Consider the following 120,000-nt stretch of genomic DNA (forward strand, 5'->3'; position numbering starts at 1 on the left):
TCTCGCCAGTCAGAAGCTGTTACTTCATTAAACAGCGCTTCGGTTAAACGCCTTCGTTTTTCCTTCTTCAGCCTGAGATGATCCACTGGATCACTGGATTACTGTACACAGGCCTGCACATCTACCATGCGTTTTTATCAATCATTCCATCGCTCAAATATTTACAGTTATGGGCCTGTTCTGAGAATGTAGAAAGGTGTTTATGGGGTTTACTTGCGCACACACACACACACACACAAATATTTAATCGCGATTAATCGCATGATGGTCGTGAGTTCACTCACAATTTATTACAACCTAATCGCACATTTTTCTTTGTTCTATATGACCTTACATTAATGCTTTTTACGTTTTTAAAACTCTAATCAACATAGGTATGGACACATATGCAAATGTATGCAAATGATATGCAAATGTAATGTAAAAATCAAATATATGTTTATTATTACAGACTAAATATTCTTGTAAACGTTTTAAAATCACGTGAATCATCAGGACACCAAAACGGAACCGTTGCCATGTTTCCACACGGACGGTTTTAAATGACGGATGTGCGCACCATGGCGGATTCTGGTGCCCGATTCGAGACAGTAAAACAAATGTTGAGCGAGCGAAAAACCTTTTTCATGTAAACATCTGAGTAAAGGAAGGTTTGAATTTCACCTCTTAGATATTTATTTATATTTTTAATAAAAAAGTCAAAAAAAGATGCGCGTTAAAATTAGTGCCGTTAAAATAAATTATCAACCTGTTAATTTTGGCAGCACTAATGGTTTATTTATATATATATATATATATATATATATATATATATATATATATATATATATATATATATATATATTTTATATATATAAAAAAAGCAATATTTCGTGAAAACCTTAATGTGTCACTCTAAAATAAATATTTTTTTACAAATAAAAACACATTCGAGCCGAATTTAGGATTTATTTGATCCTAATCATTTAATCGTTGCTAATAATACATTTCTGTAAAATCTTCTGGATGCAGTGAACAGTCTGAAATGCGGTCCCTACAGTCTAAACTCCATGCTGCATCATGCACGAGAAAAAAGTCAATACTTATCCCAGGAACATGAGATGTACATTTGGTTACATTACATTATTTTTGGTTTTGTATTTGTGCATTATAGACTGTTATGATGCACTAGAGGGACTTGTGTTATTCTGGTGTGCAGTGGGAGGATAGAGGGATGATGGAGGAAGGGATTTAGTCATGTGTTTTATAGACTGTTATGACACACTAGAGTGGATTGTGTTATGCTAGTGTGTGTGTGATGGATGTTATAGTGTTGTATAGACTTTTATAACACAGTGCAGTGAATTGCAGTGTATTTCCAGTTTGCGATAGCTGGAGCGATGGATGGAGGGGTGGACGGATGGATGGATGGATGTTCTTATATAATATAGAAACTTATATTGATATTCTAGTATGCAGTGGATGGAGGGATATATGGACAAATCGATGGATAGATAAATAGATGGATGGAGGGATGAGTATACTTATGTATTATAGACTCGTATGACACTATTGTGGATTGTGTTATTCTATTGTGCAGTGGATGGAGGGATGGAGGTGTAGATAGACAAATGGATGTATAGAGGGATGGATTAATGTATGAAAATATGAACGGATGTGCACTCACTCGTGTATTGTAAACTGCTACGACACTACAGTGGATTGTGTTATTCCACCGTGCAGTGGATGGAGGAACGGATAAATGAATGGATGGATGAATTAATAATGAAACGTCTGGAACAGCTGGATTGTGGTTCCCATTACTGAGCTATTGACTGATTTATTACACTCTTAATGCAGTTTCAATACAAAGCCGTCTCTCTCCAGCTTCATTTCAGCACTCAGGACAACAGAACAGAACCATGGACACATGCAATATATCATCTGCTGACACACACACACACACACACACACACACACACACACACACACACACACACACACATCCGTGCAACTGTGTTTTTTTTTAAAACCGCAATCATTAATAATTGTTCTGTCTGAACTCATCAGATTAATAGATTTGAAGCTGGAAACTGTGTGTGTGTGTGTGTGTGTGTGTGTGTGTGTGTGTGTGTGTGTGTGTGTGATTATATCTGAATTCTGACATTGGAATTGTGTTCCAATAAAAAGGCGGGGCTTCTATCAGGGTCCCTATGCATTTTGGAACCGTATGGAACTTGATTTGGGAGATTTCCAGGTCTGGATAGAAAAAAAAGAACACTGAGTATTGAAAAATGAGAATTGCCCTATTCGCTTTTCAAATTAATATTTATCATTATTCCAGATCTTAAAAATCTTGAGTTCTGTGTATTTGAGTCTGGAAAAGTCTGATGGAAAATGTCTGTGTGTGTGTGTGTGTGTGTGTGTGTGTGTGTTCTTTAATTATATTAAAAACAGGTGAATGATAAATCTCTCTCTCTCTCTCTCTCTCTCTCTCTCTCTCTCTCTCTCTCTCTCTCTCTCTCTCTCTCTCTCTCTCTCTCTCTCTCTCTCTCTCTCTCTCCTTGTAGGTTAGTCTTGTCCTCTGTGTCAGATTACTTTGCAGCCATGTTCACCAGTGATGTCCGGGAAGCCAAACAGGAGGAGGTGAAGATGGAGGAAGTGGACCCAGATGCATTATGGGTTTTGGTGCAGTATGCATACACAGGTACAGGAGTTTTCTAAAATCTGCAGACTGGAAACTGTACTGATTATTGCATCATTGAAAAGCACTGACTTTCTCTCTCTCTCTCTCTCTCTCTCCCTTCACCCTCTCTCTCTCTCTCTCTCTCTCTCTCTCTCTCTCTCTCTCTCTCTTCACTCTGTCTCTCACTCTGTCTCTCCCTCTCTTTCTCTCTCTCTCTCTCTCTCTCTCTCCCTCTCTCTCTCTTTACTCTGTCTCTCCCTCTCTCTCTCTTCGCTCTGTCTCTCCCTCTCTCTCTCTCTCTCTCTCTCTCTCTCTCTCCCTCTCTCTCTCTTTACTCTGTCTCTCCCTCTCTCTCTCTTCACTCTGTCTCTCCCTCTCTCTCTCTCCCTCTCTCTCTCTCTCTCTCTCCCTCTCTCTCTCTTCACTCTGTCTCTCCCTCTCTCTCTCTTCACTCTGTCTCTCCCTCTCTCTCTCTCCCTCTCTCTCTCTCTCTCTCCCTCCCTCTCTCTCTCTTCACTCTGTCTCTCCCTCTCTCTCTCTTCACTCTGTCTCTCCCTCTCCCTCTCTCTCTCTCTCTCTCTCTCTCTCTCTCTCTCTCTCTCCCTCTCTCTCTCTTCACTCTGTCTCTCTCCCTCTCCCTCTACTCCCTCTCTCTCTCTCCCTCTCTCTCTCTCAGGGCGGTTGGAGTTGAGAGAGGACACGATCGAGTCTCTGCTCTCGGCGGCGTGTTTGCTGCAGCTCTCGGCTGTGGTTCAGGCCTGCTGTAGCTACCTGATGAAGCAGCTCCATCCATCCAACTGTCTGGGAATCCGCTCGTTTGCAGACGCCCAGGGCTGCCAGGACCTGCACAAAGTGGCTCAGAACTACACCATGGTACACTTACGTTTACACACACACACACACACACACACACACGCGCGCGCGCGTACCATAGCAGCAGTGAGTTTAAGTGAAAAGAGTTTTATTTTTATTATCGATCCTTTTTCTTTTTTACGACACTGTACTCTGTGGGAAACTATTCCGCAGCAGTAGACTTTATTGACGCGAAGGGAGTGTGTGTGTGTGTGTTTGTCTGAGTGTCTGTGTGTGTGTTACTTTCATACTATTTTCCTCTGTGCCCCGTCCACTTCCTGAAGAATTTATCCTCCTCCGTGGTTAATTATACCCAAACACTTCCCCTATACACACACACACACACACACACACACTGTGCAAAGAAAAGTGTGTGTGTGTTTAATTGGTCACACTGCTGTTCCCCTGGAGAAACCCTGGGGTCTGTGTCCCCTCGTCTCATGTGTCTCCGTCCCTGAGGATCGCTTGCTCCCAAAATCCCATCCCATAATAGCTCGCCTATGGTTACAGCTGGAGAGTTGTCATGGAGACCATCCGGAAATCCTGCCTCAATTTCTATCCGATGTTCCATTTCTACTGCTTTAGAGTCTTTAAGTTCTCTCTCTCTCTCTCTCTCTCTCTCTCTCTCTCTCTCTCTCTCTCTCTCTCTCTCTCTCTCTCTCATTCCTGTCATTTGGCTAAATTTAAGAAACAATTCCGAGATTATAAAATAACTCTTTAGTACAAAAATAGAATCTAACACAGTATCTCCATCCATCCATCCATCCATCCATATATTCCTCACATAGACTAAATAATTTCATCCATCCATCCATCCATCCATCCATCCATCCATCCATCCATCACTTGCATGTATTATTAATTTCGAGCTCACAGGTGACGTGTATTCTAGAGAAAACACGCTGACCAGTTTACCGCGTATCTCTGTAACGTCTGACCTCAGGCATTTCTTTCTCTTCAGGAACACTTCCTGGGTGTGATGAAGAATCAGGAGTTTCTGTTGCTCCCAGCGTGTGAGGTGGAGAAGCTCCTGGTTTCAGATGATATGAACGTTCCGGACGAGGAGACGGTGGTGTCGGCGCTGCTCAGCTGGGTACGCTACGATCCTGCCAGCCGCCAAGCACAGCTGCCTTCACTGCTTCAACACGTCCGCCTGCCTCTGCTCAAACCCCAGGTCAGTCTGCAGTCCACAGCTCACGCTTTCTTATCTGCGTATAGGACATGGATGCATTCGTTTATCCATCTGTCCATCCATCTATTCATTATTTACAGACTCGTCTGTCTTTTAACCAGTTCGTCTATCTCTCTGTCCATAACAAATACCCACCTGCTAGAAAAGAAACTTCTTTCCCTTACATTGAGCCAGTGGTTCCTTCCATCCATCCATCCATCCATCCATTTATCTATCCCTTGATCTATCTATCTATCTATCTATCTATCTATCTATCTATCTATCTATCTATCTATCTATCTATCCATCCATCCATCCATCCATCCATCCATCCATCCATCCATCCATCCATCCATCCATCCATCCATCCATCCATCCATCCAATAGACTAAATATTTTGTCCTTCAACTTGTGATTCATCCATTCATCCATCCATCTATCCATCCATCCATCCAATAGACCAAATATGTTGTCCTTGAATTTGTGTTCCATCCATCCATCCATCCCTTGATCGATCGATCCATCCATCCATCCATCCATCCATCCATCCATCCATCCATCCATCCATCCATCCAATAGACCAAATATGTTGTCCTTCAATTTGTGTTCCATCCATCCATCCATTCATCCCTTGATCTTTCCATTCATCCCTTGATCTTTCCATCCATCCATCCATCCATCCATCCATCCATCCATCCATCCATCCATCCATCCATCCATCCATCCATCCATCCATCCATCCAATAGACCAAATATGGTGTCCTTCAATTTGTGTTCCATTCATCCATCCATCACTTACAAGGACAAATCTGATTATAGTCCCATCCATTCATTCATCATTCCGAAATGTCACACCATGAATTTCCATCAATCACCAATGTTCCAGTCACCACATGACCAAAGCACTCCATCAGTCACTCGCTCCATCATATCACTTCTGGTGTTGATCTGCTCACCAGTTCCCCCCTCCCCCACTTCAGTCAGACTCATGCATTATACACAGGTCTTGTTTTGGCGTGTAATTTGCAGCTTGTATCTCCGTGCAGGAGCTCACTGAAGTCTGTGTGATGCCAGAATCAGGAGAGGGTCTGGGTTTACTGAGAGAGGATGTTTCTCTTCACGCTCTTTTTATTTATACACACACTCCCACACACACACAAACCGCCTCGAGCATCAACTTCTGCTCTGTGGATTCATCTACCCGCCGCACCACACACACACATACACACAAACACACACACACTGCAGTGAGGCCTTATGGGAATGTGCCTATTAAAATAAATGACTTTCTCTTGCTAACTTATTTTTGTTTGTCTAGTTCAAGCTTTTTCAGGCTTCTACACTTTGTTCTACACCTCTGAGGCCCCGTTTCTCAGATTCTTGTCGTAATGATGCTCCTGGTGTTATTTTCTCTCTAATCATCTTCTCTTTCCTGCCAGTGCATTTCATCTCGCGCAATCTCTCACCTCCGTCTCTCATCTGCCTTTCTGTCCTGTAAAAATTGTATGACTGCATCCATCCATCCATCCATCTATCCATCCACCCATCCATCCATCCCTCAGATAGCTCAGCCTGCCTATCACTGATCCATCCATCCATCCTTTCATCCATCCATCCATCCATCCCTCACATAGCTCAGCCTGTCCATTACTGATCCATCCAATCTCTTCCTTGATCCAATAATCCATCTCTCTCTTGATCCATCAATCCATTCATCCATCCATCCCTCACATAGCTCAGCCTGTCCATCACTGATCCATCCATCCTTTCATCCATCCATCCATCCCTCACATAGCTCAGCCTGTCCATCACTGATCCATCCATCCTTTCATCCATCCATCCCTCACATAGCTCAGCCTGTCCATTACTGATCCATCCATCTCTTCCTTGATCCAATAATTCATCTCTCTCTTGATCCATCCATCCATCCACCCATCCATCCCTCACATAGCTCAGCCTGTCCATCACTGATCCATCCATCCATTCATCCCTCACATAGCTCAGCCTGTCCATCACTGATCCATCCATCCATCCATCCATCCATCCATCCATCCATCCATCCATCCATCCATTTATCTCTCCCTTGATCCATCCATCCTTCTCTTCCTTGATCCATCCATCCATTCATCTCTTTCTTGATCCATCCATCCATCCATTCCTCACATAGCTCAGCCTGCCCATCACTGATCCATCCATCCATCCATCCATCCGTCACATAGCTTAGCCTGCCCATCACTGATCCATCCATCCATCTATCCATCCATCTATCCATCCATTTATCTCTCCCTCCATCCATCCATCCATCCATCCATCCATCCATCCATCCATCCATCCATCCATCCATCCATCCATCCATCCATCCATCCATCCATCCATCCATCCATCCATCCATCCATCCATCCATCCCACACCGCAATCTCTAATCAACTTCTCTTTCCTGCCAGCACATATTTTATCTTACACATTTCCTTCACCTTCATCTTTTTTCTGTCTTTCTGTCCTGTAAAAGTTGTTCGGCTGCAGATTGTGATCGAGACGGGAAGAAGCAGAGACAATATTTAAATTTGTTTTCCAAAGAGGCATTGATTCGCTACAGCCGTTCTGTCTAATCTAAATGGAAATTGCAGTCTCTTTCATCCTGCTCCTGGAACGGATTTCTCTCAGTCCCCGGGCCGGATCTGCCTTCTTCCTGATGAAATATGATATTAGATAGATCCCTTCCACAGATCTCCACAGCGGTGCGGCTTAACACCAAAAACATGTTGGAATTTAAAAAGAAGAAGAAGAAGAAATAATAAAGGAAATAGGAGGAAAGTAAGAGTGGGTGGCTGTGATGGATGACAGGATGAATGGGAATGAAAGCGAAGATGGATGGAGGGATAGCTGAGGAACGACGGTGTGGCTTGAGCTAGGGTTATGTACCTGATGGATTTAATAACACTGCAGTTTAGAGATGGTGCATTTAAACAAGACGCAAAAAGATGGAAATCTGAAAAAGTTACCGCGGTGCTCTGTGCTTATAGTTTCTGAAATGTGCTGTCGAATATTTTACCGTAGTTCTCTTTTTAATAACTACTTTACCCACTGTAGTTATTTTAAAAAGTGTAAGAAAAAGAACCACCCACAGGGGAAGAGTGACTAAAACATATCTCTCTCTCTCCACTCTCCCACTCTTTTTGCTGCCAGCCTGTTGTCATCTTTAGAGATTGTGGTGCCTGGACTTACTCAGATCGATGTACTCCTTCTTGGTGGATTTCTTTCAGTTCAAGTGTCACGATGTCATCCATCCATCCATCCATCCATCCATCCATCCATCCATCCATCCATCCATCCATCAATTCATCCCATCATCCATTCATCCATCCAGCCATCACATAGCCCAGTCTATCACTTTCACATTCATCCATCCATCCAGCCGTCACATAGCCCAGTCTGACTATCACTTTTCCATCAATCCATCCATCCATCCAGCCATCCATCCAGCCATCACATAACCCAGTCTGACTATCACTTTTCCAACCATCCATCCATCCATCCAGCCGTCACATAGCCCAGTTTGACTATCACTTTCCCATCCATCCATCCATCCATCCAGCCATCACAGCCCAGTCTGACTATCACCTTCCCATCCATCCATCCATCCATCCATCCATCCATCCATCCATCCATCCATCCATCCATCCATCCATCCATCCATCCATCCATCCATCCATCCATCCATCCATCCATCAAACAAAAAAAAAGCTTGGCACTAGACCGTCCATCCATTCATTAATCTATCCATCCTTTCATCTATTTATTTGTTAATCACTCACACGTCTATCAATCTCGCAGTCACTCCTGTGACAATCTTATGAGTGTGAAGTGGTGCTGGGGGCGGAGCTTCAGGAGCGGAATCCTGCCAGGGTTTGATGAATTTTTTGGCCAAGAAGTTTGTGCGTGTGTGTGTGTGTGTCTGTATGTGTGTGTGTGTGTTAACGGACCGTCTCTGTGGGTGGGGATTAGACTTCATTACTGTGAGATTAGAACACGGAGCCGCGGCTTGTCTCATTAAAACGTCTCCCATCTGCTGGATCATGACGGTGTGTGAAACGAAGACTTATACGGCTGCTCAGGGTTTATGAGTAACTGCATGTTGTGTGTGTGTGTGTGTGTGTGTTTATAGTTCCTAGCAGACATGGAGGCCAACGTACTACTGAGAGACAGCGTCGAGTGCCAGCGTTTGGTCATGGAGGCCATGAAGTACCACCTGCTCCCCGAGCGCCGGCCGCTGCTGCAGAGCCCCAGGACGCGTCCGAGGAAGGCCACCGTGGGGACGCTGTTCGCGGTCGGGGGCATGGACGCCACCAAGGGTAAACCTTTTATTATTGTTTAGCAGAAACATCAGCACTGTGTCTGGACACTTCAGTCTAGACGCGCTTTCTCTCCAGGAGCGACGAGCATGGAGCAGTACTGCGTGCGAAGGGACACGTGGCGGCAGGTGGGCGCGTTGAGTGGGCGGAGACTGCAGTTCGGTGTCGCCGTCATCGAGCAGCGGCTGTACGTGGTGGGCGGCCGTGACGGCCTTAAGACCCTCAACACGGTTGAGTGTTACAACCCGCGCAGCAACACGTGGAGCGTCATGCCTCCAATGGCCACACACCGCCATGGACTGGGTAAAACCATGACCTGTGTGTGTGTGTGTGTGTGTGTGTGTGTGTGTGTGTGTGTGTGTGTGTGTGTGTGTGTGTGTGTGTGTGTGTGTGACAGGACGCTAGGGTTCATGTTAATGTGGGTCGTGTGTCTGGATGTATAGAAACTTTTTTGTGGTTGTAATTATACATTTATATAGTATATTTTCTGGTGTGTGTGTGTGTGTGTGTGTGTGTGTGTGTGTGTGTGTGTGTGTGTGTAGGTGTAGCAGTGTTAGAAGGACCCATGTATGCAGTAGGAGGTCATGATGGTTGGAGTTACCTGAGCACAGTGGAGCGCTGGGACCCTCAGGCCCGCCAGTGGAGCTTTGTTGCATCCATGGCCACTCCCCGGAGCACAGTGGGCGTGGCCGTGCTTAACAGCAAGTGTGTTCTCACACACATACACACACACACACACACACACACACACACACACACACACACACATACACAGAAGGAAAATTCCAGATAAGAACACATAATCACAAAATGTCTATTTTTTTCTCTTCATCTCACTCTGTCTTCTCCTACTTTTCTCTTTTAATCTGTCAATGTCCCCCTTCCCTCCCTCTCTCTCTCTCTCTCTCTCTCTCCCTCTCTTTCTCTCTCTCTCTCTCTCTCCCTCTCCCTCTCCCTCTCTCTCTCTCTCTGTAGGCTGTATGCAGTAGGAGGAAGGGATGGAAGCTCGTGTCTGAAGTCAGTCGAGTGTTTCGATCCTCACACTAATAAATGGAGCGCATGCTCTCCCATGGCCAAGCGCAGAGGCGGCGTTGGCGTGGCAACCTGGAACGGCTTCCTGTACGCCATCGGGGGCCACGACGCCCCGGCGTCCAGTCTCGCTTCCCGTCTGTCCGACTGCGTCGAGAGGTGAGGGGTCAAAGGTCACGCAGGTGGCAGAAATGCTGTTATTTAATATTTCATTCCACGTGTCCTGGGACCTGCATAACGTATTGTGTGCATGAGATATATTAGAAATGGTGTGTGTGTGTGTGTGTGTGTGTGTGTGTGTGTGTGTGTGTGTGTGTGTGTGTGTTGGAGAAGTGGATTCTCTGGTTTGTCTAAGATTCACATATGTAGAAAATGTTGCTTATTTCTGATGTGACTGAAGCGCCGCCTCTTTTGCAGGTTTGATCCGAAGACAGACACGTGGACGGCTGTGGCTCCGATGAGCGTCAGCAGGGACGCTGTGGGGGTCTGTTTACTCGGGGACCGACTGTACGCTGTGGGAGGATACGATGGACAGGTCTATCTCAACACTGTGGAGGCGTACGACCCGCAGACCAATGAGTGGACTCAGGTCTGTCTTTTTGTCTTTCTGTCCCTTTGTCTGTCTCTTTGCCCATCTGTCTGTCTCTCTCTCTCTCTCTCTCTCTCTCTCTCTCTCTCTCTCTCTCTCTCTCTCTCTCTCTCTTTCTGTCTGTCTTGCTTTCTCCCTGTCTGACTGTCTTTCTCTCTCGAGCGAGCTCTGTCTGTCTGTCTGTCTGTCTGTCTGTCTGTCTGTCTGTCTGTCTTTCTGACTGCCTGTCTGTCTGTCTGCTTATCCGTCTCTCTGTCTCACTGTGTCTCTCTGTCTGTGTCTCTGTTTCTCTATTGTTCAGTCTCACTGTCTGGTCTGTTTCACCAATTTTCAATTGTCTGTCTGTGTGTGTGTGTGTGTGTGTGTGTGTGTGTGTGTGTGTGTGTGTGTGTGTGTGTGTGTGTGTGTGTGTGTGTGTGTGTGTGTGTGTGTGTGTGTGTGTGTGTGTGTGTGTGTGTGATGAACTGACCTGCTGTTAATAGTGTCACCTTTCTATTATTGCATCGGCACAGTGATTACAGAGTAAGAATGCAAACTGTGTGCTGAAGAAAAGTCAAGAAGAAAAACACATTTTTGCACCTCACACACACACACACACACACACACACACACACACACAGACACACGCTTCTGCTTTAAGGCTTGATAAAGAGAGAAAATTGGTGAGACAGACCAGGTTTTATAATTGCATGAAGTAGTACCTGAGCAAGATACAGTCATGTCCTGGAAATGTCAAGACGCTTGTGCCTCTGCATGTCTTCTGGCTCGCAAATTAGAGATTTGAGGCGGGGCTAAAGGGGGAAAAAAACGATGAAAAGCAATATTTTTGTACGTAATACTTCACTCTGTTCTTTAATAAATAATACTATAAAATAAATTAAATATAAATATATATATATATATAAATAACAATTGCATGAAGTACTGAACAAATTTACAATAAGGTCTGTCTCTCTGATTTGTCTGGTCTGTCTCACATTCTGTCTGACCGTCTGGTCTGTCTCACAATCTGTCTGACTTTTTAGTCTGTTAGAACTGTCTTACAGTCTGTTTCACTGTTTTTGTGATTTGTCCCACTACCTGTTTGTTAGATCCGTCTTTCAATCTGTCAGGTCTGTCTGTATGTCTGTTTGTCTCACTGTCTATCTGGTCCATCTCTCTGTATGTCTGTCTCACTCACTGTCTGTCTGTCAGGTGTGTTCTTCTGTTTGTATTTAAGCCTGTTTGAAAACTGTGTGTGTGTGTGTGTGTGTGTGTGTGTGTGTGTGTGTGTGTGTGTGTGTGTGTGTGTGTGTGTGTGTGTGTGATGTAGGTGGCGCCGTTGTGCTTGGGTCGAGCCGGAGTCTGTGTGGTCGCCGTCAAGCTTTGACGTTGCCTGAGGACAGATGCTCTGGTGATCTTGTAAACTCAATCTTCTTATTGGACATGAAGGCAACAGAACGATTTGAACACACACACACACACACACACACACACACACACACACACACACACACACACACAAACTTTTTAATCAGGATCAGAAAGAATGCTCATGTCAGAGATACACACACACACACACACACACACACACACACACACACAGTTCTAATGATCAGAGGTCGATTTTTTGTTTAGTCACTGATGATCTCATGTGTTGAAAACAAGGAATGTGAAGATGGATGGATGGAGGGTTAAAAAAAAAAAAAAAAACCTGTTAGGAATGGTTAAAAAGAATCAATCGCTAGATGGTTGGGTTAAAAACAACATGGTGGAAGAGTGGATTAATGGACAGATGGATGGATTCGGGAAGGACGCCTAGATGGATGATAGAGGGATGGATTAATAGAACGGTTGGTCGAACCAAATGATACATGGCTTAATAGAATGATGGTGAATGAGTGAATGGATGAATGGACAGATGATTTGGGGGAGAAAACCATGGAAGGAAGGGTAGGGAGATTTATAGAGGGATGGACAGATGGAAGAGAATAACAAGTGTGAACAATAAAATGGATCCCTATAATCGGTTCCTTATGTGTTCCTCCACCTCCTCCAGGAATACATGAAATGCATAAGAGTGTGTGTGTGTGTGTGTGTGTGTGTGTGTGTGTGTGTGTGTGTGTGTGTGTGTGCAATGCAGAAGTTTAAAATCGATTTCAAGGAGGAAATTAAAACCAAGCCAGCAGAACCCGTCATGCAGACCCCTGTGTGTGTGTGTGTGTGTGTGTGTGTGTGTGTGTGTGTGTGTGATATTAAGATTTTCAGTATCACACACACTTGTTTCAGTCCAGCAGTGCTTCAGTGCACTATAAATATTAGGAAGTAAGGAATATGAACGCAGTCTGCTCTCGTGAGCAAGAAAAATATCGACATGTAAATCTCCTTAATGAAAAAAGGAAAAATCCTTCGTCTTCTTTTTTTTTTTTTTTTTTGTGAATTCACCCGATGAGAGAAACTCAAGACGAACAAATCATTGTGACAAAGGTGTGGCCTTTGTGGTTTGGCCCCGAGGCTCTTTGTGATGGATTTAAACGATGGACCCCAGGCGTTGTTTGTACACGTTTGCAGCTTTATCACGTTTGCTCGCGGTGCGATCAGTCACCACCGGCTCCTGTGCCATTTCCTCTTCTTCTGTGGTTTCTGTGTGTGTATGTATTTGCAGTCAGGTGGTGCCCCAGTCTGAAAAATGCCTTCGATTTTGTGGTTGTTCCAAGGTATATTCAGCTTGGAAGTGCTACAGGGAGCAGAATCAGTGGCTTGACTGACAGATTTATATAAAATGTGTGTGTGTGTGTGTGTGTGTGTGTGTGTGTGTGTGTGTGTGTGTTTTCATTATTATACTGGGACACGGCTAAATACACATTACGTTCTCATAACTGGATGACATGAAAATAAAATCATTCCATGATACGTCTAGTTTTATTCTCCAGTATCAGTAAAATCAGAATCCCTCCATTTTTTTGTTCGTTGCCACGGTTACTTCAAGGGTGGTTGCCTCCCTACTACCTGCAGCTATGCGTTTGTTTTTCATTAGCTTTTCATCCTGGTCTTTTGTCACGGTGAATCTGGAAGTTGTTTTAGGAACGCTGCTCAATTTCTCATCTTGAACAATGGAATAAACTATACATCCAGATGTTCTGTATATCATATCCTTCTATGTGTCTTATACTGGGAACACTGGTTATATATTGTGTTATGGAAGTACTGGTATAGTGAATACAATGGCATGTTCTCAGACGAATTTGTCTATTTTATAACGGGAAAATTTGGATTATACTATATTCCCTATTTTAAAAACGCCTTCGTCATGAAGAAATTGCTACTGTTTTCCAGATCATGGAATACTAGGATATTCCCTATGGGCTATATTCCCCTTTTCAGAAACACAGGGATATATATATATTCTTTATCTCAGGAATATTAGGATATCGTATACTCCTGATTGTGGGAACACTGGAGTATACAATATTCCTGATTTTAAGAATATTCATCTTCATATGATATGCTATATTCCTGATCCTGCGAATACTGGTATATGCAATATTCCCTATTCTGAAAAAAAAGGCATTGGCTGTATTTCCTTTTTATGAAACATGAGTATAGTAAATATAGTATCTTCCTTATTCTGGGAAGAATGGGATATATATTACTTTGCCAATTTGGGGAAAATTAGGATATATTATATATTGTCTATTTTGGAAACACGGGCAATATAATTATATACTCCATTCCTGATTTCAAGAATACTTAACAACATATGATATTGTATTGTATTCCTGATCCTGGAATACTAAGATTTTATCTATTTCAGGAAAAGTACTATATTATATTCTTGATCTTGGGAATACTGGAACATATCATATTCCATTTTCAGAAACACTGGGATATCCTTTATTTTCTATTTCAGGAAAAGTCAGATATACTATATTCCTGATCATAGAAACTCTGGAATATACATTATTCCCTAAAAAACGTGCCATATTCTCTGTTCCAGAAATAGTGTTTTATATTCTTTATATATCAGGAAAATTAGGATATAATATATTCCTGTTCCTGGGAACAATTGGATATACTGTATTCCCCATTTTGGAAACACTGGGATATACTTCATTGCTTATTCTGGGAATACTGGGATATGCCATATTCCCTGTTTCAGAAGGAAATATGATATATTCCTTATCCTGGAAAAAGGGTTTATGTTATATTACTTTTTTAATTACCAATGGGATATTCCGATATTCCTCTAAACCATGGCTCTTGGAGTCGTGATTCTGCAGCACTTCCCCCTGCACCGCTGTGGCATGGTGTAAATACAGCACTAATCCTAACTCTAACCTGTTTGTGGTTGCTGTAGATACACTCCAACACACACACACACACACACACACACACACACACACACACACACACACACACACACACACACACACACACACACACGTGTTGCTGTACAGCGTTGTATGATGAATATACACTTATTAAGCCATGCTGCTCAGTGTACTTGAATATATATCCAGACCTGAAACACACATCAGGAATAAAACAGCATGGCACAATCATGTCTCGCTGATTTCCTGTAATTCATCCACTCTAAAGGTTGCGTTCAGTTCATTTTTCATTTCTTCGCATGTGAGCTTTGGGGGGTTAATCATTTATACTGTTAAATGTGGGAATATCAAAACTTTCATTTCCTTTTGGCGAAACCTCACGTGCCGCTTTATCGATGTAAAATTGGACAGACGTCACGGTTGATCTCGTTAGCGTTTCATTTTGCTCTTTGAAAGTGATCGCGCCGAGGCCCTGAGCTCCGCTACGCGTCTCGCATTTGATCTCAGTCGAGCTGCGTTTAAACGACGCATCGTAAATCGCTAATCGCAACATTAACTAAACGATTTCATTTCGGGTCAGAGTACCGCTGGAAGCTAAACACAGCGATTACGTTTTAATGCTGTGAGAGCAACGGTCCTTGTTGCTAGGCAACGGGAAACCCAATAAATGGCAATTTAGCTATCGTAAAGACGTTTATACGGCCGACGCAAAGGCACGACGTCAACGAAATTCATATAATCCTAACCGGAATATCAACATTTACCTCAGGAATGTGGGTAAATCATCAAAAACCATCTCCGTTTAATTGTTAGGACACAATATTTACACGTAGCATCAATCGTTAGCCGATTGCGTGAGCACGCTTCATATGTTACCTCACAACTTCTTCTCAATCCGTTAAAACATCAGAGTTGTTCTTTTTTCTTTTATTTAATTCGACCTCCAAAGTTAAACGAAAGTCTTACATGGAGGAAACCGCGGTCATCTACCTGGACTGCCTTTACTGATGATAATATATTCAATGTTGGAGTTTATATTGTAGAATTGGTTAATAAATCGTGCCTGATGAGATTTTGTACAGTAAAATATCCTGGCCAACATTTTTTTTTACTTCAGCACATTGTATAGAAAATGTACGTGTTGTTTTGTGTCTTAAATGCTTTTTTTTTCTGCACATTCCATATGTATGATTTTAAATACGGTTTAATAATAAAATGCTCAATAAGCAGAAACGTTTGGAGTCTTTTATGGTTAGTTTTAGAGACACACACACACACACACACACATTTCTTGTGTTTTTAATGTAACTCAGTAAAGTATTTTCTGTGTAAAATCATCTCTTAGCATGAAGAACAGCTTTACACACTCCTGGACAGTTTCTCCAAACATTCAGCTGAAATGTGCCTCTTGTAACTATCCATAGATGTTCCTCACTAGTTGGAGATCGTCTCGTTCCTCCCAGAGCATTTCCCAGAGCATTTCAGTAGGATGTAGGTGTGGTGACTGGGCAGGTCGTTCCATGATAGATATCACTCCAGACTTCTGTTTGCCCTCTAAATAACGGTTACAGAAGTCCAACGTATTCATCGATTCGGCTCATCGTCTTGTGCAGTGAAGACTGATCTAATGAGCTGCAGTCCAGACGGAATTGTATGGTGTTGAAGTGTGAAATTAGAGCCGTGTTGGTTCAGGATTCCGTTCACTTTCCGGTCTCCAAAACAACCCCCAAAGAGGTGAGGGATCTTCTCTTCTGCTTTCTGTCTTACAAGTTCTTCTGTTAGGGACAAACATTTGTCCCTATCTGTCTCCACAGAACTTTCTTCCAATCATTCACTGTCCAATTCTTGTAGATTTTTGTTTCGTAGAAACTCGTAGATTTTAAATAGAATTTAGCAACAAGAGACCAACTGTAAAGAATAAAAAAACCTTGACAAGTCAGCGTTCTGTCACTAGGTTGTATATTTGCATTATCAGAATTTATGGGGAATTTTCTAGAAAGCAGGAGGAGCTTCTTCAAAGCAGGAACATCAAACAGTCAAGGAAGAAACAGAAAAAAAGCTCAAGAGGAAAAACTTCGTCCTTGGTTTTTTGGGTGGGGAGGGTGGAGGATCCAAAACCAAGATGGGACACAGTTTGAATTTGGTTTGTGTAATATTTAACAGAAGTCTCGTCCAACTGAAGATGATTTAATATGAAGAATAATGGTTCTCAAAAAGGCTATAAAACCAACACAGAAAACGATTTCATACAAAAATCGGTATCAATATAGACGATATCCGTCTTCAAAGTGCTTGGAATCGACGTCGTGTCGCCCATCTCTAACTGCAGGAAAAGACCAGAACATGGAACTGATGCAATCCCAAATACACACTAATGCCTGTTTAGTGCAAAGAAAATTTAGACATGATGTCAAATTCGCTTTGAGATGTTTCACGTTCTCCAGTCTCAGATTTGAATTTTTCAGAATGTTGTTTATATTATTTCCATAGATCTTTGGTAGGATTCACATCAGGGCTTGTAGATGATGATCTAACCCAAAGTCTTTACACAGTAAACTTTACATTCCTCCTCAGGATGACACCGGGACTTATACCGTTCCCATGCCTGTCTTTGAGAAGTGATATGTATATACTCTTCAGATTCAGCAACGACGACTTTGTTCAATTTGTGAAGGTGTGGACACGGTTTCTGCAGAACGTTGCTCCAGTCCTACAATCCATCTTATGAAAGCTGCAGGTGTAGGAAAAGATTTACAGCTTTTCCTGAACTGATCCTGGAACCGAATGAATTCCTGAAACAGCCCATTCCTCCTCAAAGCTATGCCAGAAATGAGGACATGGAATGTGATATCTTCTCCAGGAACAGGATCAGAGCGGTAAAGTCATGCTTGACCTGCAGTGTTATTGATGTGACTGGGGATCTGGAGAGGAGAGCCAGCCAGCTGCACCACAGAGCTCCTGAGGCTTTCTGAAAAATGCCCTGGCCTTCATGGGTCTCGATTGTGTGGTGGAGGGACAGAAAGATCATAACACACTCACAAACTGAACATGGAAAAAAAGCATACTACACCCCCTAGTGGACATCAAGAGGACAGGCTTTTTTTTTTTTTTAAATGGTGGATCTGTGGAAAAAGTGCTTGTTAGTGGTTCATTGAGAACCAAATAGTTACAAACGAATTAAACCGAGCAGCTCAGCTGTAACGATCACTAACATAAATGAGTAAATCTGCTCAATTCAACATCACATTATATATTTAATATCAATTATATATTTTTATGGTAAATAAACTACAGTGCACCGATTGGATTTGTTTCACACACACTTAAGGTATCTTATAAGATCATCTAATGATCTATCACCCTGGAAAAAAACAATTTGGTTGCAGAGCACAATGTTCCTTGTGACTTGAACTTCCTGTTATTCATTGCTAATTAAAACCGCTGTAACACTTCGGAACGCTTGCATGGTTTCACCAAAGAAAAGCAAAAGAAGTGGTTTTGAGGTCGTGTGTGAAGGTTGGGATTTAGTCATAGCTACAAGTGAGAAAAGAAAGTGGTTTTGTGTGGTTAACATGTCAATCATCTGAGCTAGCTGATTTTATCCTGAGCAGTGGTGGACAAAGTACACAATCCATGTAGTTAAAGTAGAGAGACAGTGAAATATTACCAGCGGTGGACAGTAAGGAAGTAAATGTAATTCGTTACTGTAGTTTAGTCGCTTTTTCACGTATCTTTACTTTATTTAAGTGTTTCCATTTGGGGAGACTTTTACTGTAACTTCACTGCTTCGATCCTTTTTTATTTATGAGGATAAAAACTTTACTGCTGAGTCTTTACTTTACTTTACTGAGTCGAGCGCTTGCTCTGTTTTACACTTGTTTGAATTGCTGGTTGGCAGAGGCGGATTTAAACACGGGATTCAGGTGGACAGGGGGTCCGGCAGCACAAAGCAAAAAAACAAACCAAAAATAATGATCGCGATCACAGTGGATAAACCTGGTCAGGACTCTGAGTCTCCACCCACCTTACGGAAAAGCAGAGGCCGGGTTGAGTGACGTCACGTCAGTAATCCATATTAAAATTACAGATGAAAAAAAAAAACCTTCATGAGCTTAATAAAGAAAAAAGAGGAAAGATGTAGGGATGAAACGCTGTTGCCTGCTAATTATAGCATGTAGTTTATTATAATGTGTGTAGCAACAAAATAATTACAACCTGACGAGTAGTTGGATTGTAGTTAAGATAACACATTGATTTGATTCCCTGTAATTGAGGTGATGTTCTAAAGGTTTTCTGTTTTTGTCTCAATCAGTAAAGATATCAAACAATATAAATATCAGTCTATTAATAGATCAGTGTGCTCAGAGGAATATTACAGTCTTTGCACATGAACTGAGTTGATTATACAACTTGTGATAAAAATAATAATAGGAACATTGAAGCCATAATAAACCAGAGTAAAGTGGATTCTTAAATACATTTGGTTTTGCATCAAATAAACTTTAGATACTGTTACACTAAAAAAGTAAAAAAAAAAAAAAAAAAACGATTTAAAACTACTTACAACCAAGAGATCATGTGGCTCAACTGGATGAGTTTTGCCTCTGGATTGAGAGGTTGCTGGTTCAAACCCCAGGCAGGTCTCCAATATATGACTGAAGGTTCTGGAACTCCCCAGCACACCCCCCCCCCCTCCCCAGCTGTTTGCGGTCATATCGAAAGTGAAAGTTGTTCAATCGTTGAGGGTTGCCAGTCCGGTGTTTTTCACGAATCTTTAAAATACGCAGAAGTACGTAGACACTGGGAACAAAAACATTATATTTTTTTTAATTGGGATGAAAAATAAACAAAACACTTTTACATTCACCAAACAACAAAACAAAAAAGTATTCTCTTTGTAGGTCAATGAAAGGCAACCTAATCAGAGGAGTAATCACATGTCTTTCGGTGTTTTTCACTTTTCGCTTTCAATTTATTATTCATTTAGACAATTTACTTCCTCCATACCAGTCATTTATTGTAGACTTAAAGCTTAAAGTTCCAAAACAAACAAAATAAATCATTATGTAAGAAAAATTGTGTAAGATGGTAACGTGGCTATAGTTCGAATTCTATAACACATTCCTAAAATTACAGCATTTTGGAGATTCCCACATCCAGATTGACTAACAGTTACCTCATTTTATACAACTGAGGGTTGAGGGCCATGCTCAAGGGCCCAGCACACACACACACACACACACACACACACACACACACACACACACACACACACCCTAAAATGTAAACATCATGAATATAACATCAGAGTCCTCTGCAGGTGCACACACCCCCTTTTCCATGTTTACACTACAGATATATATATATACACTATATACAACTACAATATATATATATATATATAACTATAATGAAGAACATATGCAGTGATCATTTTGCTCCTTATTCAAGGATTATTAGGACTAGATGGGATTTTCCAGGACGATATCAGTCTAGACAGATACATTTCAGGGTGATGAGTAATTTAGTAAGAAGTCTATCAGGGAATTCTGAGTTAATGCTCTACTGCAAACTCTACAGACTCAGTAACAGTCCAGGTCTGTTGTATGGACATCATTCTAGTATGTATTATTATTATTATTATTATTATTATTATTATTATTATTATTATTATTATTATTATTATTATTATTTCACTTTTCTCAATACTGTGTGTATGGATGTGTTTTCTTTTTTTTTTTTTTATCATTAGGAGTATTTAATTTCTAAACTCCCTGTAGATCAGCTCATTGTCATTTCCAATCAGTCATAATGCACTGCTGTTTATACAGTATATGGCTGTTTTTTTTTTACTTTGAATATTATACTAGTGTATTAGATGTATGCAAATGTTCTTTCCATTTAGCTGACCTGGCAACCCAACAACCGAATAGGAAGCAGAGAACAAGATAAAGAGTACAGTTCCTGGTTCAGGGTAAGTCAATAACATGGTGTTTATAATGGTTCTTTTAGTTATTATGTACTGTTAGATTTGAAGAAAATCTTCCCTATGTGATCTACGATGGCGGTGGTGTCTTTTCTGATCAGGGAAGAATCACACAGCATGGAGGAAATGTTCTTCTTCTGTTTAATGCAGATAACAGACACGTATGTACACACACACTGGGATAAACCTGAGATCTAACTGTTCCTGATTGGGTTAGAAGACACAATAACCAGACATGTGTGAATCCAGACAAAGTCTTTCCGTAAACCTTCTATACTCACATCTTAATGATCACAGCTGCAGTGTGAAGTCGAGTGAGTGCACAATGCTCTCCATTATATAGAAACAAAAGCTCACTTGGAATTAGATTTTTCTGAGCTTTGATATATGAAGGATCATTAAATCATTTCATTAAACTGTTTACCATTGGTCAAGTGTCCCATTATTTTTGAACCTGGACAATGACTCATTCCTGGATGGTTAATGTGATGAAGTCTGAAATTGAAGTGCGTCATGATTGCTTGAGTTTGATGGTACAGAGAGGCAGAATTATAAAAATATTCTCACTGTCCAAATACTTATTAGATTCACTGAACCACATATCTCATGAATACAGGGGTCTTTTGTATTTCATAGTTTCACATCTCCATTATAGACAAAGTGGCAATTTTTTTATTAAAAGTGATAGGAAGTGTTTACCTCTTTGTCATCCTCCTCTTCTCTTAGTATGTATAATGTGTGTGCTGTAAATTCAGGTCCAACCATAGGATGGTGTGGAGGATTAACCTCAAAGCAGGTAAGATAAGTGGAAAAGCTTGTATACATGTTTTAGTGGTGCTATTAAAAGGTTAATTATAAGAAAAACCTAAAATATACAGTACAGACCAAAAGTTTGGACACACCTTCTCATTCAAAGAGTTTTCTTTATTTTCATGACTATGAAAATTGTAGATTCACACTGAAGGCATCAAAACTATGAATGAACACATGTGGAATTATATATGGAATTATATACATAACAAAAAAGTGTGAAACAACTGAAAAATGTCATATTCTAGGTTCTTCAAAGTAGCCACCTTTTGCTTTGATTACTGCTTTGCACACTCTTGGCATTCTCTTGATGAGCTTCAAGAGGTAGTCACCTGAAATGGTCTTCCAACAGTCTTGAAGGAGTTCCCCGAGAGATGCTTGGCACTTGTTGGCCCTTTTGCCTTCACTCTGCGGTCCAGCTCACCCCTAAACCATCTCGATTGGGTTCAGGTCCGGTGACTGTGGAGGCCAGGTCATCTGGCGCAGCACCCCATCACTCTCCTTCTTGGTCAAATAGCCCTTGATGCCTTCAGTGTGACTCTACAATTTTCATAGTCATGAAAATAAAGAAAACTCTTTGAATGAGAAGGTGTGTCCAAACTTTTGGTCTGTACTGTATGTAAAGCGTATTGTGACAATAATAATGCTAATAATTGATCTCATTTTATTGTCAATGTCTATACTGTTTTATTAAGTGGTTGCTGGGAAAATGTATTTATTACCAGTTATTTTTCCCTTCGCTTCTAATATGATTATCACATTTCAGAATCAGAAATTACAAAATGCCTGAACCACAGGGGACATTCGGACATTCAGTCATCAACAGCGACTGGTTAATGGACTCATTACCCACATTTCCAAGAGATAACAGAGACATCGCCATGTCCACGTAAGGCAGATTTCTCACTTATTCTTTTCAACCAGTGAATAAACCTCTAGCTATAAACCAAAACACACAACTGACATGTTTTTTATAATTACTTTCTGAGTAAAATATATAAATATCAAACAGCAAACTGCCCTTATTTGATATTTTCTCCTGCAGTACAATAAATGCAGTTTGTTATTATTACAGCCTCGGATTTAGATTTTGCTGGCGCATTTTTTTAAAAACACACACCACAAAACAAAGGATTGTGTGCACATCAATGTGGCATTGTGTTTACAACAAAAAACAATTGTGTTCGTAAAATCCCTGAAAGCTAACTGAAAAGCTTTGTTGATACTTCGTGACTGGTGGCCAGGGGCTGTTGTAAAAACTGAAAACAAGTAAAAAGATATTTTTAAGCTTAAATGTGGTTGTTTTACTTATATGTCTTCCTGGTACCGAAAGAGATTACAGGACCAGCTGAGCAGTGGTAAAGGATGAAGGAATCAGAGGTGCTATGGTAGAGGATGGAGAGATCACTTAGTACAATGGTAGAGGATGGTAGAGGATAGAGAGGTGAATGTGAAGGGGATGAGGATGGAGAAATCAGTAGTGCAATGGTAGAGGATGGGGGGATCTGTTTTGCAGGGATAGAGGATGGGGGAGTGTGGTACAGTGGTAAAGGATGGAGAGAGTGTGGTACAGTGGTAAAGGATGGAGGGCGTGTGGTACAGTGGTAAAGGATGGAGGGCGTGTGGTACAGTGGTAAAGGATGGAGAGAGTGTGGTACAGTGGTAAAGGATGGAGGGCGTGTGGTACAGTGGTAAAGGATGAAGGGCGTGTGGTACAGTGGTAAAGGATGGAGAGAGTGTGGTACAGTGGTAAAGGATGGAGGGCGTGTGGTACAGTGGTAAAGGATGAAGGGAGTGTGGTACAGTGGTAAAGGATGGAGAGAGTGTGGTACAGTGGTAAAGGATGGAGGGCGTGTGGTACAGTGGTAAAGGATGGAGGGCGTGTGGTACAGTGGAAAAGGATGGAGGGAGTGTGGTACAGTGGTAAAGGATGGAGGGCGTGTGGTACAGTGGTAAAGGATGGAGAGAGTGTGGTACAGTGGTAAAGGATGGAGGGCGTGTGGTACAGTGGTAAAGGATGGAGAGAGTGTGGTACAGTGGTAAAGGATGGAGGGCGTGTGGTACAGTGGTAAAGGATGAAGGGAGTGTGGTACAGTGGTAAAGGATGGAGAGAGTGTGGCACAGTGGTAAAGGATGGAGAGAGTGTGGTACAGTGGTAAAGGGTGGAGGGCGTGTGGTACAGTGGTAAAGGATGAAGGGCGTGTGGTACAGTGGTAAAGGATGGAGGGCGTGTGGTACAGTGGTAAAGGATGAAGGGCGTGTGGTACAGTGGTAAAGGATGAAGGGAGTGTGGTACAGTGGTAAAGGATAGAGGGCATGTGGTACAGTGGTAAAGGATGAAGGGCGTGTGGTACAGTGGTAAAGGATGAAGGGAGTGTGGTACAGTGGTAAAGGATGGAGAGAGTGTGGTACAGTGGAAGAGGATGGAGGGACTGTGGTACAGTGGTAGAGGATAGAGTTATCAGTGGTAGACAATGGAGGGCTCAGTGGGAACAGTGGTAGAGGAGTGATAGCGGATGTATAGATGAGTGGTACAGTGTTAAAGGATGGAGGGATCAGTGGTAGAGTGGTAGAGGTTGGACGGATTAGCGGTACAGTGGTAGAGAAGGGAAAAATAATGGATAGATGAGTGGTACAGTGATAATGGGATGGCGGGAGTGTGGTCTAGTGGTAAAGGATAATTGGATCAGTGGTACAGTGGTGGAGGATGGAGGGAGTGAGGTCCAGTGGTAGAGGCTAGAGTATGGTACAGTGGTAGAGGATGAAGATAGTGTGGTACAGTGGTAGAGGATGGAGGAAGGGTGGTCCAGTGGTAGAGGATCATTAGATCTGTAAGATGTGAGGTAGAGTGGTGGAAGATGGAGGGACTGTGGTACAGTGGTAAAGGATCATTAAATCAGAAAGATGTGAGGTAGAGTGGTGCTGGTCTATTTTTGACTTTGAAGGCAAGCATTGGTGTAGCCAGCAGTGGGGTGGGGTGGGGGAGAGTCTAGAAAAGTAAAAAAAAAAATGCAGCTGCACTAATCTGATCTCGAGATAACGAGGGAGTAAAAAAGGAACTGAGTGGCCTGTGTAGACAGAAATATAAGAGTTCAACATGAGGATATTAGATTAGCAATGTGTAAAGGAAGGACAGTTGATTGTTCATGATTACCTCAAGGTGACATGCAGTGAATGAAAATCAAAGTATTATCCATAGAGATCACAAGATTATGATGTGGAGGTATTTTCTGAGGAGATTAAAAAAACAATCTCTACGAACTTCAGTTTCTTTCAGGAGAGACTTCCTTCACCAGGTCCATCATACGGCTCTGGTAGAAACAGCCCTTGTGTTGTCTTTTTCCTTTCAGATTTGATCTTTTTTATGTCTAATTGTAGTGAAATTATACAATGTGTATAAAGTGGTAAGACGTTTTATACTGTTTTATTCATTACAGATCAGATATGCAACGAGGGGCTTCTCCGTGTACGTCTGCAAATAGCGATGGGTCAATAGGCAGAAAATGCAGTAGGACGATTTTGTAAGTGTCTGAATTTAACACGTTCTAATAAAAATGTGTATTATTAAACCTGTGATATTTTGTGTTCTTTTTGTATTTTAAAGTCAATCATGGGTATATTGTGATGTGTTTTTCTCAGCTCTCGATGTTTTGCTTCTCCCACATTGGGCCTGTCAGTGGGTGAAACCAGTACATTTAAAAGCAGGTGTGTTTACTTATGCATTTAATTGAGATGTTTACCACGGCAAGGTCTGGTTTTATGCTGCTAATGCTTTTTTCAACTGTTTTCCCAATCAGATACGGTTTCCTCTCTTTATAATATATATCATGTACAGATCATAACATGAAGAGACATAGATTTTTTTCTCTTTTTTTTTTTTACAACAGGATCAAACAGGAAACATCGTCTTCTGCTAGTTTTTCTTCTACATCTGAAAGGTCAGTGAATGGAAACATTCAAAGCAGATGTGTTTGCGTTTTCCTTTGCAGTTTCATCTTGCAAATTACAGACAAAACAGATTCCAATATATCGTGTAACTACAATGTTTTGCTCTGTTTTAGATTTACAGTCTAGCATTTCTGGATTTTAATAAATGATCTTAACATTTCTCTTCAGGATGACGCCGGGACCGATACCGTCCCCCTGCCTGTCATGTAGAAGTGATCACTCCATGGGTCTACCCCCCATATTCAGCTTGAGGTAGGAACATAAAGTTCTTCTCATATTTATCATTATCATATTTTTTTAACTGTTGGGTCTTATTGCATGTTCTTTTTTTGACACAATGCGTTTAAAATATGAATTGTCTCAGATGAGGACTGTGTATTATCATTAGAGCTCATAATAAAATCTATAATTATCATTTGTATATCCATTAAAGCCCTCAGTGTAGGAAGAGATTTACCGCTTACCCTGAACTGAACTTAAACCAGGCACTGGATGGACTACTGAAGCAGCCTGGGTTCAGTCATGCTCCTCCTCCTCAAAACTACGCTGGACCTGAAGAAATGGCCTGTGATATCTGCTCTGGGAAGAAGTTGAGAGCGGTGAAGTTATGCCTGACCTGCAGTGTAGCTTACTGTGAAACCCATGTGAGGCAGCACTACACTGTGGAAGCTCTACAGAGACACATTCTCACTGATGTGACTGAGGATCTGGTGAAGAGAACCTGCCAGCTGCACCACAGAGCTCTGGAGTATTTCTGCAAAACCGACCAGCAACTTATATGTCTCGACTGTGTGATGCAGCGACATAATGGTCATGACATTCTCCTGATCAATGTTGGAAGTCATGAAGCATACCTGCACAAAATACTATTCTGTTTAAAAGAGTGTAGGACGGAGATATCAGATCTTTACAAACACATTGAAGAGCTAAAAGCAAAAAATAAGGTGAACACACAACTCTCTAAATCAAACACAACTTTTAAACTGTAGGTTAAAACTTCCTGCACTTTAAAATGCTCACATTCATTTCTTTTCTGTATAAGAACCTTGAGAGAGCTGAGTCGGAGTTGTGTCACCTGTCAAAGCGATTCTGCAGAGGACTAAAGGATCCTACAGGTGTGTTATAATACAGTGTATTTAATATGTACTCAGTTTGTTTGTAATTTCTGTGTACTGCACACACTACCACAAACAATCACTTTGTCTTCATAACAACAATTTCAGATTTCACTTCAGAGTTTGTCGAAGTCACTGCTCTCGGTCGCCACGTGAATCTTGGGATGTTGTATGACTGCCGCAGCGATTCCTTTCGCTCTGGTAGGAACACATTTCTCACTGTTGTGTTATCGATGAAGTGCAACTACAGTGGTGTGCGGTGGTTAGTACCACTATGTGGATGCCTGCGTGGTAAAACACAGCACCTGGTTGTTGAGAAACCAAATGTAAACTCGTTCAGCACCTCTGGAAGGAAGCCATCATTGTTACAGGCAGAGGCTGGCGATGGCCTGGATGAACTGCTATATGTGATGTGTGTCATCACTGTACAGATGTGGCTGTGGATTATCTGGGCATGTGTGTGATTTGTGTCTCTGATGGTAAGGGTCAATTTGTCCTTTGCTATTCTTAGGCCCTCACCTGTAGGCTTTTCTGTGCTCTCCTATGGGGTCATCCACAGTTTTCGGTATGAAGTGATGGTCCTGGAGAAAGTGGTATCATGTGGTCATTAGTAGCTGTTCTATTCCATGTTAATATAAAAACACACAAGTCACCAGTCAATCAACAAACCACCTGTGTAATATGTGTCATTAATGCATTGGATTCCATAGCATACAAACCCGATTCCAAAAATGTTGGGACACCGTACAAATTGTGAATAAAAAAGGAATGCAATAATTTACAAATCTCATAAACTTATATTTTATTCACAATAGAATATAAATAACATATCAAATGTTGAAAGTGAGACATTTTGAAATGTAAGGCCAAATATTGTCTCATTTTGGATTTCATGAGAGCTACACATTCCAAAATTTGGGACAGGTACCAATAAGAGGCTGGAAAAGTTAAATGTACATATAAGGAACAGCTGGAGGACCAATTTGAAACTTATTAGCCATACATGATGCCCATGAACTTCGGGCCCTTAGACGCCACTGCATCACATACAGGAATGCTACTGTAATCGAATCACAACATGGGCTCAGGAATACTTCCAGAAAACATTGTCGGTGAACACAATCCACCGTGCCATCCACCATTGCTGGCTAAAACTCTATAGGTCAAAAAAGAAGCCATATCTAAACATGATCCAGAAGCACAGGCATTTTCTCTGGGCCAAGACTCATTTAAAATGGACTGTGGCAAAGTGGAAAACTATTCTGTGGTCAGACAAATCAAAAGTTCTTTTTTGGAAAACTGGGACGCCATGTCATCCGGACTAAAGAGGACAAGACAACCCAAGTTGTCGATTTTATTTGTGATGTGATGTTCGACATGCCACGTCTCTCTGAAGCCAGATTAATGCACTGATGCTGTGTGATATTTAATATTTTCAGATGTCATTTTGTGGGAAAAGAACCTAATATCCTCCATGAAGCTGTTGATCCCTCGACCCCAGACTGATTTGAGAGTTTTAGAGAAAGACACTCTACAGGAGAGACTTGCCGCTCTGGACCTGAGTGTATCTCTCAGGGCTAGTGTTGTATCAGGGCTGGTTGAGATGACTGGAGCTTCTGCATTTATTAATCATCCCTTCCAGTCCGAGCTGCAGGACAGAATTACTGTGCATTACAGAACCTCCACCAGACTGGACATGATCAGTCATGACCTGCTGAACCATGGATTTCCGCTCTCAGTGACTGACATGACTACAGCGACACACGTAGTTGTAGCTGTGCTGTACGGATCTCAGGCATTCTTTGTCTTAGATAAAAAGAAAGACAGAACTGTGGAAACTGTAGAAAATGCACAACTGAAAGACATAGTCAAGAAGATGATCTCTTCTTCCAGGCAGACAGAACTGATCTCCAGGCTCACTGAATATCACTGTGCTGCCTATATTGATGGAGATGTTCTGCAAAGTCCTTTGGACAGTACAGTTCAAAATGCTGGCGTAGTCCCTCTTAAGGTCTGGCTGTACCCTCTAAAGAATCTGCACCAAACATCAGCTTGCACTGTTAAGGACATCAGTGAAGACCAATTATGCAAAGCAGAGGAAGTTCTGGAAAAAGTAAAGATGGACCTCAACTTTTGTCAACATCTAATGGTTGTTGATGGTGGTCATGAGATATTTACAAGGTTTCCAGCTCTAAAGGAAGCTCTGTCTGAGTTCTGTTCACTTTTGCAGCAATACCAGTACAACTTCCAAAGAAGGCTGGCCTCCTGCATCAAGACCATACGAGAGACAGGAGCAGAAGAAGAAGAGGAGAAATTGCAAGATCTTCTCGACAGAAACAACCAATCGCCATTCAGTCCCCAGTGCACACATCAGTGGCTCCAAAACAAATACTATCAGATTAGAGCTTTGATCCAATGCAAAGCTGATAACGTCGACATCCTAAACAGTCAAGATGACCTACAGAGGTTTGTTCAAGACCACCAAGCAGACAGAGTGTTGTGTTTTAGTTTTACATCATTGGAGGGTGAAGATCCGTTTCTTTCAACTCTGAAGCAGAACAGCGTATCAGTTAACATGATGCTCACCAAAGAGACACAGCAAGTATTTATGATTTCAGATACGAGTCAGAAAATCCTCTCCGGTCTTCAGTTATTTATGTCAAATAAAAAGATTAATGAGGGAACGCAAGAAACCGTGTTCATTGCTGCATCTGTCCCTGATTTACATTTTTCTGACTTTGCTATACGTCTTTACCAGTCTGGACATTTGGTAAGTCAAAATGTACAACTCGACATAAAACCAGACCCTCTGGAAATGATAGCAGTGCAGCAGACACGGGTAACGATGAAGCTCCAAAGTTGGAAAAGTAGCCAAACTACTGAACCTTACAGAGTGGAGTACAGAACAGTGAGTGAAGATAGAAGTTCTGTTGAAACAAAATGGAGAGTCATTCATTGTTCTGAAGAGAATTGTGTGGTAACGGGTCTTGTGCCAGGGACACGCTATGAAGTCAGATATGCTTTAATGAACAGTAATGGGATAAGTGACTGCAGTAGTATTACACAGTTCCAGACAGCCTCCAGACATCGACCTGGACCACCTACAGTGCTTAAACCCAATAAGGAATCTCTCTACATTGCCTGGCAGAGGGCAGAATCTGATGAAGACTCCCCTGTGCTCTGCTACAAAGTGGAGTATTTGGATGCAGGTCTGGAGGGTTGGCAGTCGTTTCAAACTGATGGACCTGTATGTGAATGCACCATAAATCTTCCTCACAGAAACTGTTACAGATTCAGAGTCTCTGCTGTATATGGAAATGGAGACATCAGCACTCCAAGTGAGGAAACCAAGTTTCATGTCCGTGGTAAGCATGAGTTCTATTGTTATTAACGGCTGTTCATTGTCAATCATGCATATGAGTGTATTCCTAATCTTGTTCCCTGGTCTCCAGTTTGGACCATAGATCTCTCAAAGAGAAAGGCGTCCGTCTTCCTGGAAGACTTGCGACTCCGAAAAACCAAGAAGTCTGTGAAGCTTCAAGGCTGTACAGATGAAGAGAGTGAAGTGCAAAGTTTCCTACAGTGTCTGTCCTATATATCTCAGCTGAGGTGAAGAGCAAACGCATCATTTTGGTCATGTTTAAAAGTATTTTGAGAAGAAAAGCATTTCTTAATGATGCACATTGTTTATTCTTCTGCTCCATGTCCTTCTTTTTATTTTGTAGTATTGATCCACCTCAGGCTTCTAAAGAATCCCTTCATGATTGGAGAAATAAAATGACCTTGTTCCTGATGAAGTTGTGTCTGCAAGCCGCCATCTGTCAGAAAGAAACAATTCAGGAAACATTTCACAAACTGCCTTCATGTTACTTTAAGACTTACAGAGAACAATCTTCTTTTCTACTGGACCTGTACTCATGTGCAAAAGACTACGAGATTCAAACAGGTCAGAACGTCCGACCAGCATTACAGGCTGTTTACCAGACACTTCCCAAGGTCTGGTCGATAAATCTGTCAGAGAGGAAGACTTCACTCTTCCTGGAAGTGCTGGAACTCCAGAAGGTGAAGAAACCAGTTGAGCTGAGAGGATGGTCAAAGGAGAGTGAAATGAGAATCCTTCTTCGGTGTCTGCCCTACATTTCCCAGCTCAGGTGACCTCATCAATTTACAGATAACAATGTTATATAATAGTCAAGTCTCTGTTGAGTCCTGGATTCTGATTGGTCGGATGAAAAATGTTATGGTTTTGATAGTAATAGCTAATTTGCAGGGGATTGTTTGATTGATGAACTGATTAAAAAAGTATGCAAGTGTCTCCAGTATCGGGAATTCTTGTTTTTTTTTTGCATCTTTATGACAGCTTCTGGTTTCTCAGTAAAAAGAGAGGCTGGTAAGGATTTAGAGCTGCTCTGATGTAGGACAGAACAGGATCCAACCGGTTTTGTGGACTTTTCCTGATGTTTATCCTAACATCATCTTAATACTTTGTTTCCGTAGTTTTATTTCGCTCCAACGTCAAAGAGAATGGAGGACAAGACTGAGAAGATATCTGCTGGACCTATGTCTGCAAGCGGCTCTTCACCAGAAAGAAATGATTAAGTCGATCGTAGAGAAATGTTTCAAGACAGATAAAGAAATATCCGTCTTCCTGATGCTTCTTTACTCAAACATTAGAGACTATGAGACTCAAACAGGCAGGAGCGTCCTTCCGGCTTTACAGGAGGTCTTTGAATCGTTTCCTAAAATCTGGTCTTTAAACTTGTCAGATAAAAAGAATGGCCTCTTCCTGGAAGTGCTAAAACTCCAGACGGTAAAGAAAGCAGTGGAGATAAAAGGATTTTCAGAGGATGAAAATGAAATGAAGATCTTTCTTCAATGTCTGCCCTACATCTCCCAGCTCAGGTGACTTCATCTATTAAAGATAACAAAAAAAAGTGTGATTAAAAAAAGTCATGTCTCTGTTGAGTCCTCAAGTCTGATTGGTCAGACATGATGCGTTATGTTTTCTGTTACATCCTGTCTTATTTCCTGTTTGCTCTCTGCAGTTGTCTGTTATAATCCAATAATCTGCTTTGTTTTAAAATCCTTTTAGATTTGGCTTCGTTCTTCATGGACAAAAAAGGAAGTTAAGCACCTTGCGGTTTGTGGTGAAGCTGTTCGCTGGAGCGGCAGAGCTCAGCGCAGAAAAAGGAGAGAGCTTCACTGAAGTCTTGGCGTCCCTGTGCAGCTTCAGAACCTTCTCGTGTAATGGAGACGATCAGGAATATGACAATGTGGCCCACTGTAGTTTACTGCTCGAGCTGTACTCGCATGCGAAGGACTATGAGACTGAAACAGGCATGAGCGTCCTTCCGGTGTTACGGGAGGTTTACGAGTCGCTTCCGGACGTCTGGACCATAAACCTGTCTGACAGAAATGCTTCACTTTTCTTTGAAGTTCTGAATCTTCAAACAGTGAAGAAAGCAGTAGAGCTGACAGGCTGGTCGAGAGAGAAGAGGAAAACCCGAAGCTTCTTTCAGTGTCTGCCTCGGATCTCCCAGCTCAGGTTTGACACCTGGTTCATTTTATTTTCCAGTTGTTTATACCATTGTGCTGTCGAATTCTCAAATCTGATCGATCAGCAAACGCAGTAACGCAAAGATTCATATCCTGCTAATATATTTGTGTTCCTATAGAGGGTAAAATTGCTAAGTGTGTCCATTGCATTGTTGATTGTTGTAGGCTGTGTAGTGATGTACTGGTGAGAATGGCTCAAGCTAAACCAGTGAGGTCTCATGCTCCTGTGATCCTTCACAAGCTTTTGCTTACGGAGCCCAGGGTTCATAAACCAGACGAGACGCCATGTAAGATCCTAAAAAGCTTGGCTTTCATTCTGAGGCACTGGGAAATCCAGTGTTTGGACTTGACTGAATACAAGATGGCGGCCCAGTCACTAATAGGCTTACTGAATCATCCAGAACTTCCAACAATCAGGTGGATGAGCATGATCTTGCCTCTCAAATAATAAATATAAAAGCTCAAAAACATTTAAATCAAAGTGCCAGGCGGTCTTTTTGTGTGTGTGTGTTTCTGTGTAGATTCTCAGATGATACTCTTCAGAAGTTGGTCGAAGTTGTTTATGAAACTCAGGATGAAAATCTTACTCAATGTTTCCTGCGAACTGTGGCTGGAGACCTGACTTCATGCAGTCTGAGCTGGGATGTGATTCAACATTTCTTGCAGCATCATACAGTCACTGTAGACTTCAGAAGAAGCACCATTAAGCAGGAAAACATACAAGACCTTCTGCCTGTGCTGAGCAAAGTTCATCTCAGAGGGTGAGACACAAGACCTTTATAATCACTAAACATTGTTGGGTGTAAATGGTATAAGTTCTTAAGACTCCCATTATGCATAGCGCAAAAGAGACAAAGGAAATAAATCAGTGGTGTGTTTGCTGTCCATAGGTTGAAGTCCAGCTTTGTGCTGTCCATCATGAGAGAGCTTTATGAGACTTGTTCTGCACACTCGGTGTCCAGCCTTTTGAGCTCAACGGAGAACTGCATTAACCTGGAGAACAGGAACTTGAGTTCGGTCGACAGCGCTGCATTGCGCTTCACCCTGGAGCACTGCATGGGCGTCTCCCTCAACTTGCTGTGGACCTCTATACCTGAGGGGGAGCTAGAGAGCATTGTGCCACTACTCAGCCATGTCTCCGATCTCAGGTTTGCTTGGAAACCTCTGCTTTAGGTGGTTGTTATTTGTTTTTCTTTGTTTTAACAGTTCCATGGGCATGTTCTCAGGGTTGACAGGCTGCTGATGCTGAGACTGCTCCATGTTCCTGAGCTCCATCAGGAGGCAGCAGTTGTGCTCTCAGCTCTACATCATAAACTTGACTTCTCCTCCCATGACGCTTTGGACCTCACAGCAGACATGACAGCAAACGGTCTGCTTCTGAGCATTGAGGACTGCAGAGTCATCTCCAGAACTATCCAGAGTGCTCAGACTCAACAGTCCATCAGGCTCAACGTTCAGGACTTTGAGATTGAAGAAGCAGGAGTGGAGCTCCTCTTTCCTATTCTACACACAGTCACGCTACAGTAAGACACATGGACGAATGAGAACGAATGAGTCACATGTCACAAGTCACCCTCTACTCATGAACCGCCACTTGTCCAGTCGCTCCCTTGTAAAGTTTACACATTACACTTCTGTAAATTACGCTATTCTCGTAAATTATGTACTGTACATTTTTTCAGTCATTAACAAATTACAGTATACTGCCCCCTACAGATCACATTCTCTAAGACTCTTGGGCAGTCTAGGCCATGACTTACAACATTTTTAAGTTACGATGGTGTCATTAGAACGCAACTCCATTGTAAGTCAAGAACCTACCAGTATTTATCTAAATACCAACTTTGTCACAGGTGCAGTAAATCCGTGCTGCTTCGATTCCTAATCCTTACCGAAGCGGACCACGTGAAGCGAGTGACGTCTCTCGCACATGCTTTGAGCGACCGAATGGACCTGAGCGAGAGCCAGCTGAACCTACAAGCATGCAAAGCACTGGCGCTGTTTCTGGAATATTCCGAGGGACTTTCAGAACTGGACCTCAGCCACTGCCAGCTCACTGATCACGCCCTGGAGCTGCTGATGCCACACCTACACAAAGTCTCCGTCCTCGAGTGAGTGGGTGGGGTGCAGGGTCGATCTGACGTACTGTAGTGTGTCAGGTTTAGTGCCCACAATGACAAACAGAATAAATAAATGGTGTTTTAATCGCAGTCTGCTTGATTTCAGCCTCAGCCACAATCTCATTACTGACGTCTCAGCAGCAAACATCTACAATGCCGTCTCAAACAGCAACACTCAGACTGTGTGGTAAGTGTGTGTGTGTGTGTGTGTGTGTGTTCTAATTCATATGTGTTTCATATATTTACTATATTAATATTCAGATACAAAACTAATAGTTTGTGTATTTCCAACAGTTTATTCAACAACAGAATCACAGACTCATCACTGTTCCTCACAGACCAGCGCTTTGAGATCTGGTGATGATGATCACTGGAGTGTAGCTTCATCTGCAGATCTGTAAAGTGTAGAGCGGCAGAAAATACAGCAAATGAGATTTTAGGCTTTTAGAATAACTTCTGTTTGGAATTCTGTCAGTACATTTAGCAGATTGGAGAGAAATGCGAAATCCGGTTCATCGCCGGATGTTAGGGATCAATGATACCAATTATTTTACCTTGATATATATATAGGTTTTAATTTCACCTATTTTATATATATTGTTATTAATGTGTTAATTTCGACAGCCTTAATATACATATGTATTTTTAGTAACACTTCCTTTATGATTTGCACTTTTTAAAAACTGGTTTGTCAGTTACTTTTTACTGAGGTTGTTGCGTGAAAGAAAAATATATATTTGCTTACAGCTTCTGTATACCAGAATGAATGGAACATGACATCTTTATTAAAAATACGAGAAACGTAGCAGTTTAAAAACAATTAGCAAATGTATAAGGAATGAATACAATTATTAACATACTGTAAAAGTTATATTTACCAATGTTTCATTATACAAACTTGTATATATTATAGTATTGCAGGTGCAAATGTGTATTGAATGTGCAAAACTAATTTGTGCATCCATACAAATGATGATTATTAATATACAAAAGTGACAAGTAGCTTAGTTTTTAAAACTAATCTTAAATTGCATTCTCATTCACGATCTGTCCTGGGGGCTGCTATTTAGATTTCATCATTTTAACAGCAGTCAGTTTATTTACAGAGAAATGACACCACTTCGTCTGATGCTACTTTCAAACCGCTAGCTTTGGCAATGTGCCAGGGTCAAAGGTGATCACGCTTCAGGGTCAAAGGTGATCACGCTTCACAACGGTAGACGTGTGCACTACAACATTAGTAATGCTTTCAGTTTGTTTTCCGGCTTAAACAAAAAAAATCTGTGAGAAAGTCCACGAAGCTTAACGAGTTTTTGGGCTCAATTTACAAGCACAAAAAAAAAAAAAGTTTTTTTTTTTTTTTTTTTTAGCTAAAAATGATATATTACCTATATAACCTACTGGCTTTTTTTTTTATTGAACATCACATTCATGTTATTATGGACTTACCGCACAACATCTGTCATAGAGTTGAAACCAGGTGAACACACAACACATCAAGCCGTCTCTGGAGACCATGCACACACACACACTTACATTCAGGAGCAATAAACCATTGCCCATCTACATACTGGCACACTGGATTCTTTATTATTGGTCAGTGGGAGGAAACCGGAGAACCCTGAGTAAACTCAGGTGGACACGGCGTCAGACGTCGTCTCGGACCGAGCTTTCTTGGTGCAATTTATTCCAATTGTATTTTGGCACATTTTTGTTTTGCCTCCGGAGTTTGTCGGCCATCAGGTAGGTGTTAATGCAGTCAGTGGTTATCTCAGTCTTTTACAGCTTTGTGGTTGGAATAGTTGCAATAAAAAAAAAAAAAATTGTATCCAAAAGAAAAAGAAGAAAAAGAACATTTATGAGGTCCATAAGCTGAATCAGGTGACCTTTGGAGTATAGAGAACATCAAATCTGTGAAAATTGTTGGGAACAGTCAGGCCCCAAAAGAAAAATCCTTCAATAAGAAAAAAAGAAAAATAGATTTCATGAATAAATATTAAACAAAGATTTAATTTAATTAATGAAAGAATCTGAATTTAGAAAAATCATTGTTTTTGATTGGAAAAATCCTGGATTATCGCTTGGTAATAAACGTACGGATTATTCACGCGTGCAGGTCGTAATATCACGTACATTGATAATTTAATCCAAAATAAATTGTATATACACACATATATCAACAAATGTTGTGAAAACCTGAGCATAAGATTTGTATTTGCTTCTTTCTGAACATCTCATTCCACATTTAGTTTGTGTTTGCTCTTATAATAAGCTCCACTCTTCAGGGAAGAGGTTTCACCAGATCTTTAGAGTGTGTGCGTGTGGAGATTTGTGATCGAGGGTGTTGGATGGAGGAAATGCGTTCTTCTTACCGAATCCCTGGAGATCTGCTGGTTTGGCACGGCACAATCGCGCACCTCAGAGGCCGAGTCTGAACACAAAAACAAAGTGATTCGTTGTGACCGTGTGAACAGACTCGAGCAGGAAAGTATTTACATCCAGGTGTTGCGACTCACCGTCTTCGAGTTCAGTGCGTTTGCGCTTCTCTGGACGCTGGACGCTGGAGATGCTGCTCGCTAGGACCTTGAGAAGGAAACGACAGCTGTGTGTTTATGTTTGTGAGCTCAATTACTAGGAGTTTGAAGATTTCAGCCTGGTGATCTTACCTCCAATTTCACTTCCATTTCTTTCACTTTATTTTCGAGTTGCTGCATCTGAGTGATTAAATCCTGAGGGACATACTGCTTGAGAAAATATATACAAGTTTTTTTTTTAACAAAACTCACACTTTATGCTTTAAACACATTTAAAATGTATTTATTATAATAATGATAAAAGCTGTATGTTCGGGGGCCAATGCACTGAAAAACAATCCAAAATTTATGTACAGAATTATTTAAAAAAAAAGAATATACACTATATTTCCAAAAGTATTGGGACACCTGCTCTTTCCTGCTCTATGTGGTTCTTTTCCAATCTGTTACCACAAATCCGAAAGCACTCAATTGTACAGGACGTCTTTAGATGGCGCTACAATAAAATATTGCATTCACTTGAACTTGGAAACCCAAAACCTGTTCCAGCATGGTGATGCCCCTGTGCACAAAGTGAGCTCCTTGAAGATCTGGTTTACAGATGGTAGTCGAATCGGGCTAATGTTGAGAAATGTAGCAAGTTCCATTTATAATACAATGATAATGAATATAAAATTATTGATGAGTGCAGGTGCATCATGCACTGTGAAAAATTCACTCGGACGTCATGTATGGAACATATAAAAAAAAATGTCTCACATCTGCTGCCTATGTGGTTAAACACCTTGACTATGAGGAAAAAACAGAGAGACCGCATGACGTCTGGACTCATTCTGCATAACAGGGTGCATAAAGTTCACCCATGTAATTTACTATCAGTAGTAGAATCTAGTAATAAACAATATCATTTAGCAACATGCTTCAGATAACATTGCTTCAATCCAAGCTTAATACATATTACCATGACTCAGCATTAATATAGTTTAATACTCAGCTTTGCAGAAAAACTTATAATTATGCTTTAGAGTAAAGTTTAGCAAATAATATATATATATATTCAAAGCAAAAGTAGAAACTTAAGTGAAAAATCTTGAGACGAGTAATAGTGGTCAGATAAAGAACGTAGTAGATTAGTGCTAAGATCTAACGAACAAAACACACAGGAAGTAAGATGTTTCTATGAGCGGAAGATGCAGGCAGGATGAGAGTAAGACAGGAAATGTTATATAAAGAAGTATTACGGCATAAGAAATATTTTTCGAGAGTAAGTAAAGTAAAAGACGAGAGCAACGGAAAAAAAAAAAATCGGAAAAGCGTTCGGAGAAATTGCTGGTGTGTGAAATTTTAAGCCCTGGTTTCTACACGTTTCTATACAAAGTGCACACAAAACAAAACAAAGGATGATTTGCAGACAGAGGGGGTTAGGGAGGGGGGGAGGTGCGAATATTGCGGTGGATAATCTGTTGCATTATGTGCAAAAGTGCACGATCAGGGGATTTTAAATGTTTTTAATTCGAATCGTATGGAGGTGAACGAGGTGGTGGATTTTTACTAAGAAGTACTAATAGACTTACCAGAAAACACGTAAGCAAAAGGTTGGATATGCAAAGCCTCGTAAAATGATTGGTTTATGTAAACGGTTAGGGAGGAGAAATTAGAGAAGATTTGTAAATATTACTATTAAGGGTTGTTTGTATTAATTTCGCACTCGCATCTGAAAGCTGACGGGTTCCATTGCTGTCAGGATGGTTTTCTCTGTAAATAAACTGACTGCTGTTAAAATGATGAAATCTAAATAGCAGCCCCCAGGACAGATCGTGAATGAGAATGCAATTTAAGATTAGTTTTAAAAACTAAGCTACTTGTCACTTTTGTATATTAATAATCATCATTTGTATGGACGGCAATAAATCTGACTTGCTCCTTCTTATGCGTGACTAAAATACATTTCATTTGGTTTCTTCATGTATTATTTGAAGTTGTGAATCTTATTGGTAATTTATTAGTGAACAGCTAAAACTAATTTGAGTATTGAGCCACTCAATAGTTACGTCTGCTCAGACATAGGGCCTGTTCGGGGTCACGTGCAAAATGGTCAGAGTATTCAAAATGATTTTTAAAACTTGTATCTGGGATGGTCTGGGGTAGACATGTGCCAAATTTAGTGATGATTGGACAAAATCTGAACAAAAAAAAAAAAAAAACAACGACTGCCACTTAACATTTGACCAAATGGTGGCGCTAGAGCATTGGAAGCAGTTGGTCTATGTTTGGTCCGAACATTTCCTAAGACTGTCCCCAATCAGAGTTCCAAATTTCATACATTTTGGTCACACCGTTCTAGATACTTTAGTCAGAAGAAGAAGAAAAAGTATACCGTACCTTTGGTGCTTGGCCCCCTTATTAATAATAATAATAATAATAATAATAACCCACCTCAGCTGAAGCATTAGATGCGACTCCCTGCTCCAGACCATTAGTTGGCTCTTTAAGGGTATGTTTACGCAGATCTTCTACAGTATAGTGCTCCCTCACATGGGTTTCACAGTATGACTTCAAGCAGGTCTGACACGACTTCACCGCTCGTCTCTTTCTCCCAATGCAGACATCACAGGCCATGTCTCCCGGTCCGGCGTAGCTTCGAGAATGAGGATGAGAACTGGAGCAGGTCTGTTGCTGCGTCTGCACCACGTTATCCAAAGTGATGTTGAGTTTCAGTGAAGGACGGGTTGGGAATCTTTTCCTACACCGAGGGCATAGGTAGCCTCCTGCATGACTCTTCTTCCAGTAGTATTTGATGCAGTTTTTGCAGAAACTGTGTCCACAGGGGATGGACACGGGCCCTGTTAGCGTATCTTTGCAGCAGGAACAACACAAGTGTTCCCTCATCAGTGTACTGGTGCAGCAGGCTCTGTGCCGAATATAAATCCAACAATTAGTTCATGGCTACTTTAACTTTTACGTGGAATTAACGGGGATTATAGGGGGAAACTTTAAAAGGGTGGTCTACTAATATCTCATATCTAAGATAAGAACACAGTATTGTAATATCTACAGTATTTTGAAATCAACTCGTACTAATGGGTACCGTTTGAGAAGAGTCGATTCACTGTGTTTTATTGTCTACACACCTTGTTCCGTCCCACTCTCTTTGAACCACTGACTGGTCAGAATTAACAGACATTGGACGTGGAGACAACGAGTCCACCATGCTGGGAGACGATATTCCCTTCACCCTAAGATGTATAAAATAGTTAAAAAAAATACATAGGAAGTGATAGAAATGAGGAAAGTCTGAAAGATTCGAGTCGTGAATATTTCATATTAATATATAAACCAATAAACAGCACACGATTGTACTTTCTTATTGTTTCATTTGTTTCTCAGTTGGGACATTAAACATGCACTAAACCAGAGGTGCCCAAACTTCTTCCTATAAAAACTCTGAAGTAAATATTGCATTACACCTAACTGTATAATATTCAAATTAAAGCCATGGTTTCCCTTATTTGTGAGTTCATAATCAAAATAAACAAATAGGAAAAATCAAGACATGGGATTGCGTTCGTTTGCTTTAAGTTTCACCAAACTCAAAGTCTGCTTTCAGACGGAGGTACCGCCAACATGTTAAAAGATTTGTGAACAGGCCAAATAGTTTGGGAATCTCTGCTCTAAAGCATAGAACAAAGAACATCCCAAGTCAGTGGACACAAAATGTTATAAAAAAAAATGTAATAAAATGCTGATTCAGAGTAAATGTAATAGACAATTTCAGTCTCGTGATGAATGTTAGTAAAATCAAAACGAGCTGAAAAAGTCTGGAGTCCCAATTGCTACACACCTGCGGTTAAAACTAGCAGGTGGATCCATCGACTGATCAGACTGAAGAGATGCCAGAGTTGGAGCTGGAGATAGTGCTTCATTGAATCTGTGTAAAATCAACATTTAAAATAAAAGATCATATAACAATAAAATTTCACTAAATAGTTAAATCTAAGTTGAAGCAGGTGCACGTACCCCATCACATCAGACTTCTGACGGAATTTTAGTGGAGGGTCCATTGACTGGTTACTTTTCATTGAGATGTACGATGCTGCGGGTGAATTCGGTTTGGTCCACTGTACACTAATTTAAACACAATCACAAATGAGGATCATCATCTGATAATGAAATGTCATTTTAATATATGAATCATTTTTAAAAAGAGAAATTGTCTTCTGATCTGTGTTTACAGCTAGTGTTGAAACAGGGCTTTAATACAGCAGACAGAATTTATTTTCACATTCTTTTATCCAGACTTACGCAGAAATCTCTTGATCCTTGTTGAGAAGAACTGGACATATCTGGTCGTTTCCCTGATTACTGCACAGTGAAGCTGGGAAAATCCCATCCTGCACCAGGCTATATGAAGAACATGAATTCGACTCTTAAACAGCTAGTTCCTGTCCGATTCATCACCGTTATATTAGTATTAATGGCCAGCCTTATAAACAACCGTAACCATAGTAACATCCAGTTCAAGTTCCTTCTAGAGTGAGACGGCAATTGTACCTTCACTAAGGAACACGTTCAGATGAGAAACGGACTGAAAAAGAGCACCAGGAATCAACTCCAACAGCTTCATTATTAATAGATTAATATAGATCAAATTAATATATTTCTAAAAAATAAAAAAAAACTCATGTAAATAAATATAATCCGACTTTATCTCTGTGTCTGAATTTGGGAGCATCGGAATTCTATCTTAAATGAACTGCATGCAAAATAAAAGAAAACATCTGCAAACATCACTGACAGCTTTAACTCCTCAACACTGGGAAGTGACCATGGGATAAAATCCAGGTCCATTTTAATGCTCACTGCTTCACACCTGCTGTAGCTCTGGATTATCACTATACCATAACCAACTCACCTCAGGTCCTCCATTTCATCACTGCTATCGCTGGGTGCTGTGTTCGAATCCGACATCCTGAAAACCCCCAGAGAAATCATCTGTTATTTAGAAATGCACTGAAACGAGCACTGATTTTAGTGGAACACCACTGTGCTGCTGCATATGTGAAGAAATTGTACATGGCCAAAAACAGAATGGCAAACCCAATCCTCCCCCCTTCTTCAGTGAATAAACCCACCTCAAACTTCTTCCTCGGGGGGTTTCAGGAAGTTTTTTTTCCTTTCCTCAATGTCTCCTGCGGTCGCTCGTTAAGGATGTCTGGATTTCTTCAAACCTGCATTGTTACAGAGTCGATTGTTTCAGAAGTGGAAAGTGCAGAAACCTGTAGAAATCCTGACCTGAGGCTACAAACCCCCAGCAGGAACAGCGATGGAAAAGAAACGATTACATGAAAACACTCTACAGTAATAAAAAAGCATAAACACATGAACATCAACATCCATGCTGGGGTTTTTATTTTGGCTGTGAATTTTTTGCATATCCAAAATTATCTTATATATATACACAAATATTTCTCTCTCTTCACTTATAATTATAATTATTAGTAAATGCGCTTTACTTTTATTATTTAGAAAGTGACCAATGGTTTGTGAGCAATTTTTAATATGTACAGGTAGTGGTCGACTTACGCCAACGATTGGTTCCGACAGATCGGTCGTAACACGATTTGGTCGTAAGTAGAGTAGGCATCGCCATGCTGGAACAGGTTTTGGTTTCCAACTTCAAGCAAAATTTCATTATAGCGCCATGTAAAGTTTGAGTGCCTCCACATTTGTGGTAACAGTTTGGAAAAGAACCACATAGAGCAGGAAAGAGCAGGTGACCCAATACTTTTTATTTATAACTATCCATCCATAGCTTTATATTTTGGGTTGCCAAGTCACCGACAAATGATTCAATTAACGATTTTTTTCCCGAGGAAAAAAGTAGTAGCTGCTAATTAGTTAATACATTATCCAGCTACAAATCTAATGAAATAGTTAAACTTTTATAAAATATTTGTTCGAGTGAAGATAAAAAAAAAAAAAGTTGTTATGTTGTTATGTTAATGGGATTTCTGACTACCAGGCAACCTGTTCTCTAGGAAAAAAACGGTTTTAATTCTGAATCAATGTAACAGCAATGCACATAGAAGAAAACAAAACAATTATGATGATGTTTTTCCATAATGTCATTAAAAAAACAAAACAAATAACGACCAGAAAAAGACATGCCGCTGTTTATAAGGATATAAAACGGAGTCCATCTTTGTTGTTATTGAGGTATGATATTAATACTAATTAATATCCACTTACATCTAATTAAAGTCATTATATAAAATATATACAGCTGAAATAAAGTTAGATAATTACCGATAAACGAGTTGGAAGCTTTTTATTTCCCTCCACTTGAATACTGAAGAAAATGGAGAAGAGACTCTCTGTACTGAAGAAACTTTCTCTTCCGCTTCATGGTTTAATCCCAAATAAACACCTGCTTCCTGCACATGCGCACTCTTTAGGGTGTAAAATCATGACTTCTACACTCTAACTAGTGCACTAGAAATGATCATGAACGCTTTACACTTTCATTGGCTGTTGTTTTTTTTATGAGACACTGATGAGATTTCAACTATTTATGAATAAGATTTTATGAGCTCTCTGTGAAATTGTTCCATAATTTACATGATGTTTTGATCTGTATTAGCAGATGTAGAGAGAGAGAGAGAGAGAGAGAGAGAGAGAGAGAGAGAGAGACACACAAACAAACAGAAAGAGAAAAGAGAGAGAGAGAGAGAGAGAGAGAGAGAGAGAGACACAAACAAAAAGAGAAAAGAGAGAGAGAGAGAGAGAGAGAGAGAGAGAGAGAGACACACAAACAAACAGAAAGAGAAAAGAGAGAGAGAGAGAGAGAGAGAGAGAGAGAGAGAGAGAGAGAGAGAGAGAGAGAGACACAAACAAACAGAAAGAGAAAAGAGAGAGAGAGAGAGAGAGAGAGAGAGAGAGACACAAACAAACAGAAAGAGAAAAGAGAGAGAGAGAGAGAGAGAGAGAGAGAGAGAGAGAGAGACACACACAAACAAACAGAAAGAGAAAAGAGAGAGAGAGAGAGAGAGAGAGAGAGAGAGAGAGAGAGACACAAACAAACAGAAAGAGAAAAGAGAGAGAGAGAGAGAGAGAGAGAGAGAGAGAGAGAGAGAGAGAGAGAGACACACAAACAAACAGAAAGAGAAGAGAGAGAGAGAGATTGAGAGACAAACAAACAGAAACAGAAAGAGAAAAGAGAGAGAAAGAGAGAGAGAGAGAGAGAGAGAGAAAGAGAGAGAGAGAGAGAGAGAGAGAGAGAGAGAGAGAGAGAGAGAGAGAGAGAGAGAGAGACAAACAAACAGAAACAGAAAGAGAAAAAAGACAAAGAGAAAAGAGAGAGACACACAAACAGAAAGAGAAAGGAGAGAGAGAGAGAGAGAGAGAGAGAGAGAGAGAGAGAGAGAGAGAAACAAGAAGAGAGAGAGAGAGGGAGGGAGAGAGAGAGAGAGAGAGAGAGAGTTACCTTTATTCTCCCTCTTGCATGTGAGTATCACACTGTGGTACTAAGTGCTTTATTTATGCTCCTTTTCCTCTCACAAACTTTTGCAATATCTCTATCAGGTACAGTATAAACATTCTGTCTGCAAATATTAGATTTATTCCTGATTATCTGATAAAAAACAGCAAGATTTCTAGTTAAATTGGGGTAAAAGAAAATGCTCCTCAGAACCTGCTCCTGGTCCAGTAAAGAAGTTGGTATGGTGAACATGGGGCAGCAGGATTCTCCCCCCAGTGGGCCTCAAGTTACACCAATTCTATCTACTGGATAGTGATATACTGTATATTTGGCCACTTAGAAGAGGTTATTAATATTTTGGCTTTAAAATCTACAAATTGAACTAAATGATGAAAGCAATAAAACATTAAACAACATGCGTGTAGACGAACACCTTCACAATTCCACACAAACACAACACTTAACGTAACAATATGTTAACAATTACCTAATGAAAATATGCTTTGTATAAATCCGATCATATCAGATATCATTCATGGGGGAGTAGTGGCTCCAGCGGCTAGGGCGCTGGGTTGCCGATCAGAAGGTCTGGGGTTCGAGCCCTGGTATCGCCAAGCTGCCACTCTTGGGCCCTTGAGCAAGGCCCTTAACCCTGTATGCTCCGGGGGTCCCTTACGAGGGAAATATCAAGGTCCGTGACGTCGGAGTGACGTGGGGCCACCTTCCCGTGGGCTCACCACCTGCAGGAGGGACCGTAAGGGACGGTGCTGTGAGGATTGGGCAGCAGTCGAAGGCGGGGGTCTGCTTAGACGACCCGAATTACGGATAAGTGGGAGAAAATGAATGAATGAATGAATGAATCATTTATGCGAGTGTAAATATGAAGGCAGGAATAACTGTGTTAAGTAGGAATGAACACAAAATACATACACGATGTTTTTATGAGTAATTTATTTAATAGATGAATACAGGCTCATGCGATACATCATTTCTTTAATGTTTAATTTTTAACTGAAATCAAATGTACTTAAGACATTAATGTTAGTACAGTTTAATGATTATTAAGTTTAAATGCTTGTCAACAAACGAACCTTTTGTTCAGGCTGATATTAAACATGTGGAACGTTACAATCTAAATACCAAAACATAGTTTCAACAGTAAACAGAGAAAATGATTACAATATACGAGACTCCAAACTGTGTATAACACGTCAGCATAATCGACTCTTATACAAGTTCATTACATCTATTAAAATTGGCGAAGCACCGGCAGCACGAAGCTATGACACACTGCATACAGATGTGCACAGGTCTTTCATGTGAATGCAACATCAGGAATGATTTGCTATGATGAGCTGAGGCTAGTCACTTCACTTCAATATCACTGTTAGTCAGCCTTTTTCTAGCAGAGTCTCACATCTTAGAAATATTGAATAACTGGGAACAATTGAAAGAAAATACCTGAGCGTGATTGCATTAATCTGAACACCTCTCCTGAACTTGTACCTTGTGGAAGCACCTTATGCCTTTATTATGGCATCAATTCTTTGTGAATAAGCCTCTTTTAACTACACACATTTAGACTTTAGAATTTTATCCTACTCTTCTTTGCAAAAAATGTAAAGCTCCTTCAAAGTGAAATGGGATCTCCTGTATATGGCTCTTTTTGATGTTATTCCATAAGTGTTTGCTGGGATTGAGTTCTGAGCACTGGCTGGGCCAAAAAACAACTTTTTCTAAAGCTATGTTGATTTTGATGTGTTCTTCGGGTCATTCTAATGTGGAAATGTGAAATGCTTCTGGATCAGCTGAAAAGCTGCAGCCCCAAAATCACATTACTACCCCACCATACTTCATGTTGGTATGGTGTTCCTTGGATGATGCTCTGTATTGGCATTGCGGCAAACATACCTTTTAGAATTATAGCTAAAAAGTTCAACCTTTGTCTTGTCAGAACTTAACATGTGTTGCGTTGACTAAATGAATCTTTTTGCATAAATTAGACAAGCTTGTATATTGTTCTTCACAAGAATACCCCACAGCCCAGACAACAGATGGTAGTCACCTTCAACGAGTGACCAGTATCTGCTAGAAATTGCTGTAAATCCTTTGTGGTCCATGGCTCTTAGTAGAATGCAAAGGGTGTGCAGACTTATGCAATCAGGGTGTTATTTTTTAAAAATGTGTCCAATTATTAAATATTTCTTGTTTTCTCTGGATAATTGTTTAGTAGAAGTGATCTCTATATTTCACCTTGAACTGCTCAATAGTTGCTTTTAAATAACCTTAGCTGTAACTTTGTTTATTGGCAGAATGAACTCATCCAGACCTCCGTCATCCTGCTGGCAGATGTTCTGTTTCAGATCTTTTCTTGCATCCACTAGTACATGGTGACTGAAGGCTTCTACAGTGTAGTGATACCTCACATGGGTTTCACAGTAAGATGCACCGCAGGTCAGGCATGACTTTGCAGCTCTGATCTTTTTCCCAGTGCAGATATCACAGACTACATCTCCAGGCCCTGCATAGCTATGAGCAGGAAGTGCATGACTGAAGTCCATCTGCTTCAGCAATCGATCCAGCGTTTTGTTTAGGGGTAAATCAGGGAATATTTCAAACCTCTTCCAGCAGTTAGGGCAGGAGCAATCTTTACTTAAGTGTTTCTGGGTACAGGTTTTGCATAAAGTGTCTTGACGGGGGATGGACACAGGATCCTTCATGACATTAGTGTGAACACTTTAAACATTCCTCAACCATGAGAGCGTTGAGCGAATTTCTGTGTTTAAATGAAACAATCAGAAGCCACAGCTTAGATCTCAGTGAAATTCACAGCTAAATACAACAACATTTAGAAAATACCGTTACTTGCAGTGGGACAATGCTTTATATCAAAAACACATACTCAATCTACTTCCATAAGACAGGGTTTAAAAATGGCATCATTTAAAAAGGTGGCAAATTCAAGGGCAAATGAGGGGAAAAAAGATTGAAAATAAATAAAATTTAAAAGGTGTACTTTGCCTGACACGGCCAATAATACAATATACCACAGTTTAAATGGCACAATGTGAGTATTCATGCTCGCTATCGTACTGATTGCACACACCTAAAAACGAACTACACCCCGCACGTTTTGTGTGATTTTGTGAGCGATCTTTGCGTTTGTAATGTTGGAGAATGTAATAAAGGTTTGTATTGAGAATCGACACAAAAAAAAAAAAAAAAAAACTCCAAAAACACGTGCATGCGCATTTTCATTTATTAACGCACATCGTGCACATAAAGAAATTTCAAGCACGTTAATATATTGCCGCCATCATCGATCGCCATCCTCGATCATCGGTTATCTCGATGCTTTTTTGGCGTCCCCTAGGCCCTCGACATAACCGGGTTCCACTGTATATGATTACGCATATTTAATAGTCTGGAAAAAACTGAATTTTGCTTCTACCTACATTCTGGCAAAATTATCAAACGGCAAAAACGGTGAGAAAGTTTCAGCCTATTTAACTTTTTTCCCCTAAATGAATCTTTTAACAAGCTGGGATTTGTCAGAGCATTTCAGCCTCTTATCTACTCCAGAGGCACTGCATCATGTTTGATTTGTACTCTGAACTTTTAAACAAGTTGGGATTTGTGAGAACTTTAAAAGCATTTCTGTGCATATTGTACTGTGTGTAGTTGCACATGTAACTTAATATATACACAAAAATCTCTTTCCACTCATCTCTCATGACAAATGTGATATTCAATTTTTTTACTTTTTATTTTATAATAAACGTGTGTAAACTAGCACAGTTATATTATAGATATATTTGTAGAAATATATTTAAAAAATACACACCTTTTAAATTTAATGGGTGGATCCATTGACTGGACAGATGCGCAAGATACATTTGATGGAGGATCAAATTCAGTGCTGCATAAATAAATAAAAATCTTTAAAATAACATTTACACAAAACACACACACAATACAGATCACAGATTTGATGGATTTTGGTTGGAGCTGATTGTTGCTTTTTAAATCTCAACATTCCCACAAAACAAAATGCAATTTGTTGTGTTTAAGAGTTGTGTTGTGTTACTGCTATTTCCAGGCAGGAAGTTGCTGCTGTAGTAACGCTGGACTCAAGAAACTGACATGCAGGTGAACCATAATGTGAAAAATAAAAAGATTAATCCCTTTCTGATTAATATCTCCAGATGAATATCTCCAGATGAATATCTCCAGATAGATACTAAACAATTCTAGAGTTATAATTCTATTTATAAACTGGGTGACCATGCTCATCTGATCCCCAAGCTGGGATACGAGAAAAAAAGAATTTCACTTGTACTGCAATGAAATGTGAAAAATAAAAAAAGTTTCTGGTGAAACAAATAAAATACAAACAAATGCATTAAATAAACGTGTCTGTGCAAAACAAATGACGGATTATAAGGAACGCTGGCTGTACACATCCCTGTGAATGAACTGATTCATGCGTGTATTAATATGAATTTTTAATTTGCTAAATACATTTAACAATCAGAACTGAATTACAATGTGGTCAAAAAACCAAAAAAACCAACGCAACAACAATGAACTCACCTCGATATCACACTTTTATCACTCAAAAATGTAAACTTTAAAAGCATTTCTGTGCATATTGTACTGTGTGTAGTTGCACATGTAACTTAATATATACACAAAAATCTCTTTCCACTCATCTCTCATGACAAATGTGATATTCAATATATATTTTTACCTTTTATTTTATAATAAACGTGTGTAAACTAGCACAGTTATATTATAGATATATTTATAGTAATATAAAAAAAATACACACCGTTTAAATGTAATGGGTCGATCCATTGACTCGTTGGATATTTGACGTAGGCTTGATAGAAGATCATATTCAGTGGTGCATAAATAAAAAAAAATCTTCTAAATAACAACATTTACACAAAATACACACACAATACCGATCACAGACTTGATGGATTTTGGGTGGAGCTGATTGGTGCTTTTCAAATCTTAATGGCCAGCCTTATAAACAACCGTAACCATAGTAACATCCAGTTCAAGTTCCTTCTAGAGTGAGACAGCAATTGTACCTTCACTAAGGAACACGTTCAGATGAGAAACGGACTGAAAAACACCAGGATTCAACTCCAGCAACTTCATTATTAATAGATTAATATATATCTAATTCATATATTTAAAAAAAAAAAACTCATGTAAAAAAAATATAACTAAATTTAAATAAATGTAAATAAATATAAATATAAGAAAAAAAAAAAATATTCTATTTTGATCCATTCAGTCAGTTTTTGATCTGCAAACATCACTGACAGCTTTAACTCCTCAACACTGGGAAGTGACCATGGGATAAAATCCAGGTCCATTTTAATGCTCACTGCTTCACACCTGCTGTAGCTCTGGATTATCACTATACCATAACCAACTCACCTCAGGTCCTCCGTTTCATCACTGCTATCGCTGGGTGCTGTGTTCGAATCCGACATCCTGAAAACCCCCAGAGAAATCATCTGTTATTTAGAAATGCACTGAAACGAGCACTGATTTTAGTGGAACACCACTGTGCTGCTGCATATGTGAAGAAATTGTACATGGCCAAAAAATGGCAGCATGATTCTCCCCCCAGTGGGCCTCAAATTTCCAGACTTCCAACTGCAAGATCTCACTGCCTTAATATATCCCTGCATCCATGTAGTGGACGGACCGGACGGGACGGGACGGACGGACGGACGGACGGACAGACAGACAGACAGATAGATACCTGCAGATGATTGTTGCTGGTGGATCCACAGGCTGCTCAGACTTTACAGATGTCAGTCTTGTTCCTGTACAGTACCTGTGGCTTTATTTTTTCTGTTTAAAATCTAAATTATTAAATGGCACAACCTTAATTAAATACTCCACACAAATCAATAAAGCATTTCAAGATCTTACTGCTCTATAACTCCATGTTGAACGTTTTTAAAATAAATAATAGAAAATAATAGAAATCCTCGACTAAAACCGAACATTAATGTAAATATAAACAATGTGCATTTAAAAACATAAACCAAAAACAACGGTACAAACAATATATCGACACTAATATATTATATAATACCATATTGAAATTTTTTTCCCAAATAAATATGACGCAGTTTATGAAGCCTAGTTAATGGCCTCCTATTTGGTTTGTTTTCTTTTTTTTTACTGTATAATATTAATATAATGAGTCATTTTAATAAATATAAACCACTAATATAAGTTATATAACGATATATAAGCGTTTTTAAAACTTTTCTTACCTCCGCAGAAAGGTCTATAAAACGACTTCTAGAAAGAGAAAGTAAGATAAAGAGACATGGTGGTGGAGTGAGGAAGTGCAGGAGAGCAGAGAAAGGAAGAGGTTGGAGGAACAGAAGTGGGATCGGCATGGTGATGAGAAGAGTAGGCAGGAGTACAAGGAGATCCAGCAGCAGGTGAAGAGGGATGTGGCGAAAGCGGAGGAAAAGGCATATGAGGAGCTGTAGGAGAAGTTGGACACTGAGGAAGGAGAACAGAATTTGTAGCGATTGTCCAGGCAGAGGAACCGAGCTGGGAAGGATGTGCTGCAAGTTAGAGCAATAAAGGGTGTAGATGGAAATGTGTTGACTAGTGGGGAAAGTGTGTTGAGAAGATGGAGGAAGTACTTTGAGCAGCTGATGAATGGGGAAAATGAGACAGAGAGAGGGAGAGAAGGTCGGATGATGTGGAGTTGATAGGATTAGTAAGGAGGAAGGTAGAGCAATTAAGAAGATGAAGAGTGGAAAGTCGGTAGGACCAGATGACATATATTGGTACAAATATTACATCCATGACCCTCATCCCTGTATATATATGAACCTCATACCATATTTATCTACTGTTATTTATTGTAAATAGGAACTTATGCACTTCTGGTTAGAAAAATGTACATTGGTGTAGCATTGCTTTAGTTATTTTGTGGAAAAAGTGTTCTGGTAGCATGGTATAGACAGGAGAAAAACTCCTTCAACTGTTGAGCAGTGAGGATCACATTATTTCAGAATTGTTCAATTGTTTATAAATTGTTCTCTAATTTTGATCTCCAGTGTACAATTCTGTCGAATTTCCCATTGCGTTTATCAGTGGACTTTCATGTGGACCAACATTACAATTTCCATTCCAGAAGATATGGAACGAATGGGGTTTGTCTCCGGTGCGACTTTTGTACACGAGTGCACCATATGATGAGCAGAGAGATCTGGTAATTAGGATGGGAGACAGGCTTGGTATGGATATGTGCCATATTGAATTATTTTGGAATTAGTATGATGATAGCGATGATGTCACAGTTTCTGATGCTTACATGCATGTTTGTTGTGTTATTTTGCAGCAAATAAAAGTTTGACCTTTGCGGCACATATCTGCTTTGTCGTGGCAAAAGTGGAGCTCGGGATCTTCTACCAGTTTAATCTAATGGGATGTGACAGGTATATGTTCAGTGGAAAAATATTAGGGGTGTAACATGGAAAATTTAGGAATGTAATCCTTTTTACGTGCGGAATACAGTTACAGTCTGAGTTCCCTGAGAACTGTATTAAGTTTGTTTAGTCTCCACCTGGCACTTTAAGCATTTATTTCTTAGGATTTTTAAACTCGAAAACATACACAAGGGGTATAAAACGAAACTAGAGTTAGCGCAGTGTCACTGTGGATACTCACTCCCTACCGGAAACAAAATTTGTTTTGCTAAATTGCTAAAATGCTAGAGAATCAATAGCACTAGCCGCTAACCAGGAAGTTGCTAGTGGCTAACACTAGCACTATGGATTCAAGATTTATTTATTTTTATATTTGTCACAAACACGGTCATATCCAGGTTACATCTTGCAGTGAAATGAAAAGAAATGAAAAAAAATTTAAATAAAAAATATCCCGAATCCATAGCGCTAGCGGTGTAAATCTTCTTCTTTCGGCTGCTCCCATTAGGGGGCGCCACAGCGGATCATCCGTCTCCATACCCTCCTGTCCTCTACATCTGCCTCTTTCACACCAACTACCTGCATGTCTTCCCTCACCACATCCATAAACCTCCTCCTTGGTCTTTCTCTTTTCCTTCTTCCTGGTGGCTCCATCCTCAGCATTCTCCTACTGATATACCCCATGTCCCTCCTCTGCACATGTCCAAACCATCTCAATCTCACCTCCCTCACCTTGTCTCCAAAACGTCCTACATGCGCTGTCCCTCTAACAAACCCATTTCTAATCCTGTCCATTGTCGTCACTCCCAACGAACATCTCAACATCTTCAGCTCTGCCACCTCCAGCTCCACCTCCTGTCTTTTATTTAATGCCACTGTCTCTAAACCATACAACATCTCAGGTCTCACCAAAGTCCTATAAACTTTCCCTTTCACTCTCACAGATACTCTTCTATCACAAATCACTCCTGCTATCACTCTTCTCCACCCACTCCACCCTGCCTGCACTCTTTTCTTCACTTCTCTAACACACTCTCCATTACTTTGCACTGTTGACCCCAGGTACCTGAACTCCTCCACCTTCTCCACCTCTTCTCCCTTTAACCGCTCCCCTCCACTGCCCTCCCTCTCATTCACACACATGTACTCTGTCTTACTCCTACTGACTCACCTTCTCTCCAGAGTGTACCTCCACCTCTCCAGGCTCTTCTCCACCTGCTCACTACTCTCACCACAAATCACAATATCATCCGCAAACACTAATCCCCACAGCCATGACCCAAAATCTATTGGAAAGCCACCCGGAAGAGTGAAATTTAATAGCAGTAAAAAGGAAATAAATCTGGGATGAGATGTTCACCAAACACACACGAGTGTAATAGACAGGGGTGCGCATTATTTACAGAGGGAATCATTTGCTAATATTGTGCATACGTTGGCATTACTCTGACTCAAGAGTCTTTCTGCCTGTATTATTATTATTATTATTATTATTATTATTATTATTATTATTATTATTATTATTATTATATGAAATACTGTTAGAATTTGTAGTGTTTATTTAAATAATTTCCTCATATATAAATAAATAAAAATGCTGAATCAAATAAAACAGTAAATCTATAGAAATATTAAAAAGGTAGAACTCGCATGGCTCTTTTGATTAGTAGAATAATTAAATAAATTCTCAATTCATTTTGTAAATATATTTAATACATGTTCATGCATATAAATAAAACATTTTAACATATTTAAAAAGAGTTTATTTGAAAAAATTTATTATACAGAAAAATGTTCCATTAATGCAATAGTGAGTGGAATTTTTTAAAAGGTCAAAAATAATAATACAACATTAAAATAAACTTATTTTTTTATTTTTCCAGGTTTAGTGAAAACAATTACTCAAACAATAATACAGAATGCGAAAAACTTTTTTCAAGCCTTGCATTTCTGATTTAGTTGCTAAAACTCTCCCAAAATATCCATTTTATTTGAAATTTAATTCAATTAAAATATTCCAAAACATTCACTTGTTGAAATGCTTGAATGTAGGTGTAGTGTCCCTTCGAGCCCAACAGATGTCGCCACTTACACATTAAAAGAAAAGCCGAACAGCCTATAAAAGTTGGCCGAAAATGAAACTGACAGAAATTATTATTATTATTAGTGTTATTATTCATTCATTCATTCATCTTCTCCCGCTTATCTGTAATTCGGGTCACGGGGGCAGCAGTCTAAGCAGATTCCCCAGACACTTCTCCGTGTCCAGGGATCAGGCTGTCAAGGCCCCCGCCTTCGACTGCTGCCCAATCCTCTCAGCACCGGTCCCTTACGGTCCCTCCTGCAGGTGGTGAGCCCACGGGAAGGCGGCCCCACGTCGCTTCGACGTCACGGTCCTTGGTTTTTTTTTCTCGTAAGGGTCCCCTGGAGTATAGAGGGTTAAGGGCCTTGCTCAAGGGCCCAAGAGTGGCAGCTTGGCGATCCTGGGGCTTGAACCCCCGACCTTCCGATCGGTAACCCAGCACCTTAACCGCTGGAGCCACCACTCCCCAATAATAACAATACCAACAATAATAAAAAGATGGACTGTTTTAGACGGTCAGTTAGAAGCCTTTGAGGATGTGGTAGCTTTTACAAAGCCCGTCAAGCCGTCCATTTCACCCCAGGACCTTCAGTGGTGTCCTGCCTGAACCAACCCTCATCTTATTACCATCATTATGATGCCACGGCTTTAGACATCAGTATAATAGAGAAGTGCAGTAGAACAGAGCGCTGCATCACACACAGGATCTCATACAGTGAGAATGAAGTCATTACTAAAGCAAGAAACCCAATAAACACAATTAAACACGTCTCCTTTCACTGGAGCCACAACTGCACCTCCACATACATCATCTCCAGCAGAAGCATCAATATTCACCTCAGAACATCACCCTCGGTTTTTTCTTTTACATTTTTTCATAGAAATTCTGTTTTCTTGGGAATTTGAAATGAAGGCAAATTGTGTGTTTTTCTGCAAATTCTATAGGAAAGAAAACGCAAAAATAGAAAATAAAATAAAGAAAAAATAGTTTTTGTCGAGTTTTTTCCTCATGATGTTCAGCTTTGTCCATCCTGTAAAAGTCCCTGTAAGCGCTTCTGCGACCAAATCAGTTTCTTCTCACGTGTCAGTTGTTGTGAAATGAAAAAAACAGCTTATAATGATTATTCGGATATAGAAATAATAATTAGTATAAATTCTGATAGGGCTTGGGCTAGCAGAGAAGGTCTTACTGGCCGAGAAGGTGTTGCAATGCAGTGAATTTAAGAAAAATGACATATAAAGTACAGTAGAACTGAAAAATAATAAGGTGCACAATTATACCCCACCCCTTCCCCATGTCAGAGTGGGTTTCCTCTGGGTCCACTGGTTTTCTCCAACTAATTAAACACATACCAGTGAGTGGATGTGATACTAAATTGTAGGTGTGTGTGTGTGTGTGTGTGTGTGTCTTTGGACTTCCACAATGCTCTTAGGTCGATACACACTTCCAATGTGATTGGCGCACACAGGCCGTTTGTAAAAATAAGCCCCGCCCCTCAAAGCGGTGTTCCCGCTTTGAGAGTCACATTTAGATGTTTTTTTTTCTCCTGAAGAAGGAGAAGTCAAACAGGGAGGGAAGGAAGAGAGGATCTGGCAACCTCGCGCACCGGCCGGAGTCACTGAAAGTTTTTTGCGCGGGCACGGTGGAGTACATAATATTCACACACACACACACACACACACACACACGCGCGCGCGCGATGGAAAGACGCGCACCGGAGGACACTCACTCCTCACCCCGCGGCTGAGAGCAGGCACTGAGAGGGGATGGACGCACAGCGGATCCAGATGTTGGAGTGAGGGATTGCAGCTTCCCAGCGGCTCGCGATGCTTCTGAACGCCAGTCGGGTGAACATCTCCACCGCTGGAGAGAGCGCGCTCCAACGCGCGCCCTGGGTCGCCACAACCCTCGGCTGCTTCCTCATCTTCACCGTGGTGGTGGATGTCCTGGGCAACTTGTTGGTGATCTTCTCCGTCTACCGAAACAAAAAACTTCGGAACGCCGGTGAGTGACGCGCGCGCGCGCAATCCAGACATGGCATGCTGACTGTTACCACCATTCATGCCACTGTACTGCATGCACACCTCACATCTGGAGCAGAGGCATCTGAAATAAAAAAAAGACATAAGATTTAAGGGGTTCATCTAGACTTCTAATAGATCGTCATATGAGGAACCCTTCACAACTTTCAGGTTTGTTACTTCATTAAAAACAGTGTAGAAGTTAACTCAATCACTCCATCACTCCACCTCTTCATTGGTCCTTCATTCCATCAGTCCATCACTCTTTTCATCACTTCATTTCTCCATCATTCCACCTCTCCATTGTTCCATCAGTCCATCTCTCCATTGCTCTATCAGCATCACCAAAACACAATTTCTTTTTCTCCTTCTTGTGAATCTGCTATTATGACATTATGTACTCCATTATGGAATGGTCATGTCCATGTGGATCATGATGCAGGGTTTGCTGGTCAGATACCATCATATCCACATTTTCTTCACTTTTAATATTCACCAGGAAATGAGCTCGGAGTGGACATTAAAGCCTGACCCAATCTAAAACACTGTACACACTCGCGCTCTCTCTCTCTCTCTCTCTCTCTCTCTCTCTCTCTCTCTCTCTCTCTCTGCCCCCCTCTCTGTTCGCGCGCGCGCAATCCTGCATATAATTGATGCGCGCACCCGCGTCAATTAAGACGTTGTCCTGGCAAACGCGTTTCTTACTTTTCTTTCTTTTTTTACTCCTTTTTCTTTTCTTATGCATACCATCTTCATGTTTTACTTCCTGTCTGTTTTTCCTGAGAAACTCATGACCATGTTCAGAATGAAGGGTCACAAGTGGAAGAAACATCAGATTTACATGTATAATGATGGTATTTGGCAGATATACAACTAAGCAATTTTACTGCTCAGATGCTCAAGGGTCCAGGATTTGCTGCTTGGTGGTCCTGGGATTTAAACTCACGACCTTCCAATCAGAAGTCCAAAGTCTTAACCACTGAGCTTCCACTTCCTCTGGATCACATCTCTTTGAGGGACAACCAGTAACATCTGACAAGGATAAAAGTCGAGTCTTGAATCTTTATGGTGCTAAAACAATCAAATTCAATATTTTCCTTCAAATTATAGTGAGTAATAAATCGAGTGAGTACGTGTGAGCATGAGACACGAATGATGTTTGCAAGAACTTTAGTCTGATTTCATAATGGTGAAACACGACATATCTAATAATTTCAACCCAGTTTTGCGGCTCGCTCAGATTTCCTGGACCTCAGAAGCCCCAGACGGCTTTCTTTGTTTTGTTTTTCTAATAGAAACACATCATCCCACTTTTTCCAGCTTGGATCCTTCAGCTGCCATTTATTAACCTCATCACAATCATCCAAACCATGGCTCACGAAGAGATATCTGAAACCTGAGAGGGTTTCAAGTTCCACTAACATCTACTTTTTAGGCTGATTTAGCTGCAAGATCTAGGGCAGACCTGGGCAAACTACGGCCCGCGGGCCACATCCGGCCCTTTGTACGTCCCTGTCCGGCCCGCGTGAGGCCAATCATAAATTACAGGGATGCACCGAAAATTTGGCCACCGGAAAATTTTCGGCCGAAATACCTAAATCACCGAAACAACACGGCAGAAACACAATTGTAATGACGCAATAAAAGCGCAGCAGCACACGGTTATCTGGATAAGAGCAACATGTTTGCGGTGTGAGGAGAGCGATTTGCAAAACATGCAATGCTGAAATTTCAAGAGGGGGTGTGTCTGCAAAGAGTTTCTCCAAGTCAGGTTTAATTTATCACCTGAAATCCAAACATCCCGATTGCCTTCTAAATATAAGAAGAATGCGGCGCAGAAAAGTAAAGTCAATCCGAGCATGCGCACTCCGTCTGTAGAGGACAGTTTTGAAAAGGCAGAAACTTGTGTAAATATTGTGAATGCATGTATGTGCATGAGAGAGTGTGTGCATGTGTGTGTACAGTATGTAAGTTTGTGTGCATATTATGTGAGCATGTGTCTATGTGGCTGTGTGTGTGTGTGTGTGTGTGTGTGTAAATGTGTGTACAAAACTCTTTCTTCAATTTCTTTCATTCAGTTTATGTGCATTCTGATAATAATAAGCCTGTGTTGTGTGTGTGTGTGTGTGTGTGTGTGTGTGTGTGTGTGTGTGTGTGTGTGTGTGTGTGTGTGTGTGTGCGTGTGTGTGTGGTGTGTTTTTTTGGGTATTGGACTGTCGGGCTCCGTGTGTGCTGGAGGAGAACTGTCTTGAGGGCACTGTTATGAGCGATGTGATCACAGGACCAGGCGTGTGACTGAAGAAGTGTTGGGAATGAGAACATCAGCATTTGGAAGTTCCTGCTGTAGTTCTACCAGAAATCCATAACTGTCTAGAATATATAGAATGTTGCACACTAACGTCTGCACACGTGACTCAGGAACTCTTCACTCCTCATATTCCTTTCATATTTTATTTTCGGAGACGGGGAGAAAAATCTCGTGCCGAAATTCATGCTAACAGCGGATATTAGCTGTTTATTTGCAATCACATTGATTACTTTCAGTCAGAAATCCCAAGACAATCTGACTATATGAATATCATTTATACGTTCCACTCTTTATTCCATTTTCTTCTCTTCTACCAGTCGCTAAAAATAATAACTGCAAGCTTCCTCAAGAAAAAGAAACAGTGATAATGATGTGGTGTGCTCAGAATAGGCTACGTAAGTAATTGCTAATGCGTTTTTTCATGCTAACTGCTTGTTTAATCGGTGTCACTCTGGATTAGCGCTTTATGGACACACGCACTCTGACCATCTGTGAAAGAAAAAACTTTTCATTTCTACACAGCAGCATGTGTGTCATAGTAAACAGGTGTGTGTTTACAGAGCGAAACGCAGGAACACCGTGCTCCTAATTTACGTATGGGCCATGGGCATGTTTCACAAAAATCGGATCATCTCTTAGCGTCAGTTACAATGCTAATAACTATTATGTCATACAGTATTTTTAAGAGTGCATCCTGTATATGTTTCAAAGTGAGAATCCAGATGTTTTCACACAGAAAATCTTGTCAGTATGGCTTAGCCATCACCATTAGCCGTGGATATTGTAAACATTTGAAACAAAAATCCTGTCAGAAAATACAAATTAGTCCAAAAAAACATCTGTAGAAATGCAGGATTTTGATTCTTTCCATCCGCTCGGCATCTTGTGAGGTATTTTTCCATGCATACAAGATCAAATTCCTATTTAATTAACTTTAATTGTTTAGCGCTGCTTTTAACATTTTCCTAAAGCAATTTTACAGAGAAAAATCAACGATGACTATACATTTTTCATTTATAAATCAGTCTCTACAAGTTTATCCCTAATGAGTGACCTTGGCAAGAAGGTTTATGGATGTGGTGAGAGAAGACATGCAGGTGGTTGGGGTGAAAGAGGCAGATGTACAGGACAGGGGGGTATGGAGAAGGATGATCTGCTGTGGCGACCACTTATGAGAGAAACCGAAAGAAGAAGAAGAAGTGACTTTAGCAAGAAAAAGCTCCCTGAGACTTCAAGAGGAAGAAACATTGAGAAGAACCAGAATCAAAAAGGCAAACCATCCTCATAAGTGACAACGAATGTCCATACATTACAGTTCCATCATTGTTGAAATTATTAACTGTTTACTGATGGAGACTTAAATGCAAATCTGTTCATAGCAACAGCAGCCCAAAGCCATTGGTACAAACAGATTATATGAATTAAAGTCCAAATTCCTCCTTATGGTTCTTGAGTTTAAGTCTCCACAGGAACCTCATGGATCTTTAGGCTGTTTGGCAGAAAGTGGTTTCAGATTGAAAAGAGCTCCATCCAGAAGTGAATCATATAGGCATGACCATACACTATAAGGCCAACGTTTTCACAAATAGGTGGTCCCATAAATTTGCAGGCAGACAATTGTATTGGACGTCTTTGGATGTGGTAGCATGGGATTTTCCCTTACTTTGATAAGAACCTTGATATACCTTAGGAGATCCAAACCTGTTCCAGCATTACAATATCTCAGTGCACAAACCTAGCTCCATGAAGATATGCTCTACATGGGTTGGAGTGGAAGATCCCCTGCTATAGAGCTCTGACCCTATTGAACACATTTGGAATAAATTATTTCCTATGACTGCACCCCAGAAGCCTCCTCACCTCACCTACATCAGCACTTTCAGACTACATCAGACTTTACTAACAAATTCCCTAAATGAGCACAAATCTCCACAAAATCTAGTGGAACATCTTCCCAGACGAGTGGAGCTTATTATAAGAGAAAATTAGGACTGAATATGGAATGGAATGTTAAAAAAGAAGCACATACCAATCTTATGCTCAGGTGTGGACAAACTTTTGTCCATGTAGTGTGTGGAAGAAGTGGATCAACAAGTGGGCATTTTTGAGATTTTCTGTTCTTCTCTGATACAGAAAAACATGCTTGTACCTTCTAGTTTTTGTGCCTTGACTTGTTAGCAATGCTGCTAGCAAGAGAGCTTGAGCAGCGAGTTGTTAGCAATGCTGGTGTTGTGTACCGTTACCCCGGCTAGACAGTCTGACAGGAACATGACACGTTTTTTAAATCCCTCACCACAACAGCACTGTGGATGTCACAGTCTAACAGCACATGACAATTGTACTCTAGGTTCAACTAGGCGGTGGACCACGTCGTGCTGAGCCATAGCGCTAGCTGCTTGACCTTTTCCACACATGAATGATGTCTGCTCTTTGGGACAGATCAGGCGTCAGCGTTCCTCCTCTAAATGCACTTTCAAACACAGAAATTATCCATGGTGATAATCCAGGGCTCGGTGTGAGGTGTTACAGGATGTTAGTGGACGATGTGGAGGTGAAGAACGGCCCGAGGTGAAGCAGTGAGCATTATAATGGTGTAAGGCCTCACACTTAGCCGTGGATTAACACCTTATTCCATGGTCACTTTCCAGCATTAAAGGGTTAAAGCTGTCACTGATGTTTGCAGAGCAAAACTGACCGAATGGATCAAAATAGAGCTTAATCTTTCTTATAATTGTAATAAAGTAACAAAAATAAGGTTAACGACATATTGGAAAAAATGAGAAAAATACGACTACCTTTCATTTTGCATTTAGTTCTAGTATGGATTCATTTTTTAATATCCAACACACAGCCTTGATATTTGTAAGTGTGCATTTAATGAGGTAGAATCCATGAGCTGAAACAAGGTGATCTAACATGTCAATCAAGCTGCAAACTTCACTGTTAAATAAAGGTGCATTTGACATTAATTCCAGCACACAAATCCTATTAAACATGCAGGACTGAACATGTACAGCTTAATACATCAGAATACTCATTTATTATATAATACTCCGTATTATACACTATATTGTGCCAGAACCATACCAATTGTATTTCAAATAAAGATTTATTCTTTGGAATTCTTTGATTCTTATGATTGTTTATATTATAGAAACCTCAGCTCCTGAAATGTTCAGTCATTTCATTTCCTCTGTTTTTTTTGGCGTTCGTATTACAATCTACTGTGTCCTAATGATTTATCTGCTGACCTGTGACTAATTCCAGACATCTTTGATGCACTCCCAGTGGGATTCACATGTATTGAGCTTTAACTCCTAGGCGTATTTAAAAGGCTTTCCGGCAGAATACGAAAGTGGGACAACGAGGTCATCAAACGTCTTTCACTCACAATGTAGTTCACATCATGACATTGGGACGGAGCATGTTTCTATTAGTTCATATAAGCATATAAGGTTCTTATTGAATAAAATGTGTAAAATGTCCTCCCGTTTTCAAAGCTGACCTGAAGTGTTTGAAGGGATTTCCCAGTGGGATTTACAGCCTTCGGCTTCAGACGTGTTTGATGGTTTTCTGGCAGAATTCGAAATATTTTGCGTTTTTTTTTCTTGATTTATTATTGATATCTGATGTTTCTTGTAAAACAGGACACAGGCTTGTCCAATGGGATCAATCAAACATGGCTTTATTTACAGTTTTACACCCTTTTAATGCATTGGACTCTTAACTTTTTATGGTTCCTCAGTGTAATGTAATGTAGTTTACTGTTTTGTATTTGCTACTAAAAAAAATATATGCACGTGGCTTTAATGATTTTTAAGTACGGTTGGCAATATTTAGTTTAAATTGTGCAAGATGTCCTTTAGAAGTATCTAGAACCAGTCACACCGTAGATCTTAAATCACTGGGACGAATTGTGTTTGGAATTTGAAATAAAAATGTTTCTGTGGGTTCCTGGTGGCTTCCTGAGATGGTTCAGATTCATTTCAGTTTCAGAGATCAACACGTCAGATTTTTCAATGCTTCTCCAAAGGAATTCAAGATATTCATCCTGACTAGTTCTACATGCTTCTAATGGTTTTCCAGTAGAATTCAAAAACTCAGTGACATCAAACTTATTGGAAGAAATACATGAAGCATCTAATCAGAGATCATTTTTTCACCCCCAAATAAGTGCTGAATAGAAAAAAAGGAAAAATTATGACTAACCAAAACAACAGAACCATTAGGAACCATCAGAACCCTGTAATGGAGCAGGATGGTGGACTGTATCTTTTAAATAGGTGTTAATATGGCAGCTCAATGGGTCTTAATGGCATTTCAGTGGGATTGTCTGATGGGTTTCCAGAAAATACCTTCAAAACCTTTTCACCTTGATTATTATCTGGAATTCTGAAACTCCGTCCAGGCACTTCCTAAACCATCAGCAGATCAGTCTTCTGTGTTTGGCCTGTATCTGATTCAACCAGGCTGCTTAATGAATCATGACAGTTTGTGAATCAGGTCAGTAATTAAATGAAGTTTATCATTTTTTCACGTCTTTCTGTTTTTGCGTCCCAGAATGTGTGCCAGAACGAAGAGCTCCTGCCTCCCGCATCGCTACTCAATCGCATTTGCATGCTTTTTGTCCTGATTTCCTTTATGCATTCAGTTCCTTTTTTGTAAACCTGAAAGAACATTTCCGGTCCTAATGGACTCCACAAGTGAATTGTGTAATAACCCAGTCTACACGCCACATTTTCCTCTGACATGTTTAGATTTTAGGCCGTGTATTTGCACCCCCCTGCTGTGGTCAGGTACGTTCTCTCTGAACGCATTGTTTGCTTTTGCTCACCTGCTGGCAGGCAGTTTAGGCAGCGTCAACACGCTATTTACATGTCCGATTACATTCCAAAAGCAGCTCAAGTGCAGAAGTATGTAGTTCAATTTCTGGCTATGTTCAGCCTACAGAGACTTCAGATTTTTCTGGCCACAAACTTTAGAATCTTTCTTGATTTTCATGTTATCCATGTTTATCCAAGTAGCAGTGATCAATTCCATAGATGTTTAGGAGTATATATTAGCTGTTTTTGTGGTATAAAGGATTAGCGTCTATGTAGTATAACTAGCTAATTGAAGTTAAATGAAATTAACACAAATGTACCTCAAATAGCAAACCCAGCCATTATGGATGCACAAGCCAGTGCACTCTTAGTGCCGGTCCCAAGCCCGGGTAAATGGGGAGGGTTGCGTTAGGAAGGGCATCCAGCGTAAAATATGTGCCAAATCAAATATGTGGATCACAAATGAGAATTTCATACCGGATCGGTTGAGGCCCGGGTTAACAACGACCGCCACAGGTATCGTTAGCCGACAGGGTACCGGTGGAAATTGGGCTACTGTTGGCCGAAGGAGGAAAAGTAGAGGAGGAAGACGTCTATAGAGACGGCAGGGAAAGGAGCAGTGCAGGAAAGTGGAGGTTCGGGTTGGTACTTTAAATGTTGGTACTATGACGGGTAAAGGGAGAGAGGTAGCTGATATGATGGAGAGGAGAAAGGTAGATATGCTGTGTGTTCAGGAGACCAAGTGGAAAGGGAGTAAGGCCAGGAACATTGGAGGTGGATTTTATCATGGTGTGAATGGAAAGAGAAATGGTGTATGGGTGATTCTGAAGGAAGAGTACAGTAAGAGTGTAGTGGAGGTGAAGAGTTTCTGATAGGGTGATGATCGTGAAGGTGGAAGTTGAAGGGATGATGATAAATGTCATCAGTGCCTATGCTCCACAAGTCGGCTGTGAGATGGAGGAGAAGGAAAGATTCTGGAGTACCTAGGAAAGAACGATTGGTGATTGGGGTAGACTTTAATGGGCATGTAGGTGAAGGGAACAGAGGTGATGAGGAGGTGATGGGTAGGTATGGTTTTAAGGAGAGGAATGTGGAAGGGCAGATGGTGGTAGATTTTGCTAAAAGGATGGAAATGGCAGTGGTGAACACTTATTTTAAGAAGAAGGAGGATCATAGGGTGACGTATAAGAGTGGAGGAAAGTGCACACAGGTGGACTATGTGCTATGCAGGAGATGCAACCTGAAGGAGATTGGAGACTGTAGGGTGTTGACAGAGGACAGTGTAGCTAGACAGCATCGGATGGTGATCTGTAGGATGGTTTTGGAGGCGAAGAAGAAGAGGAGGAGAGTGAGGACTGAAAGAAGAATAAGATGGTGTAAACTGAAGAAGGAAAAGTGTAGTTTGAGGTTCAGGGAAGAGGTCAGACAGAGGCTCAGTGGTGTTAAGGAGGTGTTGGATGATTGGGCAACTACTGCTGGAATGATGAGGGAGGCAGCTAGAAAAGTACTTGGTGTGACATCTGGAAATAGAAAGCAAGACAAGGAGACGTGGTGGTGGAGTGAGGAAGTGCAGGAGAGCATAAGGAGAAAGAGGTTGGGAAAACAGAAGTGGGGTAGACAGAGTGATAAGACAAGTAGGCAGGAGTACAAGGAGATGCGGCAGCAGGTTAAGAGGGATGTGGCGAAAGCCAAGGAAAAGGCGTATGAGGAGCTGTATGAGAGGTTGGACAATAAGGAAGGAGAAAAGGATTTATACCGATTGGCCAGACAGAGGGACCGAGCTGGGAAGGATGTACTGCAAGTTAGAGCAGTAAAGGATGGAGAGGGAAATGTGTTGACAAGTAAGGAGAGTGTGTTGAGAAGGTGGAGGGAGTATTTTGAGCAGCTGATGAATGAGGAAAATCAGAGAGAGAGAAGGTTGGATGATGTGGAGTTGGCGAAGCAGGAAGTGGGTAGGATTAGTAAGGAGGAAGTGAGAGCAGCGATTAAGAGGATGAAGAGTGGAAAGTCGGTTGGACCAGATGACATACCGGTAGAAGCGTGGAGATGTTTAGGAGAGATGGCAGTGGAGTTTTTGACCAGATTGTTTAACAGGATTTTGGAAGGTGAGAAGATGCCTGAGGAATGGAGAAGAAGTGTGCTGGTACCGATCTTTAAGCATAAAGGAAATGTGCAGTCTTGCAGTAACTACAGGGGAATTAAATTGATCAGTCACACCATAAAGTTATGGGAAAGAGTAGTGGAAGCCAGGCTAAGAGAAAAGGTGACCATCTGTGAGCAACAGTATGGTTTCATGCCGAGGAAGAGCACCACAGATGCCTTATTTGCTTTGAGAATGTTGATGGAGAAGTATAGAGAAGGACAGAAGGAATTGCATTGTGTATTTGTGGATTTAGTGAAGGCGTACGACAGGGTGCCGAGAGAGGAGTTGTGGTATTGTATGAGGAAGTCAGGTGTGTCAGAAGTATGTGAGGGTGGTGCAGGACATGTATGAGGACAGTGTGACGGCAGTGAAGTGTGCAGTAGGTACGACAGACTGGTTCAGGGTGAAGGTTGGACTGCATCAAGGATCGGCCCTGAGCCCTTTCCTGTTTGCAGTGGTGATGGACAGGTTGACGGACGAGGTCAGACAGGAGTCTCCCTGGACTATGATGTTTGCGGATGATATTGTGATTTGTGGGGAGAGTAGGGAGCAGGTTGAGAAGAGCCTGGAGAGGTGGAGGTATGCGCTGGAGAGAAGGGGAATGAAACTCAGTAGGAGTAAGACAGAATACATTTGTGTGAATGAGAGAAAAGGCAGTGGAGTGGTGCGGTTGCAGGGAGAAGAGCTGGAGAAGGTGGAGGAGTTCAGGTACCTGGGGTCAACAGTGCAAAGTAATGGAGAATGTGTTAGAGAAGTGAAGAAAAGAGTGCAGGCAGGGTGGAGTGGGTGGAGAAGGGTGACAGGAGTGATTTGTGATAGTAGGGTATCTGCAAAAAATGAAAGGGAAAGTTTATAGGACTGTGGTGAGACCTGCGATGTTGTATGGATTAGAGACAGTGGCATTGAGTTAAAGACAGGAGGTGGAGCTGGAGGTAGCAGAGCTGAAGATGTTAAGGTTTTCGTTGGGAGTGACGATGATGGATATAATTAAAAATGATTTTATTAGAGGGACAGCACATGTAGGATGTTTTGGTGACAAGGTGAGGGAGGCGAGATTGAGATGGTTTGGACATGTGCAGAGAAGGGACATGAATGATATTGGTAGAAGAATTGCTGAGGATGGAGCCACCAGGTAGGAGGAAAAGAGGAAGGCCAAGGAGGAGGTTCATGGATGTGGTGAGGGAAGACATGCAGGTAGTTGGTGTAAAAGAGGCAGATGTAGAGGACAGGGTGGTATGGAGACGGATGATCCGCTAATGGGAGCAGCCGAAAGAAGAAGAAGAAGTACCTAAAATAGCAGCACATTCAATACGAATTTGAAGTAATTATTGTAAGTAAGTAAAAAAAAAAATAATAATAATAAAATTTTTTTGTATTTTTATTTATTCACCATAATGACTGAAACCTTCATTGTATGCTATGCAATGACAATAAAGAATCTATCTATCCATTTATGTTTGTCAAATTATGAGATATTAAAAAAGGATTTCGTTGGATCTGGCAACAGATAGTCAACATGTTTCTGGTTTGTTTCGTCTTTCTAATGTACACTGTCATACAGTTTACAAACAGTACCTATCCACTCTGAGACATCAGAGCATAGCTAGTTTGTTTGTTGTTAGCATGCTTTTTTTTTCTTTGTTGTAATTTTCTAGTTTACGAAAAAGGACGTGACATGGATCGTGACAACAAATAATTACATGGAAAAGTAGATCAATTACTCACCATTACACTTCCAGGTTGATTTGGTAACATACCTGCTCTTCTCTTTGGTGCTGTATTTGGATGTTCATTAACTGATACTGGACTATTGCACTTGTCAATCAAACAAACTGCAGTCTTATAATCGTCCCCAATTTGCCCTGGATGGTAAGGGTCCATTTGACACCATTGTACCTGTCAATAAATGTAATCATTAACTCATAAAATCTTTACCAATTTGTCCTTTGATGTTTACGATTACAAGTAAAAAGGGAATTTTTACACGGCAATCAAATATATGGCTCTCATATAAAACTCCCCAATCTGTGATTTATTAAGTTAGGCAGAAAGAATAATAGTGTGGGTTACTGTACCATGAACGAGTTTAGACGCTGAAGGTCAAAAGAAGGACTTTCTTTTAACTGCTTACTCCTGAGTGTTTTATCCCGTACATAAAAGCTTTCCTCTAGTCAAGTCAAGTCAAGTTTATTTGTATAGCGCTTTTCACAACAGACATTGTCTCAAAGCAGCTTTACAGAAAACAACAGTGAAGGTGAATGGTGTGCGTTTGTCCCTGATGAGCAAGCCGTGGCGACAGTGGCAAGGAAAAACTCCCTTAGATGATATGAGGAAGAAACCTTGAGAGGAACCAGACTCAAAGGGGAACCCATCCTCATATGGGTGACATCAAAAGTTTGGTCATATATCTTTCAACAATACAGAACAATTTGTGATCATCATAGATCCAGCATCAGCTTCTCCATGCCAGGGCCTTTAAACACTCGGCATCTACTTCTCCATGATCATCCATAGGTCCATAATCTTCACGAGGTGGGACGTGACTGGAGCTGGCCAAACCTCAGGATGCCTCGGGATGGGGAGAGAAAGAGAAGCAGTGGAGAGGAATTAGCGTAGCTGCTGTTCATGATATTAACAGCACAAGTTGATAATGTGCATGTGATCAGATGTTCTGGAGCACAAGGTTATGATGTGATGTGTGTGATGTGTGTTATGTGTAGGCTTTGCTAAAAAGATATGTTTTTAATCTGCACTTAAACTGGGAGAGTGTATCTGAACCCCGAACACTGTCAGGAAGACTATTCCAGAGTTTAGGAGCTAAATGTGAAAATGCTCTACCGCCTTTAGTGGACTTTGCTATTCTATTCTCTACATTTCAGTCTTACATCATAGGCTGTAAAAGGGGGCTGATTGATCCAAGATGGCTTCTTCTATAGAGGTTTGACGATGAGTTTATGTTTATACATGGCAGAAAGTCCCATACTGCTAGTAAGCCACATCAACACATCTGTGTGACATCACTGGAGAATTAGATGTGGTCCAAAGTAGATATTTACACAAAATATCCGTTCACTATATTACTTTTGTAGGTAAAGAAGTAAACATTGCACACTGTGGATTGTATTGGTTTATTGTCCCCTTTTTCTGAAAATGTTACATTTTTTTGTTTTGTTTGATAATGGAAATATAGATGTTTTTGCTATAATTATTGAAACTGATAACTGTAACTACAGATGTTAACGGTGTAACAATGTAATTACTATAGATGTTGTTGCTTTAGGTCTAGAAGTTGTAATTACTATAGAAGCTGATTGTGCTTATATTGAAATTATTGCTATAACTGTTTGATAAAAGAAGTTACTATAAAAGTTAATGGTGTAACTATAGAACTTGTTTTACTGTAGAAGTTAATGGTGTAACTGTAGGTTGTTGCTGTAACTAAAGATGTTGATGTTGTTTCTGGAACTATAGAAGTTGATTTTGTAACTACATATAGATGCCTCCATCATAATTGAGTGTAAACAAAAAACATGCAAAAACCCATGTGTCAGCCATTCAGAAGGCTTAAAAATCTATGACCGGACATCTCGCCTCTGATCTGTTTCAATGTGGAACACTGTAATTTTTGTCTCTTTATTTTTGTCTTCTGCCATAAAGCAGATGGGCTCAGCTGTAATCTGCTTAAATGCTGGGGGTCGGACGCTGCAAAAGAGAATAATATCATTTTCACTCCTTTTCGCCCTCCCACAATGAAACAGCTAAATGTTTAATGCTGACCTGCTTTATATCATTCAGTGGCGTTCATATAATATAATATAATATAATATAATATAATATAATATAATATAATATATAATGTAATATAATATAATATAATATAATATAATATAATATATAATGTAATATAATATAATATAATATAATAATATAATATATAACATTTTGACAGAGTACTGAATTCCTCACACAGCCTTCAAATACTGCATCCATGCTCAAATGTTTATTAGAATTTTAATAGTAAAGATGCTGCATATTTCTCTTTGTGTTTCCTCTAAAAGAGAACAACATCCTGTAAAGAATTTATTGCCTGAATTGCACTACACAGGACATATTCTCTGCTGTCAAGTCAAATCATGTATTTATCCCCTGTAGAATGCTCTGTAGGATTCACACAAACACACACACAAACGCACACATCAATCAGACATAATCCGTGTTTTTGGTGTCTTTCCTGTTGTTGCAACCGCTACTATGTTCACTTGTATTGTTTATAAATATAGTGTTAATAACAGGTGGAAACATCTCTAGGTTACATATATAACCCTAGTTTCCTGAGGGAACGAGACGCTTTGGGAACGCCCAGCATTGTCCATGCTCTGAATCATGTGTTAAATCTGGCCAATAGGCAAGTCATGACATCATTGGCGGGCGAACTCGCGTAAACCAGGAAACTACAAAATGGTAGCGACATTAGCTACTAAAGAAAAAAAAAGGTAAGCGCTGCAGGGATGCACATAACCTAGAGACGTTCCCTTTCAGGAACTCGAGCTGCATCGAAATGTTTTGGGAATGAGTGTCCAATCACGCCATACTGACCACCTAGTGTGTCTGACCACGGACTCGTCCTGTGGAGATACGTATCCAGTCGATTTTGCTTTTCCTGGTCTGGAGCTAGGAAAGGAGAGGGCAGAATGCCTGCAAAATGACAGGTCATGAGGGAGCCGTAGGCACCTTAGGTACATACCCAGTTTTAGGGTAGAGAAAGGCACTGGCCATGCCAGGGGTATACTCCAGGAAAGACGGGGACCCAGACAGAGCCTGTAGGTCCCCAATCCTCTTAAGGGAGAATATTGCCAAAGGAAAGGCGGTCTTTACCGACAGGTACCTAAGGGCCACCTCGGCCAAAGGCTTGAAGGTGGGCTCAGATAGAGCCGCCAACAAGATGGCCAAATCCCACACAGGCACTCTGGGTCATATGCCAGGCCTCAGCCTCCTTCCTGCAAGCACTCCAGAACTGAACCAACCGGGCAGTTGACTGGGTCTAACTGGTGGTGCTTTCACCACCTGGAAAACAGCTGCCATCTAGAGGCATACGACCTCCTCGTGGAGAGGGCTCGGGTATGGAGGATGGTCTCAAGCCGAGCAGCCCCAAGAGAGCGGCGAGAGAAGTATTGCTTAAAAGCCACTGACTGCTTTGCTGACTCCCGAAACGTATCTACGACCGCGTCAACTGCGTCGCCGAAAAGGCCAAAAGTAGCTATCGGGGGATTCAGCAGAAACGCCCTTCCCTGTCAGGACTCTCCGACAGGTTGAGCCAAAAATGCCTTTCTGTGGTTACTAAGGCTGACATTGACCGACCTACGGCCCGCGACTTGTCCTTGGTGGCCCTAAGGGTTAAGGCAGCAGCGCAACGTAACCCCCAAAATATCATCAGCCCCAGAGCTGAATCCCTCGTCCAACTCCCGCAGCAGGTCAGCTTGGTATGCCTGCAACACACTTTTAGTGTGGAGGCAATCCGCAGCCTGGCCTACTGCCGTGTAAGCCTTACCTACTAATGACAAAGTGGCTTTCAATGGCCTAGTAGGCAATACCGGAGCCTTTAGCGATGCAACACCTGGGGAGATATAGCCAGCTAGCGTCTCTTCGACCATGGGCATCTCCCCATAGCTGCACTCCTTAGCCATGGTTGTACAGATTCACACACAAATCTCTTACCTTAACAAACAGAAGCTAATGTCGCTTTTGTAGCTTCCTGATTTACGCGACATCGCCCGCCCATAATGTCACGACTTGCCAATTGGTCGGATTTCACACATGATTCTGAGCATGGACAACGTGAAGGCATTCCCAAAGTGTTTCGACACAGCTCGAGTTGCTAAAAGGGAACTATAGATGTAAATGTGGTACTAAATAAACGTGGGACTTCACATGCTATACAGACTTCTCAAACACCTCATCTATCTATCTATCTATCTATCTATCTATCTATCTATCTATCTATCTATCTATCTATCTATCTATCTATCTATCTATCTATCTATCTATCTATCTATCTATCTATCTATCTATCTATCTATCTATCATGCTCTCTGTTGAAAAGCAACAAAGCCCATCTCTGTTCCTTCCACAAGCAACGTTTTTAAAAGAAATAAAGAGTCTTTGATAAATGTTATAAATGTTCCTTTCTATCTATTCGCCCATCTCTCGCTCATCCGGCTCTGTCTCATGTCTATGTAAAAAAAAAACCCACAGAAGACAGGAGTCTTAAGAATGATATAAATGCCGCCTCTCTCTCTTTTACAAGCTGTTGCTTATTTTGTTTTGTTTTTTATGACTGACTTTCTCCTTCAAACCTGCCTCTATTTTTCTTTTCTCATTTTACTCACTTCACTACTCACTCTGGTTTCCTCAAACATTACCATGATTTCAAATCCCAGCCACACCAATCTGCCACTCATGGGCCCCTGAGCAAGGCCCCTAACTCCATACTTGCTCAGTTGTGTAAAGGAGATTAAAAATTAAGTCGTACTGAATAAAGACATCTACCAAATGATGTAATTGTAAAACATTTACATTTGCGGCATTTAGCAGACGCCCTTATCCAGAGCGACGTACAAAAGTTAAAAAAAATTCCCTGAAGGACGAGCTAGCTAAAGCTGACAAGTGACTTAGCAAACTGTAAATCAACTGTACAAAAACAAACAAACAAACAAAAAAAACACATTGGAACAGAGCAGTGATGATGGAAATGAGATCAACATGTCAGGAATATCAGCATTTACCTCAGAACTGTGAACAAAAGGCTTTGGTTTGGTTAAACAATACTTTGGAGGTTACACTTATCATGGGCTGCTAGCCTACACTTTTTGAGGTAAAAATGTAATCGTTTGTCAATATCTGTCCATCATTCCCTTTTATTCTATCTCTCTCATCATTTATCTCACCATCCTTCTATCATTTCCTCTGGTGTGGGTTATTTTTCTTAGTATCTGTATCTCACCCATTATTTCTTTATCCTTAACTTCTTTATCCTGTTGTTTCTCTCTCTCTCTCCTCTCTTTATCTCTTCATCATTCCCGCTTTTGTTCATTTCCGTTCCTCGTTCTCTTCACTAACTCTCAAGCTTTCCTTTTTCTTACTCCTCACTCATCTTTCCTCACTCTATTTATCTCTTCATTTATCCCTCCATTAAGCTTTCTCTCTTTCATTTCTTCATACACTCCCCAATATTTATCTGTCCATCTCTACATCTCATCTTCCATTTCCTTTTTCTCTCCTACTACTATCTGTCTATCTTTCCCTCTCTTATTCCCTTTACTACTCCCTCTCTTTCAGGCCCCACACTTTATATCCACATCGTTCCATCATTGCCTCTCACATTCTCTTACTTTTCCATTTTCCCCCTTCATCTTTCTATCCCTCCATCATTCGTTCTCTTCCTTTCCCTTTTTCCCCTCTCCATCTCTCTATCATCCTGTCTCCCTCTATCTTTAATACCTTTATCTCATTATTTTTCTTACATGGAAATCTTCAATAAATAAACACTTGCAGGAACACACTGTTTCTATCCCAGTCTTCATCTCTCTTTCTCTCCATACATCTTTCTCTCTCGTCGTTCTGAGCTCTAAATCTCGCTCGATAAAGCAGTAAATGTTCCCATGCAACAAAGAAACCATTAATCTGCAAAGTAATAAAAGAGTGAAGTGTAAAACTTTATGGCTTTTTTTTTTTTTACTTTTCCTGTTCCAGTGTAAGGTGAAATCACTACCGGCAAAAAAACACCCTCAATATCGCTCAGAAAAGCGGAAAAGAGAAGCGGAAATGGTTTTCTGGTTTTCGAATTTACTGGTTGCACATCCACTATGAGGTCCCTTAAAGCCACGGACTGGCACGTGGAGTGGTGTAGCTGGCATTTAGTTAAGGCAGAGGAGGACACTTGATCTTTGAGAAGGTGGAGATCTTCTTACACCTACAGCTTTACAGGGTTTAGATGACGTTCCTCCAATGGAACAGTTTGCTGTCATGAGAATATCTTTCAGTAGAATCTTCTGCTCTCAGGAGGATCTTTTCCACTGGAATGTTCTGCTCTGATAAGTATCTCCTGATACTGCTCTGATAAGTATCTCCTGCTGTCTAAGTATCTCTCAGTTTGCTGTCATGAGAATCTCCTTCAGTGGAACGATCTGCTGACAGGAGAATCTTCTCCAATGGATTGTTCTGCTTCCAGGATAATCTCCTCCAATGGAACGTTCTGCTTCCAGGAAAATCTCCTTTAATAGAACATTCTGCTGTCAGGAGAACCTGCTCCCACTGGAATGTTCTGCTACCAGGAGAATCACCTATAATGGAAAATTCTGCTTTCAGAAGTGTCTCCTCCAATGGAATGTAGAGATTCAGGATATTGTCCTGATTGCAGAATCTCCTCCAATGGAAGGTTCTGCTGACAGGAGAATCTCCTACAATGAAACATGGTGCACAATATCCTGTAGATGTCTATAAAAGTCAACAACCTAAAAGTGTGTGTGTGTGTGTGTGTGTGTGTCTTTTTTTTTTATTATTAGGTCAGAGCTGCGTGACCAACAGACAGCAAACCACTATTGGCAGACTTTTTTTTACAGGTGTGTGTGTGTGTGTGTGTGTGTGTGTGTGTGTGTGTGTGTGTAAGTGTATTAGCTAGCAGCAGGAGGCACAGGCTGAATGATGCACACAGACAGACATGTCACATGGAATGAGACCACCTGAAGAGAAACATATTTTTCTTTAAAAAAAAAAAAAGAGAGAGAGAGAGAGAGAGAGAGAGAGAGAGAGAGAGAGAGAGAGAGAGAGAGAGAGAGAGAGAGAGTGAAAGAGAAAGAAAGATACAGACAGACAGAGAGATAGACAGAGACAACAGGAAAGAATCAGAGAGAAAAAGAGAGACAGATAGAGGGGGGAGAGAGGATGACAAGAAGTGATAGCATTAGTGATAGAAAGAGAGGTAAATAAGCAGAGGGAAGAAAAACACAGATAAACAGATGATGTAAAGAGATGGTAAGAAAAATTCAGGAAGATAGGGAACTCTGAGGACAGGAGTATGACTTCTCTCATTTGTTATTTCTTTTACTCAGTGAGCGATGTGTGTGTGTGTGTGTGTGTGTGTGTGTGTGTGTGTGTGTGTGTGTGTGTGTGTGTGTGCGTGTGTGTGTTTTAACAGATATGATGTGTATTTCTTCATTAAATAATGTAAAATCCACACCAACTGTAGTATCTTAAAGATCCAGACCAGACGATCCTGGCGATTGTGAGATCAGACATGACAAGTCTCAGACACACAGCATGATAAGTCTACAGCATGTTCATTCCCACACCCCCCTGGGGTCCAAGCGGTTCATGCACACACACAGGGAAAGCAGATACACTGTAATTACATCCACTGGACTTACAACATTAACTCTGTTCTGTCCCTCTTGAATAACAGAGAAAACTCCCACCACTGGGGGGCAATGACAAAAACTGGAGGAAGAATGCTGGACTGAACACTTACACAGTCCTCACACACTCTGTACACAGTCCTCACACACTCTGTACACAGTCCTCACACACTCTGTACACAGTCCTCACACAGTCCGTACACAGTCCGTACACACTCTGTACACACTCTGTACACACTCTGTACACACTCTGTACACACTCTGTACACACACTCTACACAGTCCTCACAGACACTCTGCTCTGTATACACTCTGTGCCCAGTCCTCACACACACTCTGTACACAGTCCTTACACACATTCTACAACCTCCCCACACAGATTGTACAAAGTAATCACAATCATCACACACTGTCCAAACTCTGTATACATACCTTACACACACTGTATACACTTTGTACATACTACTCACACACTCTGTATACATTCTTCACATACTCTGCACACACTCTATCCACAGTCCTTACACACTGCTTACATATTCTGTACACATGGAAATGCTTCTCTACGTCATAAACACTCTGTGTGTACTATTTGCTATAAAACTAAATCTAGCATCACTCCTATTTGTTGCAGTTCCTATAACTAAATTGTGCTAAATGTACAGTCTTTAGAACAAAGCAGCAAATCGATCGAACATTGGCTACACAAAACAACCATTTTAATCACATCTGCCATTCATTGGTAGAACTGTAGAGTGGGATGATCCTCTGAAGGCAGTGGGAGGATGTGAGGCGTATATCTGTAGGCTTTTGTCAGAAGCAGCAGGAAGTGCAGAGCTCAGAGCAGAAACAGATCATCACAATGAATCAGGCAGACAAGTGTTAGTGTGAGGAGGAGTCTCGGCGGCATCATCTTGGTTCAACTCATCCACACCATCATCTTGCACCACTTGGGGAAGTTCTTGCTGTGGTCTGCCAGATCTCGCTAACTTCCTCGCTCTGTGAGCCAGAATCTCCAGGAAGTCATTTCTGTCTTGCTGAGAACCAAGAGGAGAGGAGTTTCTACTGGCACAGGGGGAGCAGTGTGGTGGCCAGTGGGTGCTGCTCTATCAGAGAACACAGACACACACACACACATGAAGATTAGTCACTTTGAAGCCCCTCTGGAACCACCTTCAAAGATCCACTTTTGTGACAGAAATGCCATTTTCTGTCTTTTATTTTAATCCCGTCCATATCTGTGTGGGCTTTGGGAAAGGATTGACTTTTTCTTAAGAGCTTGACATTTCCATGGCAACTTGAACCCCCTCCCCTCCCCCGAATTTCTGGCTACAATGGGAATGTATTCTAGATGTATTGCTTCAACTCACACACCCACCACAAATTTTTAGTCTGGAATTGTTCCACTGTTGTTTTGGAAAGATCGTATATGATTAAAGATAATCTTCCACTCCAACACCAGTGTCCGATTATACTTAATCTAATTTTTGGATCACATCAAACTGGAAATATGTTGGAGCTGATGAGGTCATCACACAGTGTTAGTAATAAAGATCAATAATTAGATTTAACTAATTTTTCCACACGCAAGTCCGCAACAAGGTCAAACTGATTACTTTCCTGCTGTGGAGAAGGATGTACCAGGTACAAAAACTTTCCCCTGAGTCCACCCATCCAGGATATAGATTCAAGGACCATAAAAATCCATGAGGAATTCCTGAGAGTTTCAGTTTCAATTGAAAAGATCCTAGTATCTGAAACATTAGTAAAGTCAGAAGACTAAAATCATCAGAGGAACATTGTAAATGAAATATTGGAAGTGTCAGGGGTGGCAGATTGGACCCAATTGCAGCACATAGACAGGAGATCAAGTTTATAATCTTTAGCAGGAGGAAACAACCAAGGCAGAAAAGCGAAATCACAGGCATATGTAAAGAACAGAGATGAATCAAGTCAGAAACTATCCACTAATAGTATTCCACAGGCAAAATACAGGGCAGACAGAAATCGGACTCAGAACAAAACAGAGCAATATAGGGCAGGAAGAAGAAAGAGCGAAACAGGCAGGGTTGGCAACAGGGTAGTAGGTAAAAGGAGCTGGCAGGAATAGACAATGGAAGAAGAAGGCTGCAAAGGTGTGAGGACAGTGTCCTTAAATATCAAAACACCAAGATGGCCACTGACCCAGAAGATTGCAGCGTGATCCGGAAAAGCATACTGCGCCTATTTACAAAAGGCTCCAGAAATGGATTTTAAGAACATTTACCAGAGCATTGATTCCAGAACCAGGACCTTTTCCAAAAAAAAAAAAAGGTTTTACCTGTAAAGGTTTGAGGAGAAAAATCTATTTGAGGAGTTGTAAAGCAGCAACATTTTAGTAGCAAAATATTCTTGAATATTCTAATTCTTAAATTAAAAGGTCCATAATGCTTTCTAGAACTTCCTGTTCTGGAGTCATTTGCCTTTCGAAAATTGTTCTTAGAAAGTTCTGGACCTCTCTGCAAGTGAAATATTTTGAATTTTAAATATTTTGAATTGTCAAATGTTCTTTTTGGGAATGTTTCCTATGTTTTGTGATTCTGGAATGTTCCAACTCTAAAATCAGCCAGTTTCTAAAGTTTTCTCATTCTGAATGTAGTCTGGTGTCACATTTGCAGAAAGTTTCACAATGTACTACACAGGACTAGGAAGTTCTATGGCATGCACTGTGTATTTCCAGGTCCAGGACTGTAACTAAAATAAATGGACTATTTGGATTCCAATTCAGTAATGTTCTGGATGGAGTTCTAGAACCAATCTACTTTGTGTTTACTTCCTTTGTTTTGATGCAGTGAGACGGACATTAAATTCTCTTCATCTCAGTCTCAGACACGTGGCGAGGAAGCTCGTGAGATCACAGGCGAGACAGTGAAGTGTAATGAGGGCTGTTCGTATGTCACATCTCATACAGTGAATGTCTGCGACATGCAGCTGTCACGTCTAATCCCAGCTCAATTCCCAGCATGCAAGCGGGCATTGGCGTGACAGCGCTTGAGTAATTTGTCCCTCCTTTTGTACAAGATTCAGTGTTTTTCATTTCTGGGATGGAGAAACATGAAACCAGCCATTTTTGGTTTCTAATATATGTTACAGATCGCAACTTTTAAATAAAAGATTTATATTTTGAATTGAGGAGAAAGGAGAAAGGTAGATATGTTGTGTGTTCAGGAGACCAAGTGGAAAGAGAGTAAGGCCAGGATCATTGGAGGTGTTTAAACTGTTCTATCATGGTGTGGATGGAAAGAGAAATGGTGTAGGGGGATTCTGAAGGAAGAGTACAGTAAGAGTGTAGTGGAGGTAAAGAGAGTTTCTGATTGAGTGATGAACATGAAGCTGAAAGTTGAAGAGGTGATGATAAATGTCAGTGCCACCTGCAGACGCTAAGTGGAAGCCATGTTTGGCTTCGCAATCCTCATCAGGCTCTTTTTATCTTATTTATCTCTAGTATATGATAGCTTTATTAAAAGCACAAAGATTTCACAATGCTGCAAGATTCCAAAACTTGTTTCTTTCCTGTGACGGTCCCTGAGGAAATGAAGAGTTGCTGAAAAAAGCCAGCAAAAGTTTAACTTAAAATGGAAAAAAAAAAGGGACCAAAAAAAAAAAACCTTGTGTGAAGTTTGATTGACAGCCTACACATCAGCAAAAGCTCATCTCTGCACAGGCCAGGGGAGATTTCCTTTCTCTTCCTCCCTATTCCCTTTGTGTTGTTTGAAGGTAGGCAGTTTTAGGAACTGGTAGGTGTGAGGAGCCATCTTGGAGACCCTGGAGACCTCGGCTGTCAGGAGTGATCAGATCCAGGAGCTGTGAAGGAAGTCCAGCAGAGAACCTCAGCACATTCTGACCCAAACTTCCTGATTAAAGCTCTGGTACTTTTGAAATCGCATTGGTGTCAAAGGAAACGAGCCAAACAGGAAGCTGAATCAAGATCTCTCTCGGTGAGTGGAATCATTAACTAATTTTCTCTCTCTCTCTCTCTCCCTCTCTCTCTCTCTCTCTCTCTCTCTCTCTCTCTTTTTTTTCTCTCAGGTAACATCTTTGTGGTGAGTCTGGCTGTTGCTGACCTGGTGGTAGCTCTGTACCCGTACCCCTTGGTGCTGGTGGCCATCTTTGGCCAGGGTTGGCGTGTGGGCGATGCGCAGTGCCAGATCAGCGGTTTCCTGATGGGTGTGAGCGTAGTGGGCTCCATCTTTAACATCGCCGGCATCGCCGTAAACCGGTACTGCTACATCTGCCACAGCCTGCGCTATGAGCGTCTGTTTAGCGAGCGCAACTCAGCGTGCTACGTGGGTCTCATCTGGGCGCTGAGCGTTCTGGCTGTGGTGCCCAACGTGTTCGTGGGATCTCTCCGCTACGACGAGCGCGTCTACTCCTGCACCTTCGCGCAGTCTGCCAGTGCTGCGTACACGCTCGCCGTCGTCTCCTTTCACTTCCTGCTGCCCATCCTGGTGGTGGCGTACTGCTACCTTCGCATATGGGTGCTGGTGATCCGGGCACGGAGACGCGCAAGGCCCGAAACCCGGCCGGCCGGTGTGACGCCGCAAGACGTGCGCAACTTCGTGACTATGTTCGCCGTCTTCGTGCTTTTCGCCGTGTGCTGGGCGCCACTCAACGCCATCGGCCTGGCTGTAGCCATAGCTCCCGAGCGCGCCGTTCCCGAGTGGCTCTTCGTAGCCAGCTACTTCCTGGCGTACTTCAACAGCTGCCTCAACGCTATCGTCTACGGTGCGCTCAACCAGAACTTCCGGCGAGAATACAAGCGCATCGTCTGGTCGCTCTGCACGCCCACTGCACTCTTCCCAGAAAACTCGAACGATGCTCAGGAGAGACTGCGGAGCAAACCGTCGCCGCCCATCACCAACAACAACCAGGTCAAAGTGGACTCTGTCTGACCACTGAGCCTGTGTATGTGTGTGTGTGTTTGTGTGTGTGAGAAAACTTACTATGTGTTCTTACTATAAACCAAGGACAAAAATCAAAACCATTCAGGGGAAAATGTGACGTGTTTTTTGGTCGTTTTTGTGAAAAGAGTAAATTTTTTAATGGTCTGTCTCTCTCTCAGCATTTTTCTTTCTCTATTTGTCTCTCTGAATATCTCACTATGTTTTAGTGTTTCTGTGTATCTTTCTATGTCTCTATCTGTCTCGCTCTCTCTGGATATCTCTCTATCTGTATGTCTCTCTTTCTGTCTGTCTCTCTAGATCTCTCTCAGCCACTCTCTTTCTCGAAATATCTCATTATGTATATGTCTCTTTCTCTCTGTCTTTCTTTCTCTCTCTAGATATCTCTCTTTGGCCATGTCCACACTAATATGTTTTTCGTTTAAAAATTTAAATTTTTCTTTGTCCACTCTGAGACGACGTTTTTCAGTCATTGGAACTGCCCCAAGTGGATACATATGAAAACGTAGTTTCGTGTCGCAGTGTGACAAAGGAGGCTTTCGAAAACAGTGAAATTTTTTTTTTGCCGTTGCCGCAATGTTTTCGAGGGAAAAGTTTTTTTCGACAAAAACTATTTTTGGAATGTATCCGGATTCACGTTTCTCTTTCAGCATCTCTCTCTCTCTCTCTCTCTCTCTCTCTCTCTCTCTCTCTCTCTCTCTTTCTATCTCTCTCTCTCTCTCTCTCTCTCTCTCTCTGGATATCTTAGTTTAGTTAGTAAAGTATAATAAATGTTGATGTTTATGGATTCTCGGTCTGACGTGGTTGTTGACGTAACGACAGAATCGTGATGCGATGAAAAAGAAAGGACATGAACACCAGCGACACTCCGCTGCATCACGCTGCTACGCTGTTTACCGTTCTGTGTTTTTATACTGGACACTATGATGTGAGCGTTCGCTCTCCACTCCAACCAGCAAGCACTATATCTGGAGCGCTGCTTACCCACAATCCCCTGCACACGTCTTCTCAATACACAATATCTGTATAAAAATAAACAATTTCTCACATGTTTCTCTGGATTTCTTTTAATCTGCTTAAGAGTTTTGCCTCCTCAATCAATCAATTCATTAATTAACTAATCAATCAGACAATTAATCCATCAACCAAATCAAATCAGAAACCCAATCAGACAATCTTTTTTTATTTCTCTCTCTCTCTTTCTCTTTTTTTCTTGCTGTTTCTATCACTTTATCTTTGTCTCTCTGTTTCACTCAGGATGTCTCTCATCATCTCTCTCTATCACTCTTTCCATCTCTATCTCAATGTCTCTCTCAGCATATCTCTCTATCTATTTTTATTCTATCTCTCTTTCTCTGTCTCTCTCTCTCTCTGTCTCTCTCTCTCTCTCTCTCTCTCTCTCTCTCTCTCTCTCTCTCTCTCTCACACACACACACACACACACACACACACACTCATATTGATGAACCATAAGGTCCATATGCAGAACGAGGGATGAATAATAAAAGCGTGTGATGATCAGAGTGCTTCGATATGAGCTTCACTTTCTGTTGACACTCAGAAAACACGGTGCCAGAGCAAATCATACAAAGAACAAGAAAATATCTTATAAATAAAATAAATAATAGAAGAATAAATAAAAAAATAAATAAACCCGGTTGGAGCATAGACGTGGTATTTCCGTAGCCGCCTCCGCGTGAGCTCCGTTCCCGGCTTATCTGCACCGTGACAGAAGCAAGAAATATAATCAAGTCTGTAAAACAAACATCTGAACCACTGATCACCATCAATCACTACGATTCCTAAATGCTAGTAACACTCTGTGAGCTAGCAAAAAAACACTGCTGTGTGGAGATCTGAAAGTTAGCGATAACGATAACAAGTTTAAGCAACATTTTATTATTTTATTATTATTTTATTTTATTAATGAAAGGTATCACTGTATTGTTCCACCATGAACCCTGTTCCTCATGTTAATCCTGTTCTGCTATGTGGCTTCAGGGCTGCATTCACAAGTATGCATCAGTCAGCATGGCTATTATGAGCAAAGCAGATCTCTGGAATTCAACTGATTCAGGATGTAGAGTTTAAAGAAATGTGTCTTCCTGAGACTTTATGAGGTACAAATCTTGGGACTCGGAAGCGAATCCATGCTCATCTAAACACCGGATATCTATTCATTCAAGTTTCGGTATTGTTGAGGTTATCAACTGGTCACTGATGAACAGTTTTATTCAAGTCTCCATGTTCATCACGGTCATCTTCAGGGTTTCCATAGACAGTCATTTCAGGTGTTATTTTTGGGCTAATAATTGTTTGGTTTGCATGTATAGAAGAGATTTATTCGAGAATGAGGATGGGTTCCCTTTCGAGTCTGCTTCTTCTGTTATTTTTCATATTACCTCAGGATGTTTTTCCCTCACCATACCATCGTAGCATTTGGAGACCCTTGATCCTTACAGTTAGCTGAGCAGTTAAAGGTTGTGGACCTTGCTTAAGGGCCAGGCAGTGGCTTTGGTGGTCACAAGCTTCTAATCTGAAGTCAAGTGTCTTAACCACGCTATCACCTCTGGCTCGCACATTAGCGATGAACAAATTCATTTCAGACGTATGTTCTCAATCTATTTATTTCTGGAAAGCTGCTTTGTGCACTAGTCTCTATGTAAACCCACCACAAAAAATAAACACTTTGCCTAATTCTGACTTTATTTCTCACAATTCCATAGTCATCTTCATTTGTGAAGCTTTCTGGCACTACAGAGTGGGTGACTGCCTGATTGCCTAGAAATTAGGCAAACCTTTATTTGTATTTTTTTTTACCTGGGTGGGGTGGAATAAATAGACCGCTAAATAAATGTCATGAATTCTGTTTTAAGCAATAATAAGCCGAAAAACAAGTGCAGTTTCTCATGGTTTTTTTCTTTCTTTTTTCAAGAGAAAAAACGTCAGAGCATTTTGGATCACCACAATTCATATTTCCTCACAAAAAATCTAATAAAACTGATTGCTTGCTGTCACCCAATGATTGCTCTTCGAATTATTCATAAAAGCAATTAATTATTCATAAAAGCAATTAATTATTCATAAAAGCAAGTCATTAATAAACCCCTTTAATTCAAGATCCGATTCGACTCCATTGTTCTTTTTGACGACACTAAATGCTTTCTAATCCAAAGCTTTCTTTTTACGCTCTTTATGCACTCGTGCGACACAAAGCCGACATCGAACGGAAATCGATAAGGAAATCCTGGGATGCACTTGGAAAACAAAGCGGAAATCGTTTGACTTTCCCACCGTTCGGTTGCACGTGTGGAGTCCCGAAACACTCAAACGCTGGTACGCTTCACTGCAGATGTACACCACTTAAAACTAATCCCACCTGAATAGGGTTCCTCTATGCTTCTTTAAACAGTGATTAACATCCTGTAGGAACTTATAATATACAGGTCTCTGAGGAACTCAGGAACCCTTGACGATGCTAGAATCTTCTCCTGGATGTTATTTGGACATTACAAGAGTTTTGTAGTCTAGAACGGGATTAATCAATAAAAAAAATAATGTAAAGCAAATTCATTCATTACTTTATTATTTCTGCAGAACCCTGACTTGGAGAACGTCCTGTGTCGTCAAGTCAGGAGACAATCACCAAAGAAGAATTCTTTAGCGGAAAAACATCAAGAACTGAGCATCATTCAATGTGAAACTCAAAAATGTCATTGTAGCTTCCTTTGTTAATGATGACTCTCTGATAAAAGTAAAGTTTGAAGACTTCTAATTGGAAGCTCATGGGTTCAAATCCCAGTAACACCACCACCCCCCCCCCCCCCCTTTATTCCACTTCTTCTCTCTCGCTTTGTACCCTCTCTCTTTCGCTCCTTCTTTAACCACTCTCTAGTTCTCTCTCCCTTTGCACGCTCTTCTCCATTTCTTCCCCTCTTTTTCTCTCTCTCACCCCTTTCTCTCCCTACTGAAATATTTGCCGACACAGCGGTTGCTGTTTGATAACACAAGAGCTCTTTCCAGTCAGGATTAGAGGAATTCGCTCTCCTGCACACTGACAGGTTTCATCCTGACACCTTTAAAACATGGGTTTGAAATTCCACAACAAATACAAAAGCCAACACACTAAAAAATGTTACGGCAAATAGAGACGGAGGAGGAGGAAGAGGGGGATGAAGAAGATTAATGTGAAATCCTTTCTTTTTTTTCAAATTAGGGGATTTTCCCAGAACAGAAGCCTAAACTGGAGAAAAACCTCACACTGAATTGCATTAAAAATATTTCTGTGTGTATGTGTGTGTGTGTGTGTGTGTGTGTGTGTGTGTGTGTGTGTGTGTGTATGTGTGTATTTTCTGCTATTTCTGAACATATATAGAGTACCTTGAATGAATTATAATGGTACCTTGAATGAATTATAATGGTTTCAACTATGTGTGTGTGTGTGTGTGTGTGTGTGTGTGTGTGTGTGTGTGTGTGTGTGTGTCAGTATTTTGCAGCATACACAGAAAAAGCATGAATGGATTAGGATGCTATCAGTGAGTCATTATAAAAAGTCCAATCTCCCATCTGTATAGTTTCTGGGGTTTAATCCATTTTTTTATGGCCTAGTTTGTGTGTGTGTGTGTGTGTGTGTGTGTGTGTGTGTGTGTGTGTGTGTGTGTGTGTGTGTGTGTGTGTGTGTGTGTAAGAGATATATGGGAGAATGATGTGTACTGACCATTTTTCTTAAAAAAAATAAACGTTCAAATGAAGGGGTTTTTTTTATTAATAAATAATAAATGGTACTGGTTATGTTGGTATTATAGACTCAGGGATAGACAAAGACCTGATTGTGATTTTTTAAATAAATGTAACCCTATTTTTAACCCAAAAGGTTACAATTTTATATTTTTAAACGTAAGTCAGAAAACCTGGATTCCCAGCAGTTGAATGGTGAATTGGCCGGAAGTATTCTTCTACCTAAACCAGTCTCTTATTAAAATAAATAAACCCCAATGAATGAAACCAGAGTACAAATTCTTCTTCTTCTTCTTTCGGCTGCTCCCATTAGGGGGCGCCACTGCGGATCATCCGTCTCCATACCACCCTGTCCTCTATATCTGCCTCTTTCACACCAACTACCTGCATGTCTTCCCTCACCACATCCATGAACCTCCTCCTTGGCCTTCCTCTTTTCCTCCTACCTGGTGGCTCCATCTTCAGCATTTTTCTACCAATATAATTCATGTCCCTTCTCTGCACATGTCCAAACCATCTCAATCTCGCCTCCCTCACCTTGTCACCAAAACATCCTACATGTGCTGTCCCTCTAATAAACTCATTTCTAATCTTGTCCATCCTCGTAACTCCCAACGAAAACCTTAACATCTTCAGCTCTGCTACCTCCAGCTCCACCTCCTGTCTTTTACTCAATGCCACTGTCTCTAATCCATACAACATCGCAGGTCTCACCACAGTCCTATAAACTTTCCCTTTCATTCTTGCAGATACTCTTCTATCACAAATCACTCCTGTCACTCTTCTCCACCCACTCCACCCTGCCTGCACTCTTTTCTTTACTTCTCTAACACACTCTCCATTACTTTGCACTGTTGACCCCAGGTACCTGAACTCCTCCATCTTCTCCACCTCTGCTCCCTGCAACCGCATCACTTCACTGCCCTCCCTCTCATTCACACACATGTACTCTGTCTTACTCCTACTGACTTTCATTCCCCTTCTCTCTAGCGCATATCTCCACCTCTCCAGGCTCTTCTCAACCTGCTCTCTACTCTCACCACAAATCACAATATCATCTGCAAACATCATAGTCCAGGGAGACTCCTGTCTGACCTCGTCCGTCAACCTGTCCATCACCACTGCAAACAGGAAAGGGCTCAGGGCCGATCCTTGATGCAGTCCAACCTTCACCCTGAACCAGTCTGTCGTACCTACTGCACACTTTACTGCCGTCACACTGTCCTCATACATGTCCTGCACCACCCTCACATACTTCTCTGACACACCTGACTTTCTTATACAATACCACAACTCCTCTCTCGGCACCCTGTCGTACGCTTTCTCTAAATCCACAAATACACAATGCAGCTCCTTCTGTCCTTCTCTATACTTTTCCATCAACATCCTCAAAGCAAATAAGGCATCTGTGGTGCTCTTCCTCGGCATGAAACCATACTGTTGCTCACAGATGGTCACCTCTTCTCTCAGCCTGGCTTCCACTACTCTTTCCCATAACTTCATGGTGTGACTGATCAACTTAATTCCCCTGTAGTTACTGCAGGTCTGCACATCTCCCTTATGCTTAAAGATCGGTACCAGCACACTCCTTCTCCATTCCTCAGGCATCCTCTCCCCTTCCAGAATCCTGTTAAACAATCTGGTTAAAAACTCCACTGCCATCTCTCCTAAACATCTCCACGCTTCTACCGGTATGTCATCTGGTCCAACCGACTTTTCATTCTTCATCCTCTTAATCGCTGCTCTCACTTGCTCCTTACTAATCCTATCTACATCCTGCTTCACCAACTCCACATCCTCCAACCTTCTCTCTCTCTGATTTTCCTCATTCATCAGCTGCTCAAAATACTCCATCTTCTCAACACACTCTCCTCACTAGTCAACACATTTCCCTCTCCATCCTTTATTGCTCTAACTTGCAGTACATCCTTCCCAGCTCGGTCCCTCTGCCTGGCCAATCGGTATAAATCCTTTTCTCCTTCCTTAGTGTCCAACCTCTTATACAGTTCCTCATATGCCTTTTCCTTGGCTTTCACCACATCCCTTTTAACCTCCTGCCTACTTTTCTCATCACTCTGTCGATCCCACTTCTGTTTTGCCAACCTCTTTCCCCTAATGCTCTCCTGCACTTCCTCATTCCACCACCACGTCTCCTTGTCTTGCTTTCTATTTCCAGATGTCACACCAAGTACTTTTTTAGCTGCCTCCCTCATCACTCTTGCAATCATCCGGCACCTCTTCACCACCACCACCAAGCCCCTGTCTGACCTCTTCCCTGAACCTCACACTACACTCTTCCTCCTTCAGTTTCCACCATCTTATTCTTCTTTCAAACCTTACTTTCCTCCTCTTCTTCTTCGCCTCCAAGACCATCCTACAGACCACCATCCGATGCTGTCTAGCTACACTGTCCCCCGCCAACACCTTACAGTCTCCAATCTCCTTCAGGTTGCATCTCCTACACAGAAGATAATCCACCTGTGTGCACCCTCCTCCACTCTTATACGTCACCCTATGATCCTCCTTCTTCTTAAAATACGTGTTCACCACTGCCATTTCCATCCTTTTAGCAAAATCTACCACCATCTGCCCTTCCACATTCCTCTCCTTAAAACCATACCTACCCATCACCTCCTCATCACCTCTGTTCCCTTCACCTACATGCCCATTAAAGTCTGCCCCAATCACCAATCGTTCTTTCCTAGGTACACCATCTACCACTTCATCTAATTCACTCCAGAATCTTTCCTTCTCCTCCATCTCACAGCCAACTTGTGGAGCATAGGCACTGATGACATTTATCATCATCCCTTCAACTTCCACCTTTACGATCATCACCCTATCAGAAACTCTCTTCACCTCCACTACACTCTTACTGTACTCTTCCTTCAGAATCACCCCTACACCATTTCTCTTCCCATCCACACCATGATAAAACAGTTTAAACCCACCTCCAATGTTCCTGGCCTTACTCCCTTTCCACTTGGTCTCCTGAACACACAACACATCTACCTTTCTCCTCTCCATCATATCAGCTATCTCTCTCCCTTTACCCGTCATAGTACCAACATTTAAAGTACCAACCCGAACCTCTACTCTCCTACACTGCTCCTTTTCCTGCCGTCTCTGTAGACGCCTTCCTCCTCTCCTTCTCCTCCTTCGGCCAACAGTAGCCCAATTTCCACCGGTACCCTGTCGGCTAACGATACCTGTGGCGGTCGTTGTTAACCCGGGCCTCGACCGATCCGGTATGAAATTCTCATTTGTGATCCGCATATTTGATTTGGCACATTTTTTACGCTGGATGCCCTTCCTAACGCAACCCTCCCCATTTACCCGGGCTTGGGACCGGCACTAAGAGTACACTGGCTTGTGCCCCCCTAATGGCTTGGTTGAAACCAGAGTACAAATTCAAATTAGTAAATTAACAAACCATATTTATTTTTCTTATTCCGGAGTTTTACTGTTATTTTAGTTTTGCTGTAGTTTAAACAAAAATGTATGAAACCAGTAAACAACTGTAGAAGTGTGAAATATTTAGAAAATAAAATATTGGTATCAAAAGTAAAATTAAAGACCTCAAAACATAAAGAGATACAATAAAAAATACAATATAACAAAAACCCCAAGTGCACAATATTACACAGTCTATCAGAAAAACTCAGTCCTGTATGCAATATATATGAACCATCAACTCAGTCACATACACTAGCAGTGGTTTCGTTGGGGCCCAGTTGGTGCACATTCACAGTGTGAAGAGTTAAAGAAATACTCTTAAGCACAAACTTGGAAAAATCACTTACATCCATCCAAGGAGACCAAGATGAACCGCGAACAGCACCAACTCACTGTTAGCGTAATGAATAATTCCCTCTGCGTGTAGAGTCAGGTCGATCCGAGCACACTGTAACCCTGCGATCTTTACAGCAGCAACAACGCAACACGTCCAGTCGCAAAGTCCCAGGTCCAACTGGATCCCGTCTGCATGCACTGTTCACACACGTTGCTAATGCAATAGCCGCTAGGCCTTGATCACACGTGATGGTGGAGATGGTGTCTTGTAAACAGGCGGTGGCAAAGAATAATCGCAACCTTTACAAAAATCAAAGAAGAAAACCCGAATACAGTTCTGGTACAATTTGGGCCGTAATATTTTCAGGAATATATTCGGTCTCCAAAAGATTTTACCCTCTGTCTCCTGTAGCACACACACACACACACACACACACACCCTGTGCGTTGCTCCTCTCCCGCGTTCTAACTCTCATGACCTTTAACCTTTCTGTCAACAGTCATTGGACAACAATAAAACATTTACATTTACCAAATTAATTTTCTGGATTATAAAACGAAACCCATATCTGAACAAAAAACAAACAATGTCATGTAATATTACATTTAAAAATAGAAATAAAATAAATAAATTGCCATAAAACATTGGAAACAAAGCACATTTTTAAAGGTTCCTACATAAAAGAAAGAAAAAACAAACAAACTAAAACAGTTCAAATGGTTAATAAGGAAACCCTGACCACCAAATCTACAGGTGATCTGAATATCACTGATTATACCATTACAATGAACCTGTCACGGTTTCTATCAATCAGCAAGTAGACCTTCAGGTCTCAAAATTGAAGACATGGAAAATAGGGAAGCCAAAAGATCTGAGTGATTTTAACCAGGGCCTGACTGTGATGTTTGGGCAACCCGGTCAAAACAAATATGAGGTCCAGCAGGAGCTAGCATTTACCAAAATTTGGTCAACAAAGGAAAACCAGTGAACTGGGAAACAGGATCCAGTGACTTTGGACCAGAAGGTCATGAGTTCAAATCCCTGCCACATCAACCTGCCAGTCCTGGGCCCTTGAGCAAGGCCTTTAACCCAATAGCTGATCAGTTGTGTGAATAAGATAAATGTAAGTCACTCTGGATAAAGTAAATGTAAATGCAAAAAAACTCTAGTTGAGCGTTCTGATCCCACAGACGAGCTCTCGTCAGTCTCAAGTCTGTTCAGTAATTTAGCAATGCAATCCAAAGGAGACAGTGTGATGCCCTGGGTAATGTTCCACTGGGAAACCTTGGGTCCTCACATTTATCATTCATCATCTACCAAATGAGGACATGCAGGATAAAGCTCCCTGCACATCCACACAGCAAATATATTGTTCAGGAACAGGCTGATGAAGCAGACAAATTTGTTGACTCAGCCTCCAAATTTCCCCCGAGCATTTGTGGGATGTTATGGACAAACAAGTCTGATCCATGGAGGCCCCACTTCACTTACATACAACTTACAGGTCCCAGATACCACAGAAATCATGTGAAGTCCATTTTTTGTCCATGTCTCAAGGAGTCAGAGTTGTTGTTTTGGTTGATTTGTAAAATGATATGTAAAAAACATTATAATAATAAAGCACTAGTCCCTTGACCTTGCTGTGACCTTGACCCGGTTTGATTAATTTCTAGAATGGAATGATTTTATTTGCTGGTTACAGTAAGAATTCTGTCTTAAATGTTTAACCACAGCTTCATGTTTTAGCAGGTTTAATCCTTATGGAGCCAGAAGAACTCTGAGCCTGGTCAAAATGAAACATAACATTCTCCAACTGGGTCATATTTTCTAAATATAAACTGTTACTGAAATCATGTAATTTAGTATTTCATGTAATTTTGTTTACAGGCTGAGACCCGTAAAACAGTTGGGGGTCCACCCCCACATTCCCTCACCCTGGGGAAAGCTGTCCTTTCTCATTTAAATATTTGGTCTGTGATTGTATTATAGACTTTTTCAATCGTGTTGACTTATTTTGTCTTTTTTAGTTGCCTGCCAAATAGCTGTATAACATCCATCTTTAAAAGGAAATTAGAGAAAGTGACATGGAGATAAACCTTATACTTCTACAAATGGAGGACAAAAGGCTCAACATAAAAAAGACTGTAAATTGAATTGCTGGAACACCAGCTTACAGTTTTTCTCCGTTGCTTTGGAGCGTTTCTCAGATCAGAAATGAAATTCTCAAAACCACTTGTTCAACCTCCACATCATTTAGTCACTTGTGCACATCATAAGAACATTTCTTGTTGCTTTATCAAAACGTTTCGAGACTAGTTTTGTAAAATGGCAACAGATGGCAGCACAAGGCTGCACGCACAGTCACAAGGAGCACCAACCTTCGTAAGTCAGTGTTGCAAAGGACAGCCATCATCATAGTACGATTGATGTTCACCGTAAATGGGTTCAAAATGTTAAGGTTTTCTGCAAGCAGATGTTTACGGAACGAGTCCGCCAGCAGAATTTATAGACCTGGTATGACCTGTCTAGTGTTTTTAGGGTAAATGTAAAGCAACCATTGGGTATTAATGGTCTAGCACAACCTGGGGTCTGAACCGGACTGTTCCAGTTTTGGTTTCTTGCATATAACAAGATACAAGAAGAGAAAAAAAAACCTAGTTGAAATTCGAACAAACTTATTGAACTCTCAATGGATGTGTGTTTGTTAGCCGTCAGAAGGCTAATTCCAGCATGAGATGTGTACTTGTCAATTCATCTTCACTGCAGGTGAACTCGAGCTGTTAATTAGTCTTTTATTAGGCAGTGCATTAAATCACTGTCATATTAAAGCCTGATCTGTAGAGTAATGAGACTGTTTTGTGCATAAAATCAAATTCAAAACAAACAACAAAAAAAAACATGTCAGAGCTTCTTCTCAAATACACACACACACAATTAAATAAATAAAGTGTAAAGCTTGTGGGACTGAAGTGGACCGAGGTGGAGAAGAGCATGCTTTTAGATTGCTGTACGGATCCCTGAGGACGCGAGGGTTATTTTGGTTGTGAAGGGACAAACCGAGACACACACACTCCACTTACCTGCTTTTAACGCTAACCTGCACAGCGTCCTATGGGGAAAAAGATTCCGGATTCGCCGCTTTCCCCAATCATCATCTTAAAATAAATTGGTTGCTGTGTGTCTCTACAATCGCAGTCCTCCATGTTTCAAAACATTAACCTAGCAATGAGGATTAACCACCCTTTCAATCTAATTCCTCTAAAGGTTTCTTCCTCATACCGTTTTGTCTTGGCCCAGGACTTGCTCAACAGGGATACACACAATTCAGACTGTGCACTGATCAACCCAAAAGGCATTACATAATGTTTATAGTAACCAGACACCTGTACTGTACTGTTCAATTCATTCAAATCCATCTGATTCTATAAATAACCCTGTAGATTCTGCTATAATTATAACAGATAATTAATTACAAATATTTACTCCTGTTCAAGTGAATGGATTTTCCTTTATTTCCGCCTTTTGTTCTAAATCCTTTAAACACAAGTTTCTTTAAACAGATAATTCCAGATGTAATTGATCCTGTTCTAAATATAATAGATTCTTCCATTAGCACTGGTTTTGTACCTAAATCTTTCAAACTGCAGTTATCATCCCCCTACGTAAAAAAAAAACTGATCTTGACCCTGTCAGCTGTCCAACTACAGGCCAATATCAAACCCCCCCTTTATCTCCAAGATTTTAGAAAAGGTTGTAGCACAGCAGTTCTGCTAAAATCTACTTAAAAATAATATTTAGAAAATGTGTCACAGCATAAAGATTCCAGCCTAAAGATCCATGAAGCCACTGTGCACCCCAATAACTTTAATGACTGATTCAGACTGTAATATCAACATTCTACCAATACATACAGTTGCTCAGGACAGTTTGCATGAATAAATCCTTATTTACGCACCTATTACTGCACACCTCAACAATGTAATTAAAATGGACATTTAGTGCCGCACAGATGAGGACAGGGTCCCTTTTGAATCTGGTTTCTCGCAAGGTTTCTTCCTCATACCATCTCAGGTAGTTTTTCCTTGCCACAGTCGCCACTGGCTCAGGGATAAACAATTATAAAGAACAAACGTAAACTTTTATAACTTACACATTGTTTTATATAACCTTATTACCATTATAAAAAAATATATTTCCATTGTAAAAAGCGCTACACAAATAAAATTTAATTGAATCTTGGTTATAGTGTGCCATGCTCTATTTATACAAATGCAGTGTGGAAACAGGTTGCTGTTTCTTTTCCAGAATAAGATAACCAAGTTGCCATGGAAATGTGCATCTTAACAACACCTGCAATTACACCTGGTTTAAAAATAGGCCAAAGACCAGGTCTTGCACTTGCTCTGTGCCCCGAGTCTTAGACGCCCCGCTTTCAACGAAACCCATTCACATTTCCCTTAACAGTAATTAAGCTAAAGCAAGATGTGGTGTGATCTCTCCATCGTTCAAGGAATGTTTCTGGAGGGTCACGTGCACTCCAATGCTGAGCCATCACAGCAGAAAATGAACATGTGACACCTTCTGAGCATTTTAAAGGTCAAGTTGTTTTTTTTGGGTTTTTTTAACGCTTAAGGTCAACATGGACGAGAAGCAATAAAGATTTGATTTATATTGAGATCTGCAGCTTGGTAGAAGGTTATATCTTTGGAATTTGTGTAAATTCCTTGAAAGAAAGAAGGTACAGTTTCTACACTTCAGATAAAGCTTTCATGTTTCAAGTATTTATCTATCCATTTGTTTTCTAGAGCTTACACTGGGTTTCTCAGTAAACTTGAGGGACAAGGTAGGCAACATCATTGGCAACCCATTGCCGGGCACAATCACAAATTGTATCAACAGACTGAAAACACCATTTAGCCTAGATTGCATGTCTTTGGACTGTTGGGGAAAACCAGGGTTCCTAGAGGAAACCGTTAGAGCAGGGTTGTTCAATCTTTTCCACAAATGGTGCAAGTTTTCATTTCAACCAAGCAAGTCCAGACCAAATTCTACCTGTTTAAATCTAATGCAGGTGTGGCCCTTGATTGATTGGACTGAAAACCTGCACCCACACTGGTCCTTTGTGGAAAAGATTCAACACCCTTGTTTTAAAGCATGATGAAAACATGGATTGTACTTTGGATCCGAAGATTGAGAGATCAAATCCCAGCCACACCAAGCTGCTACTTTTGGGCCCCTAAGCATGGCCCTTATACCCATAGCTGCTCAGTTGTAATACATGAGATTAATGTAAGTTGCCCTAGATGAGGGCATCTGCCAAATTCCGTAAATGTAATAGTTGAACTCTGAACCTTTAAAGATGTAAGGCAAAAGCGGTACCTGCCATGCCCCCATGCCCCCTGTTTAATGAGTCCAGATTTATCCAGAGTCCTAGGAATGCTAATATGTTGGATCTCTGATCAGAAGGTTGGGAGATCAAATCCCAGCACCACCAAGCTGCCACTGTGGGGTCCTTGAACAAAGCCCTTGACCCTCAACTGTTCAGTTGTTTAAACTAGATATTTGTAAGTCGCTCTGGATAAAGGTGTATGCCAACTGCCGTAATTGTAAGTAAATTTAAGTTTCCACAAATGTAGCTTAAATTTCTCAATGCCCTCAAACCCCCTACATAAAGTACCCAGGTCAGAGTCACTCTGATCCAGAATCGCAGGGAACATTAGATGAGAGAAGTCACTGCATCCTGGTATTGACATTTTATTCCCACTCCCACACCACAATCACCTGGTTCTTGCTAATAATTGAGTTCATCTGACCTCTGCCTTGCTTCATCAAGTGCTCTTTCTTTTCAGCGTCCGGTGTGTCGTGTTCCCCTGCCGCATCGCGTATGCTGAGGTGCAAAAGCTCACTAAATACTGAGCGTGTTTGCACAGCAAAGCCTGTGATTTGCTGAATATTTCCACAGATGCTTTTTAGCGCTCACAACAGCCGGCAACATGGGTGGTGATGTTCGCAGCATAAAATCACCCCTGCATTTCCGAATGCCGTCATATTGCCGCTCAGCAGTTTTTCATTTATTTATTTATTTTATTTTTTAGCGTAACAGGGATTAGCAGGAAAAGTTCGATAGAAACTTTTGCAGTGTCATCAAATCTGTTAATTGAGTGAGCTGTTGGGTTGGAAATGCTAACATGCTCTGGTATAAGGAGAATATTTTAGTTAATATTATTCCTAATCAAATAAAAACTATGGTAGGCTAAATACACACACTTTTCTTAAAGCTAGCAAAAAATAATATAGCAATAAAGACAAAAGATGAGGAGACCAGGAATTAATGTGTGAAATGTAAATATTAGTAAGTGTAAATACCAGCATTATGCTAGTAACCAAGACTGAAGAAGCTGCTCGGAAGAGTAGCGAAAGGTTTCCAATTAACCAAATAGAACAAGTCCAAGTGACATGACTCAAGTTCCAGATATGCTAGTAACCAAGTACTGGCAAAGTCAAAGTCCATTCCATTCGTGCAAACTTTTTTTCCTGGTTGTAAGATACACTGTCCCTAATTAAAGTTTGGAAACATCTAGTCTTTTATGGTTTTTGAGACACATGAATGTTCCTTTTGTTTAGAGGCAACATACAGGTTTATGCATTCAATTATTTTAAACTATCAAGAGTAGCTTTTGAGTGAAATACATGTAGCTCTGTCATGTTCCACTTCACATGTTTCTGTCTATAATTGACAGACAGACAGAGAGACAGACAGACAGATAGAACTTTACTGTGGTTGCATAGTACAGGTACACAGCAACGAAATGCAATTTAGTATCTACCAGAAGTTATACACTTATAGGTCAAATAGTGAAAGGAATACTGAACAACATGGCAACCATTTCATACTTCAAAACCATGTAATTTACTCTGGACTGCGGAAGCATACGACCAATCTCTGAAAGAATTATTAAGAGAGCAAACAGTCATCTGGAGTGTTATCTAGCCTGCCCAGTCACTGCCACTAAACGCTATTGTACTAGTCTGGGATAAACAAGAAATCTCCAACTAGTGAAGAACATCTTTAGCAAAATTTAGAAGAAGCACAGCAAAGTATTTTAGCTGAATGTTTGTAGAAAATAAATGTTCAAGACTGTAAAAAGCTAAGGGAGGATTTTTCAATGTAAATAATTTTCTGGATATTTCTAGATTTGTTTGGTTAAAGTCAATCTTCATCCCGTTACATTGCCGTTTGCTGCATAGGATCAAAAGGAACATGCACATGTCTCTCAAACTCCATAAACACTTGGTGTTTTCACACTTTTCAACGATGCTATTTCTGAGAGGAGCCGAAGTTTGAGCTAATCCTGTACTACTATGAAGCGTTGTCAGCTACAGAGCGAGACAGGTTTGCTGAGTGATCTGAACGCCCCGGAGGGTTAGCAAGCGCTCTGCACGAAACGTGAGGTCTATTTTAAGCTCTCGGATGTTCTAAGTGCTCGGGGAACGTGCCGTTTATGGGCTAAAAGTAGCCACGTTCAGACACATGTTGCTAAATATTTGATGTTAGCAACAAAGTCCAAAAATAAACCCCACTCGGATAAATGAGCGAGGGCTAAATATACAGTGCCAACGCTACATAAACATGGTCCGTGTATGGAATTTGAAAATGTAATGAATAATTCTATGTAAAAACTTTTTTTTTTTCTGCTCAACATATTTCCAATACTCCTCAGTTTCCTCAGTCGTGACGGAGTTATTTGGGTTTGTGGGACCCTTGAACAACTACAAACAACCACCTTCTGCCCCACCAAGCTCCACCCCTCCACATGTTCTACTAGATTGTCTGCATTCTCTGAATATGATGATTTAGTTTGTAACATATTTATAATTTGGAAAATTGTCTCCAGAATGTAAAATTCTTCCTAAAAAGAGACCACCAATAAAATTCTCGTTGACTTCCATGTTTGGATTTAATGGTATTTTAGATGTTAGATTAAAAATATAATGTACTTTAGTGCTCTGCTTATATTTAGTATTGTGAGATTTTTATTTGTTACACTTTGTCTGGTTGAGCGAAGACAGAAATAAAATTTGTTTATTTCCACTTTTAAAATTCAGAATGTCAGAAAAGAAATGAACGATCCATGAACGGATCCATCTTGTAGACTTAAACCACACCATAATCATCATTTTTTTTCTCCGCCAAACAAAAAAGTGATACATGCGACCTCTGCCAGGAGGCAATTTTTAACCACAAAATCAGATAATAGAGTTTCATGAGTTCACTTGCTGGAAGAGACCTTATAATCATGCACTAACGAGGTTTGATTTTCAAACACTGCTCATGCAGGCAATGGCTTGATTTTCACATACTTCATAAGGACGGATAGATAAAAAAGCTAGCATTAAAAAAATTGTCTGAAACCAATAATTCATTTTCTCCCGCTTATCCGTAATTCGGATCGCGGGGGCAGCAGTCTAAGCAGGCCCCCGCCTTCGACTGCTGCCCAATCCTCACAGCACCGTCCCTTATGGTCCCTCCTGCAGGTGGTGAGCCCACGGGAAGGCGGCCCCACGTCACGGACCTTAATATTTCCCTCGTAAGGGACCCCCGGAGCATAGAGGGTTAAGGGCCTTGCTCAAGAGCCCAAGAGTGGCAGCTTGGCGATACCGGGGCTTGAACCCCAGACCTTCCGATCGGCAACCCAGCGCCTTAACCGCTGGAGCCACCACTCCCCTGTCTAAAACCAGAATGTACTTAACATTTCGTTTAATTATCCTTTTGTAGTTACATCTGCAACAATTCCTCATACTTTAAGCTTGTCCTGTGACCCCTAAAAAAAACCCCTGAAACCTTCTGTTAGATTTACCTTGCACTGGAGACTCCTTCCTTTCATTAATATTAAACACAAAGTTTACTGGTTCTTTTTTCTGCATGTATATGATGTTTCTATAGAAACTGCAACGCTTATGAACCCTACAAATTGATGCAAATGACATGTTTGCATTACAACCTCCCAAATTCAGGAGTAATTATGTGGACAACTGAAAAAAAGAAAAAAAAAAAAAAGATGATTGGTTCATGTAGTTGTTTAGTGAGGTCTGAGCTCGTGCATAGCTCCGCCCCAAACCCATTTCCTACAGAAGCCCTGGGACTTTTTATGACTTTGATGAATAGATCTGGAACACGTGTGGCACGCTCCATTCTGATTCTGAACTTTTTGTTCTTCCTGGAATTAGCATTAGGACCCACTTCTACCACACAGCAAATGTCGGTATTTCCCGCATCCTGCTGATGTTCCTCACAGCTCTGTTTAATGCACATGTTCTCTTTAGAAATTTATAAATTCACTTTTCTGTTCCAATAGACTTTGAAAAGTCAATAAAACCCGGACTGTGGTTCTTTTGCCCACCTCTCTTCAGTGACAACGAACTCTAGATTCCAATGAAGACTTTTTATGTGAACCCAAAACGTTGATCGACTTCATCCAAATCAGCAGAAATCGAGCAAATTGAATTCTGGGTATTTCCAATAAATGTTGTGGTGTTTAATGTATATCTAATTGTATATTAACCAGCGTTTACACAAGTCGGTGCATGTTTAACTGTTTTAACCTCCTGCAATGTAGACAGACACACTGGGGTGTGAGAGGCCATGTGAATGTACATGTGAGTGTGTGTGTGTATATGCATTATTTTTAGCATCTTGTTGCTGTTAGCTCGGCACGTGAGCTCTGCTTTCCCTAGTGTAGAAAATTCACAGAAGACAGCGAGATAAAAAAACAGCAAAACAGCATCAAGTGTGTGTGTGTGTGTGTGTGTGTGTGTGTGTGTGTGTGTGTGTGTGTTATATCGTGTGCAGTTTCTTTCATTCCAACACTCTCCAGGATGGATTTTAAAACATTCACAAACGTACCAAAAGTTTTTTTTAATTCGCTTAGTTCCCAATAACACTCATAGGAGGATGTTGCTATGGTAACGGCTAATTCTCTGGCAGACCTGCATATATAATCTGAACCTAAATTACACCCGAATGTAAAAACCGTTACTCTTCAATACATCAGTAAATAACTTCGATTTTTCCTTTAATATCCATCACGAGAGGAGAACATGGATTGTCCTCATGGATGCGTTTCCGAACGAGTTCTGCGAAGAATCGCATTTTGAGGTCATGGGTCGGGCTACAATATTAATGGCTCAGGAAAGAAAGGCGTGTATGGAGAACACGTGTATGTATGCCCCGGGGTATTTATTCTTAATAAGCAATTCAAATTCATCACATGCTTTATAGATTTAAGTCAAATCCATAAACCGATCGGCATTGTCTCTGAGACTGAAAGAAAGACGAGCTGAAAGAAAACTGAAAGAAAGCGAAGAGTTTTTCTCTTTTCTTCTTCTTCTCTTTCCTGACACCTACGACCGAGCATGTTTTAGAAGATCATTAAACCAAGGTCAAGAGGTTACCAAAATCCTCCATTAACACAAGGATTGAAAGCACAAGGTAAAGATGAGCAACAATGGTACTGATTGTATAACTATGCGGGTGTGTGTGTGTGTGTGTGTGTGTGTGTGGTAGAACCTACACAGGTTTCTAGAGATCATCAAATTGGACAAAGCATGAACATTAGCACAAGTCTGGCTCATCAAGAAGCATTCATTTTCCTATAAAATAGGAATATCTCAGTAAACTTTTTTTCACCTCTATCTAGTCTCTTTGGACAAAAGTATTGGGACAACTGACTTTTTCAACTATATGTGGTTTTACTCAAAACACTTCCCACAATGTTGGAGGCACACAATTGTATAGGACATGAAGATTTGTGCACATTCAGCCACAAGAGTGTTAGTAAAGTCCTAAAAAGAGGTTCCCGGGGGTGCAGTCAGCATTCACATTTATCCCAAAGTTGATCAGTAGGGATGGAGATATATAGTCAGAGATCTTTCACTCCAAACCATGGAAAGCCTATTTTCATTAAGCTGGCTTTGTACATAGAGACATTGTTTTTTGGGTCTCCTAGTTCAATTGAATAAAAAATTTCATACATCCAAAGTCTGGAAAAGCCTGGTGTCCCAATACTTTTGTTTAAATAGTGTACAAAATGTCAAGAACAGGACGTCCCTAAAAAAATGTATTATTGTGTTGGTCCCCTTTTGCTGCCAAAACAGTCATGAGCCATCGAGCATCAACACCTTTAAGTTCTTCAGCAGTTTCAGCTACAGGAGCTCGTCTGTTGAATTGGACCACACGAACCAGCCTTCGCTCCCCCAACATGCATCAATGATCCTCGGCCGCCTGTGACCTGTCGCCGGTTCACCACTGTTCCTTCCTTGGAGCACTTTTGATTCTGACCACTGCAGACCAGAAACATCTCACAAGAGATGCAGTTTTGAAGATGCTCTGACCCAGATGTCTAGACGTCACAATTTGTCAAACTCGCTCATCAATTTTAAGGACAAAATGTTTACTTGATGCCTAATGAATAAATCCACCCACTAACAGGTGCCATGATGATCATCAGTCCCCGTTTGCTGTTTTTTTTTTGTGTTTGTTTTTTAGATATCCCAGCTTGCCAATGCTGTGGCTTGTGGCATTATGAACAGTGACCAATGTCTTCATGCTTAACCTCTGGACCACCACTGCTGACTATAGTGTAAGAAAATAATACAATGATCAACAGTAAAGATGAAGTTTTCAATACATTAAGTATTTTGTTTTCATGGACATTCCATGTTAAAGATGAGGATGGGTTCCCGTTTGAGTCTGGTTCCTCTCAAGGTTTCTTCCACATGAAGTCTCAGGGAGTTTTTTCTCACCACAGTGACCACTGGCTCAATCATTAGAGATAAACGTTTTCTGAATTATAAGGAACAAACATGTACATTCTTTTATAACCGCTTCATCTCTGTAAAGAGCCAAACGAAAATAAACATCAGAAATGTTTTTAGGGAAAACAGATAAACAGCAGAACCAGTTGCGTGTTGAAGTTTTATATAGTTTGAGTCGGATTTCTTGTTTTTAACGAGCTGCTTGATGAATTAATTAAAGTGACCAGCTTCTTAACTAGTGAGTAGTTTGTCCGCTGTTCATCAGCATCTGTATTGATACATTTTAAGGAGGTCAGAACTCTTGATTTGCTCCCCGTCCTGCCTTTCGTACACTCAGATTTTCTTGGCCAAAGTGTCTCATATTTAATATTTTTACTCGCAAACACTAATTAATTCATGTAATGGCCTGCAGCAGCATTTCCGTACTCGGCACGTTGATGGATCTTTCCCACGAATCCCTGACAGAGAGAACTTGAACAGATCGGTAACAGCTGACAGAAGCACCTCATCCCACTTAATACTGCAGTAAAGCGCGTACAGGACTCCAGAGACGACGTACATGTTAGAGTTTTACCACTGAACGTCATTCCGTTTGATTGACAGGTCTGTGATGCACCAGTGACAGCGACAAAGTCCCAGTGAGATGATACTCGAGGCAAAAAAGTCAAATAAAATGCTCATTTTAGGATCAAAGCTCATCTTGTACTACTATTGAGAATACAGTCTGAATTAATTTTGGTTTTTTTTAAGTCTTTAGCCCCGCTCCCACTCTTCCCACACCTTAGTGGCAGCCATTTGCAAACAGCGAATGACCTTCGACAAGGACAGTTATGCTAAGTTTTATTCACAAACCTCAATCTAATAAAAACACCACAGAAGATGATCCTACGTTAGCTCTTAGCTTGTGAATTTGGATATGCATACAGTATGGATCTGAGGTTCTTGTCACAAGACAGTCAGATACAAATGCAGATTCTTGAATGAAAACTTAAATTTAGAAAACAGACCAGAAAAAGGCAAGAACAAAGGACCAAATCAAGGCTAGGCTAGGGTATACACAAAGTACAAGTCACATACACAAGGGAAGAGCTCCAACAATGAGGAAAAGGAAACCCAGAATTTAAATAGTGTGACAAACAGAAATGGTGGCTCTCTAGTGGCCTGGAGGGGAATTACCCAACCTGACCATGACAGCTCTGGTATTAAATGGAAGTTGTGTGGTAATTCAATCTTTAATATGATTTGTTGGAAAGCGCTGACACTGAAGACTCCTTTTCAATCAAATAATGTCATCATATTACAAATTTTACAGAAAGTCCCCAGAGACTTGAATATGAGAATAAGAATAAAGATTTTTTGTGTTTCTTTTTTCCCCTAGTTTGTTATTCAGCGTGTGTTAGCAGAAAAGCGTAACTCGAGGCAATGTCAAGAGAAGTACCAGATTCTGTTAGGAAAAAGCGCTAGTGTTGAGTATCGATGTATGAACCCAATATGTCACCGGCTATTAAGGCACCGCAAAGGAAACCGGAATTATTCTGACTCGGCGCTGAAATGAGATCCAGGTTCCCTTTCAAAACGGTGCCTGGTGAAGGTCTGAAAGGGTTTACACACACAGACACACACACACACACACACACACACACACACACACACACACACACACACACACACACACACATGGTTTTCCAGTGTAACTGTACACAATAAGCCTTTACTGTCCCTGCGATTTGTCTCTCATGTATGATGTACTGTAAAGGCTGGGGGAAAACCTTTCTCATGGCAAAACAAGGTGGAGTTTGGAGATGTTGGGCTTTTTCCTAGCTGACAGGAAGTTCGACATCAAATTCGAACAACATTTGCAGTTAGCCGATGGGCGTCCATGATTGCAATTCAAACAGGCAGTAAAGGTCGAAATACAGGAAACTCTGCTGATCGGCAGCAATCAGAAAACTAAATGAAAATAATAACAAATAACTGGTGCAAAAATATGATTTAAGGTTGAAGGTTGAGCCTTGTGTCTGGAGGAAAAACCTGAGGAAAATATGGGTCAAAGGTAAGATGTGAAGTGGGGATCAGAGATGTCCAACGAATATCTATTTGATGACAGAAAACTCATCTCCATTTGAATAAAAACAAGTCGGTAAAATGATCAGAGTTGCTCTCATGTGGCCAAGTGCCTAGAGTGCAAAACTGACCACGTTCAGGGGTAAACTCTCTGCTCTGTTAATCACAACGACACTTGCCTGTGTGGGGCATGTGTGAGGTATGCAAAAGAGGACAGATATCCTCTGAGTGTGTTACAACTCCCTGTGATGCGGCATTACAAGTTGGTATAAAAATGTTTCGAGACTAATAGTGCAACTGGTGCTATTCTGACCACGTGCTTTTACCACCAGATTTCCTCTAAAAAAGCATTGCATGAACAAATTCTGCATGAAACTGGGCAAATCTCCGAAAAAAAAACGTTTGACATGACATACGTTTGACCTACGACGATGCTGCAATGAGTCGTTTAAAGGTGTTTTGATTGGCACACACGCTTGAAGAGCAGAAGATCGTCAGTGGAAGACGATGAGAGATCAGGAAGACCTTCAACAAGCTCAACCCCCCTGAAAATATTGAAACCATTCAGCAACTTGTGCATGATGATCGTCGGCGAAAATCTACATGATCTCACTTCCACACCCAACCTACACCAGTTTCGGCTCCTGCACACTTCATGCGAATAGCAGATGGTTCATGACATGCTTTGAAAATAAGACTTCCAGGACATGTTCCAGAAGAGGCAGGAACACAGAGATGGTGTGTAAACATTTTGATATCACCTTGTATTAGCATTTGAGCTTTTCAGTTGGTAGCTGTCCTCAGATAGGTCAGAGTTAGCTAGCAAAGAATCGCAAACTGGCAAGAAAATATGGGAAATATTTTTCATTCCAAAGAGGATCCATATCCAAGAAGAGATGTTAAAAGCTCAGAGCCCCTGATGACCTCTTCAGAAACTCTTCTAATCTACATTTTTACGGTTAATAAGTATTTTTCGGTAAATAATAACACACCAATCTTGAGTAAAATCCAATCTTGAGTAGAAATATAAAGTCATGTAAAAGAATGTATTGGAAGTTTGGTGCCTATAGTTTGTTTCTTATTATTTGATTTATAAGGAACTATAAGTTATATTCATTTGAACTATGCCTAATGAAGGAGCCAGTGCAAACTCCCTGAGACTTCATGAGGAAGTAACCTTAAGAGAAAACAGACTCAAAAGAAAAACACGTCCTCACCCTCAACATCAAATGTCTATTCATTACAGTTCCATCATTCTTAAGGCGCAACCTTGAGGTGCTCCTGAGCCTTTGTATCAGACTGTTGGTATTAATTACAGTCCAAATCCATGCGTAAAGTTCTTGAGTTGCTCTTTATGGATCATCATTTAAAACAAAACTCTAACCAGAATTATAAATGGATCGGGCAGAAGAGAAGAAAGAGACAGGACCACTGGTCATCGATACCTCAGTAGCATAGTTATTGGGAATACTTGTTTGCCATACGTGGTAGAAGAGGCAACTCTGGAACTTCTGAAGTATTCAATATCACATTCAAATGAGTTTATTTCTATAAATATAGATGCTGATGAATTTCGACAGCTGACAAACTGCTCGCTAGTCACTCTAATTAATTCATCAAGAAGCTCATTAAAAAATAAAATCCAACTCAAACAATATAAAACTTCAACACTTGAATCAGAACTCCTTCTGATGTTTATTCATTTTCTGGAACTTTCCCTGAAAACATCTTTTATGTATATTTTCTTTCACCAGACTATTTAGATGAAGCGTTGCCATCGTAGGAGGAGAGGTCACGTATTAACGCTGACGGCTGCCAGGAGGTTCGTTTCCGTTCAGGTGATGAGGGAAAAAAATTCACTCATTAAAACATAATAATACCAATTTTCACTTTGACTTCCTGTTTCTTTCCCTAAACTGTCAGGGAATCATTAATACAGCAATATCAATGATGTATTAACCCTTAACCTTAGTCATCTTGCCAGAAGTTTGTGGACCCCTGAGTCTAAGATTATGTGCTATTTCATCATTCCACATTGAGTCTCCATTTGCTGTAATGAAAAGCTCCACTCTTCTGGAAAGATGTCCCACTACATATTATGGATATTTCTGCTCATTCAGCTTCAAGGGTGTTAGTAATATCAGGTACTGATGTACAGTAGATGAGGTGAGAAGGTTCCTGGAGTGCAGTCAGAATCAGGATTGGGTCTCCTAGTTAAACTGAATGGGGAAATTTAATGCTCCAAAGACAAATGTGCAGTAACAATTTGGAGAAGAACCACATCTGGGTGGAAAGGGCAAATTTTTGTCAACATAGTGATTGAATGGGTGAGGTAGTGATTGATTTAATGTGAGGAAGCGAATGAGTGAGGTAAAAAATTAGTGAATGAGTGAGTTAACCAGGGAGTGAAAGAGTCTTGATTTTGAGATCTGACTGTTTCATGGGAAACCTCACACTCTTTCTTTCTTTTTTTCTTTCGATTATTTATGAGAAACTCGCACGACAGAAAGTTTAGCATTTTTTTGCATAACTTGTAAAACAAACCTCCCATTTGTGTATCGCTCATGTGCAGTGACAGCAGCCTCCAGGCCTGAGTCTATCTTTAGACTGCTTGATGGATCATTTCAGCATCCAGTGTTAATATTTCAGAGACAAGAAAAAAAAAAAAGGCTTTCGCTTGGGTACAGTTGTGGGAAAAAACATGGCGGTGCCTGGCGGAAGGGCTGAATAATGAAAGAGTAGTTTTTTTAAAACCATGCTTGGCACACTAGGACCCTGGGGCAAAAACAAGGTGAGAGAGGGGTTTATGATAAATAAGAATTGGGGCATTTTGGGGTCAATGTGGTGTGCAGTTAAAAAGTGACTGATGAAACTAGATTATAAACCGGGTTAGAGTGTGGACGTGGGTGACTGGGTGGGATTTTAGTCCAGATCAATTCAAGCTCTAGTATAATCACTAACTCACCAAACTCATACATTCTCATAAAACCTGAAGTGGAGCTGATACATACAGTGACCATCTACTAATTATATTTATTATTCATGCCAATGTTGATGGAGGAAAGAAACAGTGAATGAGTAGGGTAAAAAAAAATGAATGAATGAGTAAGGTAAAGAGACAGTGAATGAGTGAGGTAAGAAAGGAGTGAATGAGTGAGGTAAAAAAAAAGAAGTGAATGAGTGAGGTAAGGAAGAAGTGAATGAGGGAGGTAAGGAATGAGTGCATTAGTAAGGTAAAGAGACAGCGAATGAGTGAGGTAAAAAAAAAAAAAGTAGTGGATGAGTCAGGGTAAAAAAGAAGTGAATGAGTGAGGTAAGGAGGAGTGAGGTAAAGAGACAGCAAATAAATGAGGTTAATAAAAAGGAGTGAATAAGTGAGGTAAGAAAAGAGGGAGAGTGTGTGTGTGTGTGTGTGTGTGTGTGTGTGTGTGTGTGTGTGTGTGTGTGTGTGTGTGTGTGTGTGTGTGTGTAACATAGCTTAAACGTGCGCATCATCTGCATGGCTGCACACTCTTTTTTTGCTCCTTTACTCCACACTCACACATATATACTCATATGCACTTTCATTCACACACACACACACACACATGCACTTTCATTCTCTCTCTCTCTCTCTCTCTCTCTCTCTCTCTCTCTCTCTCTCTCTCTCAAACAAAAAATGTCAGATTCAAAATATATTTTCTTGTACACACACACACACACACACAGACACACACACACACACACACACACACACACACACACACACGGGCTGTCTCTCTGATTCACATATCCCTTTTTGTATATACAGACACACACACACACACACACACACACACACACACAGAGACACACAAACACACACACGGGAACAGAGAGCGTGCAGTCATGCAGATGATACGCACATTTAAGCTTCTGTGCACATTCAGGTTTTGTTGGGCTCGCACACAAACACACACGCACACACACACACACACACACACACACACACACACACAAACACGGCACGTGTCCTTAACCTGCCACGCTGGATTGACCATCATGTAATGTTCTACACGTACTCCATCATGTCATGTTTCCACGTTGCCATCTCTCTCTCTCTCTTTATTTATACTTTCTCCCTCTTGCATTTTCTCTCTGTCTCTTTCTATTCGTCTATACTCATTTCTTTTTCTCGGCCACATTCTTTCTTCCTCTTCTCCACTCCGTCTCTCTGTTTCTTCCCTCGTTTTTTTTACTTCCTTCAGAAAACCAGAGGAGAACGATTGGAAGGGGAGCATGTGAATTAAACATCTTAGAGGAATCATTATGGGACTGTGGGAGAGAAGAAATTAAACTTTCTCAAAGTGTGTGTGTGTGTGTGTGTGTGTGTGTGTGTGTGTGTGTGTGTGTGTGTGTGTGTTTTAGAGAAAGTAGGAGATTTACTGAAATGAAGTTTCACCACATTGCTGTTCAATAGCAAACCAAGCGATTGTTATGCTAACACTCAGGTCAGCTAACTCAGCTAACTAGCATGATTACAACATAACTGTTTGACCTTTCATCAAAACGTTGGACTTTTAATCAGAAAGTCATGAGTTCAGATCCCAGCACAAACCTGGCTAACCTCATCTCTGGCACACACACACTTCAGATTGATATCTGACTTCAACACCATACACATTCATGGCTCATTTAAATATGAATATGTTCTTCATAAGATCATGGAGGAAAACCTGCTACATCTTTGATCACATGACCTTATATTTTCCACTACACACACGGACGACGTGCTTTGCTATTGTCCTTATTATCAGTGGATCAGGAAGCAGAGGATATAAACAGAGCCACGGTGAGGTTCTGTAACCACAATGCTTTAGCCGTGGAATGGAGCTGGATGAAAAGTCTGCTGAGGTCTGGCATGGATCCTACAGTGTGGAACTGGAATGAGTCATTGGAAAATGTTAAACATTTTTCTCTGTTTGATGACTTTACAGACCTTTCCATAATTTATTACAAAAAGCGTTCTGGAGACTTTCTGAGCAAAGATTTTATGATCGGCCCGGACTCGATTCAGTTTGTGTATGAGTTGCTTTCTAACAAACCAATATTTCCAATCACTGATCAGCAAAAACCAATCACTGATCCCCATTGGCCAATCGCTGACCTCATTTTTCACACTGACCAATCAGTGACCTCCATTATTCCAATAGAACAATCACTGATCCCCATTGTTCCCATTGCCCAATCACTAATCCGTATTTCTTTCATTGCCCAGTCACTGAATACCATTGTTCCCATTGACCAATCACTGATCACAATTGTCCCCAAATACCAATCACAGATCCCCAGAGTTCACATTGGCTAATCACTAGTCCCTATTGTTCCCACTGACTATTTATGGATTCCCATTGTTCCCAAACACAAACCACTGATCCCCAGTGCTCCATGGTCAAATCACTTATCCCCATTGTTCCCATTGTGCAATCACTGGTCTTCATTCTTCCCACTGACCAATCAAAATTCACTATAGTTCCCACTGACCAATCACAGTTTTCCATACCAACCAATCGTTCATCTCCATTGTTCCAAATGACAAATCACTGATCACTCTTTTTCTCAACAACCAATCACTGAGCAACATTGACCTCAATGACCAATCACTGATCACCACTGTTCATAATTGTTTGCAGAATGACATTTTAAATATATAGAAAAGCCAAAAAATGTCTGAAATAAATAGAAAAAAAAAAAAAATATATATATATATATATATATATATATATATATATATATATATATATATATATATATATATTTATTTATTTATTTATTTATTTATTTATTTTTTATATAATTTGCCTTGATTGCCCAATTCTCGAACATATTTACATCTTCCACAGCTTCCTTAACTTTCTTCTCCACTAATTACCCACAATGCCTTTAAATGCCAAAGAACATTGAACTGTTTTCACAACCGAACATCTGTTGGTTTGACCCCAACCATCTGCTTAGCAACATGAAAAATGCTAATCTACAGCTCAAACATACTCATCATTTATTCATTTCTGACTTAAAAACACTGTATACTGCATACTTCAAAACTCACATGCCAATAACCCAATCATCACATCGCAGAGTTTACTGCAAGTGATGACCTTTAATAAAAGTGGAGATTTCCCATTTGCAATCCTGCTTCATTTTATTAACATATATTACATTCTCAGATCATTACATTGTGTAGACGGAAAATAACAGGTATGTGAGGATTCTCTCAGGATGTGGCATGTCATAATTAAAGGTGTACTCATGAAGAAAAAACGACTGGAATTTTCCAGACACCCCTATTATCAGGGCATAATCATCATCCGTTGACACACTTTCAGGTTCTGGAGACGAAGACACTTAGAAACAGGATGTGTGAAGATGTCATCTCTCGCCAAGAAGCCCTTATTGTCTTCATTGTGAGGTTAGAGTTAATGTACTGATGGTTAAGTGCACTCATGTCAGCATTCAGAATGTCGCCCACTGATTTATACACAGTAATACTAAGCCTTTGAGTGTAGGATTTTACCCCAGAAAGCTACAACTCAGACAGTTTCCCTCTTTGTCACATAAAATTAGAACATTTTGTCTTGCTTTTTCAATAAGGGTCTTCCAAACCCCTTCATCACTATTCCAAATAACCACTAATCACCACTGTTCCAAAAAAACAATCACTAATCACCACTGTTCCCAACAACCAATCACTGATTACCACTGTTTAAAAAAAAACTATTACTAATCACCACTGCTCCCAGCAATCAATAACCAATCAGCACAGTTCCAACAACCAATCACTAACCACCATTGTCTTAAACAAAAATGTATAGTTTTAACCAAAAGTATTGGGACACCTTAAAACATCTTTAAAAAGAAAAGAAAGGAAAAGAAAAGATGCTTCATACTAATTTCATATGTGAAATTCTTTCTTCACATTTCCTAGTGATGTTAGGAAGCTGGAGTCAGCCATGTTACACCACCCCTGGAGCACTGAGGTTTAAGAGTCTTGCTCAAGAGCCCCAAGAGTGGCAGCTTGGCGGCACCAGGTCTTAAACACTCAAACCCAGAGTCTCATTATAATCGCAAATTAAGACTAAATGTGAATTTTTATAAACAAAGCACATCACAAATCTTATGCTCAGGTGTCCACATACTTTTGCTTATATAGTGTACGTATGTAATAATATGAAATGACCGTTTAGTTCTTTGTTTCTCTGTGTTATACTCCTCAGGGTTTGGGGGTTAGCAGGTCAGGTTCGACTCAAGTGGAGGATGTTTTAAAGCACAACCCCCTCAGATAACAAGAAGTGTGTGTGTTCGTCACGTGCATCTTTTCTCCATAATAGCGCCAAGTGCTAAAAAAAAGCAATTTCCCTCCTTCACCTGCTCTCTGAGAGGACAATGGGGTGTGAGATGAGGAAGGAGAAGCAGGCAGAGGAAGAGAAACGGAACAACAAAACGGCAAATCTGCCACTCAGCCCTTAATTAGCTGAACCTTGACACTCTCAGCTCATGGTTGATATGGTAACCTCAAAGCATGGAAGATAAAAAAAATGAGGACATAAATACATACATTTAAGGTTTCTGGAAAGGTGAATTGGGATAATGTGAAGGTAGAAAAAAATAAAACATATATATAAAGTCTCCAAGTTCGAGTAAAAGTGAAAATTTCATTCTACATCTTTAGATCTTTAGATGATGTAGAATGAAATTTTCACTTTTACTTGCACTAGGAGACTTAAACCTGATCCATGACGATGCCCCTGTGCACAAAGCAAGATCCATGAGTTTCTGCTTTCTATGGGTTGAAAGATGTAGAAGATCTACTGCTATTGAGCTCCAACTCTATTTCGATGAATTGGAACACTGACTACACCCTAGGAACCTTCTCACCTCACCTACATCAGTACTTGACTTTACTAACACCCTTGTTGCTGAATGAAATCTCATCCAAAACCTGCAAAACATCTAGAGGAACATCTTCCCAGAAGATTGGAGGTAATTATAAGAGCAAATGGGGACTCAATGTGGCATGTTTAAAAAGGCTCCCAGGCCAATCTTATGGTCAGGTGTCCACATACTTTTTGTCTACATACTGTAGGATATATCTTTCTTTCTTTCTTTCTTTCTTTCTTTTTTTTTCTTTCTTTCTTTCTTTCTTTCTTTCTTTCTTTCTTTCTTTCTTTCTTTCTTTCTTTCTTTCTTTCTTTCTTTCTTTCTTTTTTTCTTTCGGTAACATGAAGCCACCATTTACAATATTTACAATAAAAGACCCATTCATTTTGATAAACGATTTTCAAAGAACCAATTTACTAAAATTATCTTCTAATCATTAGTATCCTGAAGACTTTCCTGTGGTGGAAAACCTACTACCTGGAGCAAAACAGTTTCCTCCTCGATTAACAGTTGCATTTGCATGAACTTGTGATTTTGGGCATCTGTAATGTGAGAGAAATTGAAGCAGGACGTTTTGTCCAATCAGAATTGAGAGCATGCCATAGAGGACAAAGCAATCACACACACACACACACATACACACACACACACACACACACACACAGACACACACAAAGAAAAGCCGAGAACAAACAGATTATTGGAGCTAAGAGCAAATTTTTTTACAATTTTCCATTTTTTTCTAGCACTTTCTGAAGACTTTTGGCGTTATCAAAGAAGTTAAAATATTGTTTCGAGTTCAATCTTCAGTCCGAGTCTTATGATGATTTATTCACAAGTTTTTATCAACGATGCTCGATACATCCAGCAGGCAAGAGCCTCTCGAGGGCTAAGATTGCTGCTTGACTTGTGCATTTTTTCTTCCTTTAGCTGAAATATGCCCTTGAATTCATATCTAGTAAAAACTGGTGGTGCTCTTCTAGAGTATGAGGGTGTGTGTGTGTGCGTGTGTGTGTGTGTGTGTGTGTGTTTATGTGTGTTTATGTGTGTGTCATCCAGCGTAGTGTAGCCGCGAGATAAATCCGAGCTGAACCGTCACATCAGCAAAGCTTGAATGGTGAGAGACACTTGTGCTGACACGGAACAGGAAAGATTTAGAAAGTCATTCGAGGTTGATAACTTTGTCGGTACACGGCTAACACTGCTAGGTGCATGCTAGCAGCTAGCTTATATGTCGCTAATTCTCAATATCTTCATCCACCTTTTATTTATTTTGAACTTTCTTTTTCCTTCTCACTGATGGTTAGTTTCACAGAAAATCACAAGACTTTCCTGATTCATCCTCCAAAAAGAATTTTTGTAATAACTAATTCACCTCCTAAGACCTGAGCTTTGGTTTGGCTTGCATTTTAGATTTCTTCCAGTTATTTGGGGTTAGGAAGAACCAATAATTATAATAACCATATATTTTCTTTGAACATGAAGCTCTTCTTGGAAAAAAATGGTGTCACTTATGTGGACACTCGGTCTGTATCTACAGAAAACAATAAAGACACCATTGTGCACAATGTCCACGTATGTGGACACCCAGGTCGTAGGAGGTTTAAACAATTAAATAATAACTACAATTTTCGCAGCAAATGATCTCACTGTCTTGTTCACACCGTTTTATTTACAAAACTGTCGCCAAATCATAACGAGTGATGCAACAAAAATGCGTTAGATTTGCAGTAATAATTCAAGCAACACTAGCCATGCTAGCAGCCATGAGATGCAAGCTCATGAATGTGGAAGAGAGCAGATAGCACAATCCACAGACTGTTTTGGCTGAGGCTGTCTTTCAAGAGGTTCCTTCACCAGGTGCGGGCTGTGTATTTCACCCCCAGACCTTCAGTGGTGTCCTACCAAAAACAATCCACAAACATACAGTGAAAATGAATGTCATTATTAAAGCAAGAAACCTAACAAACACAAACAAACACTGGCGACAAAAGTGAGCTGGCAAAAAATTAATAACCTTCAACAAACGTGAGTACATAAACAATAAATCTGTGTCCACAGTGTGTATATTTTGTATGAGCACCATTGATATTTAGCACTGCCCTAATCCTCCTGGGTATGGAATTCACCAGAGCTGTACAGGTTGTTGCTGGGATCCATGCCTCCATAATGACATCACAGAGCTGCTGGATGTCAGACACATGGCACTTCTCCACCTTCCGTTTGAGGATCCCCACAGCTGCTCAATAGGGTTCAAGTCTGAAGAAATACTTTACCTTCAGCTTCCTCAACAAGACAGTTGTCATCTTGGCAGTATGTTTGGGGTTGTTATTATGTATGAAAACTGCCGTTTGGCCCAGTTTCTGAAGAGAGGCATCATGTTCTGCTTCAGAATATCACAGCCCCTGTTGGAATCGATGTTTCCCTCAACGAACCACAGTTTCCCAGTATCAGCAGCACTCATGCAGCCCGAGAACATGATGCTACGGTAGTCCTCTCCAGGGTGTCGCCACACATGCTGAGCCAAGGCTAGGCCCATGATCAGGACCCTTAATCCATGACTTCTCACTTGAATAAATGAGAAAAACATAAGTCATCTCCCATAAACCATAAATGTTATTTAAATGTCCAAGATCAAATCAGGTGAACAAAAAACAGGGGAGAAAACTTAAACTTGTTCTGTCTATCTCTCTCCAACTTGACATGTATGAAGATTTCTTTACTGTCCCTGGAATTGTATTTATTTCGGCCCCCAGCTGTGAAAAGTAAAGTGATTGCTTTAATGCCCAATTTGCAGTTCAAAGTGTGTGTTTTTTTTTTTCCAATTCCACTGAAGGCATGTGTATAGAGAGCCACAGCATCTTCAAGGTGTCTCTGTAATTCATCAATCAGGCCATTAGGATGTCAGTCACATCCCATTATATCTCATATCTTATACGGTGGATACGTGACTTAAAAAAATTGTGTGGAAAACTGTTCTGTGTTTAAACGAATTGAAATTTGTATTTCTCTTTATCAACCATAAACACCACATCCTCTGGACTAAAGAGGAGAGGGACTTGCTCAGTTCAAAAAGCAGCATCTCTGATGGTGTAGGAGAGCATTAGTCGCTGTGAAATGGGCAGCACACAGATTTAAAAAGGGTCCATCAATGCTGAACAATATATACAGGTTTTAGAGCAACAAATGCATTAATTTCTATGTTTTAAATGTCTTTTTCATGTAAAGCCTTGCATATTTGAGCACGGCAATGCTTACTGCATATAGCATTATTACAATAGCATGACTTCATAGTAAAAGAGTACGGGTGCTCGGTGCTGGACTTATATCTATTTGGCGCATCATGAAATGAAAAATACAACAAAGGACACCCCGAACTGTTGAGCAGCTAGAATCCTGTCAGACACATATGGGACAACATTTCTCTCTAAAAACTTCAGCAACTGATCTCTGTAGTTCCCAGATGTATACAGGCAGAAGACAAGAATGAGGTCAGGAAAAGAAACAGAGATGGAGAGAGGGATGAAAAGAGGAGGATGAAGAGAGGATGATTACTGACAGAAATGGCAAAAGTACATACATCCTTTACTTAAGTACAGATACTCATTTGAAAGACTGGTCTACACTGGACTGCACTTTTTCAGTGAAAAGTTTGGGCTCTGACATGTATTTAAGTAAAAAATAGTCCTATACCTATTTTAGTGTCATGCTGGTAACTGAACCTCACATCATATTAATATATGTATACAAAATAATTTAAAAAATTGTGTGTGTGTGTGTGTGTGTGTGTGTGTGTGTGTGTGTGTGTGTGTGTGTGTGTGTGTGTGTGTGTGTGAGAGCGAGAGAATGTATGTATATATAAAAGTTGTGAGTGTGATAATGTGCGTATGTAAGAGCATGTGTATGTGTGTAGGAGTATGTGTATATGTGAGAGACAAACACACACACACACACACACACACACACACACACACACAATGGTGTACGTTTCAACTTTTCAAATGAACTTGTGAAATGAAAACACAAACGTTGAACTTTTTTTTTTTTTTTTTTTACTGCTAATTATTCTTTTTAATCCACATCCAAACTTTAATTCATTTTTAATTGGAAGAGTTTTGGCTTTGTTTGGCTTTGTGTGTGTGTGTGTGTGTGTGTGTGTGTGTGTGTGTGTGTGTGTGTGTGTGTGTGTGTGTGTGTGTGTGTGAGGTAAAACCCAGACTATAACATAATCTCTTTCAATCTCACTCTCTTCCTGAGTGTTAGCCGGACAACAGAACTTTATTTTTACAGCTAGTATTATTATTATTATTATTATTATTATTATTATTATTATTATTATTATTATAATACAAAGCTATGCTAATCACTCAAACTGCCAAATCTAACAAACATCCTGTCAAATTTCCTGTCATATTAAGTTATATCAGGCTGTATTGGCTAAATATTCCACTCTGTACACAATAATGCAGGCTGTCAGTTAGCACATAACAAAATAAAATTAAGAATTAATAATAGAAAGCATTTTCATTAGGCAGCTAATAACCTAAATAACCTGAAACCAGAACTAGTGTATTATAGACCATACATTTTATTTGCAAACTGCTTCATGCTAATCATGTTGTCATTTTCTCTCCCTTTGTCTTTTAGCACTTTTTTTCCTCTCTGTTGCTAACCTATTACTATAATCTCTCTTCACAAATCTGAACGCTAAACTATAAACCACAGCTACAATCCTGACCCCAAAGCTACACCTCATGCTAAAGCTTTCTGTAATACTGTATTATTATACTGGATGCACAGTGGTATCTTTGGACGCAAATGTCGGCGGTCCTGACATACTATTTTTATCTGTGTTTACTTTTTTTTACGATTGTAAAATGTACGTTACATGCTTACATGCAAGCTTGTTAGCTAATAAAGTCGCTGGCGAGGATATAAAGGAGAAAGATCGCTTTGCTAAATAAGGAGAAATGTGCTAATGCAGTCTGTCTGTTGGAAATCTGCTAGAAATTGTTTGCTTTTCGGGTTTATTGTGTGTCTTGAAAAAACAATTAACCTCAGGAGTTCCCCTCAAATTAGCCACTCGCTGAATTAGTGTGCCTCAAATCGTGAGGTAAATCTGACAGAAATTTTTATCAAACTAAGCTGGAAAGTTTAGAAAGCCCACTGAGGAGGCTACATTTGATTGCATGGGATTAAAGAACAAGCCTAACTGCTGCTCTTTTCAATGTCAAACTGCCTCGAGTGCGTTTGCTATCTGATTTTGGCGAGTGTGTTGTTTCAGGCCCAGAGCCGAGCCGACGGCCCCCTGCGGTGATCGACTGAACGAAATCGTTGAATGAACTCCAGGCGCACGCTTTTCAAATCTCCGTGGCGTGGACTCCCGCTGAGAGACTCGAGCTCCATTTTCAGTGAAGACAAATGAGCTCCGGAGTCATTTCCTTTACAGTGTAGAAAGCTTGGAGTGAAGGGTAAAAATGGAGGATAACAGGCTTTCAGGGGGAAAAAAGCCAGCTGAGCAAATATCGTGGAAAACTGTATGCTAACAGTGGGTCATGCTGTCAGCTAGAGTAACTGAATTTTTATTTTTGATATAATTAAGATAAAAATGAAGCTAATACTGACACTGTCACAGCTACTTGTAGAGCATAGCTTTGGGGGATATGAGCATACTTTTTTAACCTCGCATTAGCGATATAGAGCTTTTTATTATTTGGAGGTGAAAGGATCATGACTTGGTTTATGTGCATATGCCATGTGTATGAGTGGTCGAACATGCAGGTAATAAAGTGACCAGGGTATAAGGTGATAATCCAAAGCTCAGTGTGAGGTGTTACATGATGTTAGTGCAGGATGTGGAGGTGAAGAACAACCTGAGGTGAAGCGGAGAGCATGATAATGGTGGAAGGTCTCACACCTAGTCATATAGCATATATAAATATATCTGGTATCTGACTGAAATGTTTGTGGAATTTCGATGTTCTGTGTGTGTTTTTCTGTCCGGTTCCATTCTGAAGTATTCCCCAGGAAAAAAGCCCCCCCCCCCCCCCTTTTTTTATTCATTTTATTTAAGGCATGAAATTTAATTTGTCCTAATTAGCATTCTGAGCTGCAGCTTCTACACTATTCGCATCAACAAAGCCTCAGAATACATAAATTATGCAAATGAGGTTTCTTGTTTCCATTAAAGTTTTAAATGCAGGGTAATGGTGATTGGAAATCTTTGGTGGTCAAATTATTATTAGAATTATTTTTTTTGTAAGATTTAAAAAAAAAAGGAAGAGACATCACTTCTGGGGGGACTTGAGGACAGAACGCCTGTCCTGTTGCTAGATTGACGCTGGGATGCTAGCTGGTTGACATAGCAACATAATATTTTAAAAGATATTTAACAATTTTGTAGATTCAGGTCATTTTTTTTGTTACTCCATCCCTCTGTTTTAGAACTGACATGACGACACGACTTGCTAGTTCGCTAGCTAATAGCGTGTTAGTACTGCTAGTCATGCTAATCAGTACAATAAAGCTATTTGCCATTGTAATCAGTTCATATACTGTTAATCACATGATATACATATACACACAGTGTGTGTGTGTGTGTGTGTGTGTGTGTGTGTGTGTGTGTGTGTGTGTGTGTGTGTGTGTGTGTTTGGATCAATCATATAATAAATTGCAAAATACGTTTGGGGATTTTATATCAGACACAAACTAGATGGAGGAATTCACACACACACACACACACACACACACACACACACACACACACACACACACACACACGCACACATGCACACACACTCATACAATTAAAATTTTTAGGGTATTTGTGAACCACCAACTGCCATATTACCATTTTGTTTTTTTATAAATCCCCACTGGAAGGCGATAATGGTGTTTACGAGATCTCGGGTGAATAGATTGTGTGGTTTATGACATGCACATAGTGTATTGGAGATTGTGTTTATGTGGCCTTCAAGGCTTGAGGTTTGAGACACATCCTAAATGTATTGATGGTGTTTATTTGACCTGTATTTTGTATTAGGCGTGAAAGATTGGGACACGCCCACAGTGGATTGATTGTGTTTTTGTGACCTGTAGTGTGTACAAAGCTTGAGGTTTGGGGCACGGCCGAATTGGAATGATGATAGAGAGACAAAAGGTTTGTCATAGTGTTGATGTGTAATTTGCGACACATCTAAAATGAGGCCCTGAGGGTGTTTATGTGGTCAGTGTAGTGACTAGGAAGTGTGGTTTGGGACACACCCACAATAGCTTGATGGTGTAGATACAGGTTAAGGAAAGGTTTCGGTTTTAAAACACGCCAAAGTGGTTTGAGACACAGCCACGATGGACTAAACTGCTGTGTAAGAAATAAGAAACCGGGCTCCATTTCAGATTGAAGTGGGCTCTTGTTCTTGTCGCATCCCAAAAACAAATAAAGTCTACAGCATTCTCAGCACTAATCACCACTAATGACCACCTTATCACCAATATTCACCTGGTAAAAGAACACAAAGTCTCACATCATGTGCTATTACGCCTCGTTTCACTAGCTTCAGCATCGTCGCATCGCACACGGCGATCATAATAAGATCATTCAAATTGCCGTGTTATTACGCCCATCATCACCATCAAATCTGATGAGTCTGATCACAGTGAATAATCTCAGTGTGTCTCTGTATTAAAGGCTGCGCCATCATCGTCTTTATTATGATCATTAGGGTCGTTAGGGTTCACAAAAAGCCTCTATACGGCGCACGGCTGTGTTGCAAATCACTAACGTGGCCATGTACGTCATCTTAGGCCTCTGATTGTCTTTCAACCTACAATTTTTGTTTGCTTTAGGATACAAAACACAAAGACGAAAGAAAGAGGAAGATTTAATGGCCTTGGAGGCATTGATGAATCTTGTTTTATAAGAAATATTTGAAATTGGGACACGTCCACCAACAGTGAAAAAAATGGACAAGTCTGAGATTTTTAAGAAGATCTCCAGGGTCTGGCTTTGTGGGTATGTGTGTGGAGGTGCCTGATCGACAGATTAGTTCCAAATAGGACTGTGCAGCTCTCAGGATGTCGGAAAAACTTGACACTGTACTCGCAAATCTTGGTATGAGGCTTGTGGGAGGGGAAAAGGGTCATAAAGAGGTCAAACACAGCCTTTGGCTTTCATTTTATAGATGGTCTAATGCAATGTGACTACCATCCACGACTTCGAAGCCACCCACAGACTTCCAGCGCCTCCACACACACACTTAAACACACACACACACACACACACATTTCAAGCTGCCTGACCTTTGACATGGTTTCTAAAAGCCTACGAGTGATTCGTCATGGGACGACTGAACTCCGGCCTTTTTTAAATCCACCAAAATCTCTTTAGCACGCCACATCCCATAATAATACACGCAGCCGAGTTGGCGTAGCATGGCCACGTAGCATGGTGTTATGAAGATCTGGGAGGAGAGCAGCTGCAAGAGGACGAGGCATGTGCTGTAATCTGTAATAAGACACTTTGTGATGATCACCATGGGGAAGAATGTTATTGATATAAAGGACACTTCGAAGTATGGCAGATATCTGTGTTTCATTTGAGACTCGTGTGCCTGCAGAGACAAGCATGAATGATAAGCTAATGCATTAGTGTGTCCCCTGCTGTCACTCGAAGCCCCTGGGATTCTGAGCGTTGATGAGCCAGTCGGTGCCTCGGGTCTTTTGCCAGTCAGAATCCATGACATCTCATCCTCAGTCATTCAGAAACCATGATGGCATTCAGTTAGTCAAACTCAGACAGTAAAACCATCAATGACGCACCACATCTTCAGCAGTAGTCAGACCTCCAGCTGTCTTTTGCCCGGTGTCAAGCCAACCCTTTGTCAGCTAGAACCTACAGTATGCTCAGCTCATGTTGTTCAGGCCAAACAGATTTCACAGAGCTACAGGTGTTCAATAATAAGTACCAATGGCAACACTACGTTTCTACAGTGCTTTAAGATTTCCACAAATCCTCTTCGAGTGTTTTTTTTTTGGGGGGGGGGTCCAACCAGAAAGCCCATTGGATATTGGGTGCTAAGTTTGTAAGAACCATTGTTGCTTCAAGACCACTATTCCATTTTCCATCTTACATTTTGGAGACCACATGGAGTCTCAGACCATCAGTCAGTTAGAACAACTAGTAATGTTTCCATGAATCCATGAAGCCTTGGAATAATCAGGACCTTATCAAACCCCAATCAGATCTAAAGCCTGTCAGTGTTGGGGACACCTCAGTTCTTCAGCCAATCAAGTCAATGCTGTTTTAAATAGAGCTGATCAGAGTCATGGTGGCTCAGCCAAACACTCATGTCCAGACCAGTCTGAGTCTACTGGAATTCAAAACTTCATCCATGGTATGCAAACTTGTTTAAGAGAAAAAGAGTAGAGATGTGGGGAGAGGAAAGGAATACAGAAATGAGGAGAGTAAGAAGTAGACTGGAGTGGAGATGAGATGAGAGAAGAAAAGAGTAGTGGGGATGCGAGGTGAGGGAGGAGAGGAATGGAGAGGAGAGGAGAGGAGAGGAAAGGAAAGGAGAGGAATGGAGAGGAGAGGAGATGAGTGGAGAGGAGAGGAGAGGAGATGAGTGGAGTGTAAAGGACCTTTGGCTGAGATGAATCCGAGGTCATTGGGGAGGATTGAGGCTTATGAGAATGTCCAATATAAAAACTACAGGCTTGTAAAACGGAGTTCATGAACAATGTCTGAAATGTCAAACGTGGAATAAAAAAACAAAAATCACTCTTGAGCTCAGAGATTGTTCTCTGCATCTGGATATTATCTGCCCTCTCAGCATTCCCATCCTGAAGAAGCCAGAGAACTGCAGCGTTATTTCATAAAATCTCTGTTTATCTTTATTAAAGTTCCCCTGTGCTTATATTTGGATCGCTTTTATTTTAAAACTATGATTCGACATTAAACATTTTCCAAGC

The 120,000-nt window shown here is 40.7% G+C and overlaps 4 protein-coding genes and 1 long non-coding RNA gene across 17 annotated transcripts in view; 3 read left to right on the forward strand and 2 right to left on the reverse strand.

Annotated features, from left to right (window-relative positions):
• Positions 1-12,164, forward strand: part of klhl5 (kelch-like family member 5) — a 26,666-nt gene extending 14,502 nt beyond the window's left edge. For 2 of the 3 annotated variants that reach the window (XM_083532852.1, XM_083532851.1), the window contains exons 3-11: positions 2,550-2,686; positions 3,342-3,538; positions 4,479-4,691; positions 8,854-9,040; positions 9,119-9,343; positions 9,583-9,745; positions 10,016-10,228; positions 10,487-10,658; positions 11,971-12,164. In XM_083532852.1, coding sequence (XP_083388978.1) covers positions 2,550-2,686; positions 3,342-3,538; positions 4,479-4,691; positions 8,854-9,040; positions 9,119-9,343; positions 9,583-9,745; positions 10,016-10,228; positions 10,487-10,658; positions 11,971-12,027 — 1,564 coding nt within the window. In that variant the 3' untranslated portion in view covers positions 12,028-12,164. Of the gene's footprint in view, positions 1-2,549; positions 2,687-3,341; positions 3,539-4,478; positions 4,692-8,853; positions 9,041-9,118; positions 9,359-9,582; positions 9,746-10,015; positions 10,229-10,486; positions 10,659-11,970 lie in introns of all 3 variants that reach the window. The other variant, XM_083532850.1, reaches the window with a different exon arrangement.
• A 2,867-nt stretch (positions 12,165-15,031) lies between these two features.
• LOC310721398 lies at positions 15,032-19,451 on the reverse strand. The gene is made up of 2 exons (XR_014532017.1): positions 18,954-19,451; positions 15,032-18,761 (listed from the first exon to the last, which is right to left on the reverse strand). It is a non-coding gene; the product is annotated as an uncharacterized lncRNA (long non-coding RNA).
• Positions 19,452-20,694: 1,243 nt separating this feature from the next.
• Positions 20,695-34,892, forward strand: LOC310721236 (uncharacterized protein). Its single transcript, XM_083532653.1, has 23 exons — positions 20,695-20,942; positions 21,710-21,750; positions 22,531-22,653; positions 25,032-25,098; positions 25,202-25,285; positions 25,404-25,469; positions 25,652-25,702; positions 25,881-25,964; positions 26,146-26,656; positions 26,755-26,827; positions 26,936-27,028; positions 28,267-30,192; positions 30,280-30,436; positions 30,553-30,978; positions 31,325-31,729; positions 31,920-32,372; positions 32,549-32,800; positions 32,905-33,144; positions 33,274-33,531; positions 33,610-33,906; positions 34,237-34,494; positions 34,610-34,690; positions 34,798-34,892. The coding sequence occupies exons 5-23, from the start codon at positions 25,209-25,211 to the stop codon at positions 34,862-34,864; spliced, it is 5,775 nt and encodes a 1,924-aa protein (XP_083388779.1). The 5' UTR covers positions 20,695-20,942; positions 21,710-21,750; positions 22,531-22,653; positions 25,032-25,098; positions 25,202-25,208; the 3' UTR covers positions 34,865-34,892.
• Positions 34,893-35,266: 374 nt separating this feature from the next.
• LOC310721338 (uncharacterized protein) lies at positions 35,267-50,160 on the reverse strand. 10 transcript variants are annotated; one of them, XR_014531999.1, is made up of 13 exons: positions 43,344-43,460; positions 42,429-42,482; positions 42,170-42,265; positions 41,950-42,006; positions 41,340-41,438; positions 41,055-41,162; positions 40,879-40,965; positions 39,474-39,948; positions 37,170-37,244; positions 37,020-37,086; positions 36,876-36,934; positions 36,040-36,457; positions 35,267-35,784 (listed from the first exon to the last, which is right to left on the reverse strand). XR_014531999.1 is itself a non-coding variant. In XM_083532977.1 (13 exons), exons 4-13 carry the CDS (start codon positions 42,003-42,005, stop codon positions 36,437-36,439), a joined length of 1,155 nt encoding a protein of 384 aa, XP_083389103.1. In that variant the 5' UTR covers position 42,006; positions 42,170-42,265; positions 42,429-42,482; positions 43,344-43,457; the 3' UTR covers positions 36,049-36,436. The 10 variants fall into 10 exon arrangements, 1 of the variants encoding a protein (XP_083389103.1); XR_014532000.1 differs by having other exon boundaries at positions 36,040-36,414; positions 43,344-43,457; XR_014532001.1 differs by having other exon boundaries at positions 36,040-36,414; positions 37,170-37,247; positions 43,344-43,457.
• Positions 50,161-55,587: 5,427 nt separating this feature from the next.
• On the forward strand, positions 55,588-79,830 carry mtnr1aa (melatonin receptor 1A a). Of its 2 annotated transcripts, none has more exons than XM_083532988.1 (2): positions 55,588-56,086; positions 78,856-79,830. In XM_083532988.1, exons 1-2 carry the CDS (start codon positions 55,909-55,911, stop codon positions 79,716-79,718), a joined length of 1,041 nt encoding a protein of 346 aa, XP_083389114.1. In that variant the 5' UTR covers positions 55,588-55,908; the 3' UTR covers positions 79,719-79,830. The 2 variants fall into 2 exon arrangements, with proteins under 2 accessions (XP_083389114.1, XP_083389115.1); XM_083532989.1 differs by having other exon boundaries at positions 55,961-56,274.
• The last annotated feature ends 40,170 nt before the right edge of the window (positions 79,831-120,000 follow it).

Source organism: Silurus aristotelis, assembly GCF_946808225.1.
Source record: "Silurus aristotelis genome assembly, chromosome: 27".
In the NCBI taxonomy this organism is placed as follows: domain Eukaryota; kingdom Metazoa; phylum Chordata; class Actinopteri; order Siluriformes; family Siluridae; genus Silurus; species Silurus aristotelis.

What these genes read in the sequence shown, in the direction of transcription:
- LOC310721236 (XM_083532653.1), top strand. Translation starts at nt 25,209, where the DNA reads ATGCAACGAGGGGCTTCTCCGTGTACGTCTGCAAATAGCGATGGGTCA. An exon ending in TTTTCTTCTACATCTGAAAG is followed by an intron (nt 25,703 to 25,880) that starts GTCAGTGAATGG and finishes ATTTCTCTTCAG; the next exon opens with GATGACGCCGGGACCGATAC. An exon ending in AGCAAAGTTCATCTCAGAGG is followed by an intron (nt 33,145 to 33,273) that starts GTGAGACACAAG and finishes TGCTGTCCATAG; the next exon opens with GTTGAAGTCCAGCTTTGTGC.
- LOC310721338 (XM_083532977.1), bottom strand. Translation starts at nt 42,005, where the DNA reads ATGTCGGATTCGAACACAGCACCCAGCGATAGCAGTGATGAAATGGAG. An exon ending in CATCTAATGCTTCAGCTGAG is followed by an intron (nt 37,248 to 39,473) that starts GTGGGTTATTAT and finishes TATTTTCTCAAG; the next exon opens with CAGTATGTCCCTCAGGATTT. An exon ending in AAATGGAAGTGAAATTGGAG is followed by an intron (nt 37,087 to 37,169) that starts GTAAGATCACCA and finishes TTCCTTCTCAAG; the next exon opens with GTCCTAGCGAGCAGCATCTC.
- mtnr1aa (XM_083532988.1), top strand. Translation starts at nt 55,909, where the DNA reads ATGCTTCTGAACGCCAGTCGGGTGAACATCTCCACCGCTGGAGAGAGC. An exon ending in CAAAAAACTTCGGAACGCCG is followed by an intron (nt 56,087 to 78,855) that starts GTGAGTGACGCG and finishes TTTTTCTCTCAG; the next exon opens with GTAACATCTTTGTGGTGAGT.